This window comes from Triticum urartu, chromosome 6A (assembly GCF_056163025.1).
Source record: "Triticum urartu cultivar PI428250 chromosome 6A, HENAU_Tu73, whole genome shotgun sequence".
Lineage (NCBI taxonomy): Eukaryota > Viridiplantae > Streptophyta > Magnoliopsida > Poales > Poaceae > Triticum > Triticum urartu.
This window is the reverse complement of record NC_141878.1, coordinates 148441831-148586009: the sequence shown is the minus strand read 5'-3', so window position 1 is coordinate 148586009 and position 144179 is coordinate 148441831. Positions and strand designations below refer to the sequence as shown.

Below are 144179 nucleotides of genomic sequence, written 5' to 3'. Positions count from 1 at the left end.
CTAGCGCGCAAGCTCTCAGCATATCCTCCAAAATCTGATTGACTCTCTCGGTCTATCCATCTGTCTGCGGATGAAAAGCTGTACTGAACTCTAGTCTTGTACCCAAAGTTTCGTGCAACTGATTCCAGAACTTTGAGGTAAACTGGGTTCCTCTATCTGATACAATACTCCTTGGAACTCCATGCAGACATACGATCCTGGTCATGTATATCTTTGCCAACTTAGCACTAGTGTAGGTAGTCTTCACTGGAATGAAATGAGCTACCTTTGTCAAACAATCGACTACAACCCAAATCGAGTCATAGCCTGAACGAGTTCTGGGCAATCCCATAATAAAATCCATGCCTAGCTTATCCCACTTCCATTCGGGTATTGGCAAAGGCTGTAGCAATCCTGCTGGCTTCTGATGCTCTGCCTTTACTCTCTGACATACATCACAAATTGCTACATACTCCGCAATATCCTTCTTCATTCCGGTCCACCAGAAAGTATCCTTCAAATCCAAATACATCTTTGTATTTCCTGGGTGAATCGAATATGGTGAATCATGAGCCTCTTGCAGAATCAACTTCCTGATCTCCGGGTCATTGGGCACATAAACAAGGTCTTCAAACCATAGGGTATCGTGCTCATCCTCACGAAATCCTTTAACTTTTCCTTTGCTCATTTTCTCTTTAATAGAAGCAATCTCCTTGTCAGTCTTCTGAGCTTCTCTGATCTTATCCATCAAAGTAGACTGAATCTCCAATGTTGCTACATAGCCTCTCGAAACTATCTCCAAACATAACTCACGAAGGTCTTCGGCTAACTCCGTCGGTAAATCTCCCATCATTGGTGTGTTGACATGGCTTTTACGGATCAATGCGTCAACTACTACGTTAGCCTTTCTCGGATGATAATGCAATCTCATATCATAATCCTTGATGAGCTCTAACCATCTTCTTTGCCTGAGATTCAACTCCTTCTGCGTGAAAATATACTTCGAACTCTTGTGATCCGTGTACACTTCACAATGGTTTCCAATGAGAAAATGTCTCCAAGTCTTTAATGCATGCACTGTGGCTGCTAACTCCAAATCATGCATGGCATAATTTTACTCATGAGGCGTAAGCTGTCATGAGGCATATGAAACAACTCTTCCCTCCTGCATAAGCACTGCTCCAAGTCCTCGACGTGAAGCGTCACAATACACCTCATAATCCTTGTTCTGATCCGGCAAAATCAACATTGGTGATGTAACCAAACGTTCCTTCAACTCCTGGAAACTGGCCTCACATTCCTCAGTCCATATGAACTTGGTATCCTTTTTCAACAACTCCGTCATAGGTTTTGCAATCTTCGAGAAATTTTCAATGAATCTCCGGTAGTATCCTACGAGTCCAAGAAAACTCCGGATCTCTCCAACTGTTGTTGGGGCTTCCCAGTTTGTCACAGTGTCAACCTTGGTGGGATCTACTGCTATACCTTCTCCGGATATAACGTGTCTGAGAAATCCAACTTCCTTCAACCAAAACTCACATTTGCTAAACTTGGCATATAACTGATGTTCTCTGAGCTTCCCAAGTACCAAACGCAAATGCTCCTTATGCTCCTCTTCATTCTTCGAGTAAACTAGAATATCATCAATGAACACTACGACGAACTTATCCAAAAACTCCATAAATACTTTGTTCATCATGTTCATAAAATAGGCAGGGGCGTTAGTCAGACCAAATGACATAACGGTATATTCGTACATCCCATACCTGGTGGTAAAAGCCTTCTTAGGTATATCATGTTCTCGAATCTTCAACTGATGATATCCTGATCATAGATCGATCTTGGAAAATACCTTAGCTCCTTGCAATCGATCAAACAGATCATTGATCATTGGTAGTGGGTACTTGTTCTTGATTGTTACTTCATTCAATCCTCGATAATCAACAACCATCCTTAACGATCCATCCTTTTTCTCCACTAGAAGTACTGGCGATCCCCAAGGCAAAGAACTTGGGCGAATATAGCCTTTATCCAGTAACTCCTTAATATGCTTCTTAATCTCCTCCAAATCCTTTGCGGGCATCCTGTATGGTCTTTTAGATATTGTCCATGTGCCTGGCAAAAGTTCAATAAAAAACTCAATGTCTCTTTCCGGTGGCATGCCTGGCAACTCCTCTAGAAATACATCAAGAAAATCCTTTACCACCGATACTTCCTCCTGTACAATTCCTGTTAGGGAATTTACTTGAGTCCTCTTAGGCACATGTCGGGATACATACTTGATCCTTCTTCCTTCTGGGGTGGTAAGCAAAATCGACTTACTTGGCGCAATCGATGTTTCCTCCATAAATCGATAGCCAATCCATACCCAGAATTACATCCAAACCTTGTGATTCCAAAATGATCAAATCCGAGGAAACACATGCCTACCTATACTCAATGGCACTTGAAAACACCCTCGGCTGGCCATATACTCCGCTCCTGGTGAGCTTACTAGCATAGGTGTTCTAAGAACCTTAGTGGGCAGGTTATACTTATCCACAAATCCCCGTGAGATGTATGAATGCGATGCACCAGTATCAAAAAGAACGATTGCAGTAAAAGACTTAACCAAAAACTTACCGATTATTGCATCCGGCTGCTCTTCAACCTCCTCCACGTTAACGTGGTTCACCTGTCCCCTATTGAAAGGGTTCGGCTTGTTCCCCGAGCTTCCATTGCCATTTCCATTCTGGGATTCAGGACATTCATTGGCATAATGTCCGGTCTTCTGGCACTTAAAGCAAGTGACTTGGCTCAGGTCTCTCTTGGCTTGGGTTGATGGGTTGGTACGGTTCTGGCCGTTGCTTCCTCCACTCCCATTACCATTCTTGGGGCCATTATGATTATGCGAACTTCCTCCTCCATGGGTATGCTGAAAATGTCCTCCTGGTCTAGGGGTAAAATGTGGCTTCTGTTGATCTCCAGAATTGTACTTCCTTTGTCCATACTTCCTTTTGCGGTTTTCAATCTGCTGCTGCTTCCCTTCAATCATAAGAGCACGATCTACCAACTCCTGGTAGTTGTTGAAGCTTGCTACCATCAACTGCATGCTCAACTCATCATTTAGTCCTTCCAGAAACTTCTCCTGCTTGGCTACATCCGTAGCAACATCATCTGGGGCATAACGTGCTAGCTTACTAAAGTCATCCACATACTGGCCAACCGTCTGTCCTCCTTGGCGCAAGTTGCCAAACTCACGCTTCTTCATGGCCATAGCTCCTGCTGAAACATGGGCAGTACGGAAAGCCTGCTGAAACTGGTCCCATGTGACAGTGTCGATAGGGTAAGTGGCTGTGAAATTCTCCCACCATGATGCTGCGGGTCCATCCAACTGATGTGCGGCAAACTTCACCTTTTCCGCATCTGTGCATCCTGCCGTGGTCAACTCCCTTGCTGTCTTGCGAAGCCAATCATCTGCTACTATAGGCTCGGTGCTACTGGAGAACACCGGCGGATTCAGCCTAAGAAAACGGGTTAAGTGATCAACAGGTGGTGGTGGTGGTGGTGGGTTGTTGTTGTTGTTCCCCTGATTCTGATTCTGGACTAGCAACTGCATCAACGTATTCTGCTGCTGGATCAACTGGGTGAGCTCCGGTGGGAAGGTAAATTCGGGGTCACGTCTCGGAGGCATCTGATGGATTTAGAAAAGATGAGATTTAAGAATAGAGAGAGGTCTAAAGAGAAAACACTACCCATATGCACATGAGGCAAAAGCAAACAATTCACTTCATTCAATCAAACAAGGGCATACAATCGATCTAACTATCTCAAAAGTGCTCGGGCTACTCTATTTACATGGTGGAATACTACTATTGATGGGGTGGTCTACTAGAAATATTCTTCGGTTGCAGACTCCATGATATCTGCTCCAGCTTCATCAACATAGTCATCATTGCTTTCATCTAGATCCGAGTCGGTGTCGTCGATGATGATGTAGTCTTCAGGGCGAATCTCCTTGGGTTCTTCGTCTTCTTCTACTGGTGAAGGGCCTCCCATGAATATTCCGATCTTCATTGCTAGGTCGGCATTCTTATCCACTATTATGGCGATTTCCTCCTCATAATCTTCACATGTGGCCTTGAGTTGTTCTTCCAGCTCCGTGATTTCTTGTCCTCGCCTTCTTCAGATCTATCATGTCTGCGCACATCTGATTCTCCTGGCGTCGAATGTGCTGGTTTAACTTCTGGATAAAAGCTGCGATTGATCTATCCTTCTTGGTGTTGATCATCTCCCAGTGCTCATCTCGGCGCGCACAAATCTGCTAGATAGTATCCTTGAGGTCATTGCAGTAAACTTCTCCAATACGTCCCATGGCGATGTGAGCTGCCATGCTCTTTCCTAGACTCCAGGTTGGTGCATCAAAGGAAAACTCTATGGGTTTGGTGACTGGCGTGAACGTCCTTCCTGGAACTTGAACTTGAATTATCCAGCGCTCCTCTTCAGGTAAAGTGGTGCTGTAGGTTCCGGTGAAGCTTGGTACTCCGATGTTCAGGTATCTAGTGACTTCCTTCAAGTGACGTCCAAAGGGTGTATCTTCATCCGGTTGTGTGAACTTGTTCCTTGCATCCGCCATCCTAAAAGAGTAGAAAAGATGAGAAGTCAGATATGAGAAGAGTGACTAGTGATCTAGGGCTTTAGCTTAGTGGTCGTGTCCTACAGTCAGTGTGTGCTCTGATACCATCTTGTAGCGACCAGACCTCAAACGGTCTGATCTCTGTGCATCAGTGTCATCCCTGGATCAGTAATGCTTACACGCACAGTACTTGAAGGATTTATAACAGAGTAGCAATCACACACTTATTATATTGAGTGTCTCAAAAGAGAACTTATTACAATAAATATGGCTTAAGGCCATCTAATAACGATAACAGCGGAAGGCTTGGAAGATAAATGAGTCCATCAACTCCAACGGCATCACTGAGTATAGAACCACAACCTAAAGGCACCTTACTCGTCGTCTGAAAAGTCTGCAACATGAACATTGCAGCCCGAAACGGGTCAGCACATGGAATATGCTGGCAATGTAAACACATAGAGAGTAATGGAAGAATAAAACTATTCTACATGCATATTTGGTTGGTGGAAAGCTCTATGGTTACAGTTTTGTGTAAAGCAAATTTTTCCCTACTGCAAAGGAATAAATTTTATTTAACTATCATGGTAGTTGTTAAACATTGAGAGTGTTGACACCCTCTCAATCCCAATTAAGCATCATCATTAAAAACCCAACAATATTAATTAGAGTAACATGATGAGATTCACATGATAATCCAAGTACTAGATACTCAAGTTGTCCATAACCGGGGACACGGCTAACCATGATTAGTTTATACACTCTGCAGAGGTTTATGCACTTTTCCCCACAAGACTCGATCTCCTCCGTTAGATTTCTCGCACTACATGGTGTTTGAGAAACGGACCGAGATATAGTCTTTCAGAAGCGCTAGCACCTTACGAACGGGTAGACCGTTACACCTACTTTCCCCTACATCTGCTAGTCTACCACTGTAAGAGTTCGCACGACTTAATCAACTATGCTAGAGCCCATAGTAGCTTGTGGCTGCACACGGAAGTTTCTAGTATGAAAAATCTCATGATCCCTTTGAGCCTGGGTGTCGGTCCATAAAGAAAAACAGGCAATCGCTGGAATAACCAGGTGCCTCAATCCACCCAGATGTGTGTTTAAGTTGCCACCTTAAATAAACCATTAATTTAACAATCTCACATCTGTCATGGATACACTCACCCAATCCACGTCTACTAGCATAGCATGGCAATATAAGCAAACGTAGAAGTAACTCCCAAAGGTTTGGTATTAAAACAGGTAATAGGTACTACCTCATCTACTTCCCAACCCACAATTTAATTAGATCCTAATCATGCAATGTTTGAGGATTGATCTAATGCAATAAAACTGGGTAGTAGGAGGTATGGTCAAAGTGTTACTTGCCTTGCTCATGATCCGCGAAACCTAGCGATTCGAAGTAGCAAGCGGCGCACTTCGGGTACTCTATCGCAAACAAACAAGCATACAATACGTACTCATCTAATGCACAGGTAAAACTCAAAGAAGAGATCTAACCAGAAAGTTCAACTTAAGAACTCCGGTTTGCAAAAAGAACCAAATCGAACGAAGCAACGAAAGTCAAACGGCGAAAAAACAGGCTTCATTTACTAATCTGGATCTAAGTCAAATTTTACAGAGGCAAAAACTTGTTTGAGTTGGTTAAACGGAAAGAGGGTTTCGAGACAAAACTCCAGGAGCTTGAATCGCCTGATTCCGTTAAATGAGCGAAAAGTTATACTAGAACGAAAATCGGATCAGGAATCGCGATCAGAAATAATCGCGGAAAATCCGAGAAAAAGAAAAATGACGAACAGATTAACGAACGAACGTTCGTTATCTGGGACTAAACGATGAACGCGTTCGTTAAAACGAACGAACGAGCGAACACTCGCTAAATAGACTAAACCGAAAAAAAACCGATTAAACTAAAAAAAGGATCTAAAGAACGATCAAAAAACCAGCGAAAACCGAACAGTTTTCTAGGAAAAACCGGCGGCGGCGAGCGGGGTCAACGTCGACGGTGGCGGCGGCGGGCGGCGCGGCGGTGGCGGCTCCGGCGGCGGCACGGGGCATGGGACGGCGCGGGGCGGCGGTGCGGCAAGGCGGCGGTGGCGCGCGGCAGTGGCGGCGGCGGCGGGGCTGGCTAGGGTTAGGGTTCCGGTGCGGGCGGCTGGGCTAATGGGCTCGGGGTCGGCGCTATATAAAGCCCGGCCGGAGGAGTCCGGGCCGAAACCGGCTCTAAGTCGCTTTGCGTTTTTTTGAAATAATTACGCGCAGAAAAACAAACAAAAGAAATACTAAACGGACTCCAAAAATCCCGAAATAAAATTTCCCCGGCTTATAAAATCAAGCCGCACAGGATGAACATTTATTTGGGGCCTAAATGCAATTTTGGAAAATGCGCATTTTTCCTAAATTCAAATAAAATAGCAAATAACTCCAAAATAAAATCTTATTTGATTTTATTATTAAATCCTCAATATTTCTTTATTTTTGGAAAGTCATTTTATTCCCTCTCTCATATTTTTATAATAGAAATAATTGAAGATAAAATAAATAAAATCAATTGATCCTATTTTCAAAATTTGAGAAAACTCAAATATGAAAATAACGAAATCCCCAACTCTCTCCGAGGGTCCTTGAGTTGCGTAGAATTTCTAGGATCAAACAAAAAGCAAATAAAATATGATATGCAGTGATGATCTAATGTATAACATTCCAAATTGAAAATTTGGGATGTTACATGAGCCTCATGAAATTGGTGATGAGGAAAGGTTGGTGATGATGATGGCCAGGAATCTGATGGAAATATGCCCTAGAGGCAATAATAAAGTTTTTATTATTATATTTCCTTATTCATGATAAAGGTTTAGTATTCATGCTAGAATTGTATTGATCGGAAACTTAAATACATGTGTGAATACATAAACAAATACCGTGTCCCTAGTGAGCCTCTACTATACTAGCTCGTTGATCAAAAGATGGTTAAGGTTTCCTAACCATAGACATGTGTTGTCACTTGATAACAGGATCACATCATTAGGAGAATGATGTGATGGACAAGACCCAACCGTTAGCATAGCAATGACCGTTCAGTTTTTTGCTACTTCTTTCTTAATGTGAAATACATGTTTCTTCGACCATGAGATCATGCAACCCCCGGACTCTAGAGAAATACCTTGTGTGCTATCAAACTTCACAATGTAACTGGGTGATCATAAAGATGCTCTACAGGTATCTTCAAAATTGTTTGTTGAGTTGGCATGGATCGAGATTGGGATTTGTCACTCCGTGTATCGGAGAGGTGTCTCTGGGCCCTCTCGGTAATAGACATCACAAGAAGCTTGCAAGCAAAGTGACTAAGAAGTTAGTTGCAAGATGATGTATTACGGGACGAGTAAAGAGACTTGCCGGTAACAAGATTGAACTAGGTATAGAGATACCGCTGATCGAATCTCGGGCAAGTAACATACCGACAAACAAAGGGAATTACGTATGTTGTCATAAAGGTTCAACCGATAAAAGATCTTCGTGGAATATGTAGGAATCAATATGGGCATCTAGGTACCACTATTGGTGAGGGAGTCCTGGATTAGGGGGTCTCCGGACAGCCGGACTATATCCTTTGGCCGGATTGTTGGACTATGAAGATACAAGATTGAAGACTTCGTCTCGTGTCCGGATGGGACTCTACTTGGCGTGGAAGGCAAGCTAGGCAATACGTATATGGATATCTCCTCCTTTGTAACCGACCTTGTGTAATCCTAACCCTCTCCGGTGTCTATATAAACCGAAGGGTTTTTAGTCTGTAGGACAACAATCACAACATACAATCATACCATAGGCTAGCTTCTAGGGTTTAGCCTCTCTGATCTCGTGGTAGATCTACTCTTGTACTACCCATATCATCAATATTAATCAAGCAGGACATAGGGTTTTACCTCCATCAAGAGGGCCCGAACCTGGGTAAAACATCGTGTCCCCTGCCTCCTGTTACCATCCGGCCTAGATGCACAGTTCGGGACCCCCTACCCAAGATCCGCCGGTTTTGACACCGACATTGGTGCTTTCATTGAGAGTTCCACTGTGCCGTCGCCACCAGGAAGGATGTCTCATCCTGTCTTTAAAGACGGCACTATTGCCGAGGGAGATTTGGCTATTGGCCAAACTCTTCGGCTAGGTGGTTTTCTTATGACCGCCTGTTCGGCCGCTGCGCCGACGATGACTTCTCGGGTCATCGAAAGCAATCTTCACGTCAACTTGGAACTCGTCGAGCAGTTAGATCCAATGGAGCTCTCTTCCCGGAACGAGGTCTTGGATCGCATCGCCACCCTGGGAGTCGGTACAGACTATGATCATATTGGGCCTAAACCCGATCTGAGAGAGATCATCTCTCCACAGGTCACCCATCACGTTGCAGTGGTGGAGGAACAATGCGGCAACCCTTCATCTATCTTAAGGACTAGCTATGTCCGGATTCCCGATCCCTCCAAGCCGGATACCTGCGGAGGGGAGGACGTCACTCAAGGCCTGAACCTAGAATCAGGCAGCGGGCTAGATTTATCGGAAAACATCCAAGAATCCAAACTTTTGAGTTCGGAAACTCCTTGGCCCCTGAGTCTCAGATTGGGTAAGGATTCGGATTCAATTCCACCCACCCACCCAAACATACGCGATCTATCCCAAATTAGGCAAGAGCCCGAAGAAACAGTACACCATTACTGGGCCAGATTCCTCCTGGTCATGAATAGGATAAAGGACTGCCGCGAGGAAGACGCAATTTTATTCTTCTGCAATAATTGCACGGACAAGGGAATCCTCAACGCCATAAGTCGCCGTGAAATTACACGCTTTGCTGACTTGGTGTCCATAGTACGAAAGTACTGTGCGATGGAAAGCGCCTGGAAAACCAAAATAAAATTTTGGGATAATCCGGCCCTGAATACAAACCCAGTCCGAAATAAAAGGGTGCATTATCACAATACACCTGGGTTAACTACCAAAAAGCAAAAGCCCTCTACGGGGCAAGGAACCGTACTGGAGGGATGGCTCAACGGACCCTGCAAAATTCATAGTACAGCGGATGCAGTACCAACGCACAGCCTTAGAGCATGTTGGATACTCCGACAGGTGGCCAAAAGTGGTGAGGATCTAATCCTCCCCAAAACCACAGAGCACCTTCCCGTGGGCAACAATACGGTGTTAACGGTCTTTGAGACCTTCGCGTCAAATAATAGACGCAAGCGAACACTCCGCAGCATGGCCGAAATCTACCACATAACAGAAATAAATCCTTGGAGTGACACGGCTATTACCTTCAATGCCAGTGACGAACCCAAATTCCGAACAGCCCGAGCACCAGCCGCATTGGTCCTCAGTCCAATCGTGGACGGCTTTCGATTCACCAAGGCACTCATGGACGGCAGCAGCGGATTAAACCTCATCTATGAGGAAACTCTTCAAAAGATGGAAATAGACTGGAGCCGCATTGAGCAAAGTAGCACAACCTTTAGAGGAATCATCCCCAGTCGGGAAGCACGCTGTGCTGGGAAAATCACACTAGATGTGGTATTCGGCATGCCGGATAATTACAGGTCCGAAGAAATTACATTCCAAGTGGCCCCGTTCAGCAGCGGATACCATGCTCTACTAGGGCGGGAGGCGTTTACAATATTCCAAGACATACCCCATTACGGGTACATGAAGCTCAAAATGCCCGGGCCCAACGGAATCATCACTCTTGCTAGTGATCCGGACATAGCACTCCACGCCCAAAATAAGACAGCCGCACTGGCCCTCGAGGCACTATCCGAAGCCCTAGCGGCCGAGGAACTAACTGCGCTGCGCTCCACGGTGAACAGGGACGATGTGATACTCGATAAAAGATCCAAGTCCACCTCCTTTAAACCGGCGGACGAAATAGTCAAATTCCAAGTCCATCCAACGGACCCTACAAAAACAACTTCCATCGGGGCACAATTAAACCCTGATGTCGACGCCGCACTGCGAGAGTTCCTACACGAGAACTGGGACATTTTTGCCTGGCACCCTTCAGACATGCCAGGAATCCCACGCAGGCTGGCTGAGCACCGCCTAAATATCCTAAAAGGACTCAAGCCAGTCAAGCAGGCTCTTCGACGTTTCTCCGAGCCTAAGAGACAAGCCATGGGAGAGGAACTAACCAAGCTATTGGAGGCCGGATTCATCGGAGATATAAAACATCCGGACTGGCTAGCAAACCTGGTGATGGTACCAAAGAAGGACAAATCATGGCGCTTGTGCATCGATTTTAAGGACCTTAACAAGGCCTGCCGAAAGGATCCCTTCCCCCTCCCCCGCATCGATCAAATCATCGATGCTACTGCAGGACATGATTCATTGTGTTTCCTCGATGCATACTCCGGCTACCATCAAATTAAAATGGCGGAGCCAGACCAAGCCACAACGGCATTCATCACACCATACAGCCCATTCTGCTTCAACACAATGCCCTTCGGGCTCAAAAACACTGGCGCAACATATCAGCGCATGATTCAGACATGTCTGGCAAACCAGATCGGAAAAACAATGGAGGCATACGTGGATGACATGGTCGTTAAAACCAAGCATGTTGAAACTCTAGTAGGCGACTTGAGGCTCACATTCGACAACCTCCGAACATATGACATCAAGCTCAATCCGGAAAAATGCGTTTTCGGCGTACCAGCCGGAAAGCTCCTGGGATTCATTGTCTCCAGTAGAGGTATTGAAGCTAATCCGGCCAAAATCCGAGCGTTGTCACAGTTGGCTACCCCAACAGACCTCAAACAAATACAAAAATTGACTGGATGCGTGGCGGCTCTAAGCCGCTTTATCTCCCGCTTGGGAGAAAAGGCATTACCCCTTTATCGCCTCCTCCGGCGCACCGAACACTTCGAGTGGACGGATGCCGCCTCGGCTGGACTTAACGAAATAAAAGCCATATTGGCAACAAACCCAGTTCTGGCCGCACCAAACATTGGTGAACCAATGCTATTATACATTGCGGCAACTCATCAAGTAGTAAGCGCAGTGCTCGTCGTCGAGCGAGAAGTGGACGGACACAAATTCCCCCTTCAAAAGCCGGTTTACTATGTGTCCACTGTCCTTACTCCATGCAAATCATGGTACCCGCATTATCAAAAGATAGTGTACGCGGTATTTATGGCATCCCGGAAGCTGCGACACTACTTTCAAGATTGTTCGGTAATGGTAGCCTCGGAAGTACCACTTAACGATATTATAAACAACCGCGATGCGACGGGCCGGATTGCCAAATGGGCCATTGAGCTCCTCCCGTTCGACATAACTTACAAGCCACGGCGAGCTATTAAGTCGCAAGTTTTGGCGGACTTCGTCGCTGAGTGGACGGAAGTCGAACTCCCTAAAGAGTACGACACATATTCAAACTGGATCATGCACTTCGACGATTCCAAAATGTTGGCTGGTCTGGGGGCTGGCGTCGTTTTGACGTCCCCAACAGGAGATACCGTTCAATACGTACTATAGATAATGTATACGGACTCCAACAACGCAGCCGAATATGAGGCCCTTCTACATGGTCTCCGGATGGCAGTATCCATGGGCATTCAACGCCTAGAGGTGCGCGGGGATTCGAACCTTGCTATATCCCAAATAAATGGAGACTTCGATGACAAGGATCCGAAAATGGCAGCTTATCGCAATGCCATCCTAAAAATGTCAGCTCGGTTCGAGGGGCTCGAATTTCACCATGTGGCTCGGGAAAACAATCAGGCGGCGGATATCCTCGCCCGCATCGGCGCAAAACGCGACACGGTCCCTCCCAACATATTTCTGGAACGGCTCTTCAATCCATCCGTAGCATGGGAAGGGGACACCGGTAACAATAGTCCGGACCTGGCCAAAATACCCGATACCGAACTCTCTGACACAATCGGAGGCTCCGCCACCGAAATAACACAATCAGCCTACAAAATAATGGCCATTATTGCCCCGTGGACAGAACCATTCCTGGCCTACCTAACTAGATGGGAACCTCCAGAGGACCAAAATGAGGCACGCTGCATAGTAGGGCGATCCAAGGCCTACAGGATCCATGAGGGAGAATTGTACAAAAAAAGCGCTACCGGAGTCCTTCAAAGGTGCATCTCCGAAGAGGAAGGGCGGAACCTTTTGGCAGAAATTCACGCCGGATTCGGCGGTCATCGCGCCGCAGCCCGGGCTCTTGTAAGGCCTTCCGTACAGGATTCTATTGGCCAACGGCCCGGGTAGATGCACAGGACTTGGTCCAACATTGTGCCGGTTGCCAGCTCTTTGCAAATCAAAGCCACACGCCACCCATCGCCCTCCGAACAATCCCCATTACATGGCCCTTCGCGGTCTGAGGGCTTGACATGGTTGGACCCCTTAAAGGGGGAACCCACAAGAAAAAATACTTATTGGTCATGGTGGATAAATTCACCAAATGGATAGAGGCTAAACCGGTTAAAACAGCCGAATCCGGACCGGTGATAGATTTCATATCCGGGGTTGTACACCGTTACGGCGTCCCCCACAGCATCATCACTGATAACGGCACAAACTTCACGGTCGACGAGGTAAAACTCTGGTGCAGCAAAATGGGCATCAAGCTCGATTATGCTTCAGTCTATCACCCACAAACCAACGGTCAAGTCGAACGAGCAAATGGTCTTATAATGAACGGCATTAAACCCAGATTAGTGCGCTCCTTAATGGATTCTGACACGCACTGGGTAGAGGAGCTTGACTCCGTACTCTGGGGGCTGCGGACAACGCCGAATCGTAGTACCGGATATACACCATTTTTATGGTGTACAGCGCAGAGGCAGTCCTGCCCTGTGACATAATTCATGACTCACCTCGAGTGTGCATGTACGAAGAAAGAGAAGCCAAGCTCGATCGGCGGGACAGTCTGGATACCTTGGAGGAAGAGCGCGATGTAGCCAAAGCCCGTTCCGCATTTTACCAGCAACAGGCTCGCAGATACCAAAGCAGAGAAGTACGGGCCAAAACTTATAACGTTGGCGAACTAGTTCTACGACTGCCGGATAAGAAAAAGAACAAGCTCGAGCCCAAATGGGAAGGTCCCTTCATTATCGACCAAGTTCTGACCGGTGGAGCGTACCGACTGCGGGATGCATCGACTAGTCGACTCGAGCCGAACCCATGGAACGCAGCCAGGCTTCGAAGATTCTACGCCTAGCACCGGACTCTATGTTAGTCCCCTTCCTTTGTCCATTTTCTGCATATGCATCATCTGTCCTGTTTCCCTTTCTTTCTTTTATTTCTTTAGGCCTTCAAGGGTCACCTTGTGCCTCACTCGTACATTACAGATGCGCTAGCCGCACTCTTCATACCTGGGGGCTTCTTTCACAGAAGCTTAAGTTATTTACCTGGGCCTCACGCCCAACACATGTGTTATACTTCCGCATGTACCTTTTTTCACCATTATATGCATCGATATGACTTAAGTTTTGGCCAAGCTAGGTTGCCCGGCTCTTGTATTTATGCCCTATGTTCCCGTTAATTTGGCTAGGGCATAAGGGGAGCACCTCTGCGATTGTTACCGCCGGTTCAGCCGGACGTGTACCTCAGACTGGGTGAAGCCGAAAGCTAGCATTCTTAAGGGAATATTTGGTCGATGAACAAAAGATGACTTTTATTATCCATATCTACCCCCAGATGATTTTTCTGCGCTTCTTATCGCAGTCCGGACATGCACTTTAGGGCATGCTTACCCAGGGAAAGGAACCCTTAACGGAACTATTCTCCCTGGAAGATGTTTCTTACTACCCATGTAATATAACATAACTAGTTGGCACTTGTCTGATAAAGCACTAATGACCCCTACGCCTAGTCTCCACGCATGCCCCGGTTCTTACATAACCGAGAGGGTATTCGGACACACTTCGGACTGTCGGGTCCCGAGGTTGAAGCGAAAAGGTCCGCCACGACAAACGATCTACAATCCGGCTAGAAGGCATTATACATGTCACTTTAAAATTACATAGTCAATTTGACTGGTTGAATTCCTCTTCAATACCATCCAACAGGCTGTCTAGTCTACAGTCCTGTTGGGAATACTTTGCGGCCAATTCTACTTGGCCGTACACTAAGCTCACAGGGATCTCCTTCCCATCGGGCCCCACAGGTCCGACTTCGACCATGTGGTTCGGGTCAGCCTTCGTGTACCGTGTCTTCACCATCGCCCAGGCTTCCCTGGCGCCTTGACGGCAGGCCGGTATCTTCCATAATCGGAAGCGCCGCTGCGCTCCCTTTAGCTTTTCTGCAAGCTCTCCAAGGCCTTCGGGTATGGAGACGGATGGCCACAAGGCCTGGGCGACGCCTTGCATCACCTGCCGAACTCGTTCATGCAGCAGTGAGAGCTCGGGAAGAAGGTCACCCGTTGAACCGGGCATTCCCTCGGCAGGACGACCTGTTAGCATACCTACAGACATAACTCTGTCAGCCAGCTTCCTCGCCGAACTCTTTTTCAAAGTTCATTCAAGCACTTACTAAATATGTCGCGTCAAAGCCGCCGATTTTCCTTAACAGAGTCCGACAGTTGGGCGCGAACATCTTGTAGTTCCATGCCCAGCTTGGTGTTGGCATCTTGGAGATCATTTTTCTCCTGCCTCACCCTCGTAAGCACGTTCTCACCGGCCTTTAGCTGGCGTATGAGCTGTTGCTTATCCGGATTTACTCCAGCATCATCTGCAATTTTATCGTCAGATCTGCATATATGCCGCATTATGTATGATACTTATCATTCAAAAGATATGTTACCAGAGGGGGTCTCTTTGGGCTCCCCTGCTGCGGCCAGTGCGGCCTGAAGTTGGGCTTTGCACTCTTCCAGCTCGTGGGACAGTTGAGTATTCTTTTCTGTAAGAACCTGCATAACAAATGATCCTTAAATCAGTTATCCTAACTGTTTCAAGTCTCAGGGGCTACTGATATATATAATCATCAAATTTTCTCACCCGTATGTCTTTTACATACTGCTCTGTGGCTCTGGCTAGACCATTTTGAGTGGCACGGAGGTGTGCGTCTCCCGAGTTGAAGGCATCCAATGCCTCTTGGGAGAAACAAGCGTCATGAAGAACAGTCTGGCGACGACTGTGGTTCATGGCACTTTCCACCTGGGAATTGGTGGCAGACAGTTTGTCCGCATCCTCTATCGGAGGAGCGCCCGGCGTACGCCTCGTATTTGTTCCTGCCTCCGAATCCGGCCTTGGAGCCTGGCTGGTGGAGGCGTGATTGGTAGCCTCTCCGGGTATAGTCCGGCGAGCGCTCTTTTTCCTGAAAGAAGGCATGGGCGTTAGTCTGCCTCTAAATAATGGCTTACAATAAAGATGGTGCGTCGTACCGCTGCGCCGGTGTCCCAATCCGGACTGCGGGTCTTTTCAGCACACCTGGCCTCGCGGTCCCTTGTTGGCTAGTTGCCACATGCTCGGCCTTCCGCCCCGAGGACCTCCCCTGCAAAACACGGCTGTTATACGGCAATCAAAAAAGCGCAAGGACGGATCCTTTTTAAGTGCTGGGACTTCGGTCTCAGTCACCTATGAGGCTGGAACTATGTAGGATCGAAAGTATGTCTAGAGGGGGGGTGATTAGACTACTTGACCAAATAAAAACTTAACCTTTTCCCAATTTTAGTTCTTGGTAGATTTTAGCTATTTTAGGACAAGTCAAGCAATCATCACACAATTCAAGCAAGCATGCAAAGAGTATATTGGCAGCGGAAAGTAAAGCATGCAACTTGCAAGAATATAAAGGGAACGGTTTGGAGAATTCAAACGCTATTGGAGACACGGATGTTTTTCCCGTGGTTCGGATAGGTGGTGCTATCCTACATCCACGTTGATGGAGACTTCAACCCACGAAGGGTAACGGTTGCGCGAGTCCACACAGGGCTCCACCCAAGGGCAACGGTTGCGCGAGTCCACGAAGGGCTCCACCCACGAAGGGTCCACGAAGAAGCAACCACCCACAAAGGGTCCACGAAGAAGCAACCTTGTCTATCCCACCATGGCCATCGCCCACGAAGGACTTGCCTCACTAGCGGTAGATCTTCCCGAAGTAGGCGATCTCCTTGCCCTTACAAACTCCTTGGTTCAACTCCACAATCTTGTCGGAGGCTCCCAAGTGACACCTAGCCAATCTAGGAGACACCACTCTCCAAGAAGTAACAAATGGTGTGTAGGTAATGAACTCCTTGCTCTTGTGCTTCAAATGATAGTCTCCCCAACACTCAACTCTCTCTCATAGGATTTGGATTTGGTGGAAAGAAGATTTGAGTGGAAAGCAACTTGGGAAGGCTAGAGATCAAGATTCATATGGTAGGAATGGAATGTCTTGATCTCAACACATGAGTAGGTGGTTCTCTCTCAGAACAAATGAGTTGGAATGATGTGTGTGTTCTGATGGCTCTCTCACTGAATGAGAAAGAGGTGGAGGGGTATATATAGCCTCCACACGAAATCCAACCGTTACACAGTTTTCCAATCTCGGTGGGACCGAATCAATAAACTCGGTCGGACCGAAAATGTAAACCTAGTGACCGTTAGGAATTTCGGTGGGACTGACATGCAACTCGGTAGGACCGATTCGGTTAGGGTTTGGGCATAACGTAATCTCGTTGAGACCGATTACACAAACTCGGTGAGACCGAATTTGGTAATTAGCTAACCAGAGAGTTGGTCAGGCAAAGTCGGTGGGACCGATTTGCTCTTTCGGTGAGACCGAGTGGAACTCGGTGAGACCGAAAAGTTACAAAGGGGAAACACTGAGTTTACATTGCAATCTCGGTGGGACCGATTCGCTCTTTCGGTGGGACCGAAAAGTTACGAAAGGGAAACAGAGAGTTTGCAACCCCATCTCGGTGGGACCGAGATCCTTATCGGTAGAACTGAATTGCTAGGGTTTGGCAGTGGCTAATGACAAGTGAAACTCGGTGGCGCCGGATAGGAAGAATCGGTAGGACCGAGTTTGGCTTAGAGTTTAGGTCATATGTGGATATGGGAAAGTAGTTGAGGATTTTGGAGCACATCACTAAGCACATGAAGCAAGAGGCTCATTAAGCAACACCTCATCCCTCCTTAATAGTATTGGCTTTTCCTATGGACTCAATGTGATCTTGGATCACTAAAATATGAAATGAAGAGTTTTGAGCTTTTGAGCTTGAGCCAATCCAATGTCCTTAGCATTTTGAGGGTTCCACTTTCATATCCATGCCATGCCATGCCAATCATTGAGCTTTCCTGAAATAATCATCTTGGAATAGCATTAGCTCAATGAGCTATATGTTGTTATGAATTACCAAAACCACCTAGGGATAGTTGCACTTTCAATCTCCCCCTTTTTGGTAATTGATGACAACATATAGATCAAAGCTTCGACAAATGATAATAAGCATGAAATATATCGTCGCTTTGAGAAGTATGTGATAAGTAAGAGCTCCCCCTAAATTTGTGCATATTTAAAATTTGCTTTGGACTGCAAATGCACAAAGAGTTAGAGTCATGGGTTACTCTTCCATGTCACGTACATCTTGGTGGAGCGCTCAAAATGATAAGAATGAAATGCATGCACTCATCACCAAGAATAGTGAATGATCACAAACGATAGATAGAATGATAATATTTAAGCAAGCATTAAGCAAATATTAAGTGTAGCTTATGATCAAACACATGATCATCGATGTCTCACAGACATAAGGACGTAGTATCTCACACACAAGCAAACAAAGTTCGAAGAAACCACCAAATAAAACAAGAGAGAAAAGCAACACTCTCTCTCTCTCGAAGCCTATGATCTATACATCTTCTCCCCCTTTGGCAACAAGTTACCAAAAAGTTCCTAGAAAATGCATAGCACTAGATCGACGCTCAGGCTTGATCTTCAGGTGGTGGTGGAGTCCGGATCACTCCAAGGACGAAGGCTTCTGTAGATGTTGAAGTAGTTGCTGGAGTTGGAGCTGAAGTAGATGCTGGAGCTGAGGCTGTAGCTGGTGCAGACGTTGTAGCTCTGGTGTCAGCAACTGGCAGTGCAGACGACCTCGGACCTCGTGGCACTCTAGAAAAAGCATGAGTGGTAGTCCTGCCTCTCCTCTCATTCATGTCCTCCTGGAGCTGCTCCACTGCAGACTGAACTTCTGTTACCTTGACATCCAAGTCATAGAACTTCTGTTCCATGATTCTCTCTAGGCTCTGCTGATTCTTAGTGAGGTTGGCCAGACTTTTCTCAATTCTCAGCATGGATGCAATCAAGTAACTGAGCTGCTCTTGTTTGGTCTTCAAGAAATAATCAGATGCCTCCGCTTGAGTAGGCATCCTGGCAGCTTTTTCCTTCTTCGCCTTCTCCTTCTTTGCAAATGCTTGGGCAGATGATGGCTCGTTCTCAGTCATAATAACTTCATTGTTCTCAAAATCTGGACGGATGGGCAGGTGTTCCTTATCCAACAAATATACGCCCGTGCCCATCTTGGAGTTGATGAGCTCCTGAATCTGAGAGGCATATCCACAGCTCCTCTTCTGATCTGCAGCTGTCCTCTTAATGGTTTCCACAATGAGACTCATGACCTTGAATTTCTGAGGCACGTCAAAGACACGAAGCAAGTTGATCGCGTGACCTCTGATCATCTTGTGATCTCCAGACTTAGGCAACAGAGTGTGCCTTAGTATCCAATTGATCGTAGGCAATCCTGATAGAAGATAATGCACTGAGCCAAACTTGAATGTGTCAAGAGCTTCATTGGGAATTTCCTTGTACATATTTGACATGGAGTTATGATCCATCTTCTTCTTGGCATAGATATCCAAGTCCTCATCTTGCTCCTCTGGGGCATTAATGATCTGTGCCCACTCAGCCACTGTAGATTGGTACCTTCTACCCTCAGACATCCATGTAATCCTCCCATCTGGATAAAAGTGAGCTGTGGAGTAGAACTGCATGATGAGTTCCTCGTTCCACTTTGTGAGCTTCTGCCCAACAAAGTCCTCTACTCCACACGCTCTGAAGCTGTCCTGAACTCCTGGGTAGTACTCTTCATTGTCCTTGATGTAGGTCCAGTCGACCCATCTCATGTCACAAACGATTGGCTTCTTGTCAAGCAAAACAGTCTCGTAGAAATCTTGTTGCTCCTTTGTATGAAACCTGTAGTCCACGGCAGTCCTTCTCCTAGAAGCATACGGATCTGCTTCTCTCCACTTCCTGAGCCCTGAGTCTCTCCTGAGCTTCATATCCTCAGCCACAGGATGAGCATCGTTGTGGTCTGGGATCTTGGGCTTGAGCTTCCGAAGGACACTCTCTTCCTCTTCTTCTGCAACTGTCTCAGGCACTAGGGCCTTGTTCTTTTCAGCTGCAGGAAGGCTCCGTGTGTTCCTCTTGGGCTTTGGCTTTGAAGCTGGCTTGGCCTTGGAAGCAGCTCCCCCTGATTTTATGGCATCTCCCATTAGCTTGGCTACCTTGGGCGCTGGTGCAGCTGCCTCTTCTTCCTCCTCCTCTTCTACCATGATGGAGGCTCTCCCAAGCACTTTGGCTACAGTCTTCTTTACTCTCTCCTTCCTCTTCTTGCCCTCAGCAGCAATGGGCTCAATGGGAGCAGGTGCAGGCTTCTCAGTAGAGGCTCTAGCCTTTGACATTGGCTGCCTGCCTGCTGGCCTCTTGACTTTCAGTCCTGGCTTTGAGCCTTGAGCTGGCTCAACTCTCTTGGAAGTGGCCTATTCCTCTGCCACATAGTCCTCATCTTCAGAATCAGACGTTCTCTTCTTCCTTTGACGTGTGGCAGCCTTAGGCAGATTGCTGGGGGTGCTCCTGCTGCCATCATCAGAAGAACTTGAGGGGCTAGTGCCCTCACTCATCACCACTTGCTGCTTAGACACATTCTGTCTGTCACTTTGATCCGACATGTTGCAAACTGACTGCTGACCCTGTGAATAGATTATGGATAAGATAGAGTGGATAAGCATCACAAAAAGCAGAGATTTTTGCAAAAGATTAATTCAAAAACTTAGTTTTAGTTTTCCACAGAAAGCATCTCGGATCTACCGATTTTCAAACTCGGTGACACCAAAGCAGTTTTGGCACCAGAACTGGTGAACTCGGTCAGACCGAGTCACAGTTCGGTGGCACCGAGACTGCTAGGGTTTCACAGAATTCCAAAATCGGTCGCACCGATAAGTTATTCTTGGTCAGACCGAGTTTCACTTGTGCAATGGCAAAAGCCAGATCGGTGGGACCGAGTTTTTCAACTCGGTGGGTCCGAGATGGTTTCGGCGGAAACCTAAACCTAGAATTTTCGAACCAAACCTAATCTATGAGCGTTTTGACTGGATAGAAGTTTATCAAACGTGGCCAGAAACAATATGATCACAATGTGCTAGGAATCAGATTGAGGAATAGCACAAAGATCAAGTCCATACCCTAGTTCAGCGTGGACTTGCTACGGCGGCAACGGCGGGGCAGAATTCCGTTGACGGTGGCTGAGACCACCGACTGGAGGCTGCTGGCGGCGAGAAGACGATCCGGAGACCACGAAGGCAGAGCAGGCTATCGCGCGGGCGAGGAGGTTTCGGAGAAATTTCCAAAATTCTGCCCGTCACTATATATAGCCCGACCCTGTCGGTGTGACCGAGTGGAACAACTCGGTGGCACCGAGATGCAAAACTGTGTGCAGTTATTGCAACTTGGTGTGACCGAAAAGTTCAAATCGGTTGCACCGAGATCGAAAACCTAGATCAACTTAATGAACTCGGTAGGACCGAAATGGAGTATCGGTCAGACCGAGATTCATAAAGAGGTTTTGGAAGTTTAAGTCTATGACGAATCAGGGACTCCGAGCGCTCCTCACACAGAGTGGTTCGAATCTGACTTGATCAAATTTTGTGATGCAGCATGAATAGAGTTTGAGACGAGAAAAGCATAGATAGCTAGAGGAGGTTCTTAGGCATTCTTGTCCATCCACTTGGCAAAAGAAGATAAAGCCAAACAATCAAAGCAACAAGTGGATGTCCTCGAATGAGTAAAATATGCAATCAGCATGCTCACACAATAAGATGGCAAACGAAATATGTGGCAAAGCATGCACAACCAATTCTAGCATCTATCAAGCAATTTGCGATGACTAGGTCATCTATATATGAGTATATTGACTTAGGAGTCAAGTGAGAACACTTGATCGTAGGTCATACTCATCGTTTAAGCTCAAGTGGGGTTACCACTTTTACATAAAGCATTGTTTTGTTCACATCTTTAGAGTTGCTTTAGCTCAAGTCTTAGAGTAAAGCTCCCCCTAGATGTGATATCCCCCCTAAGAGGGATGAACTAACCTTGGGTTTTGTCGATGATGACTTCATGTAGATATTGAAGATGTGGATGCTCAATGTTGATGTAGATCTCTTGGAGCTATCCATTTGAGTGAATTGCACTTTCAATACCTACATGGGTTAGTCCCACAAGGAACAAACAAGGATATCCATAGACATAGAGTGATGCACACAAAAGATGATGTCCATGAAAGCTTTTAGGTTACCTTGTCCCTTGTCTTACCAACAAGAGGGTTTGTGACTCCTTGAACTAGTGCAAGATGTGGAAGTTGATTGCACTTGTTCTTGCCAAAATGATAAGAGTGAAGTATGTTGGCGGAGTCACCCTCAAGAACTCTCTAGTTCTTCTTCTTTTGGATCCACATCATCTTGATGGGAATCCTTGGAGTTGTAGTCATACTTGATGAAGTGGAACTTGAAGAAGTCTTGGGAATCCACTTGACTAAGGTCTTTGGAGCTTCTTCAAATGCATCAATTTCCTCTTGAAGCTTGTCCTTGCCTTTTTTCTCGTAGTCTTGTGGTGGAAGATCATCTTGAGCTTGTGTCCCCTTGAAAGAAGTATACTTCTCTTGTTGAGGGACAAACTTTGTCTTGGGGTATTGATCTTCTTCCCATTCAACTCCATTGGCATTGAACTTTCGTTCAAAACCAACACCTTGATTCTTCCGGTGCATTCCTTGCTTGCGCACAATTTCCTCGAATTGCTTACTCCCGGCAAGGCTTTTGTACACTCCTTTCTCTATAATTCCCTTCAATAAGCTGTTTTCTTGCTCAAGTGTAACTTGGCTAAGAGAATCATTAGTGGAATCAAGAGAACTACTAGAAGCAACAATATTGGATTTAGCATGATCATTGTTACTACTAGAGGAAGAATCTTTCTTGTTAGACTTGACTTGAGGCATGTAAGTGGATAAGAGTAAACGCTTGGCAATGTAAGAAGAACTTTTCTTGCGGAGATCATCATTGATTGCCTTTAAGAACTCATGCTCTTGCTCAAGATTGAGCTTTTCAAAGCGTAGTTTCTCATGAGCTCTTAAAAGTTCTCGATGATCTTCGAAGATAGTGTCATGAGCTAACTTAAGAGTTTTTAGTTCTTTAGTTAGAGCCTCAATCTTCTCCTTATCATTGTCATTCGTTTTATCTTGATTAGCATGATTAATTGGTCTTTCATCATAGTATTAATCACTAGAGTTGTCACCAAGAAAATCATCACCTAACAAGTCATCTTCATCACTATTGAAATCAACATACTCGGGGTGTGTTACCTTAGGACCTTTGGCCAGGAAGCATCTTCCAATTCCTTCATTTGGTGAGTCAAATATGTCATAGGAGTTGGTTGACACAAGTGCTAGACCAGCAACACCTTCATCTTGAGTATCTTCGGAGTCGGAGTGATAACTTCTCTCGGAGTGGCTGTCGGAGTCGGAGCCGGATACCCATTCACCAACATGAGCTTGATGTCTTCGTCTTGTGTAGCTCCTTGATGATTTTTCCTTCCTTTCCGAATCCTTGCTTCTCCGTGAGTATCTTCGTTCATAACGATCATCTCTACTCCTTCTCTCTCTTGGTGGTGATCCTTTGCTTCTTCTTTTTGGAGAATCTTCTCTTCTCTTGTAGGGAGCCGTACACTCATTGGAATAGTGTCCGGGTCTTCCACAATTGTAGCAGTTTCGCTCTCGACTAGAAGATCTTTTGTCATTGTAGGACCTTGACTTGGAGCTTCTATGTTTGCTTCTACTCTTGTAGAACTTGTTGAAGTTCTTCACCATTAAGCTCAATTCTTCATTGAAGTCTTGTTTCTCACTTGACGATGTAGGGGCTTCACATGAGGCTTTGTAGGCACCACTTGATTTGTTGTGAAGTTCCTCTTTATCCTTAAGTGACATCTCATGAGCAACAATTCTTCCAATCACTTCTGTTGGCTTGAGATCTTTGTAATTGGGCATCATTTGGATCAATGTGCACACGGTATCATATTTTCCATCCAAGGCTCTTAGGATCTTCTTGATGATGAATTTATCAGTCATCTCTTCACTTCCTAAGCCGGCAATCTCATTTGTGATGAGAGCAAGCCTAGAGTACATTTCAGCGACACCTTCACCATCCTTCATGTTGAACTTGTCAAGTTGGCTTTGAAGCACATCCAACTTGGATTCCTTGACGGAGTCGGTACCTTCGTGCATATCAATCAAAGTGTCCCAAATTTCCTTTGCATTCTCAAGGCGGCTGATTTTGTTGAATTCTTCGGGGCACAATCCGTTGAAGAGAATATCTTCAACTCTTCCGCGGTAGCTTCACGGTTTGGTTCTCTCCCATCAAAGAAGTCACCTTGCAAACCAACACACACAATAGCCCAAACGGTGGGGTTATGTCCAAGAATATGCATTTTCATTTTATGCTTCCAACTAGCAAAATTAGTACCATCAAAGTAAGGACCTCTACGGTGATAATTTCCCTCGCTAGACGCCATACTCTCCTAGGTTGTGAAACCAAGGCTATGACCACCAAAAGCTATGGAGATCAAGCAAATGGAGACCAAAGCTCTGATACCACTTGTAGGATCGAAAGTATGTCTAGAGGGGGGTGATTAGACTACTTGACCAAATAAAAACTTAACTTTTCCCAATTTTAGTTCTTGGCAGATTTTAGCTATTTTAGGACAAGTCAAGCAATCATCACACAATTCAAGCAAGCATGCAAAGAGTATATTGGCAGCGGAAAGTAAAGCATGCAACTTGCAAGAATATAAAGGGAAGGGTTTGGAGAATTCAAACGCTATTGGAGACACGGATGTTTTTCCCGTGGTTCGGATAGGTGGTGCTATCCTACATCCACGTTGATGGAGACTTCAACCCACGAAGGGTAACGGTTGCGCGAGTCCACACAGGGCTCCACCCAAGGGCAAGGGTTGCGCGAGTCCACGAAGGGCTCCACCCACGAAGGGTCCACAAAGAAGCAACCACCCACAAAGGGTCCACGAAGAAGCAACCTTGTCTATCCCACCATGGCCATCGCCCACGAAGGACTTGCCTCACTAGCGGTAGATCTTCACGAAGTAGGCGATCTCCTCGCCCTTACAAACTCCTTGGTTCAACTCCACAATCTTGTCGGAGGCTCCCAAGTGACACCTAGCCAATCTAGGAGACACCACTCTCCAAGAAGTAACAAATGGTGTGTAGGTAATGAACTCCTTGCTCTTGTGCTTCAAATGATAGTCTCCCCAACACTCAACTCTCTCTCATAGGATTTGGATTTGGTGGAAAGAAGATTTGAGTGGAAAGAAACTCATTTGTTCTGAGAGAGAACACATGAGTAGGTGGTTCTCTCTCAGAACAAATGAGTTGGAATGATGTGTGTGTTCTGATGGCTCTCTCACTGAATGAGAAAGAGGTGGAGGGGTATATATAGCCTCCACACGAAATCCAACCGTTACACAGTTTTCCAATCTCGGTGGGACCGAATCAATAAACTCGGTCGGACCGAAAATGTAAACCTAGTGACCGTTAGGAATTTCGGTGGGACTGACATGCAACTCGGTAGGACCGATTCGGTTAGGGTTTGGGCATAACGTAATCTCGGTGAGACCGATTACACAAACTCGGTGAGACCAAATTTGGTAATTAGCTAACCAGAGAGTTGGTCAGGCAAACTCGGTGGGACCGATTTGCTCTTTCGTTGAGACCGAGTGGAACTCGGTGAGACTGAAAAGTTACAAAGGGGAAACACTGAGTTTACATTGCAATCTCGATGGGACCGATTCGCTCTTTCGGTGGGACCGAAAAGTTACGAAAGGGAAACAGAGAGTTTGCATCCCCATCTTGGTGGGACGGAGATCCTTATCGGTAGAACCGAATTGCTAGGGTTTGGCAGTGGCTAATGACAAGTGAAACTCGGTGGCGCCGGATAGGAAGAATCGGTAGGACCGAGTTTGGCTTAGAGTTTAGGTCATATGTGGATATGGGAAAGTAGTTGAGGATTTTGGAGCATATCACTAAGCACATGAAGCAAGAGGCTCATTAAGCAACACCTCATCCCTCCTTAATAGTATTGGCTTTTCCTATGGACTCAATGTGATCTTGGATCACTAAAATATGAAATGAAGAGTCTTGAGCTTTTGAGCTTGAGCCAATCCATTGTCCTTAGCATTTTGAGGGTTCCACTTTCATATCCATGCCATGCCAATCATTGAGCTTTCCTGAAATAATCATCTTGGAATAGCATTAGCTCAATGAGCTATATGTTGTTATGAATTACCAAAACCACCTAGGGATAGTTGCACTTTCAAACTAGCCCAGGGTAATCGGCCGTAATGGCCACCAAAGCATTGCCATTACTCGATAGGTAAAATACCCCATCAATCAGCTCCACAGATATGTCCGGATCCTCCTAGGAGGCCGGATCAAGGGACCGTCCAGGGTCCTCGGGTTGTGGAGGAGGGTTGTTTATCTCCTTTACAGCCTGGCGCAGCTCCTGCGATGAAATCGCTAGAATGAATACTTAACTACGGGAATACGAAATGGATGGGCGATAAAAAGTCTCCGCTTACCCAGCTCGGAGGGTTGTACATAGAAAATCCGCCCTGCGGGTTGACACGAAGGAATTCCTCCTCTTCTCCCTTGTACAAAGTGGATAAGATCTTTATTAGATCAGCAGCCGATCCCGGCCCTTTGCGGCCATGGCGGGTGGCATCATCCTTCCTGTTGAAATCCCACATGGGGTGGCCTCTATACTGAAGCGGCTGCACCCCTCGCATGATACATGTGGCCATGACCTCGATCATGGTCAATCCGGATCGAGCTAGAAAACTTATTCGGCTCATCAGGTAAAGAATGTCCCTGTCATCTTCCTCCAGGGAGCTCCGTGGACGCCAGCTCCGGCGCTTCTTCAAAGGGGCGTTATCGAACTCAGGAAGGCCAATCCGAACAGGATCCGGGAGGGGGACGTCTTCTATATAAAACCATTCTGAAGGCCAGTCTTTGGACGTCTTCTTTGGGGTCCCGGACAGGTATCCGGTCCCGGCAATATGCCACACTTCGGCTCGACCCACTTGATATATTGACCCCTTCTGAGAATGGGGCCCAAGGCAGAACAGCTTCTTCCACAGAGCGAAATGAGCCTCACAGCCCAAAAACAACTCGCAAAGGGCTACAAATCCCGTGATATGCAGCATGGAGGCAAGCGTAAGGTTGTGCAACTGGAGGCCGTAGAACTCCAGGAGCCTCCGGAGAAATGGATGAATTGAAAATCCGGGCCCTCTTACCAACTAAGGGACAAGGCAAACCCGCTCTCCCTTTGAGGGATTGGGAAGGCTCTCCGCTTGCTCTCCGCCATTATAGGTGGCAAGCCCGGCTCAAACCGGGACCAGGTACGCTGGGGGAAGAAATCCCTTGGACTGAAGCATCACTAATTTGCTGTGCGGGACGGAACATCTCTCCCAATCTCCATGCTTGGAGCTAGGGGTGCGAGAGGAGGAATTGCGTCAACCGTCCATGATGGAATGGATCTCTGTCGGGTGCGCTCCGATGAAGGCTCGCCAAGGGAGGATGGTGTGATTTGGATCTGAATCCTTGTCTTTTTAAATAGGCGGCTCATTCACATAGCTAGGGGGGTAAATGTGAAAACACCCTGGCTCTTCACATTCGCTCGACACATGGAAAGTGGCCATTATTGGGCGTAGAAGCCGAGGGGTACAAACATTCACAAGAAACCGGACATTATTTCGATAGGTACACAGAATTTGGAGAGGAACCCGCCTTGCAATGCCGAAGACAATACTGCGCGCCGGACTCATCGTCATTGAAGCCTGGTTCGGGGGCTACTGAGGGAGTCCTGGATTAGGGGGTCTCCGGACAGCCGGACTATATCCTTTGGCCGGACTGTTGGACTATGAAGATACAAGATTGAAGACTTCGTATCATGTCCGGATGGGACTCTACTTGGCGTGGAAGGCAAGCTAGGCAATACGTATATGGATATCTCCTCCTTTGTAACCGACCTTGTGTAACCCTAACCCTCTCCGGTGTCTATATAAACCGAAGGGTTTTTAGTCCGTAGGACAACAATCACAACATACAATCATACCATAGGCTAGCTTCTAGGGTTTAGCCTCTCTGATCTCATGGTAGATCTACTCTTGTACTACCCATATCATCAATATTAATCAAGCAGGACGTAGGGTTTTACCTCCATCAAGAGGGCCTGAACCTGGGTAAAACATCGTGTCCCCTGCCTCATGTTACCATCCGGCCTAGACGCACAGTTCGAGACCCCCTACCCGAGATCCGCCGTTTTGACACCGACAATTGGTTATTGACCGGAGAGGTGTCTCAGTCATGACTACATAATTCCCGAACCCGCAAGGTCGCACGCTTAACGTTCGTTGACGCTAGAGTAGTATTGGGATATTTGATGAGTGGTAACCAAATGTTGTTCAAAGTCCCGGATGAGATCATGGACGTCACGAGGAGTCTCAGAATGGTCGAGAGGTAAATATTTATATATGGGAAGTCATATTTTGGGTTCCGGAAGAAGGTGTAGTTTTTTCGGTACTGTACTGGGAAGCTTCTAGAAGGTTCTGGAGGATTCCGGAGTGGTCTGGAAGTCCACAAGTGGGTCCATCACGACCCAAGGGCTAGCATGGGCTGCGGGGAGGTGCCCTGGCCTTATTGGGCTAGGCCCACCAAGTCCTCAAAAGCCCATGTGGCTAGGGAAGGCAAAAAAGGAAGGAGTCCTAGTAGGAATAGGATTGGACTTGGAGTCCAAGTCATGTCCCCCTTAGCTGCACCCTAGGGCTTGGAGGGGCTGTTTCCCACGCCCCTCCACCTATATATAGAGGGGAGGGGCGCCCCAAGAGGATACACCAAGCCCTTGGCGCCCTCTCTCTCTCCCGTTACTCCGTAGTTCCACCGCCTCGTCCCGGCGACGCTTAGAAAAGCGCTGTCGGTGCTCCACCACCACGTTGTCATGTTGGTTGTGATCTTGTCTACTTCTACCCTCCTTCTTGCTGGATCAAGAAGGAGGAGACATCATCGACCTGCACGTGTGCTAAACTCGAAGGTGTCGTCCGTTCGGCACTAGATTGGTTGGATCGTGATCGGATCGCGAAGAGTATGACTACATCAACCGCGTGATAAACGCTTCTGCTTAGCAATATACAAGGGTATGTAGATGCTCCTTCCCTCTCGTAGTTATGCATCTCCATGGATAGATCTTGCGTGTGCATAGAGAATATTTTGTTTTCCATGCAACGTTCCCTAACAATGGCATCATGAGCCAGGTCTATGCGTAGATGATACACACGAGTAGAACACAAAGAAATTGTGGGTGGTGATGGTCATACTGCTTACCACCAACGTCTTATTTTGATTCGGCGGTATTGTCGGATGAAGCGACCTGGAGCAACCTTACATGTCCACGCACATGAGACCGGTTCCACTGACTGACATGCAACTTGTTTGGCATAAAGGTGGTTGGCGGGTGTCTATTTCTCCTACTTTAGTTGAATCCAATTTGACTACAACTGGTCCTTGAAGAAGGTTAAAATAACAAACTTGATAATCACCGTTGTGGTTTTTGCATAGTTAAGAACTGTTCTTGCTAGTTGCCCGTAGCAGCCACGTAAAACTTGCAACAACAAAGTGGAGGGTGTCTAACTTGTTTTTGCAGGGTATGTTGTGATGTGATATGGTCAATACATGATGTGTTATATGTTTTTGTATGAGATGATCATGTTCTGTAATATCAACAACCGGCAGGAGCCTTAGGGTTGTCTCTTAATTATTGTATGAAATGCATGCGTTATGTAATTACTTTACTTTATCGCTATGCGTTAGCAATAGTTGTAGAAGCAATAGTTGGCGAGATGACCCCGACGCAATGATGGAAATCAAGGTGTCGAGCCGGTGACAATAGAGATCATGACGATGCTTTGTAGATGGAGATCAAAAGCACAAGATGATGATGTCCATATCATGTCACATATTTTGATTGCATGTGATGTTTATCCTTTATGCATCTTATTTTGCTTAGAACGACGATAGAATTATAAGATGATCCCTTCACTAAATTTCAATAAAAAAGTGTTCTCCCCGAGTATGCACCGTTGCCAAGTTCATTGTTTCAAAGCACCTCATGATGATCGGGTGTGATAGACTCTACGTTCACATACAACGGGCATAAGCCAATTTAAAACATGCAGAATACTTGGGTTAAACTTGACGAGCCTAGCATGTACAGACATGGTCTCGGAACACTAGAGACCAAAAGGTCGAATGTGAGTCATATAGTAGATATGATCAACATAGAGATGTTCACCATTGATGACTACCCCATCTCACGTGATGATCAGACATGGGTTAGTTGATTTGGATCATGTATCACTTAGATAACTTGAGGGATGTTAACTTAAGTGGGAGTTCATTAGTAATTTGATTAATTGAACTTAATTTATCATGAACTTAGTCTTGATAGTATTTGTGTATCTATGTTGTAGATCAATGGCATGTGTTACCATTCCCTTGTATTTTTGATACGTTCCTAGAGAAAAATAAGTTGAAAGATGATGGTAGCAATAATGCGGACTGGGTCTGTGATCTGAGGATTATCCTTATTGCTGCATAGACGAATTATGTCCTTGATGCACCGCTAGGTGACAGACATGTTGCAGGAGTTGATACAGATGTTATGAATGTTTGACAAGCTCGATTTGATGACTACTTGATAGTTTAGTGCGCCATGCTTTACGGCTTAGAACCGGGTCTCCAAAGACATTTTGAATGCCATGGAACATATGAGATGTTGCAAGAGCTGAAATTGGTATTTTAGGCTCATGCCCGTGTTGAGAGGTATGTGACCTCTGACAAGTACTTTGCCAACAAGATGGTGGAGAATAGCTCAGCCAGTGAGCATGTGCTCAGAATGTCTGGGTACTACAATCGCTTGAATCAAGTGGGAGTTAATCTTCTATATAAGATAGTGATTAACATAGTTCTCCAGTGTGACGCCCCAAGACCGGAGCTTCAGTTGCCTTCCAGGGTTTCCGGGTTTCGTCGTGTGTTTTGTTTGGTTCTTTGCATTCATCTTTGCTTCATGTGCATTGCATCATGTCATCATGCCATCATGTCATTTTTTTAATTCAACTAAATAAATTGCATAGATCTGTTGATCTATTTAAATTGAGGGAACTCACATGGTGACTTCTCTATATAACATATCCTCCCAATATTATTAGGGAGCTATAATAAATATTCCATCCTTATGGAATCAACCATAACACACGTGCAAAGTATTTTCCATGTCTATTCCTCTTCGAGTTTGACCTTCAAACCTTGCCAATATTTTTCTCATCCCTTTTATCGAGGCTCTTCAAAAATATCAGCCCATTTTGAGTCTTTTCGAATGGGCTTCAAAATTCAAACATGTCAAATTATATTCACCATGTGCGTATCTATTTTCTCCGAAAATCCCCTTGTCATTTTATTTAAATTCCTCACATTTTTGTGAGTCCGGTAATTTTACCCTCGTGCGCTAATTCTTTTCCCTAAACCCACTTCTTTTTCCTTTCTCTCTAATTCTTTTCGGTTAAAGAAATTAATTAGGGGGAGAGAGCCCAGCCAGGCCTCTGGCTACCTGGGCCTCCCATCTCCAGTGCCGGCCCCTTTTGACCCTTTAGGCCCACTTCTCCCGTAACCTAGCCTCGCCCGAACCCCTCTGCCTCTTGATCCCCAGCGCCACCGCCATCTCCCTCGCACGCATCCGGATCCCCATCTCCCTCGATCTCTCTTTCACGCACGCAGCCACCCTTCTCCATCGATCCTTCCTCCCTCTCGAGCACCCACCAGCTCCTCCCAGCACGGCCCCGCGCCCATGCTCCCGCAGCCCCATCGTCTAGGAGCTCCACGAGGAGACGAGCAACAGCGCCCGTGCGCTCCTCCTCGCGACCCGCTGCCCCGGCGAACCACCGCCGACGACCTCCTTCAGCAAGCCCCTATGCCGCGCCCCTCCTCCTTCCTCCCTTTCTCTGGACCCTCAAGCTTCCTCTGTTCGTCTGGCATAGGACCCCGCCATGGATGGCTGGCTCTACCAAGCTCTGCCTTGCCGCCGTTCTGCACTCGTTCTAGCCGGGAATCGAACGGATCCGTCTTCCCTCATCCGTCCCCGACCTATTCTCCGGCAAGGTCTGCTCCGCCGCCGTCGTCTAGGGCCACCTCCTGCCCGGATACGTCCAGCCGATCGCCTCCTACAAGCTGCAGCTGCTCGGCTTCCTCCATGTTGCTTGCCTCTGCAACGGCGCAGATGCAAGCGCCCTCATCTGTTGACTACGTGGTCAACTCATATAAACGGGTCGCCCTTCTCTGCTTCGTCACGTGGGTCGCACCCACTGCGCAGCTCGACAGGCCACGGAATCCAGGGATGCAAGGCCGCCTTCGGAGATCCCTTTTCGCCAAGTACCACGCCTGGTGAAGACCAAGATAGAGACCTCCTCGAGCAGGAATGTTTTTGGGATCGTCAAGGCCACCTCAAGTTCGACTATGTTTTGCCGCCTCGACCGAGACCAACAAGTACCACGACGACGCGTCAAGTTCGTCTACCGCCGTCTTCGAAACTGCTAAGTACGACAAGTACCTCGGCTAGTACCTTGATGCCCGATGCATAGAACAACTACCGTCGCCGATGACCCGAGTACCACTACCGTCGACCCTCGAAGACCCCGTGGACGTCAAGTTTCGTGTCGTTGACCCCGAACCTCTACGAAAACGTGTACGACTACTTCCATCTCCGAAGAACCGGGTAACGGAACCGTCAAGTTTGCCTACCGCCTACATGTACAACTACCATCCCGGTGATCACAGATGAACGATAGCACGACTACTTCCTCTACGGCATGAGTATTACTACTACCTCTACGAACGTGGCGAGACCGTCTACTTCCGCTAAGAACTTGATCCGTTCCGAAAAGTCTCACCTCGAAGGTATAAGCCCGAGACGATGCCCGTGAACGAATGAATGCATGTTGGATGAGGTGCACCCTTTGTCTGCACCGTGTGCGTATTGTCACTCGTTTCCATGCCACTAACTCGTGGGACACCCGAAATCCGGGAGCGCCCCACCATCTTTTGCACGCATCCGCACACTTCTCCTTTGCATCGGTATCTCAATCGAGTTACCGAAACCGGAACGCTGCCGTGGCACCGTTTTCGTTATCATTGCCGTGGCAACCCTTTTGTTTCCGCCACGATGACAAATGCTTCATAATAATGCTCTTGTCAACTTTTAATAATAATTGCATAAACTTGTTCATGTCATCCGCATCATGATAACAACAATTAAAATGTTTAAATTGTTGTTGCACCAAATTGATAAATGCATATGGGGTTTTACTGGATTCGTTATTTGTTATGTCCGGCCCCATTTAAATTGTTTAGATGGTGTAGTTTTGTTATGCTTCACCTCTTACCATGTTTAACAACATTTAATATTGTTGGGTACATAAACGAGATCGAACTAAATAATTGATGTGGTGTTCCGTCAATATGCAACTCGTTGCATATTGGGATACACTTAACTTGTAGTTTTGTTTGTGCCCTTTGCCATGTCATGCATATTTAAACCGGACACGCATCATACTTGGTTGTGCATCATGCCATGTTTATGCTTGGTTGTTTACCATGTTGTTTGCTTCTTTCCGGTGTTGCTTCTTCGGGTTAGATCCGGTAACGTTGCGTTTGTGAGGATACGTTGGCTACGTCCATTTATCTTCTTCATGGACTCGTTCTTCTTCCTTGCGGGATTTCAGGCAAGATGACCATACCCTCGAAATCACTTCTATCTTTGCTTGCTAGTTGCTCGCTCTTTTGCTATGCCTATGCCGCGTTACCTACCACTTGCTTATCATGCCTCCCATATTGTTGAGCCAAGCCTCTAACCCACCTTATCCTAGCAAACCGTTGTTTGGCTATGTTACCGCTTTGCTCAGCCCCTCTTATAGCGTTGTAGTTGCGGGTGAAGATTGGAGCTTGTTCCTTGTTGGAACATGGTTATTTTGTTGGGATATCACAATATCTCTTATTTAATTAATGCATCTATATACTTGGTTAAGGGTGGAAGGCTCGGCCTTATGCCTGGTGTTTTGTTCCACTCTTCCCACCCTAGTTTCCGTCATATTGGTGTTATGTTCCCGGATTTTGTGTTCCTTATGCGGTTGGGTTATAATGGGAACCCCTTGACAGTTCGCCTTGAATAAAACTCCTCCAGCAAGGCCCAACCTTGGTTTTACCATTCTCCACCTAGCCTTTTTCCCTTGGGATTCGCGCATCTTGAGGGTCATCTTTATTTTAACCCCCCCCCCCCCGGGCCAGTGCTTGTCTAAGCGTTGGTCCGAACTAGAGCCACTTGCGGCGCCACCTCTGGGAAACTTGAGGGCTGGTTTTAGCTGTACGTAGTGTTCATCCGGTGTTGCCCTGAGAACGAGATATGTGTAGCTCCTATCAGGATGTCGGCGCATCGGGCGGTCTTGCTGGTCTTGTTTTACCTGTCGAAATGTCTTGTAACCGGGATTCCGAGCCTGATCGGGTCTTCCCGCTAGAAGTAATATCCTTCGTTGACCGTGAGAGCTTGTGATGGGATAAGTTGGGACACCCCTGCAGGCATATGATCTTTTGAAAACCGTGCCCGCGGTTATGGGCAGATGGGAATTTGTTAATGTCCGGTTGTAGAAAACCTGAAGTTGACCTTAATTAAAATGCACCAACCGCGTGTGTAACCGTGATGGTCTCTTCTCGGCGGAGTCCGGGAAGTGAACACGGTGTTGGAGTTATGCTTGACGTAGGTTGTTCTAGGATCACTTCTTGATCATAGTTCCTCGACCGTGCTTTGCCTTCTCTTCTCGCTCTCATTTGCGTATGTTAGCCACCAAATATGCTAGTCGCTTGCTGCAGCTCTACCTCATACCTTTACTTTACCCATAAGCTTAAATAGTCTTGATCGCGAGGGTGTGAGATTGCTAATTCCCCGTGACTCACAGATACTTCCAAAACCAGTTTGCAGGAGCCGATGTTACCGAGCAGGTGACGCAAACAAGCTCAAGGAGGAGCTCAATGAAGATCTTGTCCTTTGTGTTGTTTCGTTCTAGTTGATCAGTAGTGGAGCCCAGTCGGGACTATCGGGGATTTGTGTAGCATTTGGGGTAGTCTTCTTTTATTTTGGTTCCGTAGTCGGACCTTGAGTGTATTTGGATAATGTAATGCTTTATTCATGTAACTGTGTGAAGTGGCGAGTGTAAGCCAACTATGTATCTTTTCCCTTATTGTATTACATAGGTTGTTTGCGAAGATTACCTCACTTGCGACATTGCTTTCAATGCGGTTATGCCTCTAAGTCGTGCTTCGACACGTGGGAGATATAGCCGCATCGAGGGCGTTACAAGTTGGTAATCAGAGCCTTCCCCGACCTTAGGAGCCCCCTGCTTGATCGAATAGCTGGCGTTGTTGAGTCTAGAAAAATGTTTTGAGTCATTTAGGAATTATATATATCGGAAAGTTAGGACTTCTTTTTACTCCTCAGTCCCTTCGTCGCTCTGGTGAGGCATCCTGATGTAGAGTTTTCACTCTTCTCTTCTCAAATTTCACTAATTTTTTAGGATCACGCAGGTATCTTGGAATCGTTCCGATGGTTTTGTGACGAGAACATTGTTCTTGGTTCCTCCTATCATTTAGGGGTTGTGGCAGTGTCCCGGGGAGTTGAGCTCCGAGGTGTTGTCGTCACAATTTTATCGTTGCAGTTCTGGAATACCTGAGTTTAGTTTCGCCGACATCGAAAATCTCTTTTATGCAGTTGTTGGTGAGATAACCTCGACGCCACCCAGTACTGGGGCGGGAGTTCGGGAGTATTGCCATAACTCGTATAACGGATGCTTTTCGAAGGTTGAGGTAGACGATTTCCGAAGGTTTCTTGGTTATGTGTTGAAGGATGGATACAGCTGGATGTAGGATTTGCTAGATTTGGGTGAGATATTATGCTTCCCCTGTATCCCCAACACCTGATTGCATAAACGGAAAATTTCGGGAGTTTATAAGTGGGAATTCAAGTAGCCCTTAGGATATCTTTCCGACAGATGTATGATTTGAAATTGGGGTTCGACGTCTAGTGGTCCGCGTATTCACGGTTGGTTTTACAGTGGTCTCGTTGTGTCTTAAAGAGTCCTTGGCTATGCCGACTCGGGGACGCTTCGTATGTCATGTGCACTGCCTTGTATATGATGGTGCTGTACGATCGAGCCCGTGTAGGCCCCACCACGAAAACTTTGGACGAAATCTCTATCATATGTTTGTTCCGGCTTATTCCGCAAGCCAATCCTTTGTTTTGTTTTTAGTTGTGGTATTCGAGTTGCTTCAAAGTCAAATGTTGATTCCATACCTTTCCTAAGCGGTGTTCTCATATTCCTATGTGGATACCAATCCCTCTGGATCATTGAGATTGTCATGTCAATCCTTTTCAACCGATGTGCTCCTCCTCAAGTGGATCCAATCATTTCAACATCCGCAAGATCAAGTATCAGTTCTTAACGGTGTTTGTTTCATCCGTCCCCAAGTTGTCTTTGTTTTCCCGCCCACCCACCCTTTTTCTTCAAGGAATTCGATGTCTTAATCAAGTATCCTTTATTCTTGTGAAGTCTCTTCTTTCTTTTCAATCAATGTTCTTATCCGGTGATTCTCATGGTCATTCTAACGGGGCCTCAAGTTCATCATTCTTCATTTTTTTTCTTCTCCAGTGGTTTCAAGTCAAGCTTTGTTGATCATATCTTTTCCTCATCTCAATGCTTACTTATGCAGATGCACCTCTTAATCTTCCCCGCTTGCCATTCAATTGTTCCGGAGTGTTCAAGATATCTCGAAGATTCGTGTTTCCACTCTGCTTTCGTAATCCTTTCAAGCTCTTTCAAGGTTGTTATCTCATTCTAGCCATTTAATCTTACCGGTGCATTCTCTCTTTTAAATCGTTATACGGTGTTTCTTTTGAGTGGGCCCTAACCCACGGGTCATTTTCCAGGATCTTACCTGACTCTTCTAATTTTTTTTCGAAGTTTGACATAAGAATGAATTTTCATCAGTCAAGTGCCTCTCTCCAAGATCTTTCAAATTCTTTTCATCGTTGGTTCAACCTTTTCTATTCTTCATTCTGGAGTGCCTCAACAATTCTTGGTGGCGCTTCTCATCGTCATAATCAACATTTGAAGACCGAAGAAGAGTTTCTTTTAAATCTTGCCCCATTCTCGGCCATCCTCTCATAATTGTTTTTTTATTGTTGTGAGAATTTTTTTCATCCTTCCGGAGCAATTCAGGAGTCTTTTCTGTTTGATTCTCCGAAGCCCATCATTTCAGAAGATTTATTCATTCTCTGCTTTCAGCTATCATTCTCCAAATCTTACTGGTGCATCATTCAAGTATTCTCTTATCAGCTCGTGATCGCTTCGTTCTCATGTATCTAAATTCTCTCAAGCTTCTTCATTCATTTGCTAATTCTTCTCGGTGTTGTCCTTATCTTTTCCTCGGTCATTTTAATTCTTACGGTGGTTCGTTCAAGACTTCTCTTCCTTCATTATCATATCAATTTATTCGTTGTTTCAACCCTACCGGTGGTTGGTCGAAGACCTTCTCAAGTTTACGCTATATCTATCTTAATCCTTTCTACGAGAATAAGTAGTATGCCAAATCCGTTGCTTGTCATCAATTTAAATTGGTGAAGGATAAGCATAATGTAATTCTTATTCTTGTTTCATCGAGTAAATTCAATTATTCAGGAGGTTCATCAAATTCTCGGTTTCAATTGATTCATCTTTTCTTTTCCCGGAGCTCCAAACTCTCATCACCACGAAGCTCCATCTAAATCATCGCAAGGCTTCACTTTGTGTTTTCAACGTCTCTTTCATTCCATTCGGTCATTCCTTTTGTTACCGGAGTTTGTCATGGAGGCTCTACATGGTGGTTCATCAAGGATTTCTTTAATTCTTCAATTGTCCTCAAGATTTCCCTCGAAGTTAAGATCTGTCAAGCTATACTCTCAAATAGACATGGTGTTCAACACATGTCTTATTTTGAGGAGTTTTATCTTTCTTCATCTTGCAATCCGGAGTGCAATTCTTTCTTCCGTACCATTTAAGGTGGTGCTATGTCATTCTTGATAATTTGAGTTCATGTTTCATGATTCACATGTTGTTAAAAATGAGATATTTTAAATCCATCAATCTCTTCATTCGAGTTATCTTGGGTTATATTTCACCTAAAGCCTTCCCTAAGGACTGTTGCTATCTATGGTGCTTATAAATGACCCAAGTTCTTCATTTATCCTCCCGGTGAAATAGTTTCTCGTCTCCTTGTCATATAAGTCCAATCAAATCTTTTCCGTGAGTGGCAGAATTTCACCTCATAGTTTTGAGATGTTTTCCATAAGCCCACAACAAGATTTTTTTTCTCGTTGTTGGTTTTCCAACAATTCCGTTCGACCCTACTCCTAAAGATGCTTTTCAAAGGTAGAAGTTGTTGATCTTCTTCTCCGTTCTTTTGTTCCGACAATCTATCTTCTATTCCTTCTCCAGGAGGCTTTGTGATGTTGCTATTTTCAATCATCATCTCGAAATGGTGAGGGTCGTGTTCTTTCCGTTGCTTATCCATTTAACCGGAGTGTTGTGTACTCTGGTCAAGTTCTTTTAACCTTATCAAGTCTTGCATCTCTTCTCAACCGGAGTGCTGCCCAAATTTGTTCTTCCTTGTTACTCTTCCCTACCGGAGTGCTTTCAACTTTGTTATTCTTCGTTGCATTCTTTCTTTCAATTTGTTCAACCTCTCAAGGTTACTTGGTTTCACTCATTGGTCAAAGAAGCAACTTAGTTTTACCTCTCGTCTTCCTCTTCCGTTTTCCCTCCAGTGCCATTCTAGATCTCGGGACGAGATCCTCTCGTAGTGGTGGAGTGTTGTGACGCCCCAAGACCGGAGCATCAGTTGCCTTCCAGGGTTTCCGGGTTTCGTCGTGTGTTTTGTTTGGTTCTTTGCATTCATCTTTGCTTCGTGTGCATTGCATCATGTCATCATGCCATCATGTCATTTTTTTAATTCAACTAAATAAATTGCATAGATCTGTTGATCTATTTAAATTGAGGGAACTCAAATGGTGACTTCTCTATATAACATATCCTCCCAATATTATTAGGGAGCTATAATAAATATTCCATCCTTATGGAATCAACCATAACACACGTGCAAAGTATTTTCCATGTCTATTCCTCTTCGAGTTTGACCTTCAAACCTTGCCAATATTTTTCTCATCCCTTTTATCGAGGCTCTTCAAAAATCTCAGCCCATTTTGAGTCTTTTAGAATGGGCTTCAAAATTCAAACATGTCGAATTATATTCAACATGTGCGTATCTATTTTCTCCAAAAATCCCCTTGTCATTTTATTTAAATTCCTCACATTTTTGTGAGTCCAGTAATTTTACCCTTGTGCGCTAATTCTTTTCCCTAAAACCCCTTCTTTTTCCTTTCTCTCTAATTCTTTTCGGTTAAAGAAATTAATTAGGGGGAGAGAGCCCAGCCAGGCCTCTGGCTACCTGGGCCTCCCATCTCCAGCACCGGCCCCTTTTGACCCTTTAGGCCCACTTCTCCCGTAACCTAGCCTCGCCCGAACCCCTCTACCTCTTGATCCCCAGTGCCGCCGCCATCTCCCTCGCACGCATCCGGATCCCCATCTCCCTCGATCTCTCTTTCATGCACGCAGCCACCCTTCTCCATCGATCCTTCCTCCCTCTCGAGCACCCACCAGCTCCTCCCAGCACGGCCCCGCTCCCATGCTCCCGCAGCCCCATCGTCCAGGAGCTCCACGAGGAGAGGAGCAACAGCGCCCGCGCGCTCCTCCTCGCGACCCGCCGCCCCGGCGAACCACCGCCGACGACCTCCTTCAGCAAGCCCCTCTGTCGCGCCCCTCCTCCTTCCTCCCTTTCTATGGACCCTCAAGCTTCCTCTGTTCGTCTGGCATAGGACCCCGCCATGGATGGCTGGCTCTGCCAAGCTCTGCCTTGCCGCCGTTCTGCACTCATTCTAGCCGGGAATTGAACGGATCCGTCTTCCCTCGTCCGTCCCCGACCTATTCTCCGGCAAGGTCCGCTCCGCCGTCGTCGTCTAGGGCCACCTCCTGCCCGGATACGTCCAGTCCGTCGCCTCCTACAAGCTGTAGCTGCTCGGCTTCCTCCATGTTGCCTGCCTCTGCAACGGCGCAGATGCAAGCGCCCTCATCAGTTGACTACGTGGTCAACTCATATAAACGGGTCACCCTTCTCTGCTTCGTCACGTGGGTCGCGCCCATTGCGCAGCTCGATAGGCCACGGAATCTAGGGACGCAAGGCCGCCTTCGGAGATCCCTTTTTGCCAAGTACCACGCCCGGTGAAGACCAAGACAGAGACCTCCTCGAGCAGGAATGTTTTTGGGATCGTCAAGGCCACCTCAAGTTCGACTATGTTTTGCCGCCTCGACCGAGACCAACAAGTACCACGACGACGCGTCAAGTTCGTCTACCGCCATCTTCGGAACTGCTAAGTATGGCAAGTACCTCGGCTAGTACCTTGATGCCCGATGCATAGAACAACTACCGTCGCCGATGACCCGAGTACCACTACCATCGACCCTCGAAGACCCCGTGGACGTCAAGTTTCGTGTCGTTGATCCTGAACCTCTACGAAAACGTGTACGACTACTTCCGTCTCCGAAGAACCAGGTAACGGGACCGTCAAGTTTGTCTACCGCCTACATGTACAACTACCGTCCCGGTGATCACAAATGAACAATAGCATGACTACTTCCTCTATAGCATGAGTATTACTACTACCTCTACGAACGTGGCGAGACCGTCTACTTCCGCTAAGAACTTGATCCGTTCCGAAAAGTCTCACCTCGAAGGTATAACCCCGAGACGACGCCCATGAACGAATGAATGCATGTTGGATGAGATGCACCCTTTGTCTGCACCGTGTGCGTATTGTCACTCGTTTCCATGCCACTAACTCGTTGGACACCCGGAATCCGGGAGCGCCCCACCATCTTTTGCACGCATCCGCACACTTCTCCTTTGCATCGGTATCTCAATCGAGTTACCGGAACCGGAACGCTGCCGTGGCACCGTTTTCGTTATCGTTGCCGTGGCACCCCTTTTGTTTCCGCCACGATGACAAATGCTTCATAATAATGCTCTTGTCAACTTTTAATAATAATTGCATAAACTTGTTCATGTCATCCACATCATGATAACAACAATTAAAATGTTTAAATTGTTGTTGCACCAAATTGATAAATGCATATGGGGTTTTACCGGATTCGTTATTTGTTATGTCTGGCCCCATTTAAATTGTTTAGATGGTGTAGTTTTGTTATGCTTCACCTCTTACCATGTTTAACAACATTTAATATTGTTGGGTACATAAACGAGATCGAACTAAATAATTGATGTGGTGTTCCGTCAATATGCAACTCGTTGCATATTGGGATACACTTAACTTGTAGTTTTGTTTGTGCCCTTTGCCATGTCATGCATATTTAAACCAGACACACAACATACTTGGTTGTGCATCATGCCATGTTTATGCTTGGTTGTTTACCATGTTGTTTGCTTCTTTCCGGTGTTGCTTCTTCGGGTTAGATCCGGTAACATTGCGTTTGTGAGCATACGTTGGCTACGTCCGTTTGTCTTCTTCATGGACTCGTTCTTCTTCCTTGCGGGATTTCAGGCAAGATGACCATACCCTCGAAATCACTTCTATCTTTGCTTGCTAGTTTCTCGCTCTTTTGCTATGCCTATGCCGCGTTACCTACCACTTGCTTATCATGCCTCCCATATTGTTGAGCCAAGCCTCTAACCCACCCTATCCTAGCAAACCGTTGTTTGGCTATGTTACCGCTTTGCTCAGCCCCTCTTATAGCGTTGTTAGTTGCAGGTGAAGATTGGAGCTTGTTCCTTGTTGGAACATGGTTATTTTGTTGGGATATCACAATATCTCTTATTTAATTAATGCATCTATATACTTGGTTAAGGGTGCAAGGCTTGGCCTTATGCCTGGTGTTTTGTTCCACTCTTGCCGCCCTAGTTTCCGTCATATCGGTGTTATGTTTCCGGATTTTGCGTTCCTTACGCGGTTGGGTTATAATGGGAACCCCTTGACAGTTCGCCTTGAATAAAACTCCTCCAGCAAGGCCCAACCTTGGTTTTACCATTCGCCACCTAGCCTTTTTCCCTTGGGAGTCGCACATCCCGAGGGTCATCTTTATTTTAACCCCCCCGGGCCAGTGCTTGTCTAAGCGTTGGTCCGAACTAGAGCCACTTCTGGCGCCACCTCGGGGAAACTTGAGGGCTGGTTTTAGCTGTACATAGTGTTCATCCGGTGTTGCCCTGAGAACGAGATATGTGCAGCTCCTATCAGGATGTCGGCGCATCGGGCGGTCTTGCTGGTCTTGTTTTACCTGTCGAAATGTCTTGTAACCAGGATTCCGAGCCTGATCGGGTCTTCCCGCTAGAAGGAATATCCTTCGTTGACCGTGAGAGCTTGTGATGGGCTAAGTTGGGACACCCCTGGAGGGATATGATCTTTCGAAAGCCGTGCCCGCGGTTATGGGCAGATGGGAATTTGTTAATGTCCGGTTGTAGAAAACCTGAAGTTGACCTTAATTAAAATGCACCAACCGCGTGTGTAACCGTGATGGTCTCTTCTTGGCGGAGTCCGGGAAGTGAACACGGTGTTGGAGTTATGCTTGACGTAGGTTGTTCTAGGATCACTGCTTGATCATAGTTCCTCGACTGTGCTTTGCCTTCTCTTCTCGCTCTCATTTGCATATGTTAGCCACCAAATATGCTGGTCGCTTGCTGCAGCTCTACCTCATACCTTTACTTTACCCATAAGCTTAAATAGTCTTGATCGCGAGGGTGTGAGATTGCTGAGTCCCCGTGACTCACAGATACTTCCAAAACCAGTTTGTAGGTGCCGATGTTACCGAGCAGGTGACGCAAACAAGATCAAGGAGGAGCTCGATGAAGATCGTGTCCTTTGTGTTGTTTCGTTCTAGTTGATCAGTAGTGGAGCCCAGTCGGGACGATCGGGGATTTGTGTAGCATTTGGGATAGTCTTCTTTTATTTTGGTTCCGTAGTCGGACCTTGAGTGTATTTGGATGATGTAATGCTTTATTCCTGTAACTGTGTGAAGTGGCGAGTGTAAGCCAACTATGTATCTTTTCCCTTATTGTATTACATGGGTTGTTTGCGAAGATTACCTCACTTGCGACATTGCTTTCAATGCGGTTATGCCTCTAAGTCGTGCTTCAACACGTAGGAGATATAGCCGCATCGAGGGCGTTACATCCAGTCACTATCACCAAGCTACTAGAGCTTCGTGATGAACTATAATATGCAAGGAATGACTGAAACAATTTCCGAGCTCTTCGTGATGCTAAAAAATGCGGAGGTAGAAATCAAGAAAGAGCATCGAGTGTTGATGTTTAATAAGACCACTAGTTTCAAGAAAAATGGCAAGGGAAAGAAAGAGAACTTCAAAAGGAATGAAAAGCAAGTTTCCGCTCCCGTGAAGAAGCCCAAAGCTAGACCCAAGCTTGAAACTGAGTGTTTCTACTACAAAGGAAATGGTCACTGGAAGCGGAACTGTCCCAAATACTTGGAAGGTAAGAAGGATGGCAAAGTAAACAAAGGTATATTTGATATACATGTTATTGATATGTACCTTATTAGTGCTCGTAGTAGCCCCTGGGTATTTGATACCGGTTCAGTTGCTAAGACTAGAAACTCGAAATAGGAGTTGTAGAATAAACAGAGACTAGTTAAGGGCGAGGTGACGATGTGTGTTGGAAGTGTTTCCAAAATTGATATGATCACCATCGCACACTCCCTTTACCTTCATGATTAGTGATAAGCCTAAATAAATGTTATTCGGTGTGTGCATTGAGCATGAACATGACTAGATCGTGTTTATTGCAAATACGGTTATTCATTTAAGTCAGAGAATAATTGTTGTTCTATTTACATGAATAAAACCTTCTATGGTCATACACACAATGTAAATGGTTTATTGAATCTCGGTCATAGTTTTACACATGTTCATAATATTGATGCCAAAAGATACAAAGTTGGTAATAATAGTGCAACATACTTGTGGCACTGTCGTTTAGGTCATATTGGTGTAAAGCACATGAAGAAACTCCATGTGAATGGATTTTTGGAATCACTTGACTATGAATCATTTGATACTTGCGAACCATGCCTCATGGGAAAATGACCAAAACTTCGTTCTCCGGAACAATGGAGTGAGCTAATGACTTATTGGAAATAATACATACCGATGTATGCGGTCTGATGAGTGTTGAGGCACGCGGCGGGTATCATTATTTTCTGACCTTCACAGGTGATTTGAGTAGGTATGGGTATATCCACTTGATGAAACACAAGTCTGAAACATTTGAAAATTTCAAAGAATTCCAGAGTAAAGTGGAGAATCATCGTAACAAGAAAATAAAGTTTCTATGATCTGATCGCGGAGGCGAATATTTGAGTTACGAGTTTGGCCTTCATTTAAAATAATGTGGAATAGTTTCAAAACTCACGCCACCTGGAACACCACAGCGTAATGGTGTGTCAGAACATCGTAGCTGTACTTTATTAGGTATGGTGCGTTCGATGATGTCTTTTACCGATTTGCCTTTATCATTTTGCGATTGTGCATTAGAGACTACCGCATTCACGTTAAATAGGGAACCGTCTAAATACGTTGAGACGACATTGTATGAACCATGGTTTGTAAAGAAACCTAAGATATCTTTTCATAAAATTTGGGGATGTGATGCTTATGTCAAAAGGCTACAGCTTGATAAGCTCGAACCCAAATTGGAGAAGTGCGTCTTCATAGGATACCCTAAGGAAACTATTGGGTACACCTTCTACCACAGATCCAAAGGCAAGATTTGTGTTGCTAAAAATGGGTCCTTTCTAGAGAAGGAGTTTCTCTCGAAAGAAGTGAGTGGGAGGAAAGTAGAACTTGATGAGGTAATTGTACCTTCTCTCGATTTGGAAAGTAGCACATTAGAGAAAACTGTTCCCGTGATGCCTACACCAACTAGAGAGGAAGCTAATGATGATGATCATGAAACTTCATATCAAGTTACTACTGAACTTTGTAGGTTGACCAGAACACGTTCTGCACCAGAGTGGTACGGTAATCATATCCTGGAAGTCATGTTGTTAGACAACGGCGAACCTATGAACTACGAAGAAGCTATGATGAGCCCAGATTCCCATAATGGCTTGAGGCCATGAAATCTAAGATAGGATCCATGTATGAGAAGAAAGTATGGACTTTGGTGGACTTCTCCGATGATCGGCAGGCCATTGAAAATAAATGGATCTTCAAGAGGAAGACAAACGCTGATGGTAATATCACTGTCTACAAAGCTCGACTTGTCGCGAGAGGTTTTTGACAAGTTCAAGGGGTTTACTACGATGAGACTATCTCACCCGTAGTGATGCTTAAGTCTGTCCAAATCATGTTAGCAATTGCCGCATTTTATGATTATGAAATCTGACAAATGGATGTCAAAACTACATTCATTAACGGGTTTCTTAAAGAAGAGTTGTATATGATGCAACCAGAAGGTTTTGTCGATCCTAAACGTGTTAACAAAGTGTGCAAGCTCCAGCGATCCATCTATGGACTGAAGGAAATATGCCCTAGAGGCAATAATAAAGTTGTTATTTATATTTCCTTATATCATGATAAATGTTTATTATTCATGCTAGAATTGTATTAACTGGAAACTTAGTACATGTGTGAATACATAGACAAACAGAGTGTCACTAGTTTGCCTCTACTTGACTAGCTCGTTGAATCTATGATGGTTATGTTTCCTAACCATAGACATGAGTTGTCATTTTATTAACGGGGTCACATCATTAGAGAATGATGTGATTGACTTGACCCATCCGTTAGCTTAGCACGATGATCGTTTAGTTTGTTGCTATTGCTTTCTCCATAACTTCTACATGTTCCTATGACTATGAGAGCATGCAACTCCCGAATACCGGAGGAACACTTTGTGTGCTACCAAACGTCACAACATAACTGGATGATTATAAAGGTGTTCTACAGGTGTCTCCGATGGTGTTTGTTGAGTTGGCATAGATCGAGATTAGGATTTGTCACTCTGATTGTCGGAGAGGTATCTCTGGGCCCTCTCGGTAATGTACATCACTATAAGCCTTGCAAGCAATGTGACTAATGAGTTAGTTGCGGGATGATGCATTATGGAATGAGTAAAGAGACTTGCCGGTAACGAGATTGAACTAGGTATTGAGATACCGACGATCGAATCTCGGGCAAGTAACATACCGATGACAAAGGGAACAATGTATGTTGTTATGCGGTTTGACCAATAAAGATCTTCATAGAATATGTAGGAACCAATATGAGCATCCAGGTTCCGCTATTGGTTATTGACCGGAGATGAGTCTCGGTCATGTGTACATAGTTCTCAAACCCGTAGGGTCCGCACACTTAACGTTCTGTGACGATTTGTATTATGAGTTATGTGATTTGATGACCGAAGTTTCTTCGGAGTTCCGGATGAGATCGGGGACATGACGAGGAGTATCGAAATGGTCGAGACGTAGATCGATGTATTGGAAGGCTATATTCGAACATCGGAAAGGTTCCGAGTGATTCGGGTATTTTTCGGAGTACCAGAGAGTTATGGGAATTCGTATTGGGCCTTAATGGGCCATATGGGAAAGGAGAGAAAGGCCTCAAGGGTGGCCGCGCCTCTTCCCCATGGACTAGTCCGAATTGGACTAGGGAAAGGGGGCGCCCCCTTCCTTCCTTCTCCTTCTCCCTTCCCTTTTTCCTATTCCATGTGGGAGGTGGAATCCTACTAGGACTAGGGAGTCCTAGTAGGACTCCACACTTTGGGCGCGCCCTATGAGGGCCGGCCTCCTCCTCCCTCCATCCTTTATATACGTGGCCTGGGGGCACCCCATAGACACACAAGTTGATCGTTGATCTCTTAGCCATGTGCGGTTCCCCCTCCACCATAATCCACATCGGTCATATCGTCGTAGTGCTTTGGCGAAGCCCTGCGCCGGTAGCTTCATCATCACCATCATCACGCCATCGTGCTGACGAAGCTCTCCCTCGACACTCTGCTGGATCGTGAGTTCGTGGGAGGTCACCGAGCTGAACGTGTGCAGATCGTGGAGGTGCCGTTGAGGGAGTCCTGGATTAGGGGGTATCCGGATAGCCGGACTATATCCTTTGGCCGGACTGATGGACTATGAAGATACAAGATTGAAGACTTTGTCCCGTGTCCGGATGGGACTCTACTTGGTGTGGAAGGCAAGCTAGGTGATACGGATATGTATATCTCCTCCTTTGTAACTGACCTTGTGTAACCCTAGCCCCCTCCGGTGTCTATATAAACCCGAGGGTTTTAGTCCGTAGGACAACATACAATCATACCATAGGCTAGCTTCTAGGGTTTAGCCTCTCCGATCTTGTGGTAGATCAACTCTTGTAATACTCATATCATCAAGAATAAATCAAGTAGGACGTAGGGTTTTACCTCCATCAAGAGGGCCCGAACCTGGGTAAAACATCGTGTTCCCTGCCTCCTGTTACCATCCGCCTTAGACGCACAGTTCGGGACCCCCTACCCGAGATCCGCCGGTTTTGACACCGACATTGGTGCTTTCATTGAGAGTTCCTCTTTGACGTCTCCGTAAGGAAGGATGCCTCATCTCGTTGTTAAAAACAACATTACCGCCGGGGGAGCCCTGGCTGTCGGCCAAACTCTCCGGCTAGGCAGTTTCGTCATGACCGCCTGTTCGGCTGCTGCATCGACGATGACTTCTCAGGTCATCGAAAACAGCCTCCACGTCGGCTCGGAATTCGCTAAGCAGATGGATCCAATGGATCTCTCTTCCCTAAACGAGCTCTTGGATTGCATCGCCGCCTTGGGAGTCGCTACGGACTATGATCGGATTGGGCTTAAACCCGATCAAAGGAAGATTTACTCTCCACCGGTTACCCATCATGTTGAGGTGGTGGAGGAACAATGCGGCGCTTCTTCCTCTGTCTTGAGGACTAACTATGTCCAGATTCCTGAGCTCTCCCAGCCAGATACCCGTTTACGGGATGACATCACCCAAACCCTGAACCTAGAGTCAGGTGGCGGGCCAGACTCATCGGGCAACACCCCAGAATCCGAACATCCAAGATCGGAAACTCCTCGGCCCCTGGGCCTTAGATTGGGTAGGGGTTCGGACTCAAAACCACCCACCCACCCAGACATAAACGATCTTTCCCACATCAGGCAAGAGCCCCACGAAAAAGTACATCATTATTGGGCCAGATTACTCCTTGTGATGAACAAGGTTAAGGACTGCCGCGAGGAAGACGCGGTCTCACTTTTCTGCAATAACTGCACGGACAAGGGAATCCTTAACGCCATCAGTCGCCGTGACATATCACGCTTTGCCGACTTGGTGTCCATAGTGCGGAAGTACTGTGCGATGGAAAGTGCCTGGAAAACCGAAACAAAATTTTGGGATAATTCGGCTCCATATATACACCCAGTCCAAGGAAAAAGGGTGCACTATCATAAGACACCCGAGTTAATTACAAAGAAGCAAAAACCCTCTACAGGGCGTGGAACCGTATTGGAGGGATGGCTCAACGGACCCTACAAAATTCATAGTACAATGGATACAATACCAACACACAGCCTTAGAGCATGTTGGATACTCTCGCAGGTGGCCAAAAGCGGAGAAGACCTTCTCATCTCAGATGCCACAGAGCACCATCCCAGTGATAACAATACGGTATTAACAGTCTTTTGAGACCTTCGCATCAAACAATAGGCGCAAGCGAACACTCCACAGCATTGCCGAAATCTGCCACGTAGCAGCAATAAATCCATGGAGCGACACGGCTATTACCTTCAATGCCAGCGATGAACCTAAATTCCGAACAGCCCGAGCACCAGCGGCACTGGTCCTCAGTCCAATCGTGGATGGTTTTCGACTCACCAAAGTGCTCTTGGACGGCGGCAGTGGATTAAACCTCATCTACGAGGAAACTCTTCAAAAAATGGAAATAGACTGGAACCGCATTGAGCGAAGCAGCACAACTTTCAGAGGAATCATTGTCGGATTTCGGGTTCCGGCAGACCTTTGAGGTTCGAACACTGGGGTGCACGCGGAGATTTCGCCTTCTACCTACCTGCACCCCTTCGCCTCGCTAAGATCTAAGCTATGGAAAGAACAGCACAAGAGACACAGGGTTTATACTGGTTCGGGCCACCTTTGTGGTGTAATACCCTACTCCAGTGTGTGGTGTGGTGGATTGCCTCTTGGGCTGATGACGATGAGCAATACAAGGAAGGACAGCCTCGCGAGGGTCTGTTCTTGGCTGGGGCGACGAACTGCTAGGAGGAGTTCGGTCACCCTTCTCTCTCTCTCTTCTCGATTGTGATCCGATTTCCCCTCCCCCTACCCTGGGGGTGGCTAGTCCTATTTATAGGCAAAGGCCCTGGGCCTCTTCCCAAATATTGAGCGGGAAGGGCGCCAACAAATGGCCATTTTGAAGGGGGACATCTGGTACACTTATCCTTACTAAAGTTGGTCCTCGCCTGCCAAAGGCTCTCGTGGTGACGATGGCTTGGGCTCCACAATGACTTCCTCCCTGCTGTTGGGCTGGTCTTGGTCTCGTTGCACCGAAACGGGTGCCTTTGCTTGATGCTCTCGCCTGCGCTTGCTCCCTTTGCACCAAAGGGGAAAGGAGGACACTGCGCGGTCTGACGCCCGCCTGGCACCCTTGGTCGTCATGGCTTGCGTCACGGGAACATCGTGAGGTACCCCGCCTTGATCTCTCCGCCTCCTTGCAAGCCAGCCTGATGAGGCCGTGCCTGAGGAAGCTCTGTGTCGTCCGCCCCGCGAGGCTTGACCCCTCGCGAGGGCCTTGGGTCTGTGTTGATGAAGATGGGCCGTGCTGGGCCCCTCCTCGAGCCACGCCGCAGGCCGCAGGAAGGCAAGTCTGGGGACCCCCGTTCCCAAAATGCCGACAGTAGCCCCCGGGCCCAAGGCGCGCCCGGACTTGGCCGTGCAGGGAGGCGAAAGGGCAAGTGCGAAGCGCCGCGGGCCCTAACAGCCTGCGGCCTTGGGCGCCGCGTGGCGGTTGATTGGACGTGGGCGTCTCCACTTCCCCACGGCACCTCGGCAACTGCACGGATTGGACAAGTCCATGCATGCAAAGCGGGTCATGATTACCTGCGATCGTGGGGGCCGACGGTTGGCCCTCGCCGGTTATAAGTACGAATCGGCGCGTGCCCTTCCAGTTCATTCCCCCTTGCTTCTCCTTCTTCTTCATGCGGCGACTCTTCTAGCGATGGCCGCGGTCAGCCTCCACGCCGTCGTACCTGCTTGGGAGGTGGTAGCGTGTCTGCCCGCCGTCGCGCTTCGGTGAAGCGTGAGAGGGAGTCTGCCTGAGCCCCGGAGGCAGCTCGAGCCTTCCCTGCAGGCCGGTGTGAGGCGAGCTGCGCCTGATTTGTTCTTTCTTTTCCTTTTTCCTGCGTAAAAAGACAGTAGCGTGGAGCCCCGGGGTGTGTGTTTGGGTTATTGCTGTTAATCATCGCTTTGCTTCCGTTATCGTGCCTTTCGGCTACGTGCCCGCGCGTGGATAGTTCTCGGCCCCAGTCGTGGGGGGCGACCAACCCAGGCCCTGTGTTCGTGTTGCGGTGCCCATGGAGCACGGACTGGAGGGGGTGCTCCTGCAATGGACCCAGGTCGCGAAACCTTTGAACGACTAGGACAGGAACACTCGCGAGGGTGCTTGGCTTCCCCCCTCGCGAGGCCTTGCATAAGAGAAATTGAGGCAGGAGCGTGAAAAGTCGAAGAACCACGAGTCAAAGACGGCAACAGCTTCAATAAAACTTCGAATGAGAATGAACAAGCCAACTGCGGAAAGCAAATGAAAAAGCCGCGTCCGGCACCTAATCTAGTCTTCGACGTCTTCTCACTAGCGCGGAACTAAGTGCTGCCACTGGGCGTGGGAGGGAGCCCCAGGGCCTGAGGCCGGCGCTCCTGAGACTCCGGGGCATGTACAGCCCCAACTCATTATTAGGTGAGAGTGTCACGGGCGGCGAGCTTCACAGGCGTTGGCCATCTTCACAGGCTCCGGGCCTTTCTTGGCGGAAGCAGGCTTCACAGGCATTTGCCCTATTCACAGGCTCTGGGCCTTTTCCAAAACCTGATAGCTTCATAGGCATTCGCCTTCTTCACAGGCTCTGGGCCTTTTCCAAAACGCGACAGCTTCACAGGCTCTGGGCCTTTTCCAAAACGCGACAGCTTCACAGGCATTCGCCTTCTTCACAGGCATTCGCCTTCTTCACAGGCTCTGGGCCTTTTCCAAAACGCGACAGCTTCACAGGCATTCGCCTTCTTCACAGGCTCTGGGCCTTTTCCAAAAAGGATAATCTTCACAGGCTCTGGGCCTTTTTAGGGGTAGAACCTCCGGAGGTGCTGGATGTTCCATGCGTTCTGGACCGGCACCCCCTCCTGAGTCTCCAAGCGCGCGGAGCCGGGCCTGGAAACATGAACAACCTTGAACGGGCCCTCCCACATGGGAGAGAGCTTGTGCAGTCCCTCCCTGGAGAGAACCCGCCTGAGCACGAGGTCTCCTACCTCGAGAGTTCTGGGGCAGATGTTGCGGCAGTGATATCATCACAGTGCTTGTTGGTACCTCGCCGCTCGCAGCGCGGCATCTCGGCGACATTCCTCCCCCAGCACGAGGTCCATCCCCCGCATGGCGTCCTGCTGCGCCTCGTCAAATGCCAGGAGCCGCGCGGAGCGACGTCTGACCTCGTGAGGGAGGACCACTTCGGCTCCGTAGACCAGGAAGAACGGGGTCTCTCCAGTCAGCTTGGTCGCGGTTGTGCGGATGGACCACAACACAGACTGAAGCTCATCGTACCAACCTCTGTCGCAGGCCTCCAGCTTCTTCTTGAACGTCTTGGTCTTGAGGCCCCTCAGGACCTCTGCGTTGGCTCACTCGGCCTGGCCGTTGCTTCGGGGGTGCGCCACTGAAGCGTAGCATATCTGCGTTCCAAGGTTAGCACAGTATGTTTTGAAGAGGTTACTGGTGAACTGCGAACCGTTTTCTGTGATGATGCGGTTCGGCACCCCGAACCTGCTCACGATGCCCCTGATGAACTTGACCGCGGAACCCGCGGGGATGGTGCAGACGGCCTCTACTTCAGCCCACTTGGTGAACTTGTCCACGGTGACGTAGAGGTAGCGGTAGCCCCCTGGCGCCCGAGGAAACGGGCCCAGGATGTCCAGCCCCCAGACTGCGAATGGTCATGAAAGGGGTATAGTCTGCAGGCCTCCTGCCGGCTGATGGATTTGCTTGGCGTGGAACTGGCAGGCCTCACAAGCTTTCACCAGATCGACGGCGTCATTGAGTGCGGTGGGCCAATAAAACCCACTGCGGAACGCCTTGCCGACGAGGGTCCGTGATGATGAATGATGTCCACAGTCTCCGCCGTGTATATCTTCCAGCAGTTCCTTTCCTTGCTCCCTGGAGATGCAGCGCAGGGATACATCGTTTGGTCGCTTCCGGTAGAGCTCTCCATCCTTGATGCAGTATGCCGTGGCCTGCCGTGCCACACGCTCCGCTTGCTCCTCCTTCTCCGGCAGGGTCCCTTGTGTTAAGTAACTCTGGAGCTCCGTGATCCAGCACCCCTCCTGAGGTTCCATCGTCAGGAGCAGGCGTGCTCCTGAGGCCGGGCCACAGACCGGGGCTCCTGAGGCAGGTGGCTGGGGGAGCTCCTCCCGAGGCTGAGCCGTGTTTGACAATGACGGCAGGGCTGAGGGCTTGAAGAGCCGCTCCTCGAAGACGCTAGGCTCCTGAGGTAACCGCCTGGACGCCCGTTTGGCGATGTCGTCGGCCTCCTGATTGGTGCCACGGGGCACATGCTGCAACTCCAACCCCCAGAACTGCTTCTCCATCTTGCGGACCTCCGCAAGGTAGGCTTCCATGTGCTCATCTTTCGGCTCGTACACCTTGTTGGAGAAATTGACAAGGAGCTGCGAATCGCCCTTGATGGTGAGGCGTTTCACCCCCAGGGCAGCCACGGCCTTCTAGCCCGCTATTAAGCCTTCATACTCCGCTATGTTGTTGGAGACCTTTTCACCTTGCTGGAAACAGAGCTGTACAGCGTAGTAGAGCTTGTCCTGAGTGGGTGATATAAGCACCGCCCCAGCCCCAGCGCCATGCCTGGAGAATGCCCCATCGAAGTGCATGACCCAGCCCTCTGGCGCCTAGCTTCCCGGGGAGAGGGACCGATCCTCGTCGGCCTTGAGGCCTGGTGCCTCCGTCCATTCTGCCACAAAATCCGCTAATGCTGCTCCCTTGATGACTCTGGTCGTGCTGAATTTGAGCTGAAACGCTTGCCGTTCTATGTTCCACTCAGCGACCCTTCTAGCTGAGTTAGGGCTCCTGAGCACTCTCTCCAGGGGGTATGACGAGACGACCTTGATGGGGTGACCCTGAAAATAGTGTCGCAGCTTGCGCGAGGCCACCAGTAGCACGAGGAGGAGCTTCTGAGGCATGGGGTACCGTGCCCTCGCGTCCCGCAACACCATGCTGACGAAGTACACTGGGTGCTCAACGAGGTTGGGTGCGTCAGTGCTGGTGGCGCCCTCCGGAGACCATGGCGCCTCCTGAGGCTGGCCATCTGGGAGAGGGGCCTCTTCCGCCTCCGGTGCACTCCTCTGCGGCGGCTGATCCGCCTCAGCTGTGGTGGCAGTTTCTGTGGGCCTTCCTTGTTCCTGTTTTGCCTTGTCCCGAGCTGCTGCTGTGGTTTTGATTCGATGCTCCTCCCTAACCGCCACTAGGGCTGTGCTGGCGGAGTAGGGAGTGGCGGCGAGGTAAAGCACCAGGGGCTCTTGAGGGCGCGGGGCCACCATGACCGGAGGGCTGGTCAGGTATCTCTTGAGATCCTGGAACGCCTTGTCGGCCTCTTCAGTCCATTCAAAGGGCCCCTTTTTCTTCATTAGCTGGAAGAAGGGCAGCGCTCGCTCCCCCAACTTGGAGATGAAGCGCCCCAGCGCGGTCACGCGCCCAGTGAGCTTCTGCATTTCTCTGAGGGTCTTTGGCGGGCTCATGTCCTTGACCGCCTTGACCTTTTCCGGGTTAGCCTCGATGCCTCGGTGGGACATGAGGAAACCCAAGAGCTTGCCCGAGGGGACTCCGAACACACACTTCTCTGGGTTGAGCTGCAGGTTCACTGCGTTGAGGCTCGCGAAGGTTTCCTCCAGGTCTTGTATCAGGGTCCTGGCCTCCCAAGACTTCACCACAATGTCATCGACGTAAGCCTCAACATTCTTCCCGAGCTGCGGGCCCAAGTTGATGTGCATCAGCCGCTGAAAGGTCGCCCCTGCGTTACGCAGCCCGAATGGCATGCACGTGTAGCAGTACACCCCACACGGGGTTAGGAAGGCTGTCTTTTCGACGTCTTCTACCGCCATCTTGATCTGGTGATACCCAGAGAAGGCATCCAAGAAGCATAGCAGGTCGCATTCTGCGGTGGAATCGACGATCTGGTCGATGCGGGGGAGCGGGAACGGATCTTGCGGGCATGCCTTGTTGAGGTTGATGAAGTCGACACACATGCGCTCCTTCCCTCCCTTCTTTGGCACAACGACAGGGTTAACCAACCAATCCGGGTATCAGACCTCGCGAATGACCCCAGCGGCTTCTAGTTTGCGGGTCTCTTGGACGATGAAGGCCTGCTTTTCTGTGGACTGCCGCCTTGCCTTCTGCTTCACAGGGCGCACGTTGGGGCACACGTTGAGGTGATGCTCGATTACGCTCCTAGGGATCCCTGCTAACTGGTCAGGCTCCCAAGCGAATACCTTCTTGTTTGCACGCAGGAACCTGACCAGGGCCCCCTCCTGCTCGGGCTTGAGGTTGGCGCCTATGGTGAAAGTGGCATGGGTGGACCCGTCCTCATCGACGAGTATCTGCTTCGTTTCTGCCTTGTCTTGGGTGAACAACTGTTTCTTCTTGGCGGGTGCAGCCCCCTTGGGCTCGGGGGTCTCCGAGTCGGCGGGCTGTGCCGATGCCGCCGTCTTGAAGGCGAGCTTGAGCACTCGCAGCGCGTCTCCGGTGTCCCCATGCACGGTGAGGACACTGCTGCTCCCGGGAATCTTCATGAGGTTGTACGCCGGGTGCGTCGCGGCCATGAACTGGGCCAGCGCTGGGTAGCCGAGGATGGCGTTGTAGGGGAGGCCGATGGGGGCGATGTCGAAGTCGACCAGCTCCGTGCGGAAGTTGTTGTAGGTGCCGAAGGTTACTGGGAGTCGGATCTGTCCCAAGGAGCTGGATGATCCGCCCCCAACGCCTGAGAAGGGCCGGCTGGGTTGCAGCCGTTCCAGGGGTATGCAGAGGAGGTTGAAGGCCTCAACCGAGAGCACGATGAGGCCCGCACCGCCATCGATGAGAGTTCTGGTGACGGCCACCTGGCAGATGGTGGGGGTGCACAGCATGGGGAGCGCACCCGAGCAGGCCGAGTTGGAGGGGTGGTCCTCCAAGCTAAAGGTCAGGCCGGCCTTGGGCGCCGCCCGGTCCGGGAGAGCCCCCTGCCATGTGGAAGCGGCGCTGACCCGGCGGATGAACGGCTTGACGTGGTGACTTGTAGGCGGCGCCTGTGAGCCGCCTAGGAGGGCCGCGACGACCGGGGGTGTTGGCGTAGCGTGGTGGGCGGGGAAGAGGCTGCGGAGCTCTTCCCAAGAGGCCACGGAGGCTGCCGGCAGGTGGAGCAGCCATGCGCGCGGAGCGCCGGTGAGGGCCGTGGGGAGCCAGTTGGCCATGACCCTATCGTCACCTCCAGCTTTGAGGATGGCCTCCTCGTACGCCAGCAAGAAGGCCAGCGGATCAGTCGCGCCGCTGTAGCACGGCAGCGTCGTTGGCTTGAACTTGTCCGGCCATCGTACCCGTTGCAGGACTGGGGCCAGGGCTCGGAGCCCCCTGGCCCCTGTGCTGGCGCCGGCGGCCGGAGCGGGCGACGCGCTACTCATCGCGAGGCAGGTCGTGGTGGTGGCGGAAGGGAAAACTCCAGTGCACCCCTACCTGGCGCGCCAAATGTCGGATTTCGGGTTCCGACAGACCCTTGAGGTTGGAACACTGGGGTGCGCGCGGAGATTTCGCCTTCTACCTACCTGCACCCCTTCGCCTCGCTAAGATCTAAGCTATGGAAAGAACAGCACAAGAGACACAGGGTTTATACTGGTTCGGGCCACCGTTGTGGTGTAATACCCTACTCCAGTGTGTGGTGTGGTGGATTGCCTCTTGGGCTGATGACGATGAGCAATACAAGGAAGGACAGCCTCGCGAGGGTCTGTTCTTGGCTGGGGCGACGAACTGCTAGGAGGAGTTCAGTCACCCTTCTCTCTCTCTCTCTCTCTCTCTTCTCGATTGCGATCCGATTTCCCCTCCCCCTACCCTGGGGGTGGCTAGTCCTATTTATAGGCAAAGGCCTTGGGCCTCTTCCCAAATATTGAGCGGGAAGGGCGCCAACAATTGGCCATTTTGAAGGGGGACATCTGGTACACTTATCCTGACTAAAGTTGGTCCTCGCCTGCCAAAGACTCTGGTGGTGACGATGGCTTGGGCTCCACAATGACTTCCTCCCTGCCGTTGGGCTGGTCTTGGTCTCGTTGCACCGAAACGGGTGCCTTTGCTTGATGCTCTCGCCTGCGCTTGCTCCCTTTGCACCAAAGGGGAAAGGAGGACACTGCGCGGGCTGACGCCCGCCTGGCACCCTTGGTCGTCATGGCTTGCGTCATGGGCACATCGTGAGGTACCCCGCCTTGATCTCTCCGCCTCCTTGCGAGCCAGCCTGATGAGGCCGTGCCTGAGGAAGCTCTGTGTCGTCCGCCCCGCGAGGCTTGACCCCTCGCGAGGGTCTTGGGTCTGTGTTGATGAAGATGGGCCGTGCTGGGCCCCTCCTCGAGCCACGCCGCAGGCCGCAGGCAGGCAAGTCTGGGGACCCCCGTTCCTAGAACGCCGACAATCATCCCCAGTCGGGAAGCACGCTGTGCTGGGAAAATCACACTAGATGTGGTATTCGGCACGCGGGAGAACTATAAGTCCGAAGAAATTACATTCCAAGTGGCCCCGTTCAGTAGCGGATACCACGCCCTTTTAGGGCGGGAGGCGCTCACGATCTTCCAAGCCATACCCCATTACGGGTACATGAAGCTCAAAATGCTCGGGCCCAAAGGAATCATCACTCTCGCTAGTGATCCGGACACAGCACTCCGCGCTGAAAACAAAATAGCCGCATTGGCCCTTGAGGCATTATCCGAAGCCTTTGCGGCCGAGGAATTAACTGCACTGCGCTCCACAGTGGACAGGGACGACGTGATACTTGACAAGAGATCCAAGTCCACCTCTTTCAAACCAGCGGATGAAATAGTCAAATTCCAAGTCCACCCGACGGACCCTACAAAAACAACCTCCATCGAGGCACAGTTAAACCCCGCTGTAGACACCGCACTACGAGAGTTCCTGCGCGAGAATTGGGACATATTCACCTAGCATCCCTCAAACATGCCAGGAATCCCACGCAGGCTGGCGGAGCATAGCCTCAATATCCTAAAGGGATTCAAGCCGGTAAAGCAGGCTCTTCGGTGTTTTTCTGAACCTAAGAGACAGTCCATGGGAGAGGAACTAGCCAAGTTATTGGAGACCGGATTCATCAGAGAAAAAAACACCCGGACTAGCTAGCAAACCTGGTGATGGTACCAAAGAAGGATAAATCCTGGCACCTTTGTGTCGATTTCAAGGACCTCAATAAAGCTTGCCCAAAGGATCCCTTCTCCCTCCCCCGCGTTGATCAAATTATCGATGCTACCGCAGGACATGAGTCATTGTGTTTCCTCGACGCATACTCCGGTTACCACCAAATCAAGATGGCGGAGTCCGATCAAGCCGCAACGGCATTCATCACACCATACGGCCCCTTCTGTTTCAACACAATGCCTTTTGGGCTCAAAAACGTCGGCGCAACATATCAGCGCATGATTCAGACATGTCTGGAGAAACAAATCGGCAAAACAGTTGAGGCATACGTAGATGATGTGGTCATTAAAACCAAACACGTCGACTCTCTTATAGACGACTTGAGGCTCACATTCGACAACCTCTGAACATACGACATCAAGCTCAATCTGGAAAAATGCATTTTCGGTGTACCTGCCAGAAAGCTTCTGGGCTTCATTGTCTCCAGTAGAGGAATTGAAGCTAATCCGGCCAAAATCTGAGCTCTGTCACAGTTGGCTACCCCAACGGACCTCAAATAAATCCATAAACTAACTGGATGTGTGGCGGCTTTAAGCCGCTTTATCTCTCGCTTAGGAGAAAAGGCATTACCCCTTTATCGCCTCCTTCGGCGCACCGAACACTTCGAGTGGACGGATGCTACCACAGCCGGATTGGAAGAAATAAAAGCCATACTAGCAACCAACCCAATTCTGGCTGCGCCAAACATCGGCGAACCAATGCTGTTATACATTGCGGCAACTCATCAAGTTGTAAGCGCAGTGCTCGTCGTCGAATGAGAAGCGGACCGACATAAATTCCCTCTTCAAAAGCCGGTATATTATGTGTCCACTGTCCTCACTCCATGCAAATCACGGTACCCACATTATCAAAAGATAGCCTATGCGGTATTCATGGCATCCCAGAAACTGTGACACTACTTTCAAGAGTGTTTGATTACGGTAGCCTCGGAGGTGCCACTCAATGATATCATAAACAACCGCGACGCCACGGGCCGGATTGCCAAATGGGCCATTGAGCTCCTCCCGTTCGACATAACATACAAACCTCGGCGAGCCATTAAATCGCAAGTATTGGCCGTCTTTGTCGCCGAATGGACGGAATCCGAACTCCCTAAAGAGTACGGCGCGTACTCCAATTGGATTATGCACTTCGACGGCTCCAAAATGCTGGCCGGACTGGGGGCTGGCGTCGTCCTGACATACCCAACCGGAGATACAGTTCAATATGTACTACAGATACTGTATACAGATTCCAACAATGCAGCCGAATACGAAGCCCTGTTACATGGTCTTCGGATGGCAGTTTCCATGGGCATTTAGCGCCTGGAGGTGCGTGGGGACTCGAACCTTGCAATATCCCAAATAAATGGAGACTTTGATGCCAAGGATCCAAAGATGGCGGCCTATCGCAACGCCGTCCTAAAGATGTTAGCTCGGTTCGAAGGGCTCGAATTTCACCATGTGGCTCGGGAAAACAATCAGGCGGCGGATATCCTCGCCCGCATCGGCGCAAAACGCGATGCGGTCCCCCCCAACATCTTCTTAGAAAGGTTGTCTAAGCCATCCGTGGTATGGGAGAGGGACACCGGCAATATTAGTCCGGACCCGGCCACAACCCTCGATACCGAACACTCTGACATAATCGGAGGCTCTGCCACCGAAACAACACCTTCAGCCCATGTAATAATGGCCATAATAGCCCCGTGGACAGAACCATTCCTGGCCTACCTAACTAGGCAGGAACTTCCGGAGGACCAAAATGAGGCACGCTACATAGTGCGGCAATCTAAGGCCTACAAGGCCCATGAGGGAGAACTGTATAAAAAAAGCACTACCGGAGTCCTTCAAAGGTGCATCTCCGAAGAGGAAGGGCGAAACCTTTTGGCGGAAATTCACGCTAGACTCGGCGGCCACCATGCCGTAGCATGGGCTCTTGTAAGCAAGGCCTTCCGTACAGGATTCTATTGGCCGACGGCCCGGGCAGACGCACAGGACTTGGTCCAACGCTGCGCCGGTTGCTAGCTTTTTGCAAACCAAAGCCACATGCCACCCACCGCCCTCCAAACAATCCCCATTACGTGGCCCTTCGCGGTCTGGGGGCTTGACATGGTTGGACCCCTTAAAGGGGGAACTCACAAGAAAAAATACTTACTGGTCATGGTGGATAAATTCACCAAATGGATAGAAGCCAAACCTGCTAAAATAGCCAAATCCGGACCAGTGATAGACTTTATATTCAGGGTCATACACCGTTATGGCATCCCCCGCAGCATCATCACTGACAACGGCACGAACTTCACGGCCGATGAGGTAAAACTCTGGTGCAGCAAAATGGGCATCAAGCTCGATTATGCTTCAGTCTATCACCCACAAACCAATGGCCAAGTTGAGCAAGCAAACGGTCTTATAATGAGCGGCATTAAACCCAGATTAGTGCGGTCCTTAACGGAGTCTAACACACACTGGGTAGAGGAGCTCGACTCCGTACTCTGGGGGCTGCGGACCATGCCGAATCGTAGTACCGGATATATACCCTTCTTTATGGTGTACGGCGCAGAGGCAGTCTTGCCCTGTGACATAATTCATGACTCACCTCGAGTGCGCATGTACGAAGAAAGAGAAGCCGAGCTCGATCGGCAGGGCAGTCTGGACACCCTAGAGGAGGAGCGCGACGTGGCAAAAGCCCGTTCCGCATTTATCAGCAACAGGCTCGCAGATACCAAAGTAGGGAAGTATGGGCCAAAACTTATAACGTTGGCGAACTAGTCCTACACCTGCCGGATAAGAAAAAGAACAAGCTCGAGCCCAAATGGGAAGGTCCCTTCATTATTGACCAAGTTCTGACTGGTGGAGCGTACCGTCTGCGGGATGCATCGAATAATCGACTCGAGTCGAACCCATGGAACGCGGCCAGGCTCCGAAGATTCTACGCCTAGCGCCGGACTCTATGTTCGTCTCCTTCCTCTGCCCATTTTTTGCATATACATTACCTGTCTTGTTTTTCTTTCTTTCTTCTATTCTTTCTCTAGGCCTTCAAGGGCCAACTTGTGCCCCTCTTGCACATTATAAATGCGCTAGCCACGCTCATATTACCTGGGGGCTTCTTTCACAGAAGCTTAATTATTTATCTGGGCCTCATGCCCCACACATGTGTTATACTTTCACATGTACCTTTTTCGCCATTATATGCATCGATATGACTTAAGTTTTGGCCAAGCTGGGTTGCCTGGCTCCTGTATTTATGCCCTACGTTCCCGTTAATTCGGCTAGGGCATAAGGGGAGCACCTCTGCAATTGTTACTGCCGGGTCAGCCGGATGTGTACCTCAGACTGGGTGAAGCCGAAAGCTAGCGTTCTTAAGGGAATATTTGGTCAGTGAACAAAAGATGTTTTTTATTTATTTTCCATATGTTCCCCCAGATGTTTTTCCTGTGTCTCCTATCACAGTTCGGACATGCATTTTAGGGCATGCGTACCCAGGGAAAAGAACCTGAGGGAGTCCTAGATTAGGGGGTCTCCGAACAGCCGGACTATATCCATTGGCCGGACTGTTAGACTATGAAGATACAAGATTGAAGACTTCGTCTCGTGTCCGGATGGGACTCTACTTGGCGTGGAAGGCAAGCTAGGCAATACGGATATGTGTATCTCCTCCTTTGTAATCGACCTTGTGTAACCCTAACCCTCTCTGGTGTCTATATAAACCGGAGGGTTTTAGTCCATAGAACAACATACAATCATACCATAGGCTAGCTTCTAGGGTTTAGCCTCTCTGATCTCGTGGTAGATCTACTCTTGTACTACCCATATCATCAATATTAATCAAGCAGGACGTAGGGTTTTACCTCCATCAAGAGGGCCTGAACCTGGGTAAAACATCGTGTCCCCTGCCTCCTGTTACCATCTGCCTTAGACGCACAGTTCAGGACCCCCTACCCGAGATCCGCCGGTTTTGACACCGACATTGGTGCTTTCATTGAGAGTTCCTCGGTGTCGTCGCCGTTAGGCTTGATGGCTCCTACTATCATCGATAGCGATGCAGTCCAGGGTGAGACTTTTCTCCCCGGACAGATCTTTGTGTTCGGCGGCTTCGCACTGCGGGCCAACTCGCTTGGCCATCTGGAGCAGACCGAAAGTCACGCCCCTGGCCGTCAGGTCAGGTTTAGAAGCTTAAATTACACGGCCGACATCCACGGAGACTTGATCTTCGACGGATTCAAGCCCATGCCTTGTGCGCCACACGGTCTTGATGAGTACGATTTAGCTCTACCATCGGACGGTATTCAGGAGATCGCACCGGCAGCCGCTCCGAGCCTCGATTCGGAGCCAGTTGCGCCATCCATGGACGGGTGGATAGACCCCGTCACGAGGCCGTATCCTCAGCGGCGATTGAGCCAAATATCGACCTTACCCTTCACAAGAGCCGTGTTGTTAAACTGCCGGATACTCCTCCGGTCACGGACTCCGAACCGCCTGCGCCTGTTCCTACCGAATCTGGTTGGGCGCCGATCATGGACTTTACCGCCGTGGATATCTTTCAGCACTCGCCCTTCGGCGACATACTGAATTCATTAAAGTCTCTCTCCTTGTCAGGAGAGTCCTGGCCGAACTATGCCCGACAGGATTGGGATGCGGATGACGAAGAAATTCGCCGCCCACCCACCACCCACTTAGTAGCCACTATCGATGACTTAACCGACATGCTCGACTCCGACTCCGAAGACATCGACGGTATGGACGACGATGCAGGAGACGAACAGGAACCACTGCCCACAGGGCACTGGACGCCCACTTCACCACATGACGTATACATGGTGGACACACCAAAAGAAAACGACGATGAGGAACGGAAGGATGCAACGGAGGGTTGTCCCCTCGAGAAGCAGTCAAAGTGGCGGCGTAAGCGCCGCCCCAAATCCCGCCTCGGTAGAAACAACGATCATACAGACCCAGCGTTAGAGCAGGGTGCACCATTGCCGGACCACGGCAACACGGAGAATCAAACCGAACAACCCGACTCTGTCAAAGATAATAGTCCAGACGACATCACACCGGACAGACACCCGGAGCAACAGAATGCCCATCAAAGGCTCGTTGCCACTACGAGGAGTCTAAAAAAGCAGAAGCAAAGGCTCAAGGCTGCGCAAGACACACTCCAAATCAGATGGAGTAAAGTACTCAACACAGCAGCGAAGTACGGCGGTAATCGCCCCACCAAGAGCTACCCGAAGTGGAAGTTGCTACCTGAATTCGATGAGGAGGCCTTAGATCCCCCACAACCAAAAATTAAAACAGCCATCTGGCCGGATAGACGACGTCATGGCCAACATAGAGCGGCAAACAATGCCGCACATAAGCCAATACGCGATCCACGCAAGGCCTCGCATCAAAAGGACGGCGCAACCAGATCTATCTATGGACCACGCAAGCGTGCTCCAGCATACAATGCAACACAACAAACATCCGAACAATGCGGTACACCCAGATACAAGGGTGCAGCACACCCCCTATGTTTCACCGATGAGCTGCTAGACCATGAATTTCCAGAGGGATTCAAACCCGTAAACATAGAGGCATACGACAGAACAACAGACCCTAGGGTCTGGATTTACCCCTCAAACGCCATTAAATATCCATATGGCTCGAGGAGATGATCTCCACGCCATTAAGTATTTACCCCTCAAACTCAAAGGGCCAGCTCGGCACTGGCTTAAAAGCCTCCCCGAAAGCTCCATTGGAAGCTGGGAAGAGCTCGAAGACGCTTTTCGGGCAAATTTTCAAGGGACTTATGTCCGACCTCCGGACACGGACGATTTGAGTCATATAACTCAACGGCCCGGAGAGTCAGCCCGAAAGCTTTGGAATAGGTTTCTTACTAAAAAGAACCAAATAGTCGACTGTCCGGACGCCGAAGCCTTGGCAGCTTTTAAGCATAGCGTCCGTGACGAATGGCTTGCCAGACACCTCGGCCAAGAAAAGCCGAGAACAATGGCAGCATTAACAAGACTCATGACCCGCTTTTGCCCGGGTGAGGATAGCTGGCTAGCCAGATGCAGCACCAGCGACCACAATACATCCGAAGTTAGAGATGGAAACGGGAAATCACGGCGCAACAACAATAACAAACGCCAGAATAAAGAAGACAGCCCGAAGAGCACGGCAGTAAACGCCGGATTCAGAAGCTCTCGTCCAGGTCAGCAAAAGCCGCCCTCTAAAGGCGCCAGAGACGAACTGACCAGCCTAAACAAAATTCTGGACCAAATATGTCAGATCCACAGCACCCCTGGTAAACCCGCTAATCATACCCACAGAGAATGTTGGGTCTTCAAGCAATCCGGCAATCTCAACACCGTACACAAGGGGGAGGATACACCAAGCGAAGACGAGGATGAGCCTCTCAAGCAAGACACCGGGGAACAAAAGAAATTTCCACCAGAAGTCAAAGCGGTGAACGTATTACACGTGATCAAGGGGAGAAACAAAGCGGCACTCCCAGAGAAATATGCCCAAGGGCCTATCACCACGGAGTCCTGCCACTGGTCGTCTCAACCGATCACTTTCGACCATCGTGATTACTCAGCAAGTATCCGGCGTGCAGGATGGGCGGCCTTGGTATTAGACCCAATAATTGACGGATACCACTTCACACGAGTCCTGATGGACAGTGGCAGCAGTCTAAACCTGATATACCAGGACACAATCCGTAAAATGGTGATAGACCCAACGAAAATTTGCCACAGCAATACTACCTTTAAAGGAGTAACGCCAGGCCCAGGGGCTCATTGCACGGGCTCCCTGCTACTAGAGGTTATATTCGGCTTCCCCGATAACTTCCGTAGCAAACATTTAACTTTCCACATTGCTCCATTCCAAAGTGGCTATCAAGCACTACTTGGACGCAAAGCCTTCGCTCGCTTTAATGCAATACCACATTACGCTTCCCTCACGCTCAAGATGCCCGATCCATGGAGCATCATTACAGTGAATGGAAATATTGAGTGATCTTTGTGCGCCAAAGAGAGTGCGACTGCCTTGGCAGCCGCACACTAAAAACGGCCTCACCAACTAAAGCATTTGATAGGTCGTCAAGACCACGGACACGGTTAGACGAGTCCGGCGCAACTATATGTAATTCATACCGGATTGATGGCCACACCCCTATTACAAATACAAGGGGCTCAACGCGCCCAGACAAGTGGCAATGTTTACTCATCTTGAATTATACATGGTTTCTTTAAAAACTACCTTTTTGCATGACAACTTTTCACCTAAGTTCCTCTCTTTTACAGATGACCATCATGCTACACCCGTCCAGGATACGGCACAACGGAGACACAGGCGCAGACGTGCAGCAGGGACCCGCTCCAAGGATTCTTTTTAGATTAAGACCCTGCGTAAACCTTTTTTACTGTCTCTTGTTGATACACATCCCTCGGATTCTCAATACAATTGAGAAGGATGCTGACGTCTTGGCATGTGGCCACATCAGAATAATGCACGTACCTGGACACAAGGGGCTTCTTGCAAAGGGCACTATTTAGGCCCGGTTTATACCATAAAGACCGAATACCTTAGGGAGTGTTTGGCCGCGAGTTTGGCCTTATATGCATCAGCTTCGAATCGTGTCTTTGGTCAAATGTTGGGTTTGCCCGGCTCCTGTGTTTTGGTGCCTTACGTTTCGCTCTATCGGCTAAGGCAGCACCAGGAGAACTACTGCGATTGTGCCCTGGTTCATCCGGACGAGCACCTCAGTAGAGAAAGCCGAAAACTGACTGTCATGATATAGCGCGAGACTGGTCAACCACTCGATGACCTATCGGAATGTTAGAATTCCTCCGCTTTAACGAAGGGCCATTTCCCGGCCAGGCATATACGCACCCCGAGTTCGGGAGAGTGCAGAGCCACCAGGGGCTATATAGTAGCCCCACCGTCAAACTCCTATGGCTAAGTGAAAGTGTTAAAGCATTATAGTCCGGTTGCCTCGTTCGCTGCGCTATCACCTCCTTAATAGGACCAAGACGTTGGGTTAAGTGTGAACACGCATCTTCTCCGAGCACCTCCGCATTATATGCGTGGGGGTTGAAGCCGACGACTGCAATCTTTCAGGTTATATACATATATACATAAACGGCCGCACAGGAGGCATCATATTACTTTCAGGCGAAAGTATACATATAGCCTTAATACATCTCATAAAAACATTGTGTTTACAATGGGAATACATGTCACTCAAACATAATATTCTTCGAGCATTGGGCCTCTATCAAACGAGCACCCTCAAGAACCTCTTCAAAATAGTGCTCGGCAGCCACTCGGCCTATGGCCGAACCCTGCGCCGCAACAGTGGTAGCATCCATCTCCGCCCAGTATGCTTTGACACGGGCAAGGGCCATCCGTGAGCCTTCTATGCACGCCGACCTCTTCATCGCATTGATGCGCGGCACCGCACCAAGGAACTGTTGCACTAAGCTGAAATAGTTGTTCGACTTCGGCTTCTCCGGCCACAGATGATCTACGACGGACCTCATGGCAAGTCCGGACAATCTATTAAGTTTGGCCCATTCGGCTAGCTGATCAGTCAAGGGAAGCGGACACTCTAAAACGTTAAATTGCGACCAGAACAGCTTGTCCACTTCACAATCTATCTGATCTCGGAAGTATTCGACCGCATCGACAGTGCTCGCTGCCAAGTCCATATATGCGTCTGACAAACTCCACAGCCGATCTAGAGGGGCATACCGCGGATCTCCAAACTTCCTCTGCAGCAGAAAGGGCTTCCTAGCCGCAATATCCCCGGCTTCATGCAGCTCCTCCTTCGCCCTCATAGTAGAGCGGGTGTCTTTGGTCGCCACCGTGGCCTTTTCAAGGTCTGTTACCTTCACTCGGTTCTCTTCTTCAAGGAACTGGCAACGGTCGGCAGTGTATTTTAATTTTATAGCCATCTTGGCCATCTTCTCTTTGCATTCGCAATGCGCGGCCTTCTCGGCTCTTAACTCTTCGGCCGCCTTCAAAGCAGCTACATTGCTAATTCTTGCTTGTTCCTTGGCTCGGGCAAGTTCCGCCTGAAGAGTCTCCACGGTGGCAACTCCGTCTGCATTCACAACATATTAAAGATATTGGCATCATGCTGCTCTTACTATGTGACATTCACCAGAAAACATTACTTACCCTGTGACTCGTCAAGCCGCTTGTTAACAAGCTCGATGTCGGCGTCTGCCGCATCCAGTTGCCGCTTTAGTTCGAAAAATTCATTAGTCCGGCTAGCCACCAGAGCTTCCACCACCTGCACATAAAGGCAGTCTGGTTATTACCTGGGACTATGATCCTCTGTTCACCGCCGTTCTCGATGACAACCAGAGTCTCAGGGGCTACTATCTACACAGGGCACACCTAAACATGTGTGGTACTATCAAAACGTATATCTTTTCACGTACCTCAAAGCCCGTCAGTAGACTCGTAAAGGCTTCATGTAATCCGCTTTCGACGGACGAAATTCTTTCCATCACCGTACCCATCAACGTACGGTGTTCTTTTGAGATGGCCGCTCGCTCCAACAGCTCCCTCAGTACGTCCGACTGCATACCAGATGGTGCCGGACTCTTTTGTTTGCTCTCTTCGAGAGCCGGACGCTGGGGACTTCGGGTGACTATAGGATTATCTTCTGGCCTCATCAGATCCGGAGAGGTCCTCCGTGACGACACTTCAAGGTCGCCCGCTTCTTGAGCGGGGGAGTCCGGGGGAGGCGTTTCGCTCTCCATCATCTCCGGAAGAAGATCCCTCGAAGACGAGCTCTGCTGAGAGGGGCTAAGGTCCGAACTGCAAGATAAAGGCTTCGGCTATTTTCCTCAGAGGTAAGATAGTATATCTTCACTATTAAAGTACTTTTCGATTACTTACAGCTCGTTGGAGGGCTGACCCCCGCGCGGACTTTGTGCGGCAAGAGCACCCTCCAAGGCAGGACCCTCTGGTGGAGATTTCTTCTCCCGTTTGGAAACATTAGTTTCCGGATCTTCAGAGGCAGTCCTCTTCCTTCCCCGAAGCGAGAGAAGGTCGGATTCTTCCCCTTGGTTATCCTCCTTCACGGAGGCGCTCATTCCCTCGGTTGGAATTGGTAGCGATGGGGGCCCGCTCTCGCCCTCGTTATTCCCCCCTTTATCTTCCTTTGAGGGCTCCGGACAAGGTGCCAGCTCGAGCATCTTTTCCAGTACCGGATTTTCCAAACCCTCGGGAAGGGGGGCCGAACACCGAATCATCTTCGCCTTTGTTAGCCAGTCCTGGTCAAAGAGCAATTTCTCAGAATGACGTCATGATAAATAAAAGACGGCGTGTTCGGCTAGAGGATTATTTACCTGTTTGGCGGTGCGGTTGCTGCTCAGGCCCACGTCCTCGGTAGTATCCGGACACTCTATTTGGGGTCCGAAGAATAATTTATACATCTCCTCGTGCGTCAGGCCGAGGAAATTCTGAATAGAGCGCGGTCCTTCGTGGTTGAAATCCCACATGCGGAGGGGTCGGCGTTTGCATGGCTGGATTCGTCGAACCAGCATAACTTGCACCACCATGACCAGACTGAAATCTCCTTCGAAGAGATCTTGAATGCGGCTCTGCAGTACATGCACGTCCTTGGCTGGACCCCAGCTCAGCCCTCTGCTAATCCATGACATTAGTTGTGGTGGAGGGCCTGAGCGGAAAACAGGGGCAGCCACCCACTTGGCACTTCTGGGAGTCGTGATGTAAAACCACTCTCGTTGCCATAATCCGGACACCTCTGGAAAGGAACCCTTTGTCCATGGAGCTCCAGCGATCTTACTTATTAATGCGCCACCGCACGCTACATGCTGCCCTTCGACTGTCTTCAGCTTCACGTCAAAGGTCTTGAGCCACAGGCCGAAGTGAGGGGTAATGCGGAGGAAGGCCTCACACACCACAATAAATGCCGAGATGTGGAGAAGGGAGTCCGGAGCTAGATCATGGAAGTCTAGCCCGTAATAGAACATCAGACCCCTTATGAAGGGATCCAGAGCGAGGCCTAGACCTCGGAGGAAGTGGGAGATGAACACGACGTCTTCGTTGGGTTCAGGAGTAGGGACGACCTGCCCACGGGCAGGCAGCCAATGCGAAACCTCAGCGGTCAGGTAGTTGGCCTCCCTCAACTTCTTGATATCCTCTTCCGTAACGGAGGAGGGCATCCATCGGCCTTGAAGGCTGGATCCGGACATGATTGAAGATCCGGAGCACCTGACCTAGGCTTTGGGTGTTAGAAATCGAGGCGGGGGAGGATTCGATTAAGCACGGGAGGGAAAAAAGTAAAAGCCTTGTCCCTTTATAAAGAGGGTGAATATCAAGCATCCTCTCCGTGGCCGTTTGGGACTTGCCTATAATCTACGAGTCCTAGACGAGGTTGGGTTACCCACGCCCGTATTGATGAGAATCCCGTGATAAGGGGACATGATCTCTGCTTTGATGAGACGTGTCAAAAAACTGCCTCGCGTAATGTGCGAGGCTAGTTAAAGGAAACAGTTCGAATAATCACCGGGTCGTGACATAATGTTGTGTTGCCAAAACAAGTCAGCAAATTGGATTTGTGGAAATATTATTCTCTCTACGGTGGTATGTGGAACTTATTTTGCAGGGTCAGACACTATCCTTGTATTCAAATTCTTCCGTGGTGTATTCGAAGGAGGAACCCGCCTTGCAATGCCGAAGACAATACTGCGCGCCGGACTCATCATCATTGAAAGCCTGCTTCAGGGGCTACTGAGGGAGTCCTAGATTAGGGGGTCTCCGGATAGCCGGACTATATCCATTGGCCAGACTGTTAGACTATGAAGATACAAGATTGAAGACTTCGTCTCGTGTCCGGATGGGACTCTACTTGGCGTGGAAGGCAAGCTAGGCAATACGGATATGTGTATCTCCTCCTTTGTAACCGACCTTGTGTAACCCTAACCCTCTCCGGTGTCTATATAAACCGGAGGGTTTTAGTCCGTAGAACAACATACAATCATACCATAGGCTAGCTTCTAGGGTTTAGCCTCTCTGATCTCATGGTAGATCTACTCTTGTACTACCCATATCATCAATATTAATCAAGCAGGACGTAGGGTTTTACCTCCATCAAGAGGGCCCGAACCTGGGTAAAACATCGTGTCCCCTGCCTCCTGTTACCATCCGCCTTAGACGCACAGTTCGGGACCCCCTACCCAAGATCCGCCGGTTTTGACACCGACAGAACCCTTAACGGAACTACTCTCCCTGGAAGATGTTTCTTACTACCCATGTAATATAACATAACTAGTCGGGCACTTGTCTGTTCAAGCACTAATGACCCCTACGCCTGGTCTCCACGCATACCCTGGTTCTTATATAACTGAGCGGGTATTCGGATACACTCCGGACTATCGGGTCCCGAGGTTGAAGCGAAAAGGTCCGCCATGACAAATGATCTACAATCCAGCTAGAAGGCATTATACATGTCACTTTCATTACATAGTCATGCAGACTGACTAAATTCCTCTTCTATACCATCCAACAGGCGGTCTAGCCTACAATCCTGTTGGGAATACTTTGCGGCTAATTCTACTTGCCCATCAACTAAGCTAACGGGGATCTCTTTTCCGTCGGGCCCCACAGGTCCGACCTCGGCCATGTGATTTGGGTCAGCCTTGGTATACCGCGTCTTCACCATGGCCCAGGCTTCCCTGGCACCTTGACGGCAGGCCGATATCTTCCATAATCGGAAGCGCCGCCGCGCTCCCTTGAGCTTCTCCGTAAGCTCTGCAACGCCTTCTGGCAGGGAGACGGATGGCCACAAGGCCTGGGCAACACCTTGCATCACCTGTCGAACTTGTTCGTGCAGTTGTGAGAGCTCGGATAGAAGATCACCCGCTGACCCGGGCATTTCCTCTGCAGTACGACCCGTCAGCATACCTACAGACATAACACTGTTAGCCGGCTTCTTTGCCGAACCCCTCCAAAAGGATCCGTTCAAGCACTTACTGAAAATGCCGCGTCGAAGCCGCTTATTCTCCTTCTCGGAGTCCGCAAGCTAGGCTCAAACATCTTTCAGTTCCACGCTCAGCTTGGTATTGGCGTCTTGGAGATTGTTTTTCTCCTACCTGACCTTAGTCAGCACGCGTTCGCCAGCCTTTAGCTGCCAAACAGCATGATGCTCCTCTGGATTCTCTCTGGATTCATCTGCAACATCTATTATTAGATCTATAGCTATGCCGCATGCTACATGGTGCCTATCATTCTTTGAAAGAAATGTTACCAGTAGGGGCCTCTTTAGGTTCCTTCGGCAACAGCGGCCCGAAGTTGGGTCTTGCATTCCTCTAGCTCCTGTGCCAGTCGACTATTCTTCTCTGTAAGAACCTGCACAATAAAATGATCCTTAAATCAATTCTGCTAACTGTTTCAAGTCTCAGGGGGCTACTGATACATATAATCGTCAGATTTACTTACCCGTACATCCTTTACATACTGATCCGTGGCTCTGGCTAGACCATCTTGAGCAGCACGGAGGTACGCCTCTCCAGAATTGAAGGCATCAAATGCCTTGGGCGAGAAACAAGCGTCGCGGAGTACGGCCCGACGGCGCCTATGATTCATGGCGCTTTCCACTTCTGAATTTGTGGCGGATAATCTATCCGCATCCTTTGTAGGGGGATTACCCGGCGCCTGCCCCATATCGGCTTCCGCCTCTATGTCTGGTCCTGGCGCACGACTGGTGGAAGCATGATTAGCAACATCGCCGGACATATTCCGGCGAGCGTTTTTTCTGTTAGAGAAACATGGGCGTCATTACATTTCGAGAAAGACGACAACCACGGAGCAGGGTTTCTGTTATACCTTTGCGCCGGTGTCTCCATCCTGACCGCCTTCCTTTTTGGCCGGCCCGGCCTCGGTGCCTCTTGTTGGCGAGTTGTTGCGGGTTCGGTATGGCGTCCCGAATACCTTCCCTGTCAAAACACCATATGCATATGGTAGGTGAAGTGTCTAATTGGGGATCCTAGTTTTTGGAGTTGGGATTTTTCGGGTTTTTCTTACTTGCAACGCAGGAAGCAGTCTGGGATAGTCGGCCGTAATGGCCACCATGGCGTCATCGCAGCTTAACTGATAGAACTGCCAGTCTATCAGCTCCACGAATATGTCCGGATCTTCTTTGAGTCCGGGACCGAGGGCCTGGTCAGGGTCCTCCGGCTATGGAGATGGGCTGCTGACCTCTCCTATGGCTTTTCGCAGTTCCTACGCAAAATGGCAAGGTGAGTACCTACGACAAAGAATGCAGGAAGAATGGAAATAGGGAGATATAACTCACCCAGCTTGGCGGGTTGTACATGGAGAATCCATCCCGTGGCTTGATGCGGATGAACTCCTCTTCCTCTCCTCTGAACAATTCGGACAGAATTTTTGCCAAAGCAGCAGCGTTGCTCGGACCCTTACGCCCGCAACGGGTGGCGTCATCTTCCCCGTTAAAACACCACAAGGGGTGCCCTCAATGTTGAAGTGGTTGCACTCCCCGCAGTATACATATTGACATAACCTCAATTACTGTCAATCCTGATTGAGCCAGCACTTTAATCCGGTTCATCAGGTAAAGGACTTCCCCGTTGTCTTCCTCCTGGGGGCTCCGTGGGCGCCAACTTCGGCATTTCTTCAGAGGAGCATTGCTGAACTTAGGAAGACCCCGTCGAACAGCGTCCAGAAGGGGGGCGTCCTCCATATAAAACCATTCCGAAGGCCAGTCTTCGGACATCTTCTTCGGAGTACCGGACAGGTATCCGGTTTCGGCGATGCGCCATATTTTGGCTCCACCCAATTGATAAAGTGACCCCTCCTGTGTGTGAGGGACGAGGCAAAATAACCTTTTCCGCAGCTCGAAATGGGCCTCGCAGCCCAGGAATAACTCGTAGAGGGCAACATATTCGGCGATGTGTAAAATGGAAGTAGGGGTGAAATTATGCAGTTGGAGGCCGTAAAACTCCAGGAGCCCGCGGAGGAATGGATGAATCGGAAATCTGAGTCCCCTCAATAAATAAGGGACAAGGCATACCCGCTCCCCTGTAGAGGGGCTGGGGAAGCTCTCCGCTTGCTCCCCGCCATTGTAGGTGGCGAGCCCAGCTCGGACGGGCACCATATACGCCGGAGGGAGAAATCCCTTAGTTTGCAGTTCGACTAATCGACTGTGTGGGACTGAACACCTCTCCCAATCGCCGGGCTTAGGGCTACGGGGGCGAGAGGAGGAGCTGCGGAGGTCGGCCATGCTGGAGTGGATCTTTCCGAAGCACGCTCTGATGAATTCTCGCTAGGGGAGGATGGTATGGATTGGATCTAAGAATCCCCATCCCTTTAATAGACAATTTATTTATCTGGCTAGGGGGCGAATGTAAAAATGCCCTGGCGCCTCGCATTCATTCGACGCATGGAAGATAGCCCTTATTGGGCACGGAAGCCAAGAGGTTCAGCATTTATGGGACCGGACACTGCTTAACAGACGTTCGAAATTTGGAGAAGAACCCGCCCTGCAATGCCGAAGACAACACTGCACGCCAGACTCATCGTCACGGAAGCCTGGTTCAGGGGCTACTGAGGGAGTCCTGGATTAGGGGGTATCCGGACAGCCGGACTATATCCTTTGGCCAGACTGACGGACTATGAAGATACAAGATTGAAGACTCCGTCCCGTGTCTAGATGGGACTCTACTTGGCGTGGAAGGCAAGCTAGGCGATACGGATATGTATATCTCCTCCTTTGTAACCGACCTTGTGTAACCCTAGCCCCCTCCGGTGTCTGTATAAACCGGAGGGTTTTAGTCCGTAGGACAACATACAATCATACCATAGGCTAGCTTCTAGGGTTTAGCCTCTCCGATATCGTGGTAGATCAACACTTGTAATACTCATATCATCAAGAATAAATCAAGCAGGACGTAGGGTTTTACCTCCATCAAGAGGGCCCGAACCTGGGTAAAACATCATGTTCCCTGCCTCCTATTACCATCCGCCTTAGACGCACAGTTCGGGACCCCCTACCCGAGATCCGCCGGTTTTGACACCGACAGCCGTACGTTCGGTACTAGGATCGGTCGATCATGAAGACGTACGACTACATCAACCGCCTTGTCATAACGCTTCCGCTTACGGTCTACGAGGGTACATGGACAACACTCTTCCCCTCTCATTGCTATGCATCACCCTAATCTTGCATGTGCGTAGGAAATTTTTGAAATTACTACGTTCCCTAATAGTGGCATCCGAGCCGGATCTATGCGTAGATGTTATATGCACGAGTAGAACACAAGTGAGTTGTGGATAATAGTCATACTGCTTACCAGCATGTCATACTTTGATTCGGCGGTATTGTTGGATGAAGCGACCCGGACCGACATTACGCGTACGCGAGACTGGTTCTACCGACGTGCTTCGCACACAGGTGGCTGGTGGGTGTCAGTTTCTCCAAGTTTAGTTGAATCGGATTCAATGAACAGGGTTCTTTCTGAAGATCAAAAAGCAATCACTATACCGCGTTGTGGTTTTTGATGCGTAGGTAAGAACGGTTCTTGCTCAGCCCGTAGCAGCCACGTAAAACTTGCAACAACAAAGTAGAGGACGTCTAACTTGTTTTTGCAGGGCATGTTGTGATGTGATATGGTCAAGACGTGATGAGATATAATTTGTTGTATAAGATGATCATGTTTTTTTGAAGTTATCGGCAACTGGCAGGAGCCTTATGGTTGTCTCTTTATTGCATAAGATGCAAGCGCCATATAATTGCTTTACTTTATCGCTATACGATAGCAATAGTTGCAAAAGCAATAGTTGGCGAGATGACCATGTGACGACACATTGATAGAGATCAATATGATGGAGATCATGGTGGCATGCCGGTGACGATGGAGATCATGACGGTACTTTGGAGATGGAGATCAAAGGCACAAGATGATGATGGCCATATCATGTCACATATTTTGATTGCATGTGATGTTTATCCTTTATGCATCTTATTTTGCTTAGTACGGCGGTAGTATTATAAGATGATCCCCCACTAAATTTCAAGTTATAAGTGTTCTCCTTGAGTATGCACCGTTGCGACAGTTCGTTGTGCCGAGTCACCACGTGATGATCGGGCGTGATAAGCTCTACGTTCACATACAACGGGTGCAAGCCAGTCTTGCACACGCAGAATACTCGGGTTAAACTTGACGAGCCTAGCATATGGAGATATGGCCTCGGAACACTGGAGACCAAAAGGTCGAGCGTGAATCATATAGAAGATATGATCAACATAGAGATGTTCACCATTGAAAACTACTCCATCTCACGTGATGATCAGACATGGTTTAGTTGATATGGATCACGTGATCACTTAGATGATTAGAGGGATGCCTATCTAAGTGGGAGTTCTTAAGTAATATGATTAATTGAACTTCAATTTATCATGAACTTAGTCCTGATAGTAATTGCATATCTATGTTGTAGATCAATAGCTTGTGATGTAGCTTCCCGTCTAATTTTGATATGTTCCTAGAGAAAAAGAAGTTGAAAGATGTTAGTAGCAATGATGACTAGTTCCGTGATCTGAGGATTATCCTCATTGCTGGACAGAAGAATTATGTCCTTGATGCACCTCTAGGTGACGGACCTATTGCAGGAGCGGATGCAGACGTTATGAACGTTTGGCAAGCTCGGTATGATGACTACTTGATAGTTTAGTGCACCATGCTTTACGGCTTAGAACCGGGACTTCAAAAACATTTTGAATGACATGGAGCATATAAGATGTTCCAAGAGCTGAAATTGGTATTTCAAACTCATGCCCGAGTCGAGAGGTATGAGACCTTTGACAAGTATTTTTCCTACAAGATGGAGGAGAACAACTCAATCAGTGAGGATGTGCTCAGAATGTCTGAGTACTACAATTGCTTGAATCGAGTGGGAGTTAATCTTCCATATAAGATAGTGATTGACAGAGTTCTCTAGTCACTATCACCAAGTTACTAGAACTTCGTGATGAACTATAATATGCAAGGGATGACGAAAACAATTCCTGAGCTCTTCGTCATGTTGAAATCGACGAAGGTAGAAATCAAGAAAAGCATCAAATGTTGATGGTTGACAAGACCACTAGTTTCAAGAAAAAGGGCAAGGGAAAGAAAGGGAACTTCAAGAAGAATGGCAAGCAAGTTGTCGCTCCCTTGAAGAAGCCCAAAGCTAGACCCAAGCCTGAAACTGAGTGCTTCTACTACAAAGGAAATGGTCACTGGAAGTGGAACTGCTCTAGATACTTGGCGGATAAGAAGGATGGCAAAGTGAACAAAGGTATATTTGATATATATATGTTATTGATATGTACTTTACTAGTGTTTATAGCAAACCCCTCGGTATTTGATACTAGTTCAGCTGCTAAGAGTAGTAACTCGAAACAGGAGTTGCAAAATAAACAAAGACTAGTTGAGGACGAGGTGACGATGTGTGTTGGAAATGATTCCAAGGTTGATAAGATCACCATCGCACACTCCCTTTACCTTCGGGATTAGTGTTGAACCTAAAATAAATGTTATTTGGTGTTTGCGTTCAGCATAATATGATTGGATCATGTTTACTGCAATACGGTTATTCATTTAAGTCAAAGAATAATTATTATTCTGTTTACATGAATAAAACCTTCTGTGGTCATACACCCAAGGTGAATGGTTTATTGAATCTAGATCGTAGCGATACACATATTCATAATATTGAAGCCAAAAGATGCAAAGTTAATAATGATAGTGCAACCTATTTGTGGCACTACCATTTAGGTCATATTGGTGTAAAGCGCATGAAGAAACTCCATGCTGATGGACTTTTGGAATCACTTGATGCGTGCGAACCATGCCTCATGGGCAAGATGACTAAGACTCCATTCTCCGGAACAATGGAGCGAGCAACTGACTTATTGGAAATAATACATACTGATGTATGCGATCTGATAAGTGTTGAGGCTCGTGGAAGGTATCGTTATTTTCTGACCTTCACAGATGATTTGAGCAGATATGGGTATATCTACTTAATGAAACATAAGTCTGAAACATTTGAAAAGATCAAAGAATTTCAGAGTGAAGTGGAACATCATCGTAACAAGAAAATAAAGTTTCTATGATCTGATCGCAGAGGCGAATATTTGATTTGCGAGTTTGTTCTTCATTTGAAACAATGTGGAATAGTTTCGCAACTCACGCCACCTAGAACACCACAGCATAATCGTGTGTTCGAACGTTGTAATCGTACTTTATTGGATATGGTGCGATCTATGATGTCTCTTACCGATTTATCACTATCATTTTGAGGTTATGCATTAGAGATAGCTGCATTCACGTTAAATAGGGCACCATCTAAATTCATTGAGATGACAGCGTATGAACTATGGTTTGACAAGAAACCAAAGCTGTCGTTTCTTAAAGTTTGAGGTTGCGATGCTTATGTGAAAAAGTTTCAAACTGATAAGCTCGAACCCAAATCGGAGTAGTGCGTCTTCATAGGATACCCAAAAGAAACTGTTGGGTACACCTTCTATCACCGATCCAAAGGCAAGATATTTTGTTGCTAAGAATGGATCATTTCTAGAGAAGGAGTTTCTCTCAAAATAAGTGAGTGGGAGGAAAGTAGAACTTGATGAGGTAATTGTACCTTCTCCCGAATTTGAAAGTAGTTCATCACAGAAATCAGTTCTAGTGATTCCTACACCAATTAGTGAGGAAGCTAATGATGATGATCATGAAACTTCAGATCAAGTTACTACCGAACCTCGTAGGTCAACTAGAGTACGGTCCGCACCAGAGTGGTACGGTAATCCTGTTCTAGAAGTCATGTTACTAGACCATGACGAACCTACGAACTATGAGGAAGCGATGATGAGCCGAGATTCCGCAAAATGGCTTGAGGCCATGAAATCTGAGATGGGATCCATGTATGGGAACAAAGTATGGACTTTGATTGACTTGCCCGATGATCGGTGAGTCATTGAGAATAAATGGATCTTCAAGAGGAAGACGGACGCTGATAGTAGTGTTACTATCTACAAAGCTCGAATTGTCCCAAAAATGTTTTGAACAAGTTCAAGGTGTTGACTACGATGAGAATTTCTCACTCATATTGATGCTTAAAAGAATGTCCGAATCATGTTAGCAGTTGCCGCATTTTATGAAATCTGGCAAATGGATGTCAAAATTGCATTCCTTAATGGATTTCTTAAAGAAGAGTTGTATATGATGCAACCAGAAGGTTTTGTCGATCCTAAAGGTGCTAACAAAGTGAGCAAGCTCCAGCGATCCATCTATGAACTGGTGCAAGCATCTCGGAGTTGGAATATATGCTTTGATAAAGTGATCAAAGCATATGGTTTTATACAGACTTGCGGTGAAGCCTGTATTTACAAGAAAGTGAGTGGGAGCACTACAACATTTCTGATAAGTATATGTGAATGACATATTGTTGATCAAAAATAATGTAGAATTTTCAGGAAAGCGTAAAGGAGTGTTTGAGAGGATTTTTTCAAAGAAAAGACCTCGGTGAAGCTGCTTACACATTGAGCATCAAGATCTATAGAGATAGATCAAGACGCTTGATAAGATTTTTCAATGAGTACATACCTTGACAAGATTTTGAAGTAGTATGCTATAAAGAGAATGAAATGTCATTCCCTATGCCTCGGTCATAGGTTCTATAAAGTATGCTATGCTGTGTACCAGTCCTATTGTATACCTTAGCATGATTTTGGCAAGGGAGTACAATAGTGATCTAGGAGTAGATCACTAGACAGCGGTCAAAATTATCCTTAGAGGACTAAGGAAATGTTTCTCGGTTATGGAGGTGATAAAAGAGTTCGTTGTAAAGAGTTACGTTGATGCAAGCTTTTTACATCGATCTAGATGACTCTAAGTCTCGATCTAGATACATATTGCAAGTGGGAGAAATTAGCTAGAGTAGCTCCGTGCAGAGTATTGTAGACATAGAAATTTGCGAAATACATACGGATCTGAATGTTGCTGTAGGATCAAAAGTATGTCTAGAGGGGGGGTGATTAGATTACTTGACAAAATAAAAATCTAGCCTTTTCCCAATTTTAGTTCTAGGCAGATTTTAGCAACTTAGCACAAGTCAAGCAATCAACCTACACATGCAATTCTAAGAGTATAGCAGCGGAAAGTAAAACAATTGCATATGAAGGTAAAGGGAGGAGTTTGGAGTGTGCAAACGCAATTGGAGACACTGAGATTTTTGTCGTGGTTCTGATAGGTGGTGCTATCGTACATCCATGTTGATGGAGACTTCAACCCACGAAGGGTAACGGTTACGCGAGTCCACGGAGGGCTCCACCCACGAAGGGTCCATGAAGAAGCAACCTTGTCTATCCCACCATGGCCGTCGCCCACGAAGGACTTGCCTCACTCGGGTAGATCTTCACGAAGTAGGCGATCTCCTTGCCCTTACAAACTCCTTGGTTCAACACCAAAATCTTGACGGAGGCTCCCAAGTGACACCTAGCCAATCTAGGAGACACCACTCTCCAAGAGGTAACTAATGGTGTGTTGATGATGAACTCCTTGCTCTTGTGCTTCAAATGATAGTCTCCCCAACACTCAACTCTCTCTCTCTCTCAGGATTTGGATTTGGTGGAAAGATGATTTGAGTGGGAAGCAACTTGGGGAAGGCTAGAGATCAAGATTTATGTGGTTGGAGTGGAATATCTTGACCTCAACACAAGTGTAGGTGGTTCTCTCTCAGAAAATGTATGTTGGAAGTGTAGGCATGTTCTGATGGCTCTCTCCACGAATGAAGAGTGGGTGGAGGGGTATAAATAGCCTCCACACAAAATCTAACCGTTACACACAAATCACCAAACTCGGTGGGACCGAATCATGAAACTGGGGCAGACAGATTTAGTTCAAAATGTAAACGTTAGGATTTTCAGTGGGACCGACATGTCAACTCGGTGGGACCGATTTTGTTAGGGTTAGGGCATAACGTAATCTCGGTGAGACCAATTTTGGTAATGGACTAACAGAGAGTTGGTCAGGCAAACTTGGTGGGACCGATTCGCTCATCTCGGTTGGAGCGAAACGTTACAAAAGGAAAACAGAGAGTTTGCATTGCAATCTCGGTGGGACAGATCGCTCATCTCGGTTGGACCAAAACGTTACGAAGGGAAACAGAGAGATTACAATCCCATCTCGGTGAGACCGAGATCCCTATCGGTGAGACCGAAAAGACTAGGGTTTCTGGCAGTGGCTATGTCAACTGAACTCGGTGGCGCCGGATAGAAAGTTTCGGTGGGGCCGAGTTTGACTTTTGGTTTGGGACAAATGTGGATGTGAGAAAGTACTTGAGGACTTTGGAGCATATCACTAAGCACTTTGAGCAAGCAAGCCATTAGGCAACACATCATCCCCTCTTAACAGTATTGGCTTTTCCTATGGACTCAATGTGATCTTGGATCACTTAAAATGAAAAGATGTAGAGTCCTGAGCTCTGAGCTTGAGCCAATTCTTTGTCCTTAGAATTTTGAGGGATCCACTTTTCTCATCCATGCCATGTCAATCATTGAGCTTTCCTGAAATGTTTATATTTAAGTAGCATTAGTTCAATGAGTTATATGTTGTTAGGAATTACCAAAACCACCTAGGGATAGTTGCACTTTCAATCTCCCACTTTTTGGTAATTGATGACAACATATAGATCAACGCTTCGACAAATGATAAATAAGATTAAAAACATCATTCCTTTGAGAAGTATGTGATAAACAAGAGCTCCCCCTAAATTTGTGCATTATTTAAAATTTTCTTTTGAATGCAAATGCACAATCGATTAGGATGATGGGTTAGTCTTCCATGTCACATACATCTTGGTGGAGCGCTCAAAATGATAGAGATTAAAAGCATGCACTCATCACCAAGCAAGTGAATGATCATATAAGGATATAAGAGATGATATCATCCAACAAGCATTAGTGGAGCAGTTGTACACTGGTGCTCAATGAGCACTGGATGTTATTTCTCCTGCCAATCAAGGACCCAACCGGCTCAGTGATGTCTTGAAAAAATTGTCAATCTTACCTGCCAGGTTCCAAGAAGTCAAACGATCTTGTGCCAGAGCCGGAGCCTTGACTGCCCTGAGCCGCTCCAAAGCCTGGGTGCCAGATCTAGACCCGGTGGATGTAGCCAGGGGGTACCCTACGGTAAAGGAAGATGGGTCTCTGTTTGAGAAGGATGACTTCGTTGCTTGCGTGAGGGAAGTTCGACCTCAGGCTACCATTCTCGGAGATGAAACCAATATTGACAAATATCAGCCGGGTTTTGATTTGGAGAATAAGAAGATGGCGACTCCCTCTTACAAGGTGACAGACTTTATCCCGCCGGTTCGTCAACATATGTTTGCTCCAGAAGTTGATCCGGCTGGCTTGATTGATGATGAATCGGAGTTCATTGCCGTGAACAGCTTCGACTGGTCCAATCCCGGCTTCCAATTAACAGGAGGAGATGAACCGGCGAGGGAAGAGTGAGAACCATCTTTGTGGGCTCTTGAAAGCCTTGTAATAGACTTAACTTGAAACAACTGCATATTTTGCCTATGCCATCGCGCATAAGATGATGTGTGTGACTCTTTGCTTCCTGATGTCAATATATGTGTCACATTTATGGTTATCTCTGTAATATTTCAGCTCTGTTCCTGTAGAAAAGGAAAAAACTTTCTTGGCGGTTTAGCACCGAACGGGTTAGACTACCCGGTATATGACCAATGGTTTATCATAGTAAAAGGAAACAGAAACAGCTGCAAAAATAAACAAGGTTGAAACAACCTTTGATGAACACAGAAACAACTGTTCATAAGTAACAGCCATACCTATATTTTTTACCTTTGGACCACCGTTTTATATGACCCGGGTGATGAGGTTGATGATCCAGTCCTTTTGAGAAGTCAAATGCTTTTGTACGCCTCATGACTATCATGCTTTGGCGGCTTATTGTCAAATAGTCAAGCCGGTGGAAAGACCGTGCTAATTGTTTAAAATTGAGACAATAAAGACCAATAAGACAAAATAAATATAAATTAACCTTGTAACTAAAGGTTGGGGGTTTCTGATTCGAATACGATCAGTAAACCGGACCAAAGGGGTTAAGCTAAGATTCGTATACGATCATATAGCCCCCAGTGGCTTTAGCGTTGCGCCGATCAAGAGGGTACCTACAGCTATGTTCTCTTTGGTTCAAATACGACCTATGTTTGAACAGGAAGCCCCCAAATGACCTTGAGAGGTTTTTATCGACCCTGATTCAAATACGATCCAAGTCGGACCCAAAAGGGGTTAAGCTATGATTCGGATACGATCAAGAAGCCCCCTAGTGAGTTTGGCTTTGAGCCGATCAAGAGGGTTACGACAGCTATGTTCTCTTTGGTTCAAATACGACCTATGTTTGAATAGGAAGCCCCCAAGTGACCATGAGGTTTACAGCTAGATTCGAATATGATCATAAGCCGGACCAAAAAGGTTAGACTTGATTCAGATATGATCAGCCCCTTAATAGTCATTTAAAAAGTAAAAGAGAGTAAAGATAAATAATCTTTGAAAAGGAAAAGGGCAGAGGTCCTGCTTTATTACTTATCATAGTATATACAACGTCAAAGTATGTACATGACGAGAGCTGGTGGCTCGGGTGTAGTATGGCCGAAGTTGAGCAATGTTCCACGGCCGGCGGGTCTCCTCCTTCGACTTACGTGAGTCTTTGTGCTCTCGAACGTCAATGAGGTAATATGACCCATTGTTTAAGTTCTTGCTGACCACAAAGGGTCCTTCCCAAGGCGGGGATAACTTGTGTGCATCTGACAGATCCTGGATGAGCTGGAGCACCAGGTCACCTTCCTGAAAAGTCCTGGATTTAACCCGGCGGCCGTGATAATGGCGTGGGTCCTATTGATAAATTGCTGATCTAGCCGCTGCTAAGTCTCTCTCCTCATCTAACAAGTCAAGTGCATCCTGTCTGGCTTGTTCGTTATTAGCTTCAACATAAGCCGCCACACGAGGTGAGTCATGACGGATGTCACTAGGCAGCACCGCTTCCGCGCCATAAACCATGAAGAAGGGTGTATCACCCATGGACCTGTTAGGGGTGGTGTTAATACTCCACAATACCGAGGGTAACTCTTCTACCCAGCAACCCGGCGTCCGTTGTAAGGGAACCATGAGCCGGGGCTTGAGACCTTTTAAGATTTCCTGATTTTCTCTCTCAGCCTGCCCATTAGATTGAGAGTGGGCTACAGAAGAAACATCAAGCCGGATATGCTCACTGTCGGTGTCAAAACCGGCGGATCTCGGGTAGGGGGTCCCGAACTGTGCGTCTAGGCCGGATGGTAACAGGAGACAAGGGACACAATGTTTTACCCAGGTTCGGGCCCTCTTGATGGAGGTAAAACCCTACGTCCTGCTTGATTAATATTGATGATATGGGTAGTACAAGAGTAGATCTACCACGAGATCAAGGAGGCTAAACCCTAAAAGCTAGCCTATGGTATGATTGTTGTATGATGAAGTTGTCCTACGGACTAAAACTCTCCAGTTTATATAGACACCGGAGAGGGTTAGGGTTACACAAAGTCAGTTACAATGGTAGGAGATCTTGAATATCCGCATCACCAAGCTTGCCTTCCACGCCAAGGAAAGTCCCATCCGGACACGGGACGGAGTCTTCAATCTTGTATCTTCATAGTCCTGGAGTTCGGCTGAAGGTATAGTCCGGCTACCCGAACACCTCCTAATCCAGGACTCCCTCAGTAGCCCCTGAACCAGGCTTCAATGACGACGAGTCCGGCGCGTAGATTGTCTTCGGCATTGCAAGGCGGGTTCCTCCTCCAAATTCTTCATAAAAGTTTGTAAACACCAAGAGTAGTGTCCGGCTCTGCAAAATAAGCTTCCACGTATTGCCATAGAGAGAATAATATTAACACAAATCTAATCTGCTGACGTATTCCGCAGCGTGACATCACACTATGGCCAAGCCTTTATTCAAATCGTTTTCACTTCTCCACCTCAGCGTGTTTTGCGAGGCGGTTTCCTTGGCACATCTTGTCAAAGCAGAGATCGTGTCCCCTTTGTTTATGGGATTCTCGTTAATACGGACGTGGGTAACCCAACCGCGCCACTTATCATGGCGCTTGGGAGGCAAGCGAGTTTTACTAGGCTGGTGGGGACGCATAGTCGCATCCGCCCATATAAGGGGATAAGGATCCACCTTTTTACCTACACCTTCTTCCTCCTTTGCCTACCCATCTTCTGCGCACCCGAGCTCCAGCGCCCAAGCCCGCACTTCCTACCTCAACCCTCTCCAACAATGTCCGGAGCGGGAGGCAAGTGGATGGTCTCCTCCGTCACGGAGGGCCATGTCAAAAGGTTAAGGAAGGTCGGATACTTGTCCAAAGACATCGCGCACCGGCTTCCTGAGGAGGGGCAGCTTCTCCCCACCCCAAGGCCCCATGAGAGGGTAGTATTTCTTCCCCACTTCCTCCGCGGACTGGGTTTTCCTCTCCACCCATTTGTCCGCGGGCTCATGTTCTACTATGGCCTAGATTTCCATGATCTGGCCCCAAACTTCATCCTCAATATCTCGGCATTTATCATCGTGTGCGAGGCTTTCCTCTGCATTCGCCCCCATTCGGCCTCTGGCTCAAGACCTTCAACGTCAAGCCAAAGGTGGTGCGCGGCAACCAAGCGGAGTGCGGAGGTGCCATGGCGGGCAAAATTGCCAGCGTCCTATGGCTCGAGGGCTCCTTTGTGGAGACCTTGAAGGGGTGGCAGTCAGGGTAGTTTTACATCACCGAGCCATGTGATCCGAAGTGGATCGCAGCCCCTGAATTCCGATCCGGACCCCCTACGCGGCTCACGTCCTGGAAGGAGACGAGCTTGTCGTGGGGCGACGAAGAAGAGTTGACCGGACTGCAAAAATGCATCTAGTCCCTGGTGAACAAGCAGCTCAAGCTTGTCAACGTAATCCAGGTCATGCTCGTCCGCCGGATCCTTCCATGTCAAGAACGGGACTTCAATTTGTGGGAGTTCAACCTGGCGCAGCACCGAACTCTGAGCAGGCTCTTCGACACGACGTACGAAGATGTCTGGAGGGGGCTAACCAAAGGCGCCGAGGCTCCCACATCCGCCTCCGAAGACCACGGATTCAGCTCGCAGCGTCCTGCTGGTGAGGTAAGATATTTCCATCTTTTACAGGATGTTAAGTTTTTTCATAGTTTGACTCTATGCGGTATCTAAACTCCCTCACCTTTGACAGGATTGGCGGGAGAAGTCTGGACAGATTAACTGTCCGGCTCCCTTGCCCGAAGACCCAGCCCCTGCTCTCCTAGAGAAGCTGCTGGTTCCGGCACCTTATGTGGTGCCGGAGAAGAAGGCCACGGGGACTCGGAAGAGTTCCCGACATATGGTGGTGTCGGACTCGTCGTCCGACGAGTCCGAGACGCACTCCTCCCGTGAAGACGAGGAGGAGGAAGAAGAAACCTCTCCCCCTCCAGCGGGGGGAGGAAAGAAGAGGAAGGCCGCCCCAGTAGGGGAGGCCGAGGGGTCCAAGAAGAGGAAAACCCCTCCGCCGGACTACGTCCCCGACACCGACGAGGACGAAGAGGAGTGGCCGGACAGGGCCAAGCGTCCAGCGAGATCGTAAGTGTTCGGATACCAGAGTAACTTGTGATATTCCTTTTGTTGCACAGCTTTCCCTAATGTCGGATATAATCATGCAGTCCGCCCAAGGACGGGCTCGACGAGTCGTCGAGCGGCTCCCTGGATTCATCGGACGTGAATTCAGTTCCGCCCGCTGCTTCCCCCTGTGCTGCGGATGACGCCGAAGTGGCGTCGCGACAAGCTCCGGGGCGAGAGGAGGTGGTCCAGGAGGAGCCGCGAGGCGACCTCCCGGACTCCAGGAGTGAAGGGGACAAGACCCCCCTGGGCTCCAAGTCCGGCTTTAAGCCGGACACTGCGCCGGAATCATCAACGGTTCCGGACTGCGGTAGGCGAACTCCTGCCAAGAGGAGCAAGCCTACTGAGCCGGCGTCCTTCATCCAACCGGAGGAGCCGGACAATCTGCTGGAGGAGCTTAAGGGCGCCTCCATCGACGAGGAGCACCGTGCCATCATGAGTACGGTGGTCCAGAAGGTTCGGTCCGCCAAAAGCGGACTGACTGAAGCTTGTGCTAGCCTTCTAACAGGCTTCGAGGTAAGTAAAGATATGTAAAAATATTACCGTATAGACAGTAGCCCCTGATGCTCTGTTTGGCGTTCGGAAAGAAAAGCCGAATAGAGGATCTATTAAATATCGCAGGAGTCTAACAAAAAGGAGTCAATATACGTATGCAGGCTTCGCTGCTGGCCACCGCCGCACTAACTGCGGAGGTGGGTGCCCTGAAGCAGGGCCTCGAGCGGACCGAGCAAGAGCTCGGCCTTGCCAAACGGCAGCTCGAGGAGAAAGAAGGTAAGAGATACCTTATAGAAAAAATTCCTATAGGAAGGCGCAATTGCAAAAAATGACAGGAGTATACTGCTTATTGTAGGGGCCACAACTGAGGTGGCGACCCTCAAGCAGGCGCTGTCCGAGGCCGAGAAGAAAGCAGCCACGGAGCGCGCCGAGCGGGAGAAATTTGAGGCGCAGGTCGGCGAGGTGCAGCAAGAGCTTCAGGTTCTCATGGAAAAACATGAGAGTTTGGAGCTCGACTCGAAGACGCGAGCGTCCGAGCTTGCTGCGGCCCTTAAAACTGCCAAATCTGCCAAGGCCGAAGCCCAGAAGGCCCTCCAGGAATTGGATGCGGTGAAAAAGATAGCGGCGGGTAAGGCATTCTATATGCAAAGCAGACATATAAAAGTAAACTACTTGTTACTTACCCGAATCCGGAGCTCTCCAGGGGCATTCGCAGATCTTCCCCGCAACGTATCCGATGCCGCCGCATTCTACCGAGCCGAGGAAGGCAGCTCAACGGAGAAGGTGTTCTGGTCTCAGTACACTGAGGCCGGACACCCTGTGCCCTTGAGCGACCAGCTGAAGCAGCTGGTCGAGCTCCACAAGGCGGCCGAACAGGCCCTGAAGGGCTTCATAGTTTGGCTATGGCCTGGAGAGGCCCTGCCTGGGAGCTACTTCAGACTGGTGCGGCGGCTGGTGGAGGCTTATCCAAGGCTCAAGGTCATCAAGCGCTCCGTCTGCATCGAAGGTGCCCGTAGGGCCCTTGCCCGTGCAAAGGTGCACTGGGGTAAGCTGGACGGTGAGAAGCTTGTGAAGGACGGGCCGCCGCCGGGGAAGGAGCATCGCAAGCCCGAGAACTATTACAAGGATGTTCTTGCTGGTGCCCGCCTTGTGGCGGATGAATGTACCAAGGATGTAATTTTTGAATGAACTCGCTCGTGTTATCCTGTGCGCTGAAAACTTGTTCATATGCGCTAAGCAATGCTTGAATTTAAAATATTACTTTCTGTGCGTCCGTTTATCAAAAAATTGAGAGATGGCCAGTTGTCGGCTTCTGCCCCCATGCCACTAGTGCTGGGGTGTTCGGGATAAACCTGAGCGCCCTTTTTCCCATGATTGGGTCCGTCGAGGGAGGCGGTCAGCACAACGAACAAGGCAATCGGACTATAATGCTTGAACACTCTCACTTAGCCATAGAACTCTATAATTTTAAATTTCGGCGAAGCCCCTAGTATTCGGAAGACCAAGTTCGGGGCGCTATCCACGCCTTGGCCGGACAAAGCCGGTTCCTCGCTCGAAGCGGCATAAGCCTTTAAGGACTCGAAAAACCTCTCGAACAGCGACCGGTCTCTCGCCTCATCATGACAGTCAGTTTTAGCTTTCTCCACTGAGGTGCTCGGCCCAGCTCAACTGGGGCACAATCACAGTGGTTCTCCTAGTGCTACCTTAGCCGATATAGCGGAACGTATGGCACCAAAACATAGGAGCCGGGCAAACCCAACTATTGACCCAAATCATGATTCGGAGCCGATGCATATAGTGCTATAAGTTCGGGGTGCCGCACTTGTGAAAGTGGACGGACTTCTCACGCCATATTGATGGGTACTGAAGCCCCTGGCGTATTTTGTCGTACCACAGTGTACGGATGCAGCATGTTATTAATAAACATATATATAAAAAGAGGGTAATGCAAAAAATAGACAAAAAGCTATGCGTTGTTTATAGAAAGGCTGCTATGAAAGCGGAACGATACAAATAGTGCGATAAGCAAAATAAATTGGACTATTTAACATGTCCTGGCCAGGGGCAGGCCGCGGAATTGTATTAAAAAACAGGTATACTGCTCGCAATAGAGACCACCTGGGAGTTCCATAATGTGGCGTGGCTTGTCTGCTTCCCTAGATCTTGCATCGTTTGTGCGGCAGTTGAATTGCCGAACGGGTCGTCCGAAGTATGGAGTCCTGAGAGTAAGAGAAAAAAGAAGGAATCCGGCAGCCCCTGGTGCGGTTTAAGCCGTATTTCGGGCGTGCCGTGATAGTGCCCCTTCCCCTGTGCCCATGGTATTTCAAGAGCGTAGTTATGTACGCGAAGCGCTGGTTTCGCTATATCGCGAGGGCTAGGGTTGGGGCCGCATTGCTACGCTAGCTCGGAACGTGCCAGGTGGTCTTGTTGTAGGGTACTCCGGGCGTGCTTGATAGTGTCCGGCTTTTTGAAGGCCGAACTGGAGAACTGCCTAGAGAGGCTGCTTTGTACTTCTGCTGCGAGCGCTGCCGTGTGCTCCTCCGTTCGGAGGGAGCGTTCGGTGTTCCCATTGACCGTGATTACTCCTCTAGGGCCTGGCATCTTGAGCTTGAGTTATGCATAGTGCGGTACCGCGTTGAATTTTGCGAATGTGGTTCGCCCGAGCAGTGCGTGATAGCCACTACAGAACGGGACTATGTCGAAGATTAACTCCTCGCTTCGGAAGTTATCCGGAGATCCGAAGACCACTTCCAGTGTAACTGAGCTTGTACAGTTGGCTTCTACACCTGGTATGACGCCTTTAAAGCTCGTTTTGGTGGGCTTGATCCTCGAGGGATCTATGCCCATCTTTCGCACTGTATCCTGGTAAAGCAGGTTCAGGCTGCTGCTGCCGTCCATGAGGACTCTTGTGAGATGAAATCCGTCAATGATTGGGTCTAGAACCAATGCGGCGAAGCCGCCGTGGCGGATGCTAGTGGGGTGGTTGATGTCTACTACACAACCTTCTTCTTGTAGACGTTGTTGGGCCTCCAAGTGCAGAGGTTTATAGGATAGTAGCAAATTTCCCTCAAGTGGATGACCTAAGGTTTATCAATCCGTAGGAGGCATAGGATGAAGATGGTCTCTCTCAAGCAACCCTGCAACCAAATAACAAAGAGTCTCTTGTGTCCCCAACACACCCAATACAATGGTAAATTGTATAGGTGCACTAGTTCGGCGAAGAGATGGTGATACAAGTGCAATATGGATGGTAGATAAAGGTATTTGTAATCTGAAAATATAAAAACAGCAAGGTAACTAATGATAAAAGTGAGCGTAAACGGTATTGCAATGATAGGAAATAAGGCCTAGGGTTCATACTTTCACTAGTGTAAGTCCTCTCAACAATACTAACATAATTGGATCATAAAGTTATACCTCAACATGCAACAAAGAGTCACTCCAAAGTCACTAATAGCGGAGAACGAACGAAGAGATTATGGTAGGGTACGAAACCACCTCAAAGTTATTCTTTCCAATCAATCCGTTGGGCTATTCCTATAAGTGTCACAAACAGCCCTAGAGTTCGTACTAGAATAACACCTTAAGATACAAATCAACCAAAACCCTAATGTCACCTAGATACTTCAATGTCACCTCAAGTATCCGTGGGCATGATTATACGATATGCATCACACAATCTCAATTCATCTATTCAACCAACACAAAGAACCTCAAAGAGTGCCCCAAAGTTTCTACCGAAGAATCACGACGAAAACGTGTGCCAACCCCTATGCATAGGTTCCCAATGTCACGAAACCCGCAAGTTGGTCACCAAAACGTACATCAAGTGGCACGTGGTATCCCATTGTCACCACAGATATCCATGGCAAGACATACATCAAGTGTTCTCAAGTCTTTAAAGACTCAATCCGATAAGATTACTTCAAAGGGGAAACTCGATTCATTACAAGAGAGAAGAGGGGGGAAGAAACATCATAGGACCCAAATATAATAGCAAAGCTCACGATACATCAAGATCGTATCATCTCAAGAACACGAGAGAGAGAGAGAGAGAGAGATCAAACACATAGCTACTGGTACATACCCTCAGCCCCGAGGGAGAACTACTCCCTCCTCATCATGGAGAGCACCGGGATGATGAAGATGGCCGCCGGAGAAGGATTGCCTCCTCCGGCAGGGTGCCGGAACGGGTCTAGATTGAGTTTCGGTGGCTACGGAGGCTTCTGGCGGTGGAACTCCCGATCTATGTTGCTCCCAGATGTTTTTAGGGTATATGGAGATATATAGGCGGAAGGAGCACGTCGGTGGAGCTCTGAGGGGCCCACGAGGTAGGGGGGCGTGCCCTCCACCCTCGTGACCTCCCCGGAAACTTCTTGGAGTAGGGTCCAAGTCTCCTGGATCACGTTCGGTGAGAAGATCACGTTCCCGAAGGTTTCATTCCGTTTGGACTCCGTTTGATATTCTGTTTCCTCGAAATACTGAAATAGGCAAAAAAACAGCAATTCTGGGCTGGGCCTCCGGTTAATAGGTTAGTCCCAAAAATAATATAAAAGTGGAAAATAAAGCCCAATATAGTCCAAAACAGTAGATAAAGTAGCATGGAGCAATCAAAAATTATAGATACGTTGGAGACGTATCAGTGGTCCCTTCGATCAAAGGTGATCGGGCAGGAGGACCATGGGTTGAACTTTGGGGCGACCGGCTCCATCGCATATACGTCCCGTAACGCACGCTTACGCTCCCTCTTGGGGATGTGGGTTGCGTATATCATGTTCACCGTCCGCACTTGCGGGGGAAATCCCTTCTGTCCACTGTTGTTCGGCGGCCTGGGCTCCTCCTCGTCGTCGCTATGTAGCCCCTTGTCTTTGTTTTCGACTCTTAACTTGCCTGCCTGCTTGAACACCCAACAATCCCTGTTGGTGTGATTGGCTGGCTTTTCGGGGGTGCCATGTATCTAGCACAAGCGGTCGAGTATTCGGTCCAAACTGGACGGGCCCTGAGTTTTTCTTTTGAATGGCTGTTTCCGTTGACCAGATTTGTAGCCTCAGAATCCGGCATTAATTGCCATATCCTCGTTGTTGTCGCTGTTAACGCGGCGCTTTTGGTTGTTCCGACGCGACCTGTCACTTTTGTCCTTGGTATTTGAATTACCAGTGTTCTTGGTTAAGTTGTTACTGTGAGCTAGCTAGCTGTCTTCTCCTGCGCAAAAGCGGGTCATGAGTGTCGTGAGGGCTGCCATAGATTTCGGCTTTTCCTGTCCCAGGTGCCGGGCCAGCCACTCATCATGGATATTATGCTTGAAGGCCGCTAAGGCCTCTGTGTCCGGACAGTCGACTATCTGGTTTTTCTTTGTTAGGAACCGTGTCCAGAATTGCTTGGCCGATTCTTCTGGCTGCTGGATTATGTGGCTTAGGTCATCGGCGTCCGGTGGTCGCACATAAGTGCCCTGGAAGTTGTCAAGGAATGCGGCTTCCAGGTCCTCCCAAGAACCGATTGAGTTTGCTGGCAAGCTGTTAAGCCAATGCCGGGCCGGTCCCTTAAGTTTGAGTGGGAGGTATTTGATGGCGTGTAGATCATCGCCGCGGGCCATGTGGATATGAAGGAGATAATCCTCGATCCATACCGCAGGATATGTTGTGCCATCGTATGATTCGATGTTTACGGGTTTGAAGCCCTCAGGGATTTTATGATCCATTACTTCATCTGTGAAGCATAGTGGGTGTGCGGCGCCTCTGTATTGGGCTATATCACGACGCAGCTCGAAGGAGCTTTGTCTGTTGAGTTCGGCCCGGCCGGATTCATTGCGTCCGGAGTGACGATCACTGTCACGTGCCGCGGGGCGCCTGCGCAATCCGTAGATCGATCTTGTTTGCCTTGCCTTGTCCTCCAGGATGTCGCGCAGGTCGGGCGCATTTTCCCGTGCCTTAGTATGCTTGACGCGGTGCCGGGGCATGGCTTGAGTGGAGGGCCAAGGGGCCTCTCTGTCGTGGCCACGAGGTGTCCGGTCGGCCATGTCATGCGCTGGTGATGTAGGTGCTTCCTCCTCTAGTCGGGGTAGCAGCCTGCGCTTTGGGTAACTCTTGGAGGGGCATTCGAGTTCATACTCTTCGGCCGCAAGGACTTCAGTCCATCTGTCAGCTAGCAAATCCTGATCAGCTCTAAGCTGTTGCCGCTTTTTCTTGAGGCTGCTTTCCGTGGCCATGAGCCTGCGTTTAAAACGCTCTTGTTCGGCAAGATCCTTTGGCACGACGAACTCGCCATCGTCGAGGCTTGCCTCATCTTCGGAGGGAGGCGTATAATTATCGTCCTCAACCTCTTGGTCCGCCGCCCTCTCGTGAGGGCTGGCTTCTCTGTCCTCCTGTGCCGAATTTTGCTGGAGGGGGTGTTCTTCGGCGCTATCCGGAGTAGTATTATCTCCCGTGCCGGAATCACCATTTTTGCTTTGGCGGGATTTAGAGCGGCGCCGCTGACGCCGGCGCTTGGGCTGTTTCTTAGAGGTATCGTCCACCGCTGTTCCATCGCCATCTCCATCCTTTGGAGTGTCCAGCATATATATGTCATATGACGAGGTGGCCTTCCAACGCCCTATAGGTGCTGGTTCTTGTTCGTCTCCTGCATCGTTGATACGTCTCCAACGTATCTATAATTTTTGATTGCTCCATGCTACTTTATCTACTGTTTTGGACTATATTGGGCTTTATTTTCCACTTTTATATTATTTTTGGGACTAACCTATTAACCGGAGGCCCAGCCCAGAATTGTTGTTTTTTGCCTATTTCAGTATTTCGAGGAAACAGAATATCAAACGGAGTCCAAACGGAATGAAACCTTCGGGAACGTGATCTTCTCACCGAACGTGATCTAGGAGACTTGGACCCTACTCCAAGAAGTTTCCGGGGAGGTCACGAGGGTGGAGGGTGCCCCCCCTCCTGGGCGCGCCCCCCTTCCTCGTGGGCCCCTCGGAGCTCCACCGACGTGCTCCTTCCTCCTATATATACCTACGTACCCCCATTAGACCAAAGACGGATCCAAAAACCAAATTCCACCGCCGCAACTTCCTGTATCCACGAGATCCCATCTTGAGACCCGTTCCGGCACCCTGCCGGAGGGGGCAATCCTTCTCCGGTGGCCATCTTCATCATCCCGGTGCTCTCCATGACGAGGAGGGAGTAGTTCTCCCTCGGGGCTGAGGGTATGTACCAGTAGCTATGTGTTTGATCTCTCTCTCTTGTGTTCTTGAGATGATACGATCTTGATGTATCGCGAGCTTTGCTATTATATTTGGATCCTATGATGTTTCTTCCCCCCTCTTCTCTCTTGTAATGAATCGAGTTTCCCCTTTGAAGTAATCTTATCGGATTGAGTCTTTAAAGACTTGAGAACACTTGATGTATGTCTTGCCGTGGATATCTGTGGTGACAATGGGATACCACGTGCCACTTGATGTACGTTTTGGTGACCAACTTGCGGGTTTTGTGACATTGGGAACCTATGCATAGGGGTTGGCACACGTTTTCATCGTGATTCTCCGGTAGAAACTTTGGGGCACTCTTTGAGGTTCTTTGTGTTGGTTGAATAGATGAATTGAGATTGTGTGATGCATATCGTATAATCATGCCCACGGATACTTGAGGTGACATTGAAGTATCTAGGTGACATTAGGGTTTTGGTTGATTTGTATCTTAAGGTGTTATTCTAGTACGAACTCTAGGGCTATTTGTGACACTTATAGGAATAGCCCAACGGATTGATTGGAAATAATAACTTTGAGGTGGTTTCGTACCCTACCATAATCTCTTCGTTCGTTCTCCGCTATTAGTGACTTTGGAGTGACTCTTTGTTGCATGTTGAGGGATAATTTTATGATCCAATTATGTTAGTATTGTTGAGAGGACTTACACTAGTGAAAGTATGAACCCTAGGCCTTATTTCCTATCATTGCAATACCGTTTACACTCACTTTTATCATTATTTACCTTGCTGTTTTTATATTTTCAGATTACAAATACCTTTATCTACCATACATATTGCACTTATATCACCATCTCTTCGCCGAACTAGTGCACCTATACAATTTACCATTGTATTGGGTGTGTTGGGGACACAAGAGACTCTTTGTTATTTGGTTGCAGGGTTGCTTGAGAGAGACCATCTTCATCCTACGCCTCCTACGGATTGATAAACCTTAGGTCATCCACTTGAGGGAAATTTGCTACTATCCTACAAACCTCTGCACTTGGAGGCCCAACAACGTCTACAAGAAGAAGGTTGTGTAGTAGACATCAAGCTCTTTTCTGGCGCCGTTGCCGGGGAGGTGAGTGCTTGAAGGTATATCTTTAGATCTTTCAATCGAGTCTTTTAGTTTCTTGTTTTATCACTAGTTTAGTTTATAAAAGAAAATTACAAAAAAATGGAATTGAGTTTGTCTCATACGCTTCACCTTTTTAATATCTTTCATGAGTATGATGGAAAGGATAATTGTGCTCAAGTGCTAGAAGAAGAAATCTACAAAATGTTTGGCACTAAATCTTTGAATGATGAGCATGATTGCAATGTTGTTAGTACGAATTCTTTGAATATCCATGATGCTAATGATGATTGCACTAGTTATGATGAAAATACCTCCTATAAACATGTCAATTTTTGTGGAGTAGATTGGGTTTGCAAGTACACACCGAATAGGGAAGATAGATATTGTAAGAGGCATAAGTACTTAGAAACTAAATTGTTGCAAGAAAGTCTAGATGAATGTGCTGAAAGATTCAATATTTTTCGTGCCCCTTGTGAACTTTGCAATGAACATGGTCATTTAAAGCTCCAATGCTATTTGTTTCATGATCAAGTCGTGTCCAAACATTGTGATAATTTGATTACCCTTGAGCATCATAAAGAGCTTAGCCTTCTTTTGGGTTATGAAGAAATGAAACGTATAACTGAGGGTATTCCAAAGTTTAATCTTGATAGAGTTCTTGATTTTGATCTAGAGAATATTTATATGTATTGTGCGGTGAATTGCATTGAAAATCCTTATATTGCCAACTACATAAAGAAAAGGAAACAAATAGAAGATGAAGAGAATACTAATGAAAGGGAAGAGACTTCCCAATATCCTCCTATTATCTCTTATGATGAATCAGGCAACGAGGAGGAGCCTCCTATTCAACCAATCTCATTAATAAGGAGCTCCAAAAAGAGGATTGAACCCACAAACGATGTGGTAAAGAAGAAGAAAAGAAAAAGGAAGAGAGGTAAAAAGGTATCTCTCCCAAATAAAGTTGCTCCTATTATTGCTGTGCCTCATGAAAATGAAGATGATACACTTGATGATGATCTCGTTATGCCTATTGCTTGTTGTGATGATTATGATTGGGAAGATAATGATACTTGTTATGATCTTGAAAATCTTTTTGGCACATGCTTGGAAGAATATAATAATTGCTATACTATTGGTGCTATCCATGCTATTAATGATGAGAGTGATTATGCTTATGATACGAAAAGGCCGAAGCTTGGGGAAGCTATGTTTGATGAGGATGACATATTTGAGAATATATTTGCTGCAATTAATGTTTGTCCCAAGCTTGGGGATTCTATGTTTAATAATGATGATATTTTTAGCCTTCCATGTTTTGATATGCAAAGTGATTATGATGAGAACAAAGTTGCTACTTATGATGATTATTGTGATGAAACTTATACTATAAAAAGTAGTGATGATTATATTTATAAAACTTGTCATGATTATGATTAACCCTTCTCTGAACATTAATCTTTTAATATGGAAACAATTTATAGTATTCGACTTTCCTATGATACTCCCACTATTCCGAATGAGAAGAATTTTGCCTATGTGGAGAGTAATAAATTTTCTATGCTTGTAGATCATGAAAAGAATGCTTTAGGTGCTGGTTATATTGTTGAATTCATTCATGATGCTACTGAAAATTATTATGAGGGAGGAACATATGCTTGTAGGAATTGCAATAATATCAAGTTTCCTCTCTATGTGCTTAAAATTTTGAAGTTATGCTTGTTTTACCTTCCTATGCAAGTTGATTCTTGTCCCCACAAGTTGTTTTCTCACAAAATACCTATGCATAGGAAGTGGGTTAGACTTAAATGTGCTAGTCATATTCTTCATGATGCTCTCTTATGTTACAATTCTTATCTTTTATGTGAGCATCATTGAAATCATCATGCCTAACTAGGGGCGTTAAACGATAGCGCTTGTTGGGAGGCAACCCAATTTTATTTTTGTTCCTTGACTTTTGTTCCTGTTTAGTAATAAATAATCCATCTAGATTCTGTTTAGATGTGGTTTTATCTTTTAATTAGTGTTTGTGCCAAGTTAAACCTATTAGATCTTCTTGGAAGATAGTTATTTGATCTTGCTGTAATTTCCAGAATCTTTGCGCTCAGTGACCGAATTGTAAAAAATCACCAGAACGTGATAAAATAGTGATTCCAATTGCTGCTGATCAATAAACAAATTTCCCAGGTCTTCTAATTTTGGTAGAATTTCTTGGGTTCCGTAAGTTTGCGTTAGTAACAGATTACTGCAGACTGTTCTGTTTTTGACAGATTCTGTTTTGCGTGTTTTGTTTGCTTATTTTGATGAATCTATGGCTAGTAAAATAGTTTATAAACCATAGAGAAGTTGGAATACAGTAGGTTTAACACCAATACAAATAAAGAACAAGTTCACTACAGTACCTTAAAGTAGTCTTTTGTTTTCTTTCTCTAACGGAGCTCACGAGATTTCTATTGAGTTTTGTGTTGTGAAGTTTTCAAGTTTTGGGTGAATTCTTTTGATGGATTATGGAACAAGGAGTGGCAAGAGCCTAAGCTTGGGGATGCCCATGGCACCCCCAAGATAATCCGAGGACACCAAAAAGTCAAAGCTTGGGGATGCCCCGGAAGGCATCCCCTCTTTCGTCCACTTCCATCGGTAATTTACTTGGAGCTATATTTTTATTCACCACATGATATGTGTTTTGCTTGGAGCGTCTTGTATTATTTGTGTCTTTGCTTGTTAGTCTACCACAATCATCCTTTCTGTACACACCTTTTGAGAGAGCCATGTATGAATTGAAATTTGTTAGAATACTCTATGTGCTTCACTTATATCTTTTGAGCTTGATAGTTTACTCTATGTGCTTCACTTATATATTTTTGAGCGTGATAATTTTTGCTCTAGTGCTTCACTTAGATATTTTAGAGCACGGTGGTGGTTTTTTTTAAAGAAACTTGATCTCTCATGCTTCACTTAGATTATTTTGAGAGTCGTTAATAGCATGGTAATTTGCTTAATGTTAATATACTTGGTATTCAAGATATGTGAAACTTTCTTTTTAGTGGGTTGAATACTAAGATAAGTTTGATGCTTGATAATTGTTTTGAGATATGGAGGTGATAATATCATAGTCGTGCTAGTTGACTAGTTGTGAATTTGAGAAATACTTGTGTTGAAGTTAGCAAGTCCCGTAGCATGCACGTATGGTTAAAGTTGTGTAACAAATTTGAAGCATGAAGTGTACCTGGCTTGTGCATCCTTATGAGTGGCGGTCGGGGACGAGCGATGGTCTTTTCCTACCAATCTATCCCCCTAGGAGCATGCGCGTAGTACTTGATTTTTGATGACTTCTAAATTTTTGCAATAAGTATATGAGTTCTTTTGACTAATGTTGAGTCCATGGATTATACGCACTTTTACCTTTCCGCCATTTGCTAGCCTCTTCGGTACCGTGCATTGCCCTTTCTCACATTGAGAGTTGGTGCAAACTTCGCCGGTGCATCCAAACCCCGTAATATGATACGCTCTTTCACACATAAACCTCTCTATATCTTCCTCAAAACAGCCACCATACCTACCTATCATGGCATTTCGATAGCCATTCCGAGATATATTGCCATGCAACTTCCACCATCATCATCATAATCATGACATGCTTTACTTTTGTCATATTGCCATTGCATGATGTTGTAGTTGACATCGTATTTTTGGCAAAGCCACCATGCATTATTTTTCATACATGTCACTCTTGATTCATTGCACCATCCCGGTACACCGCCGGAGGCATTCATATAGAGTTATATCTTGTTCTAGTATCGAGTTGTAATCATTATGTTGTAATCAATAGAAGTGTGATGATCATCATTATTAGAGCATTGCCCAATCAAAAAAAGAGAAAGGCCAAAAAGAAAAAAAAGAAAGGCCCAAAAAAAGAGAAAATAAAAAGGGCAATGCTACTATCTCTTTTTCCACACTTGTGCTTCAAAGTAGCACCATGATTTTCATATAGTGAGTCTCATAAGTTGTCTTGTTCATACTAGTGGGAATTTTTCATTATAGAACTTGGCTTGTATATTCCAACGATGGGCTTCCTCAAAATGCCCTAGGTCTTCATGAGCAAGCAAGTTGGATGCACACCCACTAGTTTTCTTTTGTTGAGCATTCTTAGCTCTAGTGCATCCGTTGCATGGCAATCCCTACTCCTTGCATTAACATCAATTGATGGGCATCTCCATAGCTCATTGATTAGCCTCATTGATGTGAGACTTTCTCCTTTTTTGTCTTCTCCACACAATCCCCATCATCATATTCTATACCACCCATAGTGCTATGTCCATGGCTCGCGCTCATGTATTGCGTGAAGGTTGAAAAAGTTTGAGATTATTTGAGTATGAAACAATTTCTTGGCTTGTCATCGGGGGTATAGAAGTTGGGAACATCTTTGTGTGATGAAAATGAAGCATAGCCTAACTATATGATTTTGTAGGGATGAACTTCCTTTGGCCATGTTATTTTGAGATGACATAATTGTTTGATTAGTATGCTTGAAGTATTATCAATTTTTATGTCAATATGAACTTTTGTCTTGAACCTTTCAGATCTGGATATTCATACCATGATTAAGAAGATTTACATTGAAATTATGCCAAAGTATCACTCCGCATCAAAAATTCTCTTTTTATCATTTACCTACTCGAGGACGAGCAGGAATTAAGCTTGGGGATGCCTGATACGTCTCCAACGTATCTATAATTTTTGATTGCTCCATGCTACTTTATCTACTGTTTTGGACTATATTGGGCTTTATTTTCCACTTTTATATTATTTTTGGGACTAACCTATTAACCGGAGGCCCAGCCCAGAATTGCTGTTTTTTTGCCTATTTCAGTATTTCGAGGAAACAGAATATCAAACGGAGTCCAAACAGAATGAAACCTTCGAGAACGTGATCTTCTCACCGAACGTGATCCAGGAGACTTGGACCCTACTCCAAGAAGTTTCCGGGGAGGTCACGAGGGTGGAGGGCGCCCCCCTGGGCGCGCCCCCTACCTCGTGGGCCCCTCGGAGCTCCACCGACGTGCTCCTTCCTCCTATATATACCTACGTACCCCCATTAGACCAAAGACGGATCCAAAAACCTAATTCCACCGCCGCAACTTCCTGTATCCACGAGATCCCATCTTGAGACCCATTCCGGCACCCTGCCGGAGGGGGCAATCCTTCTCCGGTGGCCATCTTCATCATCCCGGTGCTCTCCATGACGAGGAGGGAGTAGTTCTCCCTCGGGGCTGAGGGTATGTACCAGTAGCTATGTGTTTGATCTCTCTCTCTCTCTCGTGTTCTTGAGATGATACGATCTTGATGTATCGCGAGCTTTGCTATTATATTTGGATCCTATGATGTTTCTTCCCCCCTCTTCTCTCTTGTAATGAATCGAGTTTCCCCTTTGAAGTAATATTTATCGGATTGAGTCTTTAAAGACTTGAGAACACTTGATGTATGTCTTGCCGTGGATATCTGTGGTGACAATGGGATACCACGTGCCACTTGATGTACGTTTTGGTGACCAACTTGCGGGTTTCGTGACATTGGGAACCTATGCATAGGGGTTGGCACACGTTTTCATCGTGATTCTCCGGTAGAAACTTTGGGGCACTCTTTGAGGTTCTTTGTGTTGGTTGATAGATGAATTGAGATTGTGTGATGCATATCGTATAATCATGCCCACGGATACTTGAGGTGACATTGAAGTATCTAGGTGACATTAGGGTTTTGGTTGATTTGTATCTTAAGGTGTTATTCTAGTACGAACTCTAGGGCTATTTGTGACACTTATAGGAATAGCCCAACGGATTGATTGGAAATAATAACTTTGAGGTGGTTTCGTACCCTACCATAATCTCTTCGTTCGTTCTCCGCTATTAGTGACTTTGGAGTGACTCTTTGTTGCATGTTGAGGGATAATTTTATGATCCAATTATGTTAGTATTGTTGAGAGGACTTACACTAGTGAAAGTATGAACCCTAGGCCTTATTTCCTATCATTGCAATACCGTTTACGCTCACTTTTATCATTAGTTACCTTGCTGTTTTTATATTTTCAGATTACAAATACCTTTATCTACCATCCATATTGCACTTGTATCACCATCTCTTCGCCGAACTAGTGCACCTATACAATTTACCATTGTATTGGGTGTGTTGGGGACACAAGAGACTCTTTGTTATTTGGTTGCAGGGTTGCTTGAGAGAGACCATCTTCATCCTACGCCTCCTATGGATTGATAAACCTTAGGTCATCCACTTGAGGGAAATTTTCTACTGTCCTACAAACCTCTGCACTTGGAGGCCCAACAACATCTACAAGAAGAAGGTTGTGTAGTAGACATCAATCATCGTCCATGCCGTCGATGTCTTCGGAGTCGAAGTCAAGCATGTCGGTTAAGTCGTCGACAGTGGCTACGAAGTGGGTGGTGGGTGGGTTTTGAATTTCTTCATCGTCCGTATCCCAACCTTGCTGACTGTAGTCCGGCCAGGGCTCTCCTGATAAAGTGAGAGACTTTAGAGAATTCAGGATGTTGCCGAAGGGCGAGTGCTGAAAGATGTCCGCGACGGTGAACTCCATTATCGGCGCCCAATCGGATTCGATCGGCGGGGGCGCGGGGGGCTCGGAGTTCGGAGAGGAATTCAGCTCCTCGGAGTCACGGGCCATGTGGAGTGCGGGGCTGGAGTTCGGCTCGATCGCCTCTGAGATCGCCGCCCCTGAGGCAGTGTCCAACCGCTGATCCTCGATTGGCGCAGTGGGCTCTGAATCGATGGTCGGAACCGATGCGTGTGCGGCCTCCAAGGCGCTGTTCGGTGGCAGAGCTATATCATGCCCATCGAGACAGTGCGGCACGCTTGGCTGTGACTCGAATCCGTCGAAGATCAAGTCCTCGCGGATGTCAGCCGTGTAGTTTAGGCTTCCAAACCTGACCTGATGGCCAGGGGCGTAACTTTCGATCTACTCAAGGTGACCAAGCGAGTTGGCCCGCAGTGCGAAGCCACCGAAGACAAAGATCTGTCCGGGGAGAAAAGTCTCACCCTGGACTGCATCGTGGTTGATGATCGAAGAAGCCATCGGTCCTGAAAGCGACGACACAGAGGAACTCTCAATGAAAGCACCAATGTCGGTGTCAAAACCGGCGGATCTCGGGTAGGGGGTCCCGAACTGTGCGTCTAGGCCGGATGGTAACAAGAGACAAGGGACACAATGTTTTACCCAGGTTCGGGCCCTCTTGATGGAGGTAAAACCCTACGTCCTGCTTGATTAATATTGATGATGGGTAGTACAAGAGTAGATCTACCACGAGATCAAGGAGGCTAAACCCTAAAAGCTAGCCTATGGTATGATTGTTGTATGATGAAGTTGTCCTACGGACTAAAACTCTCCGGTTTATATAGACACCGGAGAGGGTTAGGGTTACACAAAGTCGGTTACAATGGTAGGAGATCTTGAATATCCGCATCACCAAGCTTTCCTTCCACGCCAAGGAAAGTCCCATCCGGACACGGGACGGAGTCTTCAATCTTGTATCTTCATAGTCCTGGAGTTCGGCTAAAGGTATAGTCCGGCTACCCGAACAGCCCCTAATCCAGGACTCCCTCACTCACGTTGATAAAACTCCTCCATAGCCCCTTGGGATAAATTAGTGCCATTGTCAATGATAATGTTGTGTGGAAAACCAAAGAGAAATATCACCTTTTTCATGAACTGAACCGTTGTGGCTGCATCACACTTACTCACTGGCTCTGCCTCAACCCACTTTGTGAATTTGTCAACTGCCACTAAAAGATGTGTCTTTTTATCTTTAGACCTTTTGAAAGGTCCAACCATGTCAAGCCCCCAGACTGCAAATGGCCAAGTGATTGGAATCATCCGCAACTCTTGAGCTGGCACATGCGCTCGTCGTGCAAATTTCTGACATCCATCACACCTACTAACCAGATCCTCTGCATCAGCGTGAGCCGTCAACCAGTAAAAACCATGACGAAAAGCTTTGGCCACAAGATACTTTGACCCGGCGTGATGACCACAATCCCCTTCATGGATCTCACGAAGTATCTCTTGGCCTTCTTCAGGAGAAACACACCGCTGAAACGCTCCAGTGACGTTGCGATGGTATAACTCTCCGCCAGAAATCGTCATTGATTTGGACCGCCGGGTTATCTGTCGGGCCAGGGTCTCATCCTCTGGCAACTCACCCCGGGTCATGTAAGCCAAGAATGGTACTGTCCAATCTAGGATGACGTGAAGAGCCGCCACCAACTGTGCCTCCAGGTCAGGAACGGCTAAATCTTCCTCTGTAGGTAACTGAACAAACGGGTTATGCAAAACATCCAAAAAGGTGTTAGGTGGCACCGACTTACGCTGAGATCCCAACCGGCTTAAAGCATCGGCCGCTTCGTTCTTCCTACGGTCAATGTGTTCCACCTGATAACCTTTAAAATGTCCTGCAACAGCATCAACTTCACGGTGATAAGCCGCCATGAGAGGGTCCTTGGAATCCCACTTGCCTGACACCTATTGAACCACCAAATCTGAATCCCAAGACACCGGACCCAGCTCAGGCTCATCTCTTTAGCCATTCGAAGACCATGGAGCAAGGCTTCATACTCTACTGCGTTGTTAGTACAAGGAAACATCAGTCGCAACACATAACAAAACTTATCACCTCGAGGGAAGTTAAAACAACCCCAGCCCCCGAGCCTTCCAACTGTCTGGATCCATCAAAGTGAATCGTCCAATGCGTGTTGTATGGTTTCTCCTCTGGCATCTGCATCTCTGTCCAGTCATTAATAAAATCAACCAGTGCTTGAGATTTGATCGCAGTACGTGGCACATACTTCAACCCATGAGACCCAAGTTCAATGGCCCACTTGGCGACTCGTCCAGTAGCTTCTCTATTTTGAATGATGTCTCCCAAAGGAGCAGAGCTAACCATAGTGACTGGGTGACCCTGAAAGTAATGTTTGAGCTTCCGGCTTGCCATGAACACCCCATACACGAGCTTCTGCCAATGTGGATATCTTTGTTTAGATTCAATCAGCACCTCACTGACATAGTAAACCAACCGTTGAAGCGGATGTTCCTTGCCAGCCTCCTTGCGCTCCACCACAATTGCCACACTAACAGCTCGTGAGTTAGCGGCTACGTATAATAATAGTGGCTCTTTCTCAACTGGAGCAGCAAGAACCGGCGGCTTAGTAAGCTGTTTCTTCAGATTCTCAAAAGCAGAGTTTGCAGCATCACTCCAAACGAAATCATCCGTCTTTTTCATCATCTGATACAAAGGCATCGCCTTCTCCCCTAACCGGCTTATGAACCGGCTCAAATTAGCGACGCGACCCGCCAGTCATTGAACGTCATTGATGCACACCGGTTTGGCCATGGAGGCGATTGCCTTAATTTTCTCCGGGTTAGCTTCAATACCTCTGTTAGACACCAAAAAACCCAAGAGTTTGCCAGCTGGGACTCCAAAAACACACTTGGCCGGGTTAAGCATCATCTTGTAGACCCAGAGGTTATCAGAAGTCTCCTTCAGATCTGTTACCAAGGTTTCCTATTTTCTGGACTTCACCACTATATCATCCACATAAGCATGAACATTACGCCCAATCTGATTGTGAAGGCAATTCTGCATGCACCGTTGATAAGTCGCCTGGGCACTCTTAAGCCCAAAAGGCATAGAAACATAGCAGAAGGCTCCAAACGGAGTGATGAAAGCTGTCTTCTCCTGGTCCTTGACTGCCATCTTGATCTGATGATAACCTGAATACGCATCCAGAAAACTCAAACGCCCACAACCCGCCGTAGCATCAATGATCTGATCAATACGAGGGAGAGCAAAAGGGTCAGCTGGACAAGCTTTGTTTAAATCGGTGTAATCCACACACATATGCCAGGTGTCGTTCTTCTTGAGTACAGGCATCGGGTTAGCCAACCACTCTGGGTGAAGAACTTCCACAATGAACTCGGCCGCCAAGAGCCGGGCCACCTCTTCTCCTATGGCCTTGCGTCATTCCTTGTTAAACCACAGAAGGAACTGCTTGACCGGCTTAAACTTCGGATCAATGTTAAGAGTGTGCTCAGCGAGTTCTCTTGGGACACCCGGCATGTCAGAAGGTTTCCATGCAAAGATGTCCCGGTTCTCATGAATGAACTCGATGAGCGTGCTTTCCTATTTTGGATCCAAGTTGGCACTGATGATGAACTGCTTGGATGAGTCGCCAGGCACAAAATCGACCATTTTGGTGTCATCAGCTGACTTGAATTTTAACACCGGTTCATGCTCAGTTGTTGGCTTCTTTAAAGACGTCATGTCTGCCGGGTCAACATTAACTTTATAAAACTTTAAATCCTCTATTGCACAAACAGACTCAGCATAAGCGGCATCTCCTTCTTCACACTCTAGGGCTATTTTTTGGCTCCCGTGTACTGTAATGGTGCCTTTATAACCCGGCATCTTGAGCTGTAGATATACATAACACGGCCGAGCCATGAACTTGGCATAAGCCGGCCGTCCAAACAGAGCATGATATGGGCTTTTGATCTTAACCACCTCAAAAGTTAACTTCTCAACTCTGGAATCATATTCATCCCCAAAGGCTACTTCCAGTTCAATCTTACCAACTTGGTATGCCGATTTGCCAGGTACAACACCATGGAAAACAGTGTTGGATTGCATAAGACTCTTATCAGTCAACCCCATCCGTCGGAACGTCTCATAGTAGAGGATGTTGATGCTACTGCCTCCATCCATGAGCACTTTAGTGGACTTATATCCACCAACCTGAGGTGCCACTACCAAGGCTAAGTGACCCGGATTATCAACCCGGGGAGGTTGATCTTCTCTGCTCCACACAATAGGCTGTTCTGACCACCTTAGATAACGTGGAATCGCCGGCTCAACGGCATTGACAGCCCTTTTATGAAGCTTCTGGTCCCTTTTGCATAAACTAGCGGTAAATGCATGGTATTGCCCACTGTTCAACTGTTTTGGGTTGCTCTGATATCCGGACTGTTGCTACTGATTACCTTGGTCGGGTTGTGGATTATAACCTCCCTGGTTACCCGTATGGCCCTGACCGTGAAAACCGCATCCACCTGAACCGGCGCCCAGGCCATGAAAGCCGCCTCCACCTGAACCGCCGCCAGGCCCGTGACTTCCATCAAATGTGTTTGAATTTTTAAATGCCTTCATGATTGTACAATCCTTCCACAGATGGGTGGCTGGCTTCTCCCGGGTGTCGTGTCTTGGACAAGGTTCATTCAATAGTTGCTCGAGGGTGGGACCTGACCCGCCTGACCGAGGGGGTTGCCTACCCTTGCGCCGCTGATTGTTGCCCTGTGCATTGGTATTAGCCACAAATTCTCCAGCCTTACGTTTTTTACCTCCTTGATTTGTCGGGTTATGCTGGTGACCCTTGCCATTGCCGTCCTTCTTTCCCTTCCCTGTTTTTTCTTCATCAGACACGGGGTCCTTGGTACTATCAGAATCAGCATACTTGACCAGGGTCGCCATCAACTGGCCCATGTCATTGCAGTCACGCTTGAGCCGCCCCAGCTTCTGCTTTAGAGGTTCAAAACGGCAATTTTTCTCCAACATTAAGACTGCCGAGCCGGCATCCATCTTATCAGATGAATGTATTATCTCCTTGACCCGGCGCACCCAATGGGTTGTGGACTCACCTTCCTCTTGCTTACAATTAGTCAGGTCCATGATTGACATAGGTTTTTTGCATGTGTCCTTGAAGTTCTGAATGAACCGGGTTTTTAATTCCGCCCATGAGCCGATGGAATTGGGGGGCAATCCTTTCAACCAAGTGCGAGTCGTTCCATCCAACATCATAGTGAAATACTTAGCCATTGCTTCATCGCTGACTTCCAACAGTTCCATCGCCATCTCATAACTCTCAATCCAGGCCCCAGGCTGCAAGTCGGTCGTGTAATTAGGCACTTTGCGAGGCCCCTTGAAGTCTTTTGGCAATCGCTCATTACGTATAGCCGGCACCAGACAAGGGACACCTCCTGTTCTTGTGGCTACTCCTGCCTCAACAGAGGTTGCTGGATAAGCCGGAAAATTTTGATGAGCCGCCTGCTCAGCTGCCAGTTGAACCGCCCGCTCCGCCTCTTGTAGGATCCTCTCCTGATCCGCTAAGTTAAGGGCTCCAGCCTGTACCGGCTCATGCCTGTGCGGTCGGTTGCGGCGTTGAGCGTTACTTGACATATCAGCTGAGTCCATATGACTGCTATAGCTCGGGCTCCGGCTCAGACGAGGGGTTGAATGGATTCTGTCTCGACTGTAAGAGTACGCGTCCTGCTACGCCAGAGCCGTCTGAAGAAGTTCTCTCACCCTTCGTGTTTCGATTGTTGTCGGAGAGTCACCTTCCATCGGGAGAGCCTCCAAACGAGCCGACACAGCAATGAGGTTTTCTAAAGGATTGGAGAAGTGACCCGGTGGTGTTGGCGCATAATAAGGTGGAGCGGTATACATGCGAGGTGGTTCCATGGCCCGCGGCTGAACCGGTGCTCCGGGTGTCGTGATCCGATTTGCCTCCGGCGGGTTACTTGGACCGGCCCCGGGTGTATGGAAAAGGTTCCTAGGATCGAGCGTCAGAGGTAGTCGTGACTGAGTTTTCTGATGCCTTCTCCTCATGACCTCGTTTGACGCGTTCAGATCCACTGAGAGTCGGAAAGTCTCCGCTTGAAGCTGCTGAGCCCGCGCGTCCAAAGCCGCCCGCTCCGCGGCCATCCTGACCTCTTCTGCTACTAAATTTTCCTTGGCCTGTGCCATCTCTTCGTGTACCCGTGCCACCTCCGCGTCATGTTGAACTTTATCCGCCGGCTCCACTACGGCAGTCAATAGAGCCGTCAGCTTATCCATGAGGTCCATTAGTATCTGAGCCGGGGGGCACGGGGTCTCCTGACCCGGCTGCTGCCGACCCGGTGGTTGTTGCTGCTGTGGCTGTGGAATTATGCCCAGGCTGAGTGCCTGCCATGAAGACTCCGGCTCGATTCAGCGGCTCAGAGGGGTCCGGAATACTGCTGCCATTGGAACAGCCCCCAAGCATGCCATCCTACAGCTGATACAAAGAATATGTCTCGCATGTTGATGACGTAGCATCAGAACAGATGGCCGTCTCACCGTCATCCACTGATCCGTCCGAGTATTCACCTCCATGGATGCAACCCACAAAGGCACGCGTTACGGCGGGTCGGGCCCATGCGGGTCTCGCGCGCTGAGCCATCTCGATGATGTTGGTGCAGACGTCCGGCTCAGGGCCCGATTCGCCAATCCGACCGATGAAGACATGAATTCCGCCGAAGGGGACCCGGTACCCGTACTCAATTGAGCTGGCCTCGAGGCCCAGCCTTCGTCGTCGATGTAGAGCTTGCCGCGACAACTCTTGGTCATCCGGCCCACAACGTATCCCTTGAGCCCTTCGAAGTTGCCCTTCAAGAACTCAAATCCACTATGTGCTGGCCCCACGGTGGGCGCCAACTGTCGTGGAATTGTCACGGCAGATGTCCTAGCAAAAGGACTTAGTCGTAGGGCCATCGCAACTAGGAAGCTTAAAGGGGTTAATCAGGACAAAGGACACGAGAGGTTTTATACTAGTTCGGCCCCTTACGATGAAGGTAAAAGCCTACGTCTAGTTGTGTTGGAATTGCTGGGGTTTCGATCACCAAGAGGCTAATCCGTCGGCTTGGTTATCGATATCTTGTTTCTTGCCCTGAGCCACCACTGGGTCGTCCCCTTGTATACACAGGTTGACGCCTGGTGGCCTACAGAGTCCCGGCCGGTTCATAAACGTGTCCGGCTCGGTGACTTCTTTACATGCCTTTCTTTATAAGACTTTCCTTACACACATCGGTTTATAATATTGGGCCTTAAGCCGCCTCTGGGCTTAGGCATTCTACAAGTCTTAATAACTATCACCTTGAATATTACGGGGCTCCTTTTGTAACCCGCCATTGGGGTTGACCCGGCCCCTCCTGGGCGGGTCTTTACCGATTAGCTATATTCCCAACAGGTAGCATATGATCAAACACATGATCAACAAGTATCTCACAAAGACATAAAGTATCTCACACAAGCACTCAATAAATAAGTTCAACCAAAATAGCAAGAGAGATAAAAACACTCTCTCTCGAAGCCTATGATCTATACATTTTTCTCCCCCTTTGGCAACAAGTTACCAAAAAGTTCAAAAATGCATAGTGCTAAACGACTCTCAAGCTTGATCTTCGGGAGGTGGTGTAGAGAGAACTCCAAGGACGAAGGCTTCTGATGAAGTAGTTGGAGTTGATGGAGTGGCTGCTGGAGGTGGCACTGGAGCTGTGGATGCCGGTGCTGACACTGAAGCTCGAGTATCTATCACGGGCACTGCAGCAGATCTTTGTCCTCTGGGTACTATCTCAGTTACCTTCTGATCAAGATCATAGAATTTGGTCTCTATAATCCTCTCCAAGCTCTCCTAGTTTTGAGTCAGGGTGGCCAAGCCCTTCTCAATCCTCAAGGTGGATTGGATCAGATATCCAAGCTGATCTTGCTTGCTCTTCAGGAAAACCTGAGATGCCTCCTCAACACTTGGCATCTTTGCAGCTTTCTCTGCCCTTGCTTTTTCTCTCTTCTCATGTGCTTGAGATGAAGATGGTTCATTTTCATCCATGACAACAGTGTTGTCTTCAAATTCTGGGTAGATGGGCAGGTGCTCCTTATCCAAAAGATATTTGCATGTGCCCATCTTTGAGTTGATGAGCTCCTGAATTTGTGGGGCATGCCCACAACTCCTCTTCTGATCAGCTGCTGTCCTTTTGATTGTCTCCATAATCTGACTCATGACTTTGAATTTTTGAGGCACATCAAACAAATGTAGCAAGTTGATGGCATGTCCTCTGATCATCTTGTGATCACCTGACTTGGGTAGCAATGTGTGTCTGAGGATCCAATTTATAGTAGGCAGACCAGACAACAAGAAGTGGATAGATCCAAACTTGTGAGTATCCAAAGCAGCATCTGGGATCTCTTTGTACATGTTGGCCATTGTGTTGTGGTCTTTCTTCTTCTCAGCATAAATATCCAATTCATCCTCATTTTCTTCTGGGGCATTAATCAACTGAGCCCATTCTTTAATAGAAGATTGGTACCTTGTACCTTAGGACATCCAAATGATCTTTCCATCTGGGTAGAAGTGGGCAGTGGAGTAAAACTGCATGATCAGCTCGTCGTTCCACTTGGTGAGCTTCTGGGCCACAAAGGTATCAACTCCACATGCCTTGAAGTTGTCATATACACCTGGATAGTGATCTTCATTCTCCTTGATGTACTCCCAGTCAACCCATCTCATGTCACACACAATGGGCTTCTTGTCAAGCAGGATTGTCTCATAAAAGTCTTGTTGTTCCTTGGTGTGAAATATGTAGTCCACAGCAATCCTCCTCCTGACAGCATATGGATCAGACTGTCTCCATAACCTCAGTCCTGCATCCTTCCTGATTTTCATGTTTTCTGCCATAGGGTGTGTATCATTGTGGTCAGGGATCTTGGGCTTCAGCTTCCTCAACACAACTGAGTCATCTTCTTCTTCAGCAGCAGCTTCAGGCACTGGGGCCTTGTTTTTCTCCTCAGCAGGAATGTTTCTAGTGCTTCTCTTGGGTTTAGGCTTCTGAGCTGGAGCAGTAGCCTTGGGAGCAGCTTTAGGTTTAGATGGAGTAGCCCCTGATCTGATTGCATCTCCCATGAGCTTTTGTGCTTTGGGTGCTGGTGCAGCATCCTCTTCCTCTTCATCTGAACCTCTCATTATTGATGGTCTGCCAAGCACTATGGCAGTGGTCTTCTTGACCCTTTCCTTCCTTTTATTCCCTTCTCCAACTGCCTCTTCAGTTGGCTTGGAGGTTTCAGCAGTGGATGCTCTGGCCTAAGACATAGGAACTCTTCTTGCTGGAGCCTTTGTTTTCATTCCTGGCTTTGTTGTAGCAGTTGTGCCATACTCCTTCTTCAACACATTTTTCCTTGAAGTGGCCTCATCCTCAACAGCCACATAATGTTCATCCTCTAAATCAGAAGTTTTCTTCTTCCTTGTCCTGGTATCTGCCTTTGGAAAGTTACTTGGTGTGCTCCTGCTGCCCTCATCATAGCTGCTAGAGGGATCAAAACCCTCACTCATCTGCACCTGCTGTTCAGACTTGTTCTGGCTATCACCTTGGTCGGACATCGTGCATGCAAACTGTCAGTAGACCCTGTGAATAGATTATAGATGAGGTAGAGAAGATGAGCATCACAAAGTACATGAGTTTTGCAAAACAATTGAGTCAAAAAGTTTAGTTTTAGTTCTCTGCATAAGTGATCTCGGAGCTACCGAATTGACAAACTCGGTGATACCGAAGCAACACTTGGAACCTAAACTAGTGAACTCGGTGGGGCCGAGTCACAGTTTGGTGGCACCGAGATTGTTAGGGTTTCACAGAATCTTGAACTCGGTCACACCGATTTGCGCGTTTTAGTCAGACCGAAGAGCACATGTGCAATGGCCAAGGCCGAATCGGTGAGACCGATTTCTATAGTTCGGTCGGTCCGAGATGAGTTCTGTGGAGAGCTAACCCTAAAATTTTCGAATCAATCTAGACCTAAGGAAGTTTTAGCTGGATGAATGAATCTCAATCGTGGCAAGAAACATGGCATTGTCCTTGTGCTAGGAATCGGAGTGAAAAAGACAGCACAAGGGATCGAACACTTACCCTAATGCGGCGAGTGTTCGTTACGACAGTGGAGACCAGCGGCAGGATGTCGCTGGCGGCGAGAAGATGATCCGGAGACCCGAAGAGGCAGAGTAGGTTATGCGCGGGCGAAGGGTTTCGGAAAACTTTCCAAAATTTCGCCCGTCAGCATATATAACCTGACTCTGTCGGTGTGACCGAGTGGAACAAATCGGTGGCACAGAGATGCAAAACTGCAGGCAGTTACTGCAACTCGGTGTGACCGAAAGGTTTTAATCAGTTGCACCGAGATTGAAAACCTAGATCAACTAAGTGATCTTGGTAGGACCGAAAAAGATGAACCGGTCAAATCGAAATGCACAAAGAGGTTTTGGAAGTTTAAGTCTATGACGAATCGAGAACTCCGAGTGCTCCTCACACAGAGTGGTTCGAATCTGACTTGATCAAACTTTGTGATGTAGCATGAATAGAGTTTGAGATGAGAAAAGCATAGATAGATAGAGGGAGTTCTTAGGCATTCTTGTCCATCCATTTGGCAAAAGAGAAAAAATAATCAAAGCAACAAATGGATGTCCTCGAATGAGAAAAATATGCATTCAACATGCTCACACAATTAAAATGGCAAATGAAATATGTGACGAAGCATGCACAAACACTCTAGCATCTATCAAGCAATTGGCGATGACTAGGTCATCTATATATGAGTATATTGACTTGGGAGTCAAATGAGAACATTTGATCATAGGTCATACTCATCATTTAAGCACAAGTGGGGTTACCACATTTACATAGAGCATTGTTGTACTCACACCATTAGAGTTGCTTTAACTCAATTGATTAGAGTAAAGCTCCCCCTAGATGTGATATCCTCCCTAAGAGGGATCAACTAACCTTGGGTTTTGTCAATGATGACTTCATGTAGGTGTTGAAGATGTGGATCCTCAATGTTGATGTAGATCATTCGGAGCAATTCTTTGGAGTGAGTTGCACTTTCAGTACCTACATGGGTTAGTCCCACAAGGAACAAACAAGGATATCCATATACATAGAGTGATGTGTACACAAGATGATGTCCATGGAAGCATTAGGTTACCTTGTCCCTTGTCTTACCAACAAGAGGGTTTGTGACTCCTTGAACTAGTGCAAGATATGAAAGTTGTTTGCACTTGTCCTTGCCAAAATGATAAGAGTGAAGTAGGTTGGCGGAGTCACCCTCAAGAACTCTAATTCTTGTTCTTCGGGATCCACACCATCTTGATGGGAATCCTTGGGGTTGTAGTCATACTTGAAGTAGAACTTTATGTAGTCTTGGGAATCCATTTGACCAAGCCTTGGGTGCTTCCTTGAATGCATCAATCTCCTCTTGAAGCTTGTCCTTGCCTTTTTGCTTGTGGTCTTGTGGTGGAAGATCATCTTGATCTTGTGTTCCTTTGAAAGAAGTAGGATCATACTTCTCTTGTTGAGGAAAAAACTTTGTCTTGGGGTATTTATCTTCTTCCCACTCAACTCCATTGGCATTGAACTTTCGTTCAAAACCAACACCTTGATTCTTTCGGTGTCTTCCTTGCTTGCGTACAATTTCCTCAAATTGCTTACTTCCGGCAAGGCTCTTGTAAACACCTTTCTATATAATTCCCTTCAATAAGCTATTTTCTTGCTCAAGTGTAACTTGGCTAAGAGAGTCATTAGTGGAATCAAGAGAGCTACTAGAAGCAACAACATTGGATTTAGCATGATTGTTGTTACTACTAGATGAAGAATCTTTCTTGTTCTTGTTGCTAGATTTAACTTGTGGCATGTAAGTATACAAGAGTAAACGCTTGGCAATATAAGAAGAACTTTTCTTGCGAAGATCATCATTGATTGCCTTTAAAAACTCATGTTCTTGCTCAAGGTTGAGCTTTTCAAATCATAGCTTATCATGAGTCTTTAAAAGTTCTCGATGATCTTCCAAGGTAGTTTCATGAGCTAACTTAAGAGTGTTTAGTTCTTTAGTTAGACGCTCAATCTCCTTCTTATCATCGTCATTTGTTTTATCTTGATTATCATGATTAATAGCAAGCTCATCATAGTTTTCATAACTAGAGTTGTCAACAAGTAAATCATCATCTCCTAGCAAATCATCTTCATCACTATTGAAATCAACATACTTGGGGTGTGTTACCTTTGGACCCTTAGCCATGAAGCATCTCCCAATTCCTTCATTTGGTGAGTCAAATATGTCATAGGAGTTGGTTGTCACAAGTGCTAGTCCGACAACACCTTCATCTTGAGTATATTCGGAGTCGGAGTGATAACTTCTTTCGGAGTGATTGTCGGAGTCGGAACCGGATACCCATTCACCAATATGAGCTTCATGTCTTCTTTTTGTGTAGCTCCTTAATGACTTGTCCTTCCTTTTCGAGTCCTTGCTTCTCCGAGAGGGTCTTCATTCATAACGATCATCTCTAATCCTTCTCTCTCTTGATGGTGATTCTTCTCTTCTACTCCTTCTTTTGGGAGAATCTTCTCTTCTTTTGTAGGGGGGCGTACATTCATTGGAGTAGTGTCCGGTTCTTCCACAATTGTAGCAATTACGCTCACGACTAGAAGATATTTTGTCATTGTAGGACCTTGACTTGGAACTTCTTTCCTTGCTTCTACTCTTGTAGAACTTGTTGAAGTTCTTCACCATTAGACTCAGATCTTCATTGAAGGTTTGCTTCTCACTTGGTGATGTGGGAGCATCACACGAGGCTTTGTAAGCACCACTTGACTTGTTGTGAAGCTCTTCCTTATCCTTGAGTGACATCTCATGAGCAACAATTCTTCCAATAACTTCTGTTGGCTTGAGATCTTTGTAATTGGGCATCACTTGGATCAATGTGCACACGGTATCATATTTTCCATCCAAGGCTCTTAGGATCTTCTTGATGATGGATCAATGTGCACACGGTATCACTTCCTAAGCCGACAATCTCATTTGTGATGAGCGCAAGCCTAGAGTACATTTCAGCGACGCCTTCACCATCCTTCATTTTGAATTTGTCAAACTGACTTTGAAGCACATCCAATTTGGATTCCTTGACAGATTTGGTACCTTCGTGCATATCAATCAAAGTATCCCAAATTTCCTTTGCATTCTCAAGACGGCTGATTTTGTTGAATTCTTCGGGGCATAATCCATGAGAATATCACAAGCTTGAGCATTGTATTGTAGCATCTTCAACTCTTCCGCGGTAGCTTCACGGTTTGGTTCTCTCCCATCGAAGAATTCACCTTGCAAGCCAATACACACAATAGCCCAAACGGCGGGGTTATGTCCAAGAATATGCATTTTCATCTTATGCTTCCAACTAGCAAAATTTGTACCATCAAAGTAAGGACCTCTACGGTGGTAATTTCCCTCGCTAGACGCCTGATACGTCTCCAACGCATCTATAATTTTTGATTGCTCCATGCTATATTATCTGCTGTTTTGGATGTTTATGGGCTTTATTATACACTTTTATATTATTTTTGGGACTAACCTATTAACCCAGATCCCAGTACCAGTTTCTGTTTTTTCTTTGTTTTACAGTATCGCAGAAAAGGAAAATCAAACGGAGTCCAATTGACCTGAAACTTCACGGAACTTATTTTTGGAAGGAAAGCAACTCGGGAGACTTGGAGTCCACGTCAAGGAAGCTTCGAGGAAGCCACGAGGTAGGGGGCGCGCCCACCCCCCCTGGGCGCGCCCTCCACCCTCGTGGGCCCCTCGTGGCTCCCCTGATGTACTTCTTCCGCCTATATATCTCCATATACCCTAAAACGATTGGGGAGCACAATAGATCAGGAGTTCCGCCGCCAGAAGCCTCCGTAGCCACCGAAAGCCAATCTAGACCCGTTCCGGCACCCTGCCGGAGGGGGAATCCCTCTCCGGTGGCCATCTTCATCATCCCGGAGCTCTCCATGACGAGGAGGGAGTAGTTCTCCCTCGGGGCTGAGGGTATGTACCAGTAGCTATGTGTTTGATCTCTCTCTCTCGTGTTCTTGATTTGGCACGATCTTGATGTATCGTGAGCTTTGCTATTATAGTTGGATCTTATGTTTCAACTCCCCCTCTACTCTCTTGTAATGGATTGAGTTTCCCCTTTGAAGTTATCTTATCGGATTGAGTCCTTAAAGATTTGAGAACACTTGATGTATGTCTTGTCGTGCGTATCTGTGGTGACAATGGGATATCACGTGATTCACTTGATGTATGTTTTGGTGATTAACCTGCGGGTTCTGCCCATGAACCTATGCATAGGGGTTGGCACACGTTTTTGTCGTGATTCTCCGGTAGAAACTTTGGGGCACTCTTTGAGGTTCTATGTGTTGGTTGAATAGATGAATCTGAGATTGTGTGATGCATATCGTATAATCATACCCACAGATACTTGAGGTGACATTGGAGTATCTAGGTAAAATTAGGGTTTTGGTTGATTTGTGTCTTAAGGTGTTATTCTAGTATGAATTCTAGGGCTGTTTGTGACACTTATAGGAATAGCCCAACGGATTGATTGGAAAGAATAACTTTGAGGTGGTTTCGTACCCTACCATAATCTCTTCGTTTGTTCTCCTCTATTTGTGACTTTGGAGTGACTCTTTGTTGCATGTTGAGGGATAGTTATGTGATCCAATTATGTTATTATTATTGAGAGAACTTGCACTAGTGAAAGTATGAACCCTAGGCCTTGTTTCAACGCATTGCAATACCGTTTGTGCTCACTTTTATCATTAGTTACCTTGCTGTTTTTATATTTTCAGATTACAAAAACCTTTATCTACTATCCATATACCACTTGTATCACCATCTCTTCGCCGAACTAGTGCACCTATACAATTTACCATTGTATTGGGTGTGTTGGGGACACAAGAGACTCTTTGTTATTTGGTTGCAGGGTTGCTTGAGAGACCATCTTCATCCTATGCCTCCTACGGATTGATAAACCTTAGGTCATCCACTTGAGGGAAATTTTCTACTGTCCTACAAACCTCTACACTTGGAGGCCCAACAACATCTACAAGAAGAAGGTTGTGTAGTAGACATCAAGCTCTTTTCTGGTGCCGTTGCCGGGGAGGTTAGCGCTTGAAGGTATATCTTTAGATCTTGCAATCAAATCTTTTTGTTTCTTGTTTTAGCACTAGTTTAGTTTATAAAAGAAAGCTACAAAAATATGGAATTAAGTTTGCCTCATATGCTTCATCTTTTTAATATCTTTCGTGAGTATGATGGAAAGGAAAATTGTGCTCAAATGCTAGAAGAAGAAAGCATTAAAATGTTTGGCACTAAATCTTTGAATAATGAGCAGGATTGCAATGTTGTTAGTACAAACTCCTTGAATATCCATAGTACTAATGATGATTGCACTAGTTATGATGAAAATGTCTCCTATAAACATGTCAATTTTTGTGGAGTGCATTGGGTTTGTAAGTACACACCAAATAGGGAAGATAGATATTGCAAGAGGCATAAGTACTTAGAAACTAAATTGTTGCAAGAAAGGCTAGATGATTGTGCTGAAAATTTAAATTTTCTTGGCCGTACTTGTGGACTTTGCAATGAACAGGGTCATTTAGCTATCCGATGCAGATTGTTTCATGATCTAATCGTGTCCAAAAATTGTGATGAATTGATTTCCCTTGCGCATTATAATGTACTTAGTTTGCTTATGGGCTATGAAGAAATCAAATGTATAACTAAGGATATTCCAAAATTTTCCCTTGATATAGTTCTTCATTTTGATCTAGAGGAAATTTATATGTATTGTGCGGTGAATTGTATTGAAAATCCTTATATTGCCAACTACATAAAGAAAAGAAAACAGATAGAAGATGAAGAGAATACTAATGAAAGGGAAGAGACTTCCCAATACCCTCCTATTATTTCTTATGATGAATCAGGTAACGAGGAGGAGCCTCCTATTCAACCAATCTCGTTAATAAGGTGCTCCAAAAAGAGGATTGAACCCACACATGATGTGGTGAAGAAGAAGAAAAGAAAAAAGAAGAGAGGTAAAAAGATATTTCCCCCAAATAATGCTGCTCCTATTACTATTGTGCCTCATGAAAATATAATTGTGGAAGATAATGATACTTCTTATGATCTTGAAAATCTTTTTGGCACTTGCTTGGAAGAATATGATAATTGCTATACTATTGGTGCTACCCATACTATTAATGTTGAGAGTGATTATGCTTATGATATGAAAAGGCCCAAGCCTGGGTATGCTATGTTTGATGAAGATGATGTTTTTGAGAATATATTTGCTGCAATTAATGTTTGTCCCAAGCTTGGGGATGCTACGTTTAATGAAGATGATATTTTTAGTCTCCCAAGTTTTGATATGCAAATTTATAATGATGATAGCGTGCCTCCTACTTATGATGATTATTGTGATGATACTTATGCTATAAAAAGTAGTGATTATATTTATAAAACTTTTCATGTTTATGATTACCCCTTTTCTGAACATTACTCTTTTAATGTGGAAACAATTTATAGTATTCGAGTCTCTTATGATACTCCCACTATTCCGAATGAGAAGAATTTTGCTTATGTGGAGAGTAATAAAAATTTTATGCTTATGCATCATGAAAATAATGCTTTAGGTGATGGTTATATTGTTGAATTCATTCATGATGCTACTGAAAATTATTATGAGGGAGGAATATATGCTTGTATGAATTGCAATAATATCAAGTTTCCTCTCTATGTGCTTAAAGTTTTGAAGTTATGCTTGCTTTACCTTCCTATGCAAGTTGATTCTTGTTCCCACAAGTTGTTTGCTCACAAAATCCCTATGCATAGGAAGTGGGTTAGACTTAAATGTGCTATTTATATTCTTCATGATGCTCTCTTTATGTTACAATTCTTATCTTTTATGTGAGCATCATTGAAATCATCATGCCTAGCTAGGGGCATTAAACGATAGCGCTTGTTGGGAGGCAACCCAACTTTATTTTTGTTCCTTGCTTTTTGTTCCTGTTTAGTAATAAATTAATCATCAATCCTCTGTTATGATTGAGTTTTTATGTTTTAATTAGTGTTTGTGCCAAGTAGAACCGTTGGGAAGACTTGGGGAAAGTCTTGTTGATCATGCTGTAGAAAACAGAAACTTTAGCGCTCACAAGAATTGCTGCCATTTTTATTTGGATAGTGATATTTAGTTAATTCTTTTTGAAGATGATTAATAGATAAATTCCTCACGTCCAGCAATTTATTTGAGAATTTTATTAGTTCCAGAAGTATACGTTTGATCCAGATTACTACAAACTGTTCTGTTTTTGACAGATTCTGTTTTCGATGTGTTGTTTGCTTATGTTGATGAATCTATGAGTAGTATCGGAGGGTATGAACCATAGATAAGTTGGAATACATTAGATATTACACCAATAGAAATAAAGAATGAGTTCATTACAGTACCCAAGTGGTGATTTACTTTCTTTTGCTAATGGAGCTCATGAGTTTTCTGTTAAGTTTTGTGTTGTGAAGTTTTCAAGTTTTGGGTAAAGATTCGATGGACTATGGAATAAGGAGTGGCAAGAGCCTAAGCTTGGGGATGCCCAAGGAACCCCAAGGAAATATTCAAGGACAACCAAGAGCCTAAGCTTGGGGATGCCCCGGAAGGCATCCCCTCTTTCGTCTTCGTTCATCGGTAACTTTACTTGGAGCTATATTTTTATTCACCACATGATATGTGTTTTGCTTGGAGCGTCATTTTATTTTTATTTTGTTTGAATAAAATACCAAGATATGAAATTATTAAATGTTAGAGAGTCTTCACATAGTTGCATAATTATTTGACTACTCATTGATCTTCACTTATATCTTTCGGAGTAGTTTGTTGTTGCTCTAGTACTTCACTTATATCTTTTAGAGCATGGTGGTAGTTTTATTTTGAAGAAATAGATGAACTCTCATGCTTCACTTAGATTATTTTGAGAGGCTTAAATAGCATGGTAATTTTCTTAAATAATCCTAATATGCTATGTATTCAAGATTAGTAAAAACTTTCTTATGAGTGTTTTGAATACTAAGAGAAGTTTGATGCTTGATGATTGTTTTGACATATGGAGGTAATAATATCAAAGTCGTGCGAGTTGAGTAGTTGTGAAATTGAGAAATTCTTGTGTTGAAGTTTGCAAGTCCCGTAGCATGCACGTATGGTAAACGTTATGTGACAAATTTGAAACGTGAGGTGCTATTTGATTGTCTTCCTTATGAGTGGCGGTTGGGGACGAGCGATGTCTTTTCCTACCAATCTATCCCCCTAGGAGCATGCGCGTAGTGCCGAGGTTTTTGATGACTTGTATATTTTTGCAATAAGTATGTGAGTTCTTTATGACTAATGTTGAGTCCATGGATTATACGCACTCTCACCCTTCCATCCTTGCTAGCCTCTTCGGTACCGTGCATTGCCCTTTCTCACATTGATAGTTGGTGCAAACTTCGTCGGTGCATCCAAACCCCGTGATATGATACGCTCTTTAACACATAAACCTCCTTATATCTTCCTCAAAACAGCCACCATACCTACCTATTATGGCATTTCCATAGTCATTCCAAGATATATTGCCATGCAACTTTCCACCATTCCGTTTATCATGACACATTCATCATTGTAATATTGCTTAGCATGATCATGTAGTTGACATAGTATTTGTGGCAAAGCCACCGTTCATAATTCTTTCATACATGTCACTCTTGGTTCATTGCATATCCCGGTACACCGCCGGAGGCATTCATATAGAGTCATCTTTGTTCTAGTATCGAGTTGTAATCATTGAGTTGTAAATAAATAGAAGTGTGATGATCATCATTTTCTAGAGCATTGTCCCAAGTGAGGAATATATATAAAAAAAAGAGAAAGGCCATAAAAAAGAGAAGGCCCAAAAAAAGAGAAAGGCCATAAAAAAGGAGAAGGCCCAAAAATGAGAGAAAAAGAGAGAAGGGACAATGCTACTATCCTTTGCCACACTTGTGCTTCAAAGTAGCACCATAATCCTCATGATAAAGAGTCTCTTGTTTTGTCACTTTCATATACTAGTGGGAAATTTTCATTATAGAACTTGGCTTGTATATTCCAACAATGGGCCCCTCAAGTGCCCTAGGTCTTCGTGAGCAAGCAAGTTGGATGCACACCCACTTAGTTTCTTTTGTTGAGCTTTCATACATTTATAAGCTCTAGTGCATCTGTTGCATGGCAATCCCTACTCCTCGGATTAACATCAATTGATGGGCATCCCCATAGCTCATTGATTAGCCTCGTGGATGTGAGTCTTTCTCCTTTTTGTCTTCTCCATGTACCCCCCATCATCATATTCTATTCCACCCATAGTGCTCTATCCATGGCTCGCGCTCATGTATTGCGTGAAGGTTTATGAGTTTGAGATTACTAAAGTATGAAACAATTGCTTGGCTTGTCATCAGGGTTGTGCATGATGAGAGCATTCTTGTGTGACAAAAATGGAGCATGACTAAACTATATGATTTTGTAGGGATGAACTTTCTTTAGCCATGTTATTTCGAGAGGACATAATTGCTTAGTTAGTATGCTTGAAGTATTATTATTTTTATGTCAATATGAACTTTTATCTTGAATATTTCGGATCTGAATATTCATACCACAATTACGAAGAATTACATTGAAATTATGCCAAGTAGCACTCCGCATCAAAAATTCTGTTTTTATCATTTACCTACTCGAGGATGAGCATGAATTAAGCTTGGGGATGTTGATACATCTCCAACGTATCTATAATTTTTGATTGCTCCATGCTATATTATCTTCTGTTTTGGATGTTTATGGGCTTTATTATCCACTTTTATATTATTTTTGGGACTAATCTATTAACCCAGAGCCCAGCGCCAGTTTATGTTTTTTCTTTGTTTTAGAGTATCGCAGAAAAGGAAAATCAAACGAAGTCCAATTGACCCGAAACTTTATGGAACTTATTTTTGGAAGGAAAGCGACCCGGGAGACTTGGAGTCCACGTCAAGGAAGCTTCGAGGAAACCACGAGGTAGGGGGCGCGCCCTCCACCCTCGTGGGCCCCTCGTGGCTCCCCTGACGTACTTCTTTCGCCTATATATCTCCATATACCCTAAAACGGCCGGGGAGCATAATAGATTGGGAGTTCCGCCGCCAGAAGCCTCCATAGCCACCGAAAGCCAATCTAGACCCGTTCCAGCACCCTGCCGGAGGAGGAATCCCTCTCCGGTGGCCATCTTCATCATCCCGGAGCTCTCCATGACGAGGAGGGAGTAGTTCTCCCTTGGGGCTGAGGGTATGTACCAGTAGCTATGTGTTTGATCTCTCTCTCTCTCGTGTTCTTGATTTGGCACGATCTTGATGTATCGCGAGCTTTGCTATTATAGTTGGATCTTATGTTTCTCCTCCCCCTCTACTCTCTTGTAATGGATTGAGTTTCCCCTTTGAAGTTATCTTATCGGATTCCGTCCTTAAAGATTTGAGAACACTTGATGTATGTCTTGCCGTGCGTATCTGTGGTGACAATGGGATATCACATGATTCACTTGATGTATGTTTTGATGATCAACTTGCGGGTTCCGCCCATGAACCTATGCATAGGGGTCGGCACACATTTTCGTCGTGATTCTCCGGTAGAAACTTTGGGGCACTCTTTGAGGTTCTATGTGTTGGTTGAATAGATGAATCTGAGATTGTGTGATGCATATCGTATAATCATACCCATGGATACTTGAGGTGACATTGGAGTATCTAGGTGACATTAGGGTTTTGGTTGATTTGTGTCTTAAGGTGTTATTCTAGTACGAACTCTAGGGATGTTTGTGACACTTACAGGAATAGCCCAATGGATTGCTTGGAAAGAATAACTTTGAGGTGGTTTCATACCCTACCATAATCTCTTTGTTTGTTCTCCGCTATTAGTGACTTTGGAGTGACTCTTTGTTGCATGTTGAGGGATAGTTATGTGATCCAATTATGTTATTATTGTTGAGAGAACTTGCACTGGTGAAAGTATGAACCCTAGGCCTTGTTTCAACGCATTGCAATACCGTTTGTGCTCACTTTTATCATTAGTTACCTTGCTGTTTTTATATTTTCAGATTACAAAAACCTTTATCTACTATCCATATACCACTTGTATGACCATCTCTTTGCCGAACTAGTGCACCTATACAATTTACCATTGTATTGGGTGTGTTGGGGACACAAGAGACTCTTTGTTATTTGGTTGCAGGGTTGCTTGAGAGAGACCATCTTCATCCTACGCCTCCTACGGATTGATAAACCTTAGGTCATCCACTTGAGGGAAATTTGCTACTATCCTACAAACCTCTACACTTGGAGGCCCAACAACGTCTACAAGAAGTAGGTTGTGTAGTAGACATCAACGCCATACTCTCCTAGGTTGTGAAACCAAGGCTATGACCACTAAAAGCTATGGAAATCAAAGCAAATGGAGACCAAAGCTCTGATACCACTTGTAGGATCGAAAGTATGTCTAAAGGGGGGGTGATTAGACTACTTGACCAAATAAAAATCTAGCCTTTTCCTAATTTTAGTTCTAGGCAGATTTTAGCAACTTAGCACAAGTCAAGCAATCAACCTACACATGCAATTCTAAGAGTATAGCAGTGGAAAGTAAAACAATTGCATATGAAGGTAAAGGGAGGAGTTTGGAGTGTGCAAACGCAATTGGAGACACGGAGATTTTTGTCGTGGTTCCAATAGGTGGTGCTATCGTACATCCACGTTGATGGAGACTTCAACCCACGAAGGGTAACGGTTGCGCGAGTCCACGAAGGGCTCCACCCGCAAAGGGTCCGCGAAGAAGCAACCTTGTCTATCCCACCATGGCCGTCGCCCACGAAGGACTTGCCTCATTTGGGTAGATCTTCACGAAGTAGGCGATCTCCTTGCCCTTACAAACTCCTTGGTTCAACTCCACAATCTTGACGGAGGCTCCCAAGTGACACCTAGCCAATCTAGGAGACACCACTCTCCAAGAGGTAACAAATGGTGTGTTGATGATGAACTCCTTGCTCTTGTGCTTCAAATGATAGTCTCCCCAACACTCAACTATCTCACGCAGGATTTGGATTTGGTGGAGAGATGATTTGAGAGGAAAGCAACTTGGGGAAGGCTAGAGATCAAGATTTATGTGGTTGGAGTGGAATATCTTGACCTCAACACAAGTGTAGGTGGTTCTCTCTCAGAAAATGTATGAGTGTAGTCATGTTCTGATGGCTCTCTCCACGAATGAAGAGTGGGTGGAGGGGTATAAATAGCCTCCACACAAAATCTAACCGTTACACACAAATCACCAAACTCGGTGGGACCGAATCATAAAACTCGGTCAGACCGATTTAGTTCAAAATGTGAACATTAGGATTTTCGGTGGGACTGGCATGTCAACTCGATGGGGCCGATTTTGTTAGGGTTAGGGCATAACGTAATCTCGGTGAGACCGATTTTGGTAATGGACTAACAGAGAGTTGGTCAAGCAAACTCGGTGGGACCGATTCGCTCATCTCGGTTGGACCAAAACGTTACAAAAGGGAAACAGAGAGTTTGCATTGCAATCTCGGTGGGACCGATCACTCATCTCGGTTGGAATGAAACGTTACGAAGGGAAACAGAGAGATTACAATCCCATATTCGTGAGACTGAGATCCCTATCGGTGAGACCGAAAAGACTAGGGTTTCTGGCAGTGGCTATGTCAACTGAACTCAGTGGCGCCGGATAGAAAGTTTCGGTGGGGCTGAGTTTGACTTTTGGTTTGGGACAAATGTGGATGTGAGAAAGTGGTTGAGGACTTTGGAGCATATCACTAAGCACTTTGAGCAAGCAAGCCATTAGGCAACACCTCATCCCCTCTTAATAGTATTGGCTTTTTCTATGGACTCAATGTGATCTTGGATCACTTAAAATGAAAAGATGTAGAGTCCTGAGCTTTGAGCTTGAACCAATTGTTTGTCCTTAGAATTTTGAGGGATCCACTTTTCTCATCCATGCCATGCCAATCATTGAGCTTTCCTGAAATGTTTATCTTTAAGTAGCATTAGTTCAATGAGTTATATGTTGTTAGGAATTACCAAAACCACCCAGGGATAGTTACACTTTCAGTTGCAGACCCATAGACTAAACTTCTCTCACAAGCAAAACATGATCACTCTTTGGGTATTAATCACATAGTGATGTGAACTAGATTATTGACTCTAGTGCAAGAGGGAGACTGAAGGAAATATGCCCTAGTGGCAATAATAAAGTTTTTATTTATATTTCCTTATAGCATGATAAATGTTTATTATTCATGCTAGAATTGTATTAACCGAAAACTTAGTACATGTGTGAATACATAGACAAACAAAGTGTCACTAGTTTGCCTCTACTTGACTAGCTCGTTGAATCTATGATGGTTATGTTCCCTAACCATAGACATGAGTTGTCATTTGATTAACGGGATCACATCATCAGAGAATGATGTGATTGACTTGACCCATCCGTTAGCTTAGCACGATGATCGTTTAGTTTGTTGCTATTGCTTTCTCCATAACTTATACATGTTCCTATGACTATGAGATCATGCAACTCCCGAATATCGAAGGAACGCTTTGTGTGCTACCAAATGTCACAACGTAACTGGGTGATTATAAAGGTGCTCTACAGGTGTCTCCGATGGTGTTTGTTGAGTTGGCATAGATCGAGATTAGGATTTGTCACTTCGATTGTCGGAGAGGTATCTCTGGGCCCTCTCGGTAATGCACATCACTATAAGCCTTGCAAGCAATGTGACTAATGAGTTAGTTGCGAGATAATGCATTATGGAACGAGTAAAGAGACTTGCCAGTAATGAGATTGAACTAGGTATTGAGATACCGACGATCGAATCTCGGGCAAGTAAAATACCGGTGACAAAAGGGAACAACATATGTTGTTATGTGGTTTGACCGATAAAGATCTTCGTAGAATATGTAGGAACCAATATGAGCATCCAGGTTCCGCTATTGGTTATTGACCGGAGATGAGTCTCGGTCATGTCTACATAGTTCTCGAACCCGTAGGGTCCGCACGCTTAACGTTCTGTGACGATTTGTATTATGAGTTATGTGATTTGATGACCGAAGTTTGTTCGGAGTCCCGGATGAGATCGGGGACATGATGAAGAGTCTTGAAATGATCGAGACATAAAGATCGATATATTGGAAGGATATATTCGGACATCGGAAAGGTTCCGAGTGATTTGGGTATTTTCCGAGTACCGGAGAGTTACGGGAATTCGTATTGGGCCTTAATGGGCCATATGGGAAAGGAGAGAAAGGCCTCAAGGGTGGCCGCGCCCCTTCCCCATGGACTGGTCCAAATTGGACTAGGTAAAGGGGGCGCCCCCTTCCTTCCTTCTCCTTCTCCCTTCCCTTTTTCCTATTCCATGTGGGAGGTGGAATCCTACTAGGTCTAGGGAGTCCTAGTAGGACTACACACTTTGGGCGCGCCCTATGAGGGTCGGCCTCCTCCTCCCTCCATCCTTTATATGCGTGGCCAGGGGCACCCCCATAGACACACAAGTTGATCGTTGATCTCTTAGGCGTGTGTGGTGCCCCCTCCACCATAATCCACCTTGGTTATATCGTCATAGTGCTTAGGTGAAGCCCTGCACCGGTAGCTTCATCATCACCGTCATCACTCCGTCGTGCTGATGAAGCTCTCCCTCGACACTCTGTTGGATCGTGAGTTCGTGGGACGTCACCGAGCTGAACGTGTGCAGATCGCGGAGGTGCCATACTTTCGGTACTAGGATCTGTCGATCGTGAAGACGTACGACTACATCAATGCGTTGTAATAACGCTTCCTCTTACGGTCTATGAGGGTACATGGACAACACTCTTCCCCTCTCGTTGCTATGCATCACCATGATCTTGCATGTGCGTAGGAACTTTTTAAAATTACTACGTTCCCCAGCAGGTCCACCAGGACCCAAGGGCTAGCATGGGCTGCGGGGAGGTGCCCTGGCCTTATTGGGCTAGGCGCACCAAGTCCTCAAATGCCCATGTGGCTAGGGAAGGCAAAAAAGGAAGGAGTCCTAATAGGAATAGGATTGGACTTGGACTCCAAGTCCTCTCCCCCTTAGCTGCACCCTAGGGCTTGGAGGGGCTATTTCCCACGCCCCTCCACCTATATATAGAGGGGAGGGGGCGCCCCAAGAGGATACAACAAGCCCTTGGCGCCCCTCTCTCTCTCATTACTCTATAGTTCCACCGCCTCATCCCGGCGACGCTTAGCGAAGCGCTGTCAGTGCTCCACCACCACCATCACCACCACGCCTTCGTATTGGTTGAGATCCCATCTACTTCTCCTCTCCTGCTTGCTGGATCAAGGAGGAGATGTCATCGAGCCACACGTGTGCTAAACTCAGGGGTGTTGTCTGTTCGGCACTAGATCGGTTGGATCATGATCGGATCACGAAGAGTACGACTACATCAATCGCATGATAAACGCTTTCGCTTAGAGATCTACAAGGGTATGTAGATGCTCTTCCCCTCTTGTAGCTATGCATCTCCATGCATAGATCTTGCATGTGCGTAGATAATTTTTTGTTTTCCATGCAACGTTCCCCAACAGAATCCCCCTATCCGGAGCTAAAACGGACTCCAGATCTCCCCCCGATGAAGAACAGGAGGTGGTGGCGGCTCTGTATCGTGAAACGCGGCGAAACTTCCTCTCTTATTTTTTTCTCAGGAATTATGAATTTATAGTGCTGAGATTATGGTTAGCGGAGCCTCGTGGGCCCCACTAGCCACCAGGGCGTGCCTAGGGGGTGAGGCGCCCTAGTGCCTCGTGGGCAGCAGGTGCCCCCCTCTAGTGGGTCTTTGCTCCAATATTTTTTTATTCCATAGGAAATCTCCAAAAAGTTTCGTCCAGTTCTGAGAACTTTTATTTCTGCACTTAAAACAACACCATCGTAGTTCTGCTAAAAAGAGCACCAGTCCGGGTCAGTTTCATTCAGATCATCCAAATTAGAGTCCAAAACAAGAGGAAAAGTGTTTGGAAAAGTAGATATGATAGAGAAGTATCAACTCCCCCAAGCTTAACTCATTGCTTGTCCTCAAGCAATTCAGTTGACAAACTGAAAGTGATAAATAATTTTTTTACGAACTCTTGTGTTCTTGTATCTATATATATGCTTAAATAATACTCAGGTTTTCAGCAAAGATTATGACTAACCATGCAAATGATAACTCTTAGAAATTATATTCACTCATATCAATGGCATAATCAACTAGCGAGAAATATTAAAATATCTCAAATACCAACATTTATCAAAACAATCATGAAATAATATGACAACATGGTATCTCGCTAGCCCTTTCTAAGACCGCAAAATATAAATGCAAAGCACCTCCAAAGTTCAAGCAGCGACTAAACATTGTAATTCATGGTAGAAGAGATCTAGTCATGATGTACACCACATTAACTATACATAATGCATGAGAATGACAATGGTGCTCTCAGGACTGGTGCTTGTTTGAGAAGGTGATGACTCAACAATAAAAGTAAAATAATATAAAAGCAAATAGATAGGCCCTTCACAGAGGAAAGCAATGATTGCAAAGGTGCTAGAGCTCAAAGCTTTAAATCAGAGAAAAATATAATTTTGGGAGGTATGCCTTTCCTATCAACGTTACGACCGATTTTTCAATATCTTCCATGATAAACAAATTAGCGGCGGTTCCCAAGCGATAAAGTAAAATTTACCCCCTCCACCAACAAACAGAAGCCATGGCTAGTCGAATCCTCGGGTGCCCTCCATACCAACAACTTTCCAGGGGAGTTTGTTTTATTATTTGCAATTCTAAACATGGGATTGGCCATCCTGATTACCAGCCCCTCTCGTGCAATATCGTGAGAATAACCTGCTTAGCATGGAAGATATTGACTGCCCCCTGTAGCTCCATGAGTGGTACGAGCACATAAAAAGGTGTTCATTTGAATATTTAGAGGTGGCACATGCAAATTTACTTGGAACAACAGAGTAATACTGCATATAGGTAGATATAGTGGACTCATCTGGAATAACTTTGGTTCAAGGATTTGGATGCACAAGCAGCATTCCCGATTAGTACAGGCAAAGGCTAGCAAACAGGTTGAGAAGCGGCCAGCTAGAGAGCAAAAACGGTCATAAACATGCATTGTGAATAATTAACATTGAATACTAGCATGAGTAGGATATAAGCACCATGAACATAAATATCATGGAGGCTATGTTGGTTTTTGAGTTAACTACATGCTTGAACATGTGCCAGGCCAATCCACACATTAAGAGGAGGATACCATATCATCATACTACATCATAACCATTTTAATGCATGTTGACACCCAAGATAAATCATCATCCACTCCTAGCTACTTAAGCATGGCATGAACAACTATAATCCCTAATTGTCATCATAAATATGTTTAATCATAACATGCTGAATCATGGATATTGAGTTAAACATATTTGCAAAAATAAAAACAATTTGAGTTCATACCCGCTTTTCCTTGCCACAGTCACTTCATCAAATATTGTCATTATTGTCTTTCACTTACATGACCGAATGATATGAAAATAGTAACAATGCAAGAGTGCCATGTACTAAGCTGGAAACTGCAAACATTTTATTCAAAGGAGAAGACAAAAAAATATGGCTCTTTGTTAGATCAACAATAATGCATATGAGAGCCGCTCAACATTTTCATCGTGGTCTTCCCCTTACAATGACTCAACAAAAGAAAACAATTTCAAAGAAACACACTCAAATATTTTTGGAGTTTTTAGTTTTTCAGAAGAAACCAAATTAACAAAAGAAAAACAAAAATGAGAAAAACTATTTATATGGGAAAGCTCCGAACAAGCACAAGAAGAAACGGGAAATCTTTTTTGGTTTTCTTTTAATACTACAAATAATTTAAACTAGAAAGAGAAAACAAAAAGAAGCGAGAAATAATTTTAAATTTTCTCAAAGTTTTTCAAACACACAAGAAGAAAACAAGGAAATCAAACTAACATGGATTATACAATGAAAGAGGATGAACACCGACATCTGGAATGAAGTGTGTGAACATGAATGTAATGTCAGTGAGAAATATGTATTCCCCCAAATTTAGGCTTTAGCCTAGCCTGGTAATCACCATCGCTGGTCCAGATAATATTCAAATTGGTAGCTCATGGAGGCTCTCCGTGAGGCCTCCTTAGCCAGACGAGCGGCTTCTACTGATGTGTTGTACTCACGTGCCTCGCTCTCGTAAATGTAATGTGTTTGTTTACTCTGAAAGTCAAAGAGAGTAGGCACAAGCAAAATAAAATAGACACTACGAATCTTATCGAATACTAGGTTATATTCATGGTTTTGAGCTCCGTCCTTAATAAAATCATGGCGTCGCATTGCCTCAAAGTCTAAATATTTGTTGGGTAGTATAGGATCATTAGGCCTAAGTGAGACTCCTAGCCTTGCAGCTACGCGAGAGGCATAAATTCCTCCATAAAAATGACCACTACCCGCATTGTGTTGCAGTCTCTGTGCAAAGATTGCCCCAAGATTACATTGTTTGATGCCCGTTAGAGCAGTGTGGATAATGCTCAAGTTAGGAGCGCAAAGTGTACTACAGTCTTGTTTACCCACGATGCATTTGCCATTAAACAACACAAAGTAACAAATAGAGGGAAATTGAATACTTTTTATCCTAGATTTTGTGACTCCTCTATCCTCACCATTGCAAAGACTATCCAGGAACATAGCAGAATCAATTTTTGTGGTTCATCTAGCGAGCCCCAATATGGAATTTTGCATGCTTCACAAAAATCTTTCTAGAGGCATATTATAGGCTCTATCATAAAGGTGAAATGAAACTCTGGAAGTGCGGGATGAAACTGAAACTCTTCGGTGAACGAATAAGTGAGATTATAGTGTTGGGGCTGCTTATCTTCTTGGAAGGCGGTAAGCTGGTGTTCTGAATATACTGATCAAATTGTTCTTTAATTTCCACACCTATCATGAACTCGTTGCACGGCCACCGACTTGACTTGGTGTCAGTAATACGCACCGAACTTGCTCTAGGTTCAACATACGCATGTCGTACCAAGCTCTCACTCGATGATCCCTCCGAGGACCTCCTCCTAGAAGAACTCCTCCCAAAGAAGTTCATTTTTCATACGAACAAGTTTCTCAATGGGGATATGCATCTCCCCAATTATAAGTGTTTCATATTTCTATTTGATAGAAGGAAGAGGGAGTTGAAAACTTCCAATAGTAATTGTCAGAGTGTTTTCAATAATATTAATAGCATTCACTTGAAATCGTTTCTTCGCAAAGTGCACCTCGTGCTTGTTACCATTGACATGAAAAGTGATCTTGCTTTTGTTGCAATCAATAACAGCCCCCGTAGTATTCAAAAAGGGTCTACCAAGGATAACCGATATATTGTCGTCCTCGGGCACATCAAGTATAACAAAGTCTGTTAAGACAGTAATGTTTGCAACCACAACGGACATATCCTCACAAATACCGACAGGTATGGTAGTCGATTTGTCAGCCATTTGCAATGATATTTTAGTAGGTGTGAGTTTATTCAAATAAAGTGTATAAACAGAAATGCATAACACCAACACCGACTCCAAATCACATAAAACGGTTTTAATATAATTCATTTTAATGGAGCATGGTATAATTGGTATTCATGGATCTCCTAGTTTCTTAGGTACTCCATCCTTAAAAGAATAATTTGCAAGCATGATGGAGATTTCAGCTTTAGGTATTTTTCTTTTATTAGTGACAATACCTTTCATGTGTTTAGCATATGGGGCCATCTTCAAAATATCAGTCAAATGGAGTGTGTAAAAAGATTGGCCTAAGCATTTTAGCAAAGCGTTCAGATTCTTCCTCATCCTTATTTTTAGATGGTTTAGGAGGAAAGGGCATGAGTTTCTGAACCCATGGTTCTCTTTCTCTACCATGTTTTCTAGCAACAAAGTCTCTTTTATCATAGCATTTATTTTTAGGGGGTGGGCTATCAAGATCAACGACAGGTTCTATCTCAACACCATTATCAAGTTCTTTATCATTGTGTGGTTGAGCATCTACATGAATATCATCATTATCATTATCGTTGTCTCTAGGTGAATGTTTCTTACCAGATTGTGTCTCAGCATCAAAACTATTCTCAAACGGTTTTTCCCCGAATTCAGTTAACCATTTCAGACAAGTCATGTTAGGAGCTTCAATGGCATGCAAGGGTGTTTCGCCATTTTATCAGTGGGCAATTAACTCAGAATATGTCAGTCCAAACATTGCCAATGGACGAGGAATATTGGCCATGCCACTACGGACGCAGAGTATCTAGTCATGCTCCATAATGAGCTGTAAAATAAAAAAATAGTAAAATTCTGATTTTTTGTGCAAACTTTGACAAAATTTCTCAGTGCTTGAAAATTTTCATCCTGAAATAATATTCGTGGAAGTCATGAAAAAATATATCCAAAATGCTTTTCGAAAATAACATTTTTTGAGGGTTGAGTTTCACTATGAAACTTTCCTAGCACCGGGAACATTTGTCAAAATAGTTTTTTTTTCCAGAATTTACTATTCATCCCAATCTCAAATGAGCTCAGGATTAGAAGGGGAGTTTCGATGCCACTACCAACCATTTTGTTATTTACCTTCAACTGTCATGGGCTACACCTCATGTCACTATTTTTTGCACTACATGCAACTGTTGGAACTCATAATTTGACTTTGCACCTTCATGACGGTCATCACAGAATAACTAATTTTTTTCAGAGCGCATATGCCTTCCCTTAGTACCGTGGCATATTATACACCTCCTACACAAATTACAAATTTTTGACAACACTGATATCTCGTTGCCGAAAGAGTGCACTCCATCCATTCTAATTACTCTACATATTAGGTTTGACCAAGTTTCTATAAATTTATATTAATATATACACCATCAAAATTATTACCATTAGATTCGTCATTGAACACATCATATAAATTTGTTATTATAAATATCCATATTGTTTCCCATAAACTTCGCCAAACTTTATAAAATCTGACTTCAGTCAATCAGAGTAAACAAAAACATAGAAGTAAAAGCATTGGGGGGCAATCCTTTCTACAATGAGTTGACATCGACAGAAAGGCGTATAACCCATTGGAACAAGCGTAGTGTTCTCTGACGGGAACAACTATAAAAGGGAAAACCTCATGATTATTCTACGACAAGGGCTATATGAAGGCAAGAAGAGGAACCTTTATAAAATTGATAATTTTGATGAAAATAAGGGTGATTCGAATGACAAGGGTGGTTCGGTTATTGAAAAAAAAGAACCATGCAATATATGCTCTGAAATCCAAAGAGACTAGCTCAACCGAGCAATGTCATGACAAGGATAAAAACATGTTTGCTTGCTTTTTTTGGGGAGCATAAAGCGGGAGGGCCGTTTTGGCTCTTGGAAGCATATATGCTCCCAGATGAATAGTAAATTAAAAAAAAATAGTATATTAAAATCTGTTAGTCTACAAGTATGCTTGACATTTTTCAAGCGAAACGGGATAACAGTGATTCGTCGGTGAAAAAAAAAAGATTAAGTGTAACATTTGGCGTTCGATTTTGTTTTTTCGCACATGTGAAAATGCTTAAGATTTTCTACTAAACATTTGCAGATAGCATTTGGGTGTGAAAATAAACACATCTGTTTTTTCTTATTTTATTTAAACATTTACAAAAATAAATATTGGCGGGTTCCATGAGTTAGATTTTTGGTATGAAGTAAACTTTCGTCCCCGTCCCCCCCCCCCCCCCCCCCCCACACACACATGAGTTCCATGCCAACGAAAATGACGAGCACAAGAACATGAACATGTAGCCGATCAAAGTTTAGTTCACAGAGGCGCAATATCTAGAAGAACAAGACCATCACGCGTACTACGATACATACAACACCTGGTCTAGTCTCATGCCAATGACAACGAGACAAGTCAGGGCATCTCCAGCCGCGCCCCCAGAAAGCCCCCCCAGGCGTTTTTTTGTGTCGGCGCTGAAAAATCGGTCCACTCGCGCCCCAGGAGCCCGATTTCGTCGGCCTGAGCCGAAAACAGCGTCGGCGGACCCATGCCGAACCCGACGCGCTGGGGGGCGCCCGGGGGCGCCGGGGTGAACTGTTTTGGCGCGAAACAGCCGCGGGCCCGCCGCGTCAGCGACACGGCTCTCTTCTCGGCCCTTCGTCGTCCTCATCGCCTCGTTTCCCGCGGCGAATCAATGCCAAAGCTGCCGCGCTGCCACGCCGGTCAGCCTGCGCCATTCATGCCTCACGGGCGGCGCAGTGAAGACCAGATGACGCGCGTCCCTCGCCCGTCACGCGTACACACGGTGGCACGCGCACGGGCGGCGCCTCGGCCTACATAAGACGCGCCCCAGCGCACTCGGCGATCTCACACTCTCTCGCCGTCGTCGTTCCTCCCTCTCCTCTCTCTCGCCGTCTCCAGTTCATCACACCAATGGCCGAGCGTTTCCCAGGCGACGGCGCGGCGGCGAACGGCTTCGGCCGCCGCCATCTCCACGAGAACGAGGCTCGCCTCCTTTTCGAGGCTGAGTACCCGGTCCCGCCAGACATGCGGGTGCCCGGGGCATGGAGGATCAGCGCCGGCGGCGTGCCGGTGCCCCCGGTACCCACCGGTGCGGCGCGGCGTGCGGAGATCGCACGCATCCGCTCGTCCCTGTCGCGTGCGGCGAGGGAGGGGCCACGGTACGTCCCCGACAGCCCGCTCTGGGAGCCTTATTTTCGCCGCCGTCACGCCGAGCAACTCGAGGCCACCAACGGCATCGTGCCCTCCAGCAGGCTCAACGCCGCCGGCCGGCGTCGGTGGTGGGGCGTGCCCGGGCGCACGTTGGAGGCCGTCCTCGAGTACATCGAGGGCGGCAACACGCCGCGCCTCGAGTACCCCGCTCCCCCGTCCTTCTCACGCCGCCGGGGAAGCTCCTGGACCCCGAGGCGCATGGAGACCGGGGGGTCCTCCTCCTCGTCCGGCGGCTCTCCCTGCCTCCACCTCCGCCCCGTCAAGCCGGAGCCCCAGGGCACGCCTGTCAGCGCGCGCACCCGCCGCTCCGGCGTCCGCATCGGCGACAACGCCTCCCCCACCGGCCGCTTCGTCCTCGTCGAGCCCAAGCCGGAGCCCGGCCTTCCCTCGGAGTACGAGGAGATAGCCCGACACGGCTTCTCCGACGAGGACGCCCTGCGGTGGGCGCGGGACGACTACCTCCGCGACGAGATGGTCCGGCAGCGCCGGGCCCTGGAGGAGATCGCCGCCCGCAAGCGTGGGCGCGAGTACGAGCACGGCATCGTGGTCCTCGACAGCGACGACGACGCCGCCGCCCCCGGACCGTCCAACCCGCCGCGCCAACCGGGGGAGGGATGCAGCAGGGACGGCGGAGGCCTAGGCGGGGGCGACGACGACGACGACGGCGGCGGTGACTACACGCGGTTCTACCGCCTCCTCGGCATGTAGAACCGCGTGGGCGGGCGGCGAGGCGGGCGGCGAGGGAGACGGCGGGGGTAACCCGCGGTAGTTTTTCCCTTTTTTGTAAAGTATGTTTAAATTTAAATTTGAACGAACTCGCCGATGTTTGCGTTAAATTTGAGTCGTGTTTGCGCCGTATTTGACTTTTTTAAAATCCCGTGGGGGGCCGCGACTGGGGGGCATCACGCCCCCAGTGCGCGGTTTAGCGCCGGTGCGCCCCCAGGGGGCGATTTTTTGCCCCTCCTGGGGGGACAACGGCTGGAGATGCCCTCACGAAGCACCAAGCCGCGTCACAACCAATGTCAGAGACCTCAACATGACCAAGACTTAGAGACAACACATACCAACGTACCCCCAAGTGAAAGGCAGGGCCTGAGAGCAACTCTAGCAGACCCCGCAAAAATTCGACCCGCAAAACGTGTTTGTGGTTTCACGAAGATCGCGTTTGCGGGTCAAAAACATGCGCGGCCGAGAAGAACCCGTATCTAAACCTGCATAATTTGAAAAAACACTTTCGCGGAAGAAATTGCACAAACATAGTTTATCATATGATCAACAAACCACAAACATAGTTATACTACATACTACGTTAAACTAGTACTAGGGGGTCGGATCTGACGGCGGCGAGGTCGCGACAACTGGACGACGCCGTGGAGGAGCCGGACGCTCAATCCTCCTCGCCGGAGCTGCACATATCGACGTACTTCTTCGCCTGCTCCGCGCGGATGCGGCGCCACTTGTCAACCTTCTCGTTGGCGGCGACGTTGTCGGCGACTGCCTGCCGCCACTCGAGGGCTTCGAGCTCCTTGGCGTGGCGCCAGCGCTCCTCCTCCTCGCGCACGCTTCGCTCGGCGATGACGGCGGCGACGGCGTCGAAGTCCGCGACGTAGTCCTCGGGCCCGACGACTCCGCGGCGGCCGAGCAGAGTGGGCTCCTCGGGATCCTCCTTCACCGGGACGAAGGCGAACGGTGCGGGCGGCTCCGGCTCCTCCTCGTCCGACCACTCCCTCTTCACGGGGAGGAAGCCCACGGCGGAGGACGAGGAGGATCCGGCGTAGGAAGACCTCGCGGAGGAGAAGGACATGCGCCGACGGTCGTACTCCTCCGTCTCGTGGCGGTTGAAGCTCGCCGGCGACGACATCCCGTGGTTGGTCCACTTCCGGGCGCCGTGCTTCCTCGCGCCGTCGACCGGACGCGCCGCTCGCGCTCCGAGTCCCTCTCACGGCCGGATTTGCTGCCAGAGCCGCTTCTGGAGCTCCACATTCGCCCCCACATGGCGGCTGGAGGCGGGGCAGGTGGTCGCCGACGGTGAGAAATTGGGAGAGTGGAAAGGGGAACCGGATGGCTCACGGCGGCGAGGGGATATGGTTTGAACCCGCAAAAGGGTCGTGGAACCGCACTTATAGTGCTCAGGGCATGCGGTTTGCGGGTTGCGGCAACATTTTTTGCGGGCCGGGCGAGTATGCGGGTTCTGTTCTGGCCGGAAAATTGGCCCGAACCCACATACTCGCCGGAATTTTTACGGGCCGGACGTTTTGCGGGGTCTGCTAGAGTTGCTCTGAGCGGACCAACGTACCCCCACTCATTACAGTAAAGGAGAAAAATGCACAATTGGATCTATGTGTCAGTTTGAATTCTATAGGATTAGGAATTCATGAAATTTTTGAAAAAAAACGTTTGATTCCACATGAAAAACAAATGAATTGTACCAAGAGATTTGAGTGGATGAAACCCCCCTACAAAATGGACTGCAAAGCAATTCTTAGGAGTTTTCCTAAGGATTTATCATACAAATTAAACAGGTTATATATGAAAAAAACCCTATGAATCTGAATCCTAAAAAAACATATGGAATTCGTTTGAATTAAAGAGCCATGAAAAGTTAGAGCAATGTGCTGGGACGGCCATACTGCTACAGTCCTACTGTGATTGAGTTGGCCCGCGTAGCCGCGTGAGCAGTGTGGCCGCGTCGAGACGTGAAGCAGGTGCCAGATGGCAGTCTGCCATTCGCCAGCAGTCCCTGCCCACGGATCGCGATCCGCGCGACGCCTACAAAATCGATCGGCACCCTTCACTCATACGCCATCCGACGGCTCCTGTCTCCCCTCCCCCACCCGCGGCCGAATTCCGGATCCGCGCTCCGAGCACCAAATCCACCCGCCTCCTATTTATTCCCCCTCGTCTCCCCTCCATTTCCACACCGCAAAGCAATCTCCCCCGCTCCACTTCAAAACACCCGAGCAGCCTCTCCTATCTCCCATCCCAGCGCCCCCAGCACCCCCCGCGATGGCCCGCACGAAGCAGACGGCGCGCAAGTCCACCGGCGGCAAGGCCCCGCGGAAGCAGCTGGCGACCAAGGCGGCGCGCAAGTCGGCCCCGGCGACCGGCGGCGTGAAGAAGCCGCACCGCTTCCGCCCGGGCACCGTGGCGCTGCGCGAGATCCGCAAGTACCAGAAGAGCACGGAGCTGCTCATCCGCAAGCTGCCCTTCCAGCGCCTGGTCCGCGAGATCGCGCAGGACTTCAAGACCGACCTCCGCTTCCAGAGCTCCGCCGTCTCCGCCCTGCAGGAGGCCGCCGAGGCCTACCTCGTCGGCCTCTTCGAGGACACCAACCTCTGCGCCATCCACGCCAAGCGCGTCACCATCATGCCCAAGGACATCCAGCTCGCCCGCCGCATCCGCGGGGAGCGTGCCTAGGCGCCTCGCTCGCCGCACTGCTAGGTGTTTTAGGCTCCCTGTTCCCGTCGTGTTCCATGTGTGCGTCGCTCCTATGTAACTGGCTTGTTGCTGTGCTTCGATGTACTACTTATATCAATGAAATATGGCTACCAGGATGAGATAAAATCCCTCTGAAATATTTTCTTATTTCTGTGCTTGTCTCCACCCTCTGAATTACTGGCTATAGTTTGTCTGTCAGGCGTTCTGTAATCTGAATGCATCTTTCGAATGGATCTACTTCAAAATTAAAATTGCGGCTGGTGTGGGTGATTTCTGTGTGGGTTGGTGCCAAATTGATTTGCAATAAGCTTTGGCAAAAATATTGAACCAGAGCCTGTGAAAGAGGAGTTTGCAGTTTGGCGTCGATGTTGTGATTAAATCAGTCTGATACAAACCTCACTTCCTATAAGCCTACAAGAGAAGCATGATACTCACCATTCTTTTGGTACAATGTAGTACAGTATATTTTGTCTTAGATTGTAAGGGTAACTAGTTCTTAGATTGCAGTGTAAGTCATCTGCTTATACTCTATTTCAGAATACATCTTCATCTTGTGAATTTTTACTTAGTCTGAATATTAGGCTTTCTGAATCCAAGATTGAGGTTGAAATACGGTCTGCTGGATTGCTTCTGGTTTGTGCTTGCTGCTTACCATGTTTTTTTTTTCTGTCAAATTATGAATATGGATTAACATCAAGGCCACAAAAATTGTTGAACCAACTGCGGTTCTTGTGAATGAGTAGCTGGAATGTGTTTGCAGGAACTGCAATTCGTTCATTTGGGAATTGGGAGTGAACTGTGATCCGGAGTCTGAACTTTCATCAAGGTTTGAAGTTCAAACCTGATCATTTCCCAGCACATCCGCACTGCTATTTTGATCAATCATCTGCAAGAGATAAATTCTGTGATAGCATTTTAAGCAACATTGTATATCTAACTAGTTGATGATGCCTATGGGCTGCAGAGCTTTGAAAGATCGAAAGGTGGGTACGAAAAGGACCCACTGATTACTATATAGGCTATCATCTTCTTTGCTGCTTCTGCCGTTCTCTTCTCCACATGCTCTCCGCTCTTCACTACCTTACTGTTTCCACGACAAGCATGTTGATTGAAACAGTAAGTTCTGCCATCATATCCACAGGAAGCTCTAGTCCCGTACACTAGCCCTGAGATCATCACCAGACCAGTCAACTTTGCTGTTAAATGTAAATATGAAGCAAATCTGCAAGGACAATATTTAACCGAACTTAACATGAGCATTTGGATGTTGGAACAGTTCAAACATTACAGTGTGCTTGTTGGGGTACATGATCAACGCATCCTGAAACTTCTTCCTGACCTCAGCTAAGCTGTTGTTCAGCAGAGTTCATTGTAGTATACCACTTCACCAGGGCCGTACCTGAAAATTCGGGGGCCCGGTGCGATATATAAAATTAGGCCTTTTAAAAAGAAATACTAGTTCCACCTAAAAATATATAGAAATACTAATTATGAAATCATTATATTACTACTTATTTGGAATACTACTATAAACATAATATTCTCTATAATAATGCAAGGGCGATACATGAGGAGAAGAAAAACTAATGGATGAGAGCGGAGCATATATGAATCCATTGCTTCCCTCGAATTTCTTTATTTGTGCAATAAATTGTTTCCAGGATAATGGAGACCGGAAAACAATACTCTGTTGTACTACTAGTAGTAGTTCCAGATAGTATGCTGGATGGAAAAAAGTTATAATCCCAATGAGCATTGATTAATACGATTAACTATCATTTAAAATAGAGAGAGAGGGGTTGAAAAGAAATGTGTGCGCTTGTGTATTTGTTGGCCTTGGAATTTGGAACTACTAGTTGGCATTGGAAAGTGGAACGTTGCACTGCAAATCTACCATTTCTTGATTATTTTCTGATTAGTACTATTAAATGATATTTAAGATAATTTTGGGGGCCTCAAACTTTTAGGCCTCATTCGGTTTGGAGGATTTTCGTAGGAAAAACATAGGAATAAGGATTCCAGAGGAAAATTTCCTATGTATGCATTCGGTTTGTAGGAAATGCGTGCAGGAATTTCGTAGGAATACTACTCATTTCCCGTGTTTTTGGAGGAAACTACACATCCACTCAAAGCTCATTTTACGCGTAGGAACGAGGCAAGTCAATTCCTTAGGATGGCAAGTGCCATCCTATCATATTCCTATACTACTCCTAGGGCTCATTCGGTTTGGAGGAAATCTAAACGTAGGAATTTGATGTAGTATAGGAATTTGATAGGATGGCACTTGCCACCCTAAGGAATTGACTTGCCTCGTTCCTACGCGCAAAATGAGCTTTGAGTGGATGTGTAGTTTCCTCCAAAAGCATAGGAAATGAATAGTATTCCTACGAAATTCCTTTACGGATTCCCTACAAACCGAATGCATATATAGGAAATTTTCCTCTGGAATCCTTGTTCCCATGTTTTTCCTATAAAAATCCTCCAAACCGAATGAGGCCCTAATTCCTACGTTTTGATTTCCTCCAAACCGAATGAGCCCTTAGGGCCCTGTGCAATCGCACACTCTGCACATGCTTGCCATACGGGCCTGCACTTCACCATTGTAACCTTTCATGCATCATGAGGAATGCCGGATGGGTACCATGTTTGACACCATGAAGTTGCAAGCTCGGATGTTATGCCAGTCCTGCCAGACATAAATAGGTGGCATGAACCATGGAATTAACCGTATATCAAGATTTTAGGGCCAGGTAGCATTTCCAGGAATAAAAATGTTCAGCTACTACTTGGTGGTAAAGAATGAAACAGAATAACATATTTCACGGCATAGAAAAGAAATTTCTTTGGACATTATGCATGCAACTAATCTGTCTGTAGCAAATATATGATATATTCTATCAACAAGAAATTTATGGGAATATGGGAAAAGCAGTCACAGTATTACAATTTTATCTGGAGGGACAATGTTGCATCAAACTGAAAGCTCAGCAAGCGGATATGCATACAACACATTGCTCCACTGATTTGTTCAAACTGACATTAAATGGCAGGGGGGGCGAGGCATGACCAAATCAAGGTCATGCAACCGATGCTACTGTTATATCCCAAAATTAGAACTGAAACTAAGCATCACAAACCTTATCAAGCAAGAAATGTTCTAAATTACACAAAGGCACAACTAGGCAATGGCAGGCAATTTATTGATTAAAGTTACACATTCGGATGCATGCATTGGCAACAAAAAATGAAGCTGGCAACAAAAGATGACTCCAAAAAGAAAAATTAAACTTCGAGATTGATACCAATTGTGTCTACAAAGATAAATATACTCCTAGAGGATGTCAACATAAAGGACAGTAACACCGCAAGTGTTATGAATCCATGAAGCCAAGACGAACTGGGCAAGTAAATATACAAAATGAGAACCATAGGCCATAGCAAATAACAAAATCATATTTGATCTCCAAGCAAGTAACAATCTCAGAAGTTACCATTGTACCAGCAACTCTGTTCTAGTTCAGAAGTTGCCACTGAACCTATACACCCTAGTGTAGTTAGATGTCTGAACCTTAGGGGCCATGATGTATTGCCTCCAACCAGTCCACGTTCAGAAAACCAAATTCAGAACAAGGCCTCCGAGCAACTGTGAATCCACCAATGCATGGTCACAACAATCAAGTTGCAATGACGAGCACAAAATCATACTTCTACAATAGCTGCGCGACCCTCTGCGGTGCGGCAGTGCCCCCAAAAAACAACCTAAAATCTAAAAAGTGGCCGTGCACTAACTAAACGAACCGGGCGGCCGACTTGTGGCCGTCCGATCTCGCTCGAATTGTCGTGCGCGTGGGCCAGGTGCCAGATGGTCGGGACGCTCACACGACTGACTGAGGCGAAATAGTAGACCACTTCCGTCCGCACCCATCGCTATCCACTCGCCTCCCCACCTCCCTCGCATTTGTCGCCGCCTCCGCCGGTCCGCCCCAACTTGTGCCGTCCGCCGCTGCCGATTCACCTCGCCTCGGCCGACGCGGCCCACCACGGTTGCGGCATCTCGCCTGCCACGCCTCCACGCCGCCGTCTCCCGTCCGCCGCCTCGCCTTTTCTTCTGCATCTAGCCGTCGGTCCTCCGCGAACGGCCCTTCCCTCACCTCCTTGCTAATTAGTCCGTGCGAGAGCGAAGAAGGTGTCTCCCCTATCCACGAATTTCAGCAAGCACTCAATCTACAAGCTCATCCGTACAGCCGGTGCTCCGTACTTCTACATCCTTTCATAGTACGTGTCTGCCTTCTATGGAATTTAGTGAGAAAAAAATTGAGCCCATCCATGGAGCTATGTAATTTAAAGTGGGATGCGGCCCTGAGTTTTGTTTTTCCTCTGATGTTCGAGGAACTGAAGAAATTTCAGTGAGAAGGAAGCCTGTGCGCGTGTGTGGTCGCTGCTATGTTCCCATTCGAGTTGTGCGTATGCGCTGCTGCATCCAGATCCATCCTCAATGGAGGTTTGCTGCCAGGTATGACTTCAACACTGAGGCTAATTGACTTTGATGGGATCAGGGGTTTCCCTGATTAGTTGGTCCCTTGAGTACCAATGGCTTTCTGCGCTTGTTGAATTATGAGATGTGTTTGGTTGGGTTGAATCAAAGGAATTTCTAGTTCTTGTAAGTAAGAATTACTGAAGACTACTTGGTATAGTTACTAGTTCCTCTTGGTTTTGGTTGGTGCTCATTACATCTAGTTGAATCAATGAAAATAATTGAAGTTCTAAAGATTATTTTGTCACTAATGGTATGAATTTAGGATCCTACTTTTCAAAACTCCATGGATCTGTAGTTGATGCAACTTGATCCATCTATTTCTTTCTTAGACTGCATTTATCATTACGATACCGCTCGTTGGAACTGCTACTCAGTAGAGCTCAATTTTGTCCGTTTCCTCTCTTTTCTAATCGAAAGATATGCAAGTTAGAATAGTTTTCACACTTGTTATATATAGTTGCACAGAGAGGAATTACAAGCTTCACAAAAAGCAGTACATAGTTGCACACCTAAGCATACATAGTAGCACATTGACTGCCAAGTAGTTGGTCAGGGCAGCCGCCGAAGTTGCACATCCTACTCGTAGGGGTAGTTTGTGAGCAGGTGTCCACAACACGCCTACAGCGGTGGTCAAGGTCTGACTGCTAGATCCATTGTGGCTGGGTTAGTAGGTCACCAGGGGAGTCCTTGGTCGTGGAGTCGGAGTAGCACCTCCACTACCTCCTCCAATTCCTTTTTTCTGATGATGGAGCTGGACCGCTATGGTCGTTAGGAAGCCACGCAAAGTCGCACAACCATGCTTTCGTAGTTGCACATCGACAACCAGACAATTGGTCAGGGCAGCCGCCGAAGTCGCACATCCTACTGGTAGGGGTAGTTGGTGAGCGGGTGTCGACAGCATGCCTACAGCGGCGGTCAAGGTATGACTGCCAGATCGATTGTGGCAGGGTTAGTAGGTCGCCAGGTGAGTCCTTGGTCGTGGAGTCGGAGTAGCACCTCCACTACCTCCTCCAATCCCTTTTTTTCTCAGTGATGGAGCTGGACCGCTGTGGTCGTTAGGAAGCCACGCAAAATCGCACAACCATGCTTTCGTAGTTGCACATCGACAACCAGCCGCCGAAGTCGCACATCCTATTGGTAGGGGTAGTTGGTGAGCAGGTGTCTACAACACGCCTGCAGAGGTGGTCAAGGTCTGACTACAAGATCCATTGTGGCTGGGTTAGTAGGTCGCCAAGGGAGTCCTTGGTCGTGGAGTCGGAGTAGCACCTCCACTACCTCCTCCAATCCCTTTTTTCTCGGTGATTTTTTACTCCACATACAGTCAGCCAAGTGTATTAATTTTCATACATAGTTGTAGAAGGACTAAATAAGCATTGGCATGCTCAACTTTCTCAGTTGCTCAACGTTGCCATCTTCAAGTTTTTTAGAATTGTCCCAAGAGTATGTAACGACTTGGCATCCTCAGGCTTTCTAGTTGCAGAATAGTATCTAATTAGTTGGCAACCTCAGTAATTCTAGTTGCACAACAATATACAACTAGTTGACGTCCTTAGCTTCTCTAGTTGGACAAGAACTCAGATTAGTCCCATCTTAAAAAAATTGAGGATTGCCCAAGAGTATGTAACGACATGGCATCCTCAGGCTTTCTAGTTGCAGAATAGTATCTAATTAGTTGACAACCTCGGTAATTCTAGTTGCACAACAATATACAACTAGTTGACATCCTCAGCTTCTCTAGTTGCACAAGAACTCAGATTAATCCCATCTAAAAAAAATTGAGGATTGCCCAACAGTATCTAACGACTTGGCACCCTCATGTTTTCTAGTTGCAGAAGAGTATCTATTTAGTTGGCACCCTCTGCAATTCTCATTGGACAACATTATCCAAGTAGTTGACATCTTCAGCCTCTCTAGTTGCACAAGAATTCAGATTAATCCCATCTTAAATTTTTTGAGGATTGCCCAATAGTATCTAATGACTTGGCACCCTCAGGCTTTCTAGTTGCAGAAGAGTATCTATTTAGTTGGCACCCTCTGCAATTTTAGTTGGACAACATTATCCAAGTAGTAGTTGACATCTTCAACCTCTCTAGTTACACAAGAATATCTCATTAGTTGGTATCATCAGCATTTCTAGTCGCACAAGAATATCTGATTAGTTGGCATCATCAGCATTTCTAGTCGCACCAGAATATCTCATTAGTTGTCATCACCAGCATTTCTAGTTGC

The 144179-nt window shown here is 46.9% G+C and overlaps 1 protein-coding gene and 1 long non-coding RNA gene across 3 annotated transcripts in view; one reads left to right on the top strand and one right to left on the bottom strand.

Annotated features, from left to right (window-relative positions):
• The first annotated feature begins 136878 nt into the window (after positions 1–136878).
• On the top strand, positions 136879–137539 carry LOC125514131 (histone H3.2). Its single transcript, XM_048679400.2, has one exon. It carries the CDS (start codon positions 136982–136984, stop codon positions 137390–137392), a length of 411 nt encoding a protein of 136 aa, XP_048535357.1. The 5' UTR covers positions 136879–136981; the 3' UTR covers positions 137393–137539.
• Positions 137540–138261: 722 nt separating this feature from the next.
• LOC147964529 (uncharacterized) overlaps positions 138262–144179 on the bottom strand; it is a 7564-nt gene continuing 1646 nt past the window's right edge. The window contains exons 2-4 of one of the 2 annotated variants that reach the window (XR_015607683.1): positions 140055–140099; positions 138702–138812; positions 138262–138579 (exon numbers count right to left, since the gene is read on the bottom strand). This is a non-coding gene — a long non-coding RNA (uncharacterized LOC147964529). The remainder of the gene's footprint in view (positions 138580–138701; positions 138813–140054; positions 140100–144179) is intronic. The other variant, XR_015607684.1, reaches the window with a different exon arrangement.

What these genes read in the sequence shown, in the direction of transcription:
- LOC125514131 (XM_048679400.2), top strand. Translation starts at nt 136,982, where the DNA reads ATGGCCCGCACGAAGCAGACGGCGCGCAAGTCCACCGGCGGCAAGGCC.